The 121,243-nt window shown below is 49.2% G+C and overlaps 2 protein-coding genes across 2 annotated transcripts; both read right to left on the bottom strand.

The window, feature by feature from the left end:
* Positions 1 to 4,324: 4,324 nt before the first annotated feature.
* On the bottom strand, positions 4,325 to 66,598 carry HPS3 (HPS3 biogenesis of lysosomal organelles complex 2 subunit 1). The gene is given in 20 exon segments (XM_061568028.1): positions 4,325 to 7,808; positions 8,328 to 8,634; positions 26,816 to 26,929; positions 34,418 to 34,630; positions 35,157 to 35,366; positions 36,221 to 36,493; positions 37,707 to 37,869; positions 49,726 to 49,865; positions 49,867 to 49,911; positions 50,651 to 50,750; positions 52,762 to 52,907; positions 54,036 to 54,117; positions 57,874 to 58,069; positions 58,763 to 58,845; positions 59,454 to 59,607; positions 60,227 to 60,404; positions 61,039 to 61,224; positions 61,756 to 62,054; positions 65,480 to 65,705; positions 66,574 to 66,598. Coding segments are annotated over 19 exon segments (3,237 nt in total). The 5' UTR covers positions 65,697 to 65,705; positions 66,574 to 66,598; the 3' UTR covers positions 4,325 to 7,677.
* A 14,120-nt stretch (positions 66,599 to 80,718) lies between these two features.
* LOC133352376 (neprilysin-like) lies at positions 80,719 to 114,234 on the bottom strand. The gene is made up of 24 exons (XM_061567972.1): positions 114,117 to 114,234; positions 113,822 to 113,951; positions 112,395 to 112,559; positions 111,161 to 111,232; positions 108,383 to 108,544; positions 106,467 to 106,547; positions 105,963 to 106,058; positions 104,086 to 104,204; positions 103,426 to 103,494; positions 101,360 to 101,494; positions 99,751 to 99,840; positions 97,688 to 97,821; positions 95,087 to 95,180; positions 94,579 to 94,707; positions 93,538 to 93,636; positions 92,925 to 93,008; positions 91,436 to 91,539; positions 90,207 to 90,265; positions 88,928 to 89,047; positions 88,149 to 88,282; positions 87,060 to 87,125; positions 85,527 to 85,622; positions 85,064 to 85,140; positions 80,719 to 84,279 (listed from the first exon to the last, which is right to left on the bottom strand). The coding sequence occupies exons 3-24, from the start codon at positions 112,495 to 112,497 to the stop codon at positions 84,180 to 84,182; spliced, it is 2,223 nt and encodes a 740-aa protein (XP_061423956.1). The 5' UTR covers positions 112,498 to 112,559; positions 113,822 to 113,951; positions 114,117 to 114,234; the 3' UTR covers positions 80,719 to 84,179.
* Between the last annotated feature and the right edge of the window lie 7,009 nt (positions 114,235 to 121,243).

The raw sequence follows: 121,243 nt of genomic DNA, 5'->3' as shown, positions 1-121,243 counted from the left end.
TTAGAACGAGGCTGCGCTGTATTGGCGCTTAGCGTGGGTGCGCACCACCACCTATTATCGCTGCAGCCCTTTGCCGATCCACTGCTCGATGAAGACCTTTCCACACCGTGTGGGTCATTACGACGGCTGACAATGCTTCACCGCGCTGGTTTAGTGAGGCTGTTCGTGAAAGGAAGGGGAGTTTATGACCCGGTTCAGCTCTACCACTCGCCACTGATGTTAGCCGTGCACGGCACACTATCCTCGCTCGGTTTGCCGATGTTCATAACGCAGTGCGCTAACCACAGCACCACCGTTCCGGCTCTTTTTGACAGTGTTTAAATGAGTTAGGATACAATAAATAAATCACCTTAACAGCTCGTAGTAAATGTAATTCATTTAACAATCATACTCATCCGTGTAATGTAGTGTATAATAAAACAAACGCCACGATTTGCCCTATCACGTTACAACTTCACTACAAAGACGGACCAGGCGACTAAAAAGTGAAAAAATACCCCAAAACCACTAAAAATCGAAAAAATACCCGAAAACCACAAAAAAACCCACTAAAAACTGAAAAAATACCAAAAAACCACTTCATTTGATCTCCCGCCGCGGCAGCTGAAACGATGGCGCGGAGTTTCTCGAACGTCCGCAACGCCCCTGTCCAGCCAGCTGTGTGCGCAGTCGCATGGCTCAATGACGGGCGGTTCGCATGCGGCGGGTTAAAGTGTGCCGAGTGAGGACGAGTAGGCCAAAAAACCCTTTGGAGAACTACCCCCGGTGGAGGTCCTTCTGCGTGCGGGTGCGTGAGACAGCAATTGCAAGGCTGCGCCTTTACCCCGCTGTCTGTTACACTTGCAATGTTCTTATATCGCACTCCGCACCCAGGGTTTATTAGAATAGTGAAACTCTATATTTTTTATTTCACCAGGTTAGGCTCACTGAGCTTTGTGGCTTGTTTTTTCAGAAGCGACCTGGCTACAGATAATACCTCAACGGAGTCGCTTATCACGTGCACATTTAAAGCCAAATACCCTAAATGCACGTTGATTATCACTGTGTAACAAAAAAACTAATTTTGATCCTGAGTAGTGTTATTTCCGAATTGCTGATGCCTCAAAAGTACAGAAAATGGCTATTATTCCCCACAAACTTTGTTTTTGTGACCAGGACAGTGATATTTTGAAATTTACCTATTTTCAATGAGAAAACGTGGTATGCATTTGTGCATTTCGTTCACATAAAGTCCTGGTCACAAGAAAAGTTAGTGGGAAATAATAGCCATTTTCTATACTTTTTAGGCATAAGCAATTAAAAAAATAACACTTAGTACCCAGGAACAAAAAATGTGTTACATAGTGTTATAAATGTGGAGGGAAAAACAGGAGGACCCGGAGAAAAATCCATGCGACCACGGAGAGAAAGAGAGACATGCAGACTCCAATTATACAGCAGGTGTCAGTGTTTGGGTCGAACCCATGACCTCCTGCAAATCGAGCGAGGCAGTTAACATCGCTCCACCAAGGCGTCCTATCCACGGGCTCTTCACCACACGAGGTCTGACAATTATTTAATAAATAAAAACAACTGGCCAATCGATCCAGCTTGAGGATGAACAAATGCAAGCGTTCAAATTTTATCGAACACCCAACGGACGGCAGCAAAGCAGCAATTGCGGAGTCTTCATAGAGAAGAGTGAATGACACGTTCCTTGAATGCGAGCAAGGTTATTCGAACTTGGGGAAACGACGACGGGAGGAGGTCATTCTGAAGTAGATCAGTGCGAACAAAGACGCAGCACGAGAAGTGGGGTGACCTGCAATGTGGTGAGTGAATAGGTGAGTGGGCGAGTGAGTGTTGGTGTGACCTGCAGTGTGGTGAGTGAATAGGTGAGTGGGCGAGTGAGTGTTGTTGTGACCTGCAGTGTGGTGAGTGAATAGGTGAGTGGGTGAGCGAGTGTTGTTGTGACCTGCAGTGTGGTGAGTGAATAGGTGAGTGGGCGAGTGAGTGTTGTTGTGACCTGCAGTGTGGTGAGTGAATAGGTGAGTGGGTGAGCGAGTGTTGTTGTGACCTGCAGTGTGGTGAGTGAATAGGTGAGTGGGTGAGTGAGTGTTGTTGTGACCTGCAGTGTGGTGAGTGAATAGGTGAGTGGGCGAGTGAGTGTTGTTGTGACCTGCAGTGTGGTGAGCGAATAGGTGAGTGGGCGAGTGAGTGTTGTTGTGACCTGCGGAGTGGTGAGTGAATAGGTGAGTGGGCGAGTGAGTGTTGTTGTGACCTGCAGTGTGGTGAGTGAATATGTGAGTGGGCGAGTGAGTGTTGTTGTGACCTGCAGTGTGGTGAGTGAATAGGTGGGTGGGCGAGTGAGTGTTGGTGTGACCTGCGGAGTGGTGAGCGAATAGGTGAGTGGGCGAGTGAGTGTTGGTGTGACCTGCAGTGTGGTGAGTGAATAGGTGAGTGGGCGAGTGAGTGTTGTTGTGACCTGCAGTGTGGTGAGTGAATAGGTGAGTGGGCGAGTGAGTGTTGCTGTGACCTGCAGTGTGGTGAGTGAATAGGTGAGTGGGCGAGTGAGTGTTGTTGTGACCTGCAATGTGGTGAGTGAATAGGTGAGTGGGCGAGTGAGTGTTGTTGTGACCTGCAGTGTGGTGAGTGAATAGGTGAGTGGGCGAGTGAGTGTTGTTGTGACCTGCAATGTGGTGAGTGAATAGGTGAGTGGGCGAGTGAGTGTTGGTGTGACCTGCAATGTGGTGAGTGAATAGGTGAGTGGGCGAGTGAGTGTTGGTGTGACCTGCAGTGTGGTGAGTGAATAGGTGAGTGGGCGAGTGAGTGTTGTTGTGACCTGCGGGGTGGTGAGTGAAGAGGTGAGTGGGCGAGTGAGTGTTGTTGTGACCTGCAGTGTGGTGAGTGAATAGGTGAGTGGGCGAGTGAGTGTTGTTGTGACCTGCAGTGTGGTGGTGGTGATTGAACAGTGTGGACGAGACGAAACAGTCCGCGTCTGGGTAGATTGGGGACCTCAACACGGCTGGAATGGAATAAATTAGTGAAGTTACGGGGAATTTGAGCTAGTGTCAGAATGTTGTTAAAGGAGGGGGGGGGGCAAAGCCGTAGTTGGGGAGGGGAGAGGCGGGAGGGGTCTGACCCCCTCCTGTCCCCAACCCCTGGTGCTACGTGGGGGGGGGGGGGTGTTTCTCGAGTGACCGTGCAATATGGATAATGAATGTTCCCCTGGCCTGCCCATTATTCACCGAACCATAGCTGGGGATATTTTGCTCGGGCGTGTGACCCGGTGACGTCACGAGCGTGGGCCACTCTGCAGGAATGTTGAAACACAACACAAGCGGAGTCGCGGGCTGACATTTCCACATTCGCAGCCGACCGCACATTAAATGCACCCGCGAGTGAACAAAGTTAATAAATAATGACTCCGGGAGCGAGGTCTCCCCCCCAACCCCAAGCAACCAACTACTGGCAACTCAGCCCAGCAATTCCGGGCAGAGCTGCGCATGCGACGCGTGGTATAACAGGCGCCCCCCCCCTCCCGATTTGTCAACACCGCACCCGAAGACACGTGGGGCCGCGTGTGTGCGCATGGGCCGGCCCACCACGGCGCGCAGGGGAGGGGGGGGGGGCAATGCCAGATTAAAAAAAATAATAATACAAATGTGGGGGTCGGGTCACCACCAACCCCCGCCCCTACATACGCCCAAGCGCATGTGCTGCTGTAATTGTGGCCAGAGAAGATATCCGCGGAGTAATAACGGGAGATGATTCGCTGGATGAAATGTTTGTGGCATTTATAGTAATAATAATGATGGGTCGCTATGCCAGACCCCAGACTCCCCCCGCCACCACCACCACGTTCCCCTCCACGTCTTTAGACCCCTTGCAGAGTTTGGTGAACATCTCTTGAAATTTGCACGAGTTATTGTGGCCTCATACCCCACAAGGACAAAGATCGCCCGTGTAGCCTGAACAGATTGTTGGGGCAAATGCTGTTATAGAGCAGCACCTATGAAGGCCGGCACGGCACACGAGAGGGTGGGTGGTCAGCACCACGCCTGACCGTCTTTGTCTCCCCAGTGCTGATATTTTACACATCACACCAGGTACTCATTAAGACTGTGTCGACCTAGGGGACGGCCCTCATGGCCTGAGCAGAGACTGCTGGGGCGAGTGCTGTCAGCGAGCGCCCGTGAAGGCCAGAAGGCCGCTCGAGGTGGTGGTGGTGGAGAGCAACAGGGACTCGTCTAAGGCCAGAGAACACAAACACACACAAGCACACGCGTTTACATGCGCAAATGTACTTAAAAAAACACAATTTTAATGCATATTTAAGGGAGGGGGGGGAGTTTTACATTCATTAAGTACCTGAAATAGATGGTTACAGATTGCACTTTGGTTTAATAAAAAAAGAATACTGCACTTGAGTTACACTCCGAGTAGTGTGCGTCTTGTGTCGCGTCACGATTAGGAACTGGACACGATCGGCCTCGCTCACACTGCCAGCGCCGCCTTCACGCGCAGCGAGAAACGTTGCACTGCCATCGTCACGTAACCCTCCCTCGCAAGTGGCACGGAGCGGCGGCAGACGAACCCGGACTCTCTCGGCTCGCAATACGAGCATGCGTCCCAGTCAACGTTATCGACTGCTTATATTTTGTACGTAAATGGGTTTCCTCCATGGACGCCTTGCAGCCGCAGAGGTTTTTACATTCGCGACAATGTAAAAAAACACACACACAATACACCTGTAACAATGCGATTCGGATTTAAATAAGTTCACCAAATGCAACCTTATCATCATATCAAGCTGCTGTAAAACACAAAACATTGAACAGATTCGCGAATCGATTGACGTAATTAACGCTATAATCACAATTGGCGCTGGATTATTCCACCGGTACGTTGCGTCAATTCCCGATAAAATAAAACTTACAAATAGGCGGACACCTTCATTGGACGGATCAACAATAAAATTATTTCTTTAAAACAAGTCAACATAATTAATTTTAAAAGGGCTCCCCACGAATCAGCTCTGTGCGGCAAAATCTCTAAAACAGTCTCGTAAAACTAACGCGGCTCTTCCGGGCGGACGCTCCGTCCCAAACAATCCCCTCCGTCAGATTTACATCGTAAACAACGTGGAAATATAACTCGGGAGTGGAACGAACGTCACACACACCGCCGTGCTGTGACGTCACGCGGCGACGTCGTCACGCGGTGCCACGCGGTCGTCATCTCGGGTGAGAACATCTTCGCGGCAAAGTGAAGACAACAAATTAATAAAAACATCTTTTGCGAGGAGATTTCACTCAACTAGAAATGCTAAAAGCAAGGCAAAATGCTCAATCGCTGTCATATTTCGCGTCTCTTAACTACGTTCATGGTAAACAATTCATTTGAATAAAAGGCAAACTGCAAGTTAGGATTACTGTACAAACTATAACATTGGCACACTCACAGCAAAATAAACGAAGTCATTAATTGTTAAATTACGCAGTGCAAATGTACAAATTCCAGGCACACGTTGTGTTACGAAGGCATTCCGGTGCACACTGCCGTAGCGACACCAAGGGGCTGATGGGTAAAAAGGCAACTGCTTGCGCACGCCACTGCTGTTGGAAGGCCCCCCACTAGAGGGCCTATGTCTGAGAACGGGTGGGAGTACCCTCACTTTACCCCCACCGCGTGTAACCTAAGAAAATCGCACCATCGTTTCGGCTGCCGCGACCGGAGATTGAACCGACAATTTTCTGGACAGCAGGCCCAGTGCGGCAGCTTCTTCCAAGTGCAACAAGCATTGAAATGTCTGCGCAGGTTTGTGTTTATACGACTAAATAAAACCGCGTGGCACAATCTGGCACTAAATAATTACACTCCTGTCTTAACCTCGGGGGACGCGGAATTAGGTTCGGCTAAATTAGAGATTACCTTGGGTGCAATTACAATGACATTTAATACGGGACCGTATTTACCCCTGCCCCCCCCCCCCCTGACGAGGGATTAATATACCCAGAAATTGCAATCTGTAAGAATTACGACGTTTGTTTAATTGCAATAAGCCTGGTAAGCTTCAGCGTGAACTAACGACTGCTCCCAAACCAACGCTGCGTTATCCAGCCACCGGGGAGACGGCGAGAGCAACGCCCACGGATCGGTTAACGCACAGATCGGAGACGCGTCGCATCGGCCGTTGACGAGGATCGAGCGGGCCCTGTGCAGGACGCATCTCTAGAGAGGTACGATGTTCAACGGACGAGGCTGAGAATGCGCCCCATAGATCGGCCGCCATGGAGATGGAGCGGCAAGGCCGGCTTGTGCACGCACGCACGGGAGCCGGACGGACTGTGGCAGCGCTGAACGACGAAGAATGGCAAGGGCGTCGTGGAGGACTTCATTCAGCGGTGGATAGACCATGGCCAACGACGACGACGATGATGATCGAGGCGTCTTCGCGAGGCCGCACGCGCCACCACCACTCCTCATCCGCTCGGGAGCCACATTGGTCCATAGTCACCGCAACTCCGCTTGCAAGTCATGCTGGATTGCATGCTGAACGCACAGAGAAGCGCTTTCCGGTGTCCGCCCCCGCGTGTAGAGAGAGCGAGCGAGCGAGAGCGACAGAGAGAGGAGAGATTACGCCGGCGGGTTCCCAAATTCCGGCGTGGATCTCAACGGGTTTTCCGAGGCGACAACTTTCACAAACGCGCACCACGAGGATGGATCGACCCGACATCCGCCGTGTCTCGCTCAGCGTCGCACCGAGGAGGTCCCAACTCCTCCGCGCGGTCTCGACGCCGGCAAAGCCGCTTGCGACGGCGCGCATCCCGTGCCTTGAGACGCGACGTACAGGAGCAGCGGTATAAAACAGTAAATGATGACGATGATTGAGAGGTTCTTTACGCGTCACGCAGCGCCAGGCTATGAGCAGGGACGTTAAAAGTTCTCTGCTCGCGCTAATCCGTGACATTCATCGAGGCTGCGGGTTTTGGCGCGTAGCGAGCCGATCGATACGATCAGTCGACTTAAATCCATCGTTACACTAACGGCGCACGTGACCGATTGAGAGTACCGAGTATTTCCGATGGACTACATCTTGTTTTCCGCTATGGATGTACACGATTCCTACAGCCAAGGAGCGAGTATAAAACATAAATAATAAAATATATAGTTGCCAATTGATCAAATCATCAAATCGGTTGAGTCGTTAAGGACCTTTTTGCAGGGGTAGACGCGGTCCCAACATGTGGCATTCAGCCCTCCTCGTTAAAATACCTACACTACAGCGATAAAAAAGTTAAACTTAAAAAAAAAACAATACATTCCATGAAAGCCTAACCCAGTCTCCATACTCCCTGAATGTGCATGTTTGGCCAGGGGAGCAATTCATGATTGGGCTCCATGTGTGAGAGGAAAGCAGAGAGCCCAGGGCATCAGACTCACACACCTTGCAGGCCTAAGCCTACACAGCAACCACCTGGCAAGCTCTGACGCTCACCCATCAGATCACGACGACAAGTCCAGGCTCAAAATCGTGCTTGGGGCTTCTGAGATCTGAAGAGATCGGCGGGCACGTTCCGGGCGACTTGCTGGCCTGAGTCGCACCGAGGGTCGCGCTGCGGCACGCCACGGGGTCGGTGGGGGTGGAGCGATTCATCTTCCTCTCTCCGGGGTGGGGGGGGGGGGGGGAGGGCATTAGCTGCCCTGGTAGTGAGTGCGGCAGCAGCTGAGGAGGTACGGCAGGAAGAACGCCGCTTGGCCCTCGTCGGGCAGCAGCTCCAGCAAGGCCAGCGGATCGAGACGGCGCGACGCTCCCTCCATGGCCCCTGTCGAGCGAGCGAGAGAGAAGGGGGAGGGGGGAGAGAGAATGGTGGGTTAATAAATCTGTGTTCGTCGCACGATCACCTCGCACCTCCGATTCGCGCGGTTTGGCTATGTGCGGAGCGAAAGAAGTTCAACTTACATATGTACACAGTCAGCGGCCGTTCGTGACGAAGAGCTGGCGTGATAATTGTAAAAAAAAATGCGATCGAATATCCCGACCTTTTGAGTGTGCCTGGAGCAGATTGGGAGTGATAAATCCCGAAGAAACGCCCACCACCCTCCCCCTCCCCCAAATGTGGCCCGGTTTTCAACAGCGCAAGGTCCCTGATCGCAACGCAACTTCGGACGACCGCACGGTTCCCTTCGGCGATCACCTTCAGGGGAGTGAGCGCGGCCCCACCGGCAACGGGCGGACGGACGCCACGCAGACGAACGGGCCAGAGCCGACGCTCTCAAAAACACCTTCGACGTTCGTCGGAAAAGCGCGAACGCAACGACAACGTCGAGGGGCCCCTTCATACCTTTGAGGGCCTCGACCAGGTCGCCGAGGTGATGGTGATCCTCCGGGATCCGTTTCACGTAGGCGCAGAGCTCAACCAGGAGCTCCGACCAGAAGGAGACCTGCGAGCTGTGCGGGAAGTGGTGGCTGGCGAACGGCACGAGTGCGGAGGGGCAGCTCTCCATGAGCAGCCGGCGCACGAGGCCGTAGCTGCCGGCGTGGCACAGCGCCAGCGCCCGCACGATCGGCTCGGCCGCTCCCAACGCCGGCGCGGCGCTCAGGAGGTCGTCGGTGGCGCCGGAGGCCAGGCCACCGCCGCACAGCAGCCCCTGTGGACGCAGGAAGCGCCGCGGTGAACAGTCGTCATTGTCGTTGACAGCCATGATCAGTTCACTGCTGGATGAAGGCCTCACCACCTCCTCCAAGCTGCCACCACCATCACCGCCACCGCCACTCGCGAGCCTGTAATACAATAATTCACCATGCACCTGCGTACGAGCGGATTTCTATGCTCGGCTGGGCTTGGCTTGGCTCCGTCCCAACTATAATGGAAGTGTCTAAGGACAAGGGCCTCACTGAGGCTCGGCACTCGTTTTCAGGAGGCTCAACACTACGCTGGGGTAGTCGGGGCAATTTCCATTCAATGTGTTCCTGACTGGTCGTGTACAAAACCGCAACAATAATGGAAGTGAATACACTCTTGTTCAGTCTGTGTTTACAAATTAAAAGGGCCTTTTTGAGGGGTGAGATCACCTAAATATGAATGTGTTGTTAAACCCGCCACCACCCGACATCGCCAATTAGTAAGGTTTATCACGTAAACATAATGTGCCTATTCGTTACTAGTTACAGCACACTGGTTGTGTGTTGGAGCGTTAACCCACAACATGTACAAATCGAGTAGAACATTTTCGCTGGCGATTGCAACCAGCTTCATCAGGCCATCGCCAGAAATCCGTTTTTACGCCCTTGCAATTTCAATGAGACGTTTGGTGTCAATGGACCCTAGTCCGGCTGTAAATAACAACAATAAACCTTCCCCAGGAAAGTCTCACGGCGGCAGGAATTGTCTACCGGAGGGACCCGCCACAATGGGGTGATTGGCGAAGTCCATGAGCGCGTGTTCGGCATCTGCGTGGGAGGAAACTGGAATGCCCAGAGAAAATCCACCAGGCAGACCAGCAGCTAAGGGCTCAAAGATTTGCACAGATGGATTGAGGAATGCTTCGCCGCATTGCCTATTCCTGTCCACGTCTCAGCCCAAGCCCACAGACTGTTATCCCCAGGCAGTCTGCCATCCAATTATTACTCCTGTGTAACATTTACTCCGTCGGGTTTAATCAACAAAGTGATTCAGTGGAAAATTAATGCCAACCATGACGCATATGAATATAGAAACACACACACACACACACGTATAAATTGTAATTAACTACCGTACAGTGATGCAAGTGTAGCATGTAAAGCATGATACACATGCCGTGATGACAATGTAAACGTTCAAACTCGCTACGGCATGCCGATCTCATCCTGGCGCCGTGGGCAGGGCAAGTGCGGTGGTGGCGGTGATGTCATCGCGCAGACGTGAACTGAAGAAGCTCCTGGCGCGTGGAGCGGAGCGGAGCGAAACGTCGGACATCGTGCCGAACAACGCACGATACGACCCCGACAGCGCGTTGGGAGGAACCGGGCTTTGATGGGATGCACCAGTGCCATGATTCCTCACCCCCAGCATGCCCCGTCACTTCCACTGCTGCCTACGTCAGCTTCAAGCCGTGATCTTTGACACGCGGCCCCCGCACCCTCCTCACTACCGCTAAGGAGGCACGCACTTGTAATTAGCTACGGCAGGGGACATCGGGCTCCTCCCTCTCTCTCTCCGTCACTACCCACACCACCCCAACATGTCAATAGGCTACCTGCCCACATAGACATGGCACCAACTCATAAAGCCGGGCACAGCCAATTAGGAAGCAAAGTTTCAAAGCTGGCTGTAACCTTGTACTCGCCAAAGAGGTGGCTTTTCTTCTAAGCCTTGGAATGTGCTCTAATAACTTTGTCGAGTGACAGCTTCTAGCGTGTCCCATCAGCCTCCTATTTGCCGGCCAGCAAAGGTGGGGGAGGGAGGGGGGGGGGCAACTGGACCCGGGGGCGCGCCCCCATCGGCTCTGTCTGACGCGAGGCACGATGCTCGACGGAGCCGGACAGTGCTCCGGCGACGAAGCTCCCGCGCTGCGGATGAACGAACGACGGAGCGGAGAGCGACGACCGCAGCGACGGCGGGTTTATTGGCCGAGGCCGTTTTGAGGAGGAGGTCTTCGCGCCCCGGTTCGTTTTATGCAGCGGTGCGATTATCGACCCGCTCGCTCGGCAAACGCCGCTGATTAATTAGCGGCCAGAAATACATTTTAAGCAACAACAAAAAACCAAATACGTTCGTCAATAAAACTGTTACACTGTGACCCTAAATTGTTTTTTTTTTCAAATAAAATAGGTGACATTTTGGCCAATGGCTCTTATCTATTGCACATAATAAATTAACAAGGTCACAATCGACCTTGTATATCTCTTTTTGTTATTCTGCCAGATAAATCGCTTAAGAAAGTAAATGTGAAAGTCTCAACTTTTCAGGGCATTCTAAACACACACTTTGTGGCATCCAGACCTAGAATTTGAAACTGCCCTAACCCTTTGAGTGTCAGGCACCAGTGACATGACAGATTAATGCCTTTGCGCTACAAAAGGTAACCTCGGCTCTGCAACAATGCTGCAGCGTCCTGGTTGGGATTCGTTGCAAGGGCTACGATCTTAATGTCTGCAACGAAGCAATAATTTACTCACGTTTCTTGCAAATGCGACTGATACTTGCAACAATATGGATACAATTACGAACCTTAAAATATATATTTCTTGCGAAAACTGCTTTTACAGTTGATAACAATGAAAAAAGCTATATGTGACAGCAGAGATTTGTTTAAGAATTACATCGCCTTCCGCAACGCATAAAACAATAACATCATTTAAAATTGCATTCCGATAATGTATCAAAACTCATTTGAAGCGCGCCCAAATTAGTTTGATTTTTTGCGACGATAAACATAATAATGATGGGATTTATATTTAAAAATGCCAACATTATAATGAAGCATCCCACCGAGCGGAGAAATTAACGGCAGAGATGAAGATTCCGCTCTAAGTGGAATCGGACGACAATGCCACAAAGAGACAAAAAAGTCTCGTCTCTAATCGGCGGCCAGCGTCGTCAGTTTAAGTCTGTGGTCCATGCGCCACGGGCGCATCGTTATTTCTCAGCGTCCCATGTGGTCCCGACTGCGGTAGGTAAGCTCCGTGCGCGCCATCCCGTCCCGATAACGCGTTGCTTTCATCGCGCGCGCCTTCAAACGACGGACGGACTGGGGGGGGGGGGGGGGCATAACAGGCCCAAGAAGGCTCGGGCCGGGGACACGTGCTCTGCACACGCGGCGTGCACACGCACGAAACATGCAGACGCACACGTGTGGGCACGCAGACGCACACGTGTGCGCACACACACACATTATTAACTGGTTTCCCTTAACGACACGGGAATACTTTAATCGGTTCGTCAAAGTCAATCCGGCCCAGTGGCTCAGCGGGAGAGAGCGAGCGGCTCGCAATCGGAAGGTCGCGGAGTTCAAATCCAGGTTGGGAGTCGACTTTGCCCATCATCCCTCCCGGGAGGGGGGGGGGGGTCTCCAAAATAGGTACCACTATGGAGAAGTCAACAGTGGTTGTCCCCCTAAGGAGAGACCCACCCAGGAGAGGAGCACCAGTCCTTCAATGCAGGGAATCACTCGCACGCGGACAAAGAGCGGCACTCGTTGCCGCCGGGAGCTCGAAGCCAGGGTGTGAACATTCCACGTTCCCATGGTAGGGATCGGCATGTAGACATCCACGACAGTGCCGTAGCTATTGAGTGAGTGTCCATGCAGTGCAATTGGGGCGCCGCGGTGACGAGATGTTAACTACCTCGCCTGGTACGCAGGAGGTCGTGGGTTTGATCTCGACCCTGACAACTGTATATTAGGAGTTTGAATGTTCTCTCTCTCTCTCCCGGTGGTCACAATGATCTTTCTCCGGGTCCTCCATTCCCCCCCCCCCCCCACACATTTAGAATCAACATGCGTTCACAGTATTTGGCTGCAATAAATTTCCACGTGATGATAAGCCACTTCCGTTGGGCTATCATTTGTGGCGAGGTTCGCTTCTGAAAAGAGCTACGTAGCTTCGACAGGGTGGACGGGAAAGCTCAGACGTGTGGGAGCATAGAAGTACAGTACAACGGTGGATGTTGCCGTTGCTCGTCCACGAAACTACGCAGCCTAGAACACCTCTTAGGCATGGCGGTCGACCATCCAAGCACATACACGTGGGCTTGATTTGGTCATTTTTACGTTACGAGATCGTGACAGATGGAGATAGCTTGGGGTGGCGTTCACCTAGCAGTGGATAGATCATGGCTAACGATGATGAAGAACCACTTTTTACACTAACAGATCTTTCACGCTAGGCTGACCGCATGCCACAAAGGGGATGTGTATGCGGAGCAAAGCAACCGCGTGTGTACGTTAGCATTGGCAGTGTAAACTGCACACAATCTTACGGAGAATTTACCATATAAAGTGTTTCATTATCACCGTACAATATATATGCGACGGTATGCGGTGTAGATTTGAATGAATAATATATGAGGGTAAAATCTGCCCACTTGCACTCGCACTTGCGTTAAACTTATTCCTGATAATCCATTTCTCCTACCTGCAGGAAACCACCCAACGCCTCAGTACAGCGATCATTTTAACATGAATAAGATATGAACCACCACCACCACTACCACAACACCTCAAATCATTTTGTTAGCAGGGTGGTACGTTACACGTGAGCATCCGCCCCAATGTCCGATTAACCATTTCACGGGTACCCAGTGAAACGTCCCAACGTTTGGCCGACGTTAGAACGTGGCCGGAAGTCTTGGGCCAACGTTCAATGTTTACTGGGCAGGTCTGGTGGGCGTTTGATTTGCCTAAACCAAAAAAAAATCTGGAATTCATTTTAGAAAATTATATTTCAGATGATGACCATGATTTTATACCCTTGTTGGTATTTACCATAAACTATGAACATTATAAATGCTTTCCCCATGGTAAAACATCCGAATAAAAATTCTGATTTATGGGGAATTGCGGCAAGAAAACAACCGCTTGCGACTATTGAACAAATCTACCAGCTTTGATAATCACTCTCAAATTATTACACGATTCGGTGAAGAGACATAGCAACTTTACCCACAACTGTGAGATTCCGATTGTCCGTGAAACTACGTGCCTTCGTGACAGCCCATAAATTCACGATCTGAATTCGCGCAATAATTTGCCTAACGAAACGCTGCAGTCAGTTTATGCCGCACACTTCATTCTACCGCGAGTGAGCATGTTTGAGTGAGCAGTGTGCGTGTGCGGTCGGGCGTGGTGCTGACCACCCACCAACCCCCGTCATGTGCCGTGCCGGCCTTCATAGGTGCTGCTACTCGCCAACAGCACTTGCCGTGCGGTCCGTCAAAGGACTACACGGGAGATCTTTGTTCTCCTTGTTTGCGTGGAAAGAGAGGAGGGCAGCGAAGTGAAATGCGCTCGTTGGCTTTTCCTCGGCCGTCAAATCGCGGCCAGCCTCTTCCCCCACGTCTCGCGGCGCCCAAGGTAGAGACGGTTAATAGTCAAAAGTGCCCTCCCGGTACAGCGCCAATGGCCAGCCAAGTTGGGTCGGAATAATGGCTCTCTTGTCTCCACGCCCCGGGGCTATAAAGGCAATTTTGCGTCTGCGTTTATAAATAAGCAGCGCGCCACGTGCGACACCGCTGTCGGGAAAGGAGAGAGAGAGAGAAAAAAAAATCCGGCTCCGCTCTTTGTTTTCCGATCATATACAATCACGCTTTATAAAACCCAAACAGCGCCGCGTGCGTGCGTGCGCGTGTGTGTGTGTGTGCGTGGGCCCACGCAACACAGCGCTGCAGCATTAGAGGCGAGAACCAACGCGCGTCTCTCTTGCGGAGGGGGGGGGGGGCAGTCATTTCCAACGGAGACCCCAGGAACAACGTGGACATTACACATTCCTGGGGCGGGGACTGATTTTTCTACGATTTCAGACAATGTGTGAAAACAAAACCTCTACACGACCCAGGGCGCTACACCATGTCAAAGCACCAAGCAATTGCACGTCAATCATTCGAAGGACCAATTGTAGCTTCTTATTTTTTTATTTGGAACGAAGTTGATGCGGCAAGAGCCCAATCGTGGGCTTTGGTGTGCCAGTGTGGGGGCGATGTTGCTCTTGGTTATGCCAAGGAGGCGATTTATTTTATCTTTATCTTGCCGTGGCTCGCGATCTAACGAGGAATGCAGGTTTGTTCATCCGAGAAAGCTTCACCAAGTGTCAAGACTCCTATTTTCGGCAAGGCGTCACACATTGGGATGTTCGGCCAGTTCCTTGTTAACCCCTTCACGTTCCGATGACGTACGTGTGCACGTGTGTACGTACGTGTAGCGTCATCAGTTTTTCTTCGGATTCCAATTCGATGACGTACGTGTCCATTCTGCTAACGTACGTGTACGTATGTGTACGTCATCGGAACAGAACCGGAAGAAAAACTAAAATAACTATCGGGACAGAGGCTTCCGCAAGGCCATGCGGGAGGGCTTGTGGGACAGTTTGGCTCCAGCGATCAGTGCGGTCATATCGCTACAGTTCTCTGCGGTAAGTCCAATACAAATGTTTGTTTTTTTAAACAACGGCGCTACGCCTCTCCAAATTAAATTAACGCGAACCGCTCATGCGTTCCGAGATTAGGCGACGAACGGGTCACCCGCTACCCTGCAACTTGCAGTACGTCTCGGAACGGGAAAGGGTTAAGAGAGATGTGTCGCAGCATTAACGTCTCCATTAATGTCCACGAAACGAAAAGAGGAAGAAAAACAATCCCACGTGCTCCCCCCCCCCCTTAGCAATTCACTGCGTGAAGTTCGCTCAGATTAAATATCACACATACTTCCAGGGGCCCCTCTTTGTCAAGTGTGCTATTTAAAAAAAACACTCCTTAAAGGGCTGCACAAGTTGTGCCATCTTGGGTGTTTTCACGCTCGGGGCTCATGGGAGACGGGGGGGGGGGAATGTCGAAACGAGAGGAATTATTTTGTAACCGCTCCTGCGCACGGAGCATCTTCTATGCGGAGTGTTCCTACCGAACGCTTTGAAGCGCGTTCACATCATCCCATACGTGCACCTCGCAAGATTGACACTGTACAATATCGCCATGCTCACTGCGATACTTTTCAATATCTTTTGATGCTTCCATTTTCGTATTTTCTTTGTTTAGGCCGCTCACAGAAACAAGGTTGGCGGTGTGGTCAACACCGTGTCTAATGTTTGACCACGCTTGATTCAAGGGACTTATGTTAGGCTGCGTCAACCGAGGAGATGTAAAAAGGTACATGGGTGGTGGTGGTGCCGTTGTTGGCACATTGCACTGGGAAGCTGGTGACCCCAACTTCGATTTCAGACGGTGGCTACGATTGGACCTGGGCCATTCCCCCCTTCACCAATCCGCACTGACCCACATGATGAAGGACGGTCCAACTCCCTTGCGACCAACACGGGGGTTGGGGAAGCCTTCATCCAGCAGTGGATTAACCAAAGGCGATATTTTAGTTGACCTCCCGGAAGCCCAAGTCCGGTTAAGATGTACGTTACCTACAATCCACGTGACCAGGAGCTGAACCAGACTCACTCGGGGTTCATAGAACTGTGACCACAAAGCCACCACTCCCTATGAAAATGTAAACCAGAGAGTATGTGCACACTAATACACATACATCATTTGGTAAAAAAATACGAGCGCATGTCAAAAGAATACTACCACATCTTAAAAAAGGTGTATTTATGGATGCTATGTCAGGCATTATTACACACAACGCGGTGTTTTGGGGCAGTAGCGTTTGTGGATCATGCAGACATCATCCAGTACACGAGACTCACAATCCGCAGGGCAATGAGTTGTCCAGTAGGGGGGCCCGCACAGCGAGTCGGTTTATGACCCGTCTGATTTTTATTTAATTTGAAGCGAAGTCTCCTCCAACGGTGTGAGGGTTGTCACGAGGAGGTTACTCCCGTTTCCCCTTGCGCATGAACACAACACTGAACACAAGCACACACCGCCCAAAACATCCGGACGCAAAACCTTCTTGGTTAAAACATATATATAATAGGAGTTTTGAGACCCCAAGAGAGGCCAAGTTGGTTACACAAAGGGGACTATTTATTTATATTTTATTTGCGCTGGCACAGCGAGTGGAGCAGGGCAGCGGCGGCGGTGGTGGTGAGATGGCTCGCAGGCTCCGCCAGTCGGGAGGCAGCCAAATCGGGCGCACGCGCGCGCCTATAACACGCTTCCCACTGCCGCACCGTCCTGGCACCGAAATCCCATAACGTGAAACTCGCAAATTAAATGCAGATTCAAGCTGTGTTCCACACAACGAGCAAGATGGTGCTCTCTCTCTCACACACACACAGAGGCAAAAAAAATCGGGAGCGGGATAAAAAAAACCCCTATAAATATATTTATTTATATATATCTCAATGCCACTACCGCTGTGAATGCCAGCAGTCATGCTCATGACTGGCTTTTTGTAAAATATATTATTGTACAACCCGGCCACTCCCATTCTCTTGACCCCATTTCCTCCGCCGGTGTGGATTTACAGCCTTAAGAGCCGTGAAAGGCTGCCCCGGGGCCTGCATGCATGCGAGGAGCTCATAAAAATGCAAACATGCCCAATGCATTGGTTAAATGCATTCACCCTTTGAGACATCAACTCGAATAACAGTAAATCTCTTATTTTTCGATGCTGCCCTCCCCCACCTCCACACCGCTCCGGTTGTTATTGTGTATGCATAGCTTAATCTTCGACCCGGCTGCATTTTAAATATCACTATTTTATGTGAGAATTAACCGTCGCGAGTTTGTGAGCCTGTGCAAAACCAAATTGCTCGGTCGTACGCTTTGTTTTAATTCCACTTCGTCATTTTGCGACGTCGTATGTCGTTAATGTTTCGTAAATTAAATGTAAAGGCGTTGTTGTTGTTGTTATTATTATTGAAGCTACACTCTACGCGGTGGCGTTGTTGCCGTTATGAATCACTCTGCTCGGTTCAAGAAGAAGGAATTATAACGTAACGATAACATAACGTGCCAAACAGGTGACAGCGTCCGAAGCAGGTGTGCCACTCGCGACATGCACGTTGTTTAGTGTCGCGATTTTGTGTTGCAGTCAGAGAAACCGTGGGGGTTTACCGTAATGCACCATGAACCTGGTGAGCCGAGTTATAGTCCCGGACTCGGCAACCTGTGGTGGCGGAGTTACGTCTAAAAACCTGTCCCTTGAGCTTGACACCATGTCACCGACTCGCACCGATCGGCGCGGTGAGGTGTGCTCAAGTCACCATCACGACCGACACGGAGTCTTAGACCGTCATCCAGCAGTGGATTGACAAAGGGCTGTACGGAGAATAGGAGTAAAAAAAAAACACGAGTAAATTGTCGAGGTATGTGTGCACCCATGATAAACGCAATAACAGCCTCATTTTAATTGCACCCACTACGAGGAAGTTATTAACTGTGGTTGCTACAATGGTTTACCGGATGCTGCCATGGAAACGTGGAATTGCCGCGCTACAGCTGACAACGCAAACAGCAGTCATTCGGGGTTGTGTAGGTTATATATGGATTCGGAATGCGAAGCAAATTCCTGGATTCATCAGAAAACTAAAAAAATCTCACCGTTTCTTTCGGAAATGCCATGATGACGTTAATGGATAATGATAACAATACAACTGGACCTGTGAAAGTTTAAGGAAATAATTTGGTGATGCTGCTGCTGCTGCATTGGTGCACAAGCACGAACAACAACAAAGCTCACATCCGTCAATCCCACCTGTGTGGCCTTGAAAGGAATAACACACAACAGGAATAACACAACAGGCGAAGTTTCAGGCTTTGGCAATTCTTCATTGTGCTATGAAGAGGGGTAATTTCCCAAAACGTCGCCTATTATGTTTTTTTCATTATCATTACTACGAAATGTATCTTGATTTTTTTATTTTAAGGTCACGGTGTTATTGACAAATGTCGTGTGTGTATGTGGTCTACTGTAAGCTGTTTTATTGCCAGAGAAGCATATAAGCTGCCCTATTAATTCCTATGAATGCAAAAACTGACGTTGCCTTTAAGCAGAGTTTTGGGTTCAGCGTCTCCTTCTCCGCGTTTTTTTACGCATCGGGTACAAATTTCAGCGCTCCCAAATGAGAGGATTCAGGATATGAAAAACGCCGCTGAAGTGGACGCATTTTTGGGGGTAGAAGTATGAAAATAAACCGAAAAAGAACGAATCTCAAAGTAGGCCAGACAGATTGATGAGATTGTCTGCCCCTGGAATAGATTTGTTAAATAGAGCAAGTGATATTTTTTTTCTGTGATGTAATGTTCAACATTCCAACGAGGTTGCAATTAGGGGGCTGTAGAGATAATGCCAAGATTAGAATCGCCTCCCTTGCCCGTGTTAGAAGGCCCCCCCCCCCCCCCCCCCGAGTAATCTTCCTGCTGGAGAATATCTCCGGCATCGACGCCGTGCCGTGGCAGTTTCCCCAAAGGCCGCCCCCCCCCCTTTCCCTGCATTAATTATACAAAAGTCGCAACCCCATGCGAATCTCGGTGTTGTTACAGCAATTTGCGAGTGTATTTATGGCAAACCACAAGCACCCCAAGCAATGCATTCATTATAAGCCGCTCTAACAGTTTGGCCCCCAGAGAACACGGGAGATTAAATGCAGTATGTTTTTCTGCGATTAGTTTGTGACAACCGTATTTAATTTTGGAGCAGGCGGGGGAGAGAGAGAGAGTGTGTGTATGTGTGTGCTTTTGGCTTAAAAGGTAATGGCTTTGCGCAGAGCTAGGCAATGCCTACCTTTGACGTATTCATTTTTCACCGCGTTTTATTTAACACGCTCTCTCCGCATTACTTTTTTTTTTCCACGTCGGGTTTGCAGACGTGTTCTCCCCCCAGTAAAAGACGGCCTATTAACTTGAAATAAGAATAAAAATCCGTTCATTATTCACAGCGAAATGTCGTGGAATTATTTTCCGTGAATGAAAAGTTTTCGCAGGTAAATGTTGAGGCACAAACGTCCTCGCAAAGAAATGTATTCATCACTTCCTTGGGAGTTAACGGATGTAAAGGTCAAAAATAGCAGAGAAACCTGGGCCTATCAACTGGTGTGGGGTCCGTGGCATAATGCTACAGTGGTTAAACTTTTTATTGTATAAATATATAATCATAAATGTATGTGCTTCTGATTTTCTGGTTGATCCCCCCCCCCAAACTAAAAAATACAAAAAAACTTGGTCAAGATGTGACGGAAATTTTTTTTGCAGATTGATCTGAAAGTATGACGTCACTTTCCCAGCCAATAGCGGTGTCAGGTGGCGTTGAATGACGTCACTTTTGTAAGCACGCAGACAAATACAATAATTACGCAATTAAGATCACCCGAAAATGTGAAAACACATCCTAAACCGTCCTTAAAATCCAAAATGGTTTAATCAGAAACTCATCTCTACTATTAATATATACATAGCTTTAACAGACTGTGTAGGGACGAGTGCTGTTAGCGAGCACCTATGAAGGCCGGCATGGCACACGGAGGGGGTGGGTGGCCAGCACCACGCCTGGTTTCCCCAGCGGGGATGTTACACATTGCACCACGTACTCATTTCAGGCCGAGTCGACTTAGGGGAGGCCCAGCACGCTGACCGCTACACTACAGCTACCCACGTGCATACACACAGACACACACACAGACACGGACAGACACGCACACAGACACGCACATACACGCATATACACGCACACAGACACGCCGTATTGGTGGCCTGGTAGGCATCGTCGGTCTCAGAGTCGGCCGGCCGAGGTCGCCCACCGAGGGGCCCCGACTCCACTCCCACCGCGGTGTTCACGACGGCACGACGGCACGGCAGAGGCAGTGGCGGCACGATCGCTGCAACGGTGACCGCGGTTCAGCACGCCAAACGCCGTGTCCTATTGTGTCCTTACGTTGGTTTTTCAAGATGGCGCCTCGTCAGCCGGGATGAGGGTTTTCCAATAACCTTGGCTACTCGAGGCTTTGTCGCCGAAATTGGCGGTGATGCGAAGGAAAGCGTAAACCCTAATGAGGCTTGAGGCTTGGGAAAATGTTTACCCACGAGATTGCCGTTCGTCATTTATTTACCCAAGAAAGCCTCCAGGAGTATTACGGCTCTCTCCAGTCGAGTTCGGCATCGCGATAATGAATGAATATTTTTACGTGGGAGGAAACTGAAGTTCCAGTCGAAAATGTGCGCACTGCTATGGGATAACAGCTACCATCTGCAGAGGCAGGTCAGGAATCCCTATTTGCTGTACTGCCACATTCCGGCCAACCCCATAGCGTACAATGACGTCTGTGCTGGTAGCCATTTGGGCATCATCAACTCACTACATCTGAGAAGCCCGTTTAATCACAGACAGCTGAAACCTGGGTTCGAACCCAGGTTTCCCAGTGGCGCTGGCTCAGGGGTTTCAAACGCCACGCTACCCGGCTACCGCTCGTCTAAAACGCTTACCTAAAAATGTTCCAACCATTGGAGTCAACCAAATATTGAATTATGCCAAACTGGTAGCAAGATATATGAATGAGCAAACATCTCCCCACCCGTAAAAAATTCCATGATCATCATCAAAAAAAATAATTCGTACAAAAATCCACCGCTTTGTGAATTTGACACAGCTTATCCTCTCGAGCAAGCCCCATCCTAATTGAGCTCTCGGCCTCTCTGTTTTGTCTGGGCTGAGTGGAGACACAACTTGGGTCTCATATCCCACACAGCCTCCATCACCCCCGTGTCACCTCCCCGGGGAGTGTGCGCTGGAGAGCGAAGTGTTTTTTGCGCACCGCAACGCGGCCCCCGCCAGCTGTCTGCCCCCCGTTCCCATCGCCCGACCCGGCCACGAATGCCCCCGATGAGCACTTATCAGCGCAAGTGTTGATTTACTCTGCGGATGATGATGATGGACTACGCTGCGTGGTCACGACGACTCTGCCACTCCTCGGCGATGGAATGAAACGATTCCGGGGTTACGATCCGATCGAAAGAAATCGATCCTTCTCTTTTTTTTGGTGCCTAATTTTTACCATCTGTCCCAGGCTCTCTCGGCGTGTTTTCGAGTCGTGCCGCGCGTTTTCTAGCACAGCGTCCGGACTTCGCTGCGCGGGCCTACTTCGGCGATCGGAATTTTGAACCGACGAAGCTCGCAGCACGGTGGGCGCGAAACGTCGGACATCACGCCGCCAGACAGCACGCGGCGACGACCAGAGAACTCGTCCGCGGGCTCCACAGCGCCACCCCGAAAACCTTGAGAGTCGTGTCGACCATCGCCCGCTTCTTTCCTCCCTCCACATTCGCGTCACGTTTGCAGAATTCTGTTCGATCCGTTCGCAATAGGTCAGTCGCCTCCACGGAATGCGTCTTCTTCTTCTTATTCTGCTGCTTTGGTGCTCTGCACTTGCAGAGCTTCCACCTTCTCCATCCTGCCCCCTGTTCTCTGCCCTTCCTCTTCATTCCCAAAAACGACTCTTTTCCTCCGGCTCCTCCAGCATCCGAGACTTGTTGTTACGTATATCGCGCACGCTGGCGACTCTCAAATGTGGGCCGTGATACCGGCGCGTGGGAGTTTTACACGTCGTGGTTCCCTGCACGGGGGAGGATTCCTACAAAGCTCTCGTGAACAATTCGGTGCCAGTGGCCACCAAGATGGCCACGATTAAACCAAGTATATGGACCGCCAGCAGTTGGTACACACAAACCGTGTAAACACACAAGCAACTCGAGCGCTACATTACACGCAGAGCGCCATACACTAAGTGCCTTTGGAATTATTAACAAGGAAACTCGCGTTCGTCAGTCACACCGTGGGCTTTAAGAGGGACAAAATATAAATAGTTAACGTTTCGGGCAATGGCCCTTCTTCACGGAATGTAAATTATGAAGCCAGAGAGAGACAACAGAGTGGATAATACGAGTTGATGAGAGCTGAATTTCCAAAAGTCTTTTCCGACAACCAGTTTTTTTACTGGCATTATGTTTCTGCGTTATTATCCGCTGAGGCTCATTGAGCCAGGTGAAGGCATGTTTGCACCTTCAGGATTCACAGGCTCCAATGTTACTGTCCAAGGTTCGGACACTGTGTTTCGGCGGGAAGATCCCCGCTGCGCCACGGTGTCCAGAGTCCAGGCTGGTCGGCATTGGCGGATATCACGTTCTCTCCCAAGGCTCCCCCGAGTCAAACTAAGGGACCGTTTGAGATTCTCTCACTTCGCCGTTGCGCTTCGAGGCTCAGACCTCCAATTAAGGCGCCGCTAAGATTCTCAGGCTTCCGTTGCCGTTTGCAAAGGGCTCGCAGAGGCAAACGAAGGCATCTGTAAGATTCTCGGGATATGACGCTAATGCCTCGGGAAAGATGTTATCGAGGAGCAGCGTGCGGTCGTGGGAAGCTGGCTTCGTCGTGCCTTCAGATTTCTCCGGAAAAAAAAACACAACAAAAAAAATGCACATTTCCTTAAACTGGCCGCACGCATTTCGCTTGCGGCTGCTTCTGTATCCGAGCATGTATGTATGGATGGATGTAGAACTTCTTTCACACCGTACGTAGCCAAACATGCCAATTGGGGGGCGAGGAATCTCTGTGAACTTGTACGGGAGGGGCTCGCACACGGCCAAGGTCTCGCTACGGCAAAACGGGTGCAGTCGGGACGTCAATCTAACGCGAGAAAGTCGAAGGGGGGGGGGGGGGGTTGGTTAAGGAATGAAAGGGACAAAGAAGTCAAGAAATAAAGATAAGGAGAGGGGGGGGGGGGGTCACGCTGATGAGGATGCTGCTGTTAAAGGAAAATTAAAGCAAGTGGAAATGAGGTAAGACGCCATCACAAGAACACATGACTTGAGATGAGAGACAAAACTAACTACGGGGTGGAGACTGAGAGAGGGGAGTAGGAGCAAAGGCAGTCGGTGGAAGAAGACGGCAGCAGTGAGAAGAAACCACAACGCTCGCGAGGTCACAGCGCAGACAGCAGGTCACAACCTGGACAGGGGGCGGCCACGGATGGGACAGGAGCAGCTGAGGAAAGGAAGGAGACGAAGAAAATGGCGGAAGAGGCCTTTGCCGTGCAGTGGGAAGTTACCGGCTAACGACGACGACGACAACACCAACAACCCCATCCACGCATCTACTTGAAAAGATTCACGAAGGACGAATGAAGCAAGTGCCATTCTGACCGTGTTGGCTCACGCATCGCGATGTCTCAATGAGGATCATTATGTCGATGCCCATCAAAGAAATTGCCAAACATCCCGATGCAGGACCCCCTCCCTCCTTAAAACGAGCCAGGTGCCTCGGGCGAGGTGTTCCAAGCGAGTGTGGACGATTACAACTCTCATTTCATTGTTGGACATGTGGAAGGAATTGAACTCAGGGGAACTCCTACTACCTTCAAAGAAAGACCTCGCCCACCTCGGCTAATTTGTGTACAGGGTGGGTTTGTCAAGTCAGGCTCAAAGATCGAGCAAACGTGACCCCCCTCCGTCGGCTTGACACGACTGTACGCTTATATATATGTACACACACATAAAAAAAACCCGAACAAATTTACTAGTTGCCACACACGGCTCAAAGTATAGACCGACCCTTACGTAGCGCGGCTAGAATGCAACAGACTTGAAAGAACGACGCACAGTACACGATGTCACATTCAAGTTGCTTTGTTTCACAGAGTCTCACATGCTGACGATGAGACCCAGAAGGTGGAAACCGGTTGAGAGCAACGCTTGCGTCTAACGGATAACACCGGTCTGGAAAAACCGACGAGCCGACGGACTGGAACACGATTCGATTTGTACATCTATGAAGAGTAGTCCAGCTTTGCTTCTACGAAAATAATAGAAGGAAATGTTTGTGAGGGCAAAGCGTGATGGGTATAGAACACATCATCTGGTGGTGATGCTGCTGCGTTGGCAGTGGGGCACAACTCACAACAACAAAACCTTGACACGCTCGCCAATGACACCGTGGCATTAAAATTATAAAACTAAATTAGGCAACGTTTTGGGCAAACGGCCTGCTGGCTCTCGGTGTACTTTTTGTAACTTTGGCGCCCCCAAGCGGTACCGCACGCACACACCGCGACGTGGGGGCAGCGTACGCACAGCGACACAGTCACGTGACTACAAATAATGGCCTCCATACGCCAGTCTCAACCTCGTGAGCACCTTCTTGGTTCTTTCGGTAAAGTCACGTAGAAGGGAAATAATAAAATAATAAAACATAATAAAATAATTCTCACGACGTTCTGTGAGGTTTTACTTTGTATGTCTCATTCAGACGCTGTCTTCCCGACAGACCTGTTCTTCACCTGCTCTTCACCTGAGGACGGCTGCTTGCATTGTGGCCGAAGCGTCGTGAGAATTGTTTTATTATGTTATTTTTATTATTTCCCTTCTACGTGACTTTACCGAAAGAACCAAGAAGATGAATCCCTGCAGTCACGAAAGCTTTAAATCGAAATTTATCTCGTGAGCACCGTTGGCTCACGTACGGTAGGCGCTAATGAAGTTCAACATAGGTGCTCACATTTAACGGTCCATAAGGTGTCTTTAACTTTCGTATGTAATCTCTTGATCCGGCTTTCCATGCACATTGCAGTTATTGTAACAAATCAATGTAAGATCCCTGCAGGAAGATCATATGTACATTTCTGCAAGTTTTTTGTTTTAAATAGCCTTCATCCATATTGGAATACGTTTCCCGGACAGTACGAGAAGCATTGATAAGATTTGAAGTAAACAATTTTCATTCTTTAGTTGTGTATTTGTTTTTGTTATCGTGCGTTCTTAAATACATGTAATTTTTGTTGGTATAGGGATAAGTGAAGAACTATCATATGTCTGTGCTCACTGGTTGCCCGTGAGTGAACATCGATGGCCGATATATCCTTGCCACATCTTGGCCCAGCTTGGCTCAAAATCTGAATAAGCAGAGCAAGCAGAGAAGTGGCTCTCAAGATCAATACTTTTTTTGTAAGTCCCCTACGCGTTCTTCAAAAACGCCTAAATAATTCAATCGATATCTCTGCCGGCGCAACTCCGCCGCGCTAAGCGTGGACAAAAAAGGTCGCTTAACAAGTAAAAAAAAACCTTTAACGAGCTCATAACACCAAAAAAAAATCACAACGTTGTGCGCACCACCCAGAGATTAGCAAGAGCTACTAACCGAGCGTTCAGCCACATCGCCAGCTCAGGGCAGGGGGGAGGGCAGCTGGGGGGGCGGGGGGGGGGATGGAAAAAGGGCATCAACGTTTTTCTGATCTTGTCGGACGGACCAACACGCATGGAAGGGAAAAAAAAAGGAGAGCAAAGCATGGCTGTGAACTCTGCGCGTGTCATTTAGCGGAGTAATGAAGTCTCGTGCCCTCACATTCATCATGGTCAGAATCACCCGGTTTAAGAACGTGTCGCGGAGGGGGGAGGGGTGCGGGCGGGAGGTGGGGGGGGCTGAATTGGGGAGCTGAGACCCCCCCTCCCGCTCCACGTCCCAGTGGAGAACCGAGCGAGATCGGTGGGGTGGGGGGGAGGGGATGGGAAGAAGAAGCAGAAAAAAAAACGCGAACTTGCTGGATGACAGCTCCATTATCAGCGACTCGGGGCTACCCAAGGGCCTGTAACCGTTGCTCGCAGCGCTAACCGTCACTTACTTACAACGGGGCCGAAAAGTCATCCCCTCCCAGCGCCACGGATCTGCCGTCACATCACCGTGCTCGTCAGGGAGCGGCTTGGGACCGTCCGACGTGAGGGGGGGGGGGGGGGGAGAAGGGGGGGGGGGGCCCTGACAGGCGCGGGGAAGAGGAGCGGCAGATCGCTCTGACCGCGATGGGCTCGGCCGGCAGCCGAGATTGTTGCCAACGGTCCAAAACGAGCGAGCGGTGGCAGCGGTGGTGCGATGCCACCGGCGGTGGAAGTTCCACATTGCTATGGCAGAAATCGGTTCGTCCGAAAGAAGTCACGTTGTTGACCTTCCACTAAGTTGTGCTCTTGGGAAATGACGATCGTGATGGTGGGACAGATGATGTTGACAACGATGAAACTAACAATGATGATAATAATCATCATTGTAGGAGAGAGCGTGGTGCAGAGTAGAGTGACAAGAGAGGGGAGAGGTAGGAAAGTGTGTGGATGGGAATTGAGCGAGATGAGAGGGGAGGGGCAGGAGAGAGTGTGGAGGGGAGTAAAGTGAGATGAGAGGGGAGTGGCAGGAGAGTGTGGAGGGACATTGCTGGTACCTGCAGCTTCTCCAGGTGCTGGGTGCGTTGGTCGTCCATCTGCAGCCCTCCCTCCTTCATCACCAGCGCCACCCACGGGAACACCTTCCCAAAGTGAGCCTTCGAGAGCTCCCTCTGCAAAACAAAAAAAACACGAGTCACTCGCCGGCGGGCGACTATAGTGTTGTGTTACTCCTCGATGCTGACGAGATGCATCAGCAGCAAATGGTAGAAGAGGCCTGCGAAGGCCCTGGCATGGACTGCGGCACACGGCCCGGCGTGAGATATTTCCTCCTCTGGGCTGCGTCTTCCTCGAACATCACGACGCTTCACAACGGTCGACAGGTCAAGATGTCTCCGTGACGCCACCGCATCTCACGACGACGGGCACACAAATTGTTTCTTTTACAGAGAGAGGTGGTCAGATATATATAATGTGTGTGGAGGGGGGGAAAAAAGGTATTGTCCATAGAGGTTTATTTGGGTTCGATTATGTAAATTTAGAAATGTCGTTAAAACCCGCCACCACCCAACACAGCCAACTAGTAAAGGTTCATGTTTTACCTACGTGACTTCACCGGAAAAAACCTAAGAGTATGAATCCTTGCAGTCACAAAAGCTTCAAATCTAGAAATAGTAAGGGTTGTCACGTAAACGTAAAATGGTCGATTCGTCACTAGTACAGCGCACCGGTGTGTTGGAGAGCCAAGCCACGACATTTATAAACTGAGTACGACGTTTCGCCAGCGATTACAACTAGCTTCAACAAGCGACAGCCAGATTTGTGTTAAAAAGGTATCGTCTTGAGCCGTGACTTAAACAGGGGGGGCCAGGGAGTCGACAGGACGGATGGCTGGGGGAAGGGAGATGAAGGCGATGGGGGGGGGGCAGTAGCGAAGGTTGTCTCAGCACTTCAACAGAAACTCTCAGTCGCTGAGGCAGAGTGCACGCGGAGCGGAGTGCGTAGGGGAGAACAGATCGAGAGGGAGCGGTATAGGGCAGGGGTGAGGCCACGAACAAATCTTGAAGGTGAGCGAGTGCGATCTTGAAATGAATCTGGGATTGGATTGGCAACCGGTGGAGTGATTTGAGTTATTCAGACAGGACGAAAATATTTTTCTCATTAAAATTACCGTTCAAGTGCGCAACGAAATTTGATTAGCCCTGACCTTGTGTCTCCGTCTGGACAGTCCGTCTCCTATCCGAAGGCTTACACCCGTCCGCCTGTCCCGTCTCTCAGCGCCATTCCATCACGGTCGCGGTGTCACTCGACCGGGGTGGAATTAATGGTGAATGAGCGCGCGAGGAGGTGCGTGCAGGAGACGTGGAGACGTGGGCACGGAGACGTTGCCCTCGGGAGGTTACCGGTCGGGGGAGATTTACGAGGGCGGAAAACATAGGTGCACAAAGTGGCTCGAACGCCGTGCCAATGCGGTACCGTTCCCAACATTCCTGTGCCCTACTGCGGTGAAATCCAAATAAAGTCCGCCAGACTCGATGGAAAAACTGGGTTTATCCCCGAATCGCAACATCCGAGGACGCTTGCAAAAATCACCGTTCAAGAGGATGCAGCCAAACGCGCGTGTTGCGAAGATGCCCGGTCCACGCTCAAATACATTAGCGGGCCTTTGTCAATCCCACTGCTGGATGAAGGACAAAACAGGATCGTTGCTTGACCATACTTCACCTCGCTGGACGGACAAACCCATCGACCTCTCACCCAACTCTCTCACGTGCGCCTTCTGCTTCACAGCGGACGTTCAAAGATCCAGGGACGTTATTTGAAAGGAGAGTAAGCCACGGTGTGCCGGGCGCCAGGGTTCGCAGGTCGATAAATTACAAATTTAGAGGTGGTAAAAACCACAACACGGCCCCCCCATACTGGCAGCCCATACCCGATGACTGGACATCCGTGAACAAGCTTCATAGCGCATCGGATTCCTCCAGTAGAAATAAATATTTTGATTCTGTCTGTGAAATACAGTGCACCTCGTGATTAGCCTTGTGTTGTTATCAGAGAGACGCGAATAGCAAACGTGCTAAATTATGATGGTCAACACGGAACGCTTCCGAGAGCACGTCGACCGAGGAGATGGAGCGACAATGAGGGCAGGACGCGTGGCGGGTGCGGGGGGGGGGAGGGAGTCGCTGCATCGCAGTGTCTGGGGTGGCCGCTGGCTTGGGATAGCCTGCATCTAGCAGCGGATTGATCGTGGCCAATGACGACGACAATGATGATTATTAACAAGCCGAGCGTGCGGATACGGTGGAGAAACGAGGGAGCGAGCGAGACCACGGGGGCGCCGTGTCGCTCGTAGCTCGCTGGGGCAAGGCTTTGTTGACAATTTAATTCCGCGACCCAAGCGCACCGAAGACCCTGCTGCACCAGAAAGGCACAGACAAAGAGGGACCGGCCAGTTGTGGGCTGGGAAGGAGGCGGCGGCGGCGGCGGCGGGGTTGACTGTGGGGGTGGAGGGGAGACCGGGCCAAAAAAAACCAGGCAGAGTCCCACCACCCACTGTTGCCTCCATCATAAATCACCTTCCACACGGTAAGAGCGGCGAGCGAGATGTTTTCAAAATTACGATGACCTCTGGGTCAGCCCGTAACTTTCCGCTAGTGCTACATTCGCCCTCGGGCATTACAAGAAAACGAAAAAAAGAATTCTCCTCCTCCCATTCTCTCTCTCTCTCTCCGTTCGGCTCACTTTCTAACCGTGATTTTTACCTGCAAGGAGTCATTTATCATTTTGTTTCGCGTCAGCTGTTGCACGCGTAACGATTTTACCAACAACTTTCACTATTAGCGGAGGCGTAATAAGTTAAGCACTTTTCGTTTCTATCGCTGAGCGCCACTGTGGATTTTCTTTTTCTACCCCCCCCTCCCTTTCTTAAAGCGAGGCCGGCACGCGGCGTATATTTTTTTCTGTCGGTTTGGAGAGTAACCGTTACACTCGGTAGAGCCGTGAGAGATGAACAGAAGGACCATTGTTCGTCCTCTCCACGTACAACGGAACATTATGAAATAGAACTCGATAGTGTTTATTATTTAATTTGGCGGCACATGCAAGAATGCCCTTGACATTTAATGGCTTTTCCTGTGCAACTAGCTGGGTATTCCTCCTCCCCCGTACACAGCAGCAAACCTTCGACTCTGCTCCAACGCGTTGTTCACAGACGCAGCCTGCCTCGTACCTGCACTCTGTGTAAAGAGTCTCGTGTGGACTGCAAGCGCTCTTTGGCGAGCATCTGCTGCGGCCTTCATGGCAAACGAGAAGGCTGTGTTGGAGCCCCCACCATCGTACCATTCGGGATTACGTCTCCAGAGCATTGACGTTAATTACATCACACCAGGTGCTCACTTAGGGCTGAGTTAACCTAGAGGAGGCCCACAACAGGTTCGGGTGCCACTTTTCGTCGATTCTGCGCACGGCTAGGAATCGAACACAAGCTGCAGAGCACGAACCGCTGCGCCACCACTCCTCGCAAAGACAAAGATTCCCCGTATAGCCTCATGGGCTATACGTCTCGACCACCTTTGTCTCCCCAGTGCTGGTTATTTACACACTGCACCAGGTGCTCATTTAAGGCCTCGTAAACCAATGGTACTCCAATAGCTTGTTCAGATATTTCACCATTTATGTGAGCTGGTAATCAAACTCAAGTCATCGCGTTCATGGAAATGGTACATCTGCTGGCATCTTAATGTGAATTCACAAAAACTGCGCTCTCTCAAGATCATGTCTGCACAGCTGCATTCACCACAATTTCCACCGCGACACACACACACAAAGACAAGAATTCCGCGTATAGCTTAGCAGACTGTTGGGGCAAGTGCTGTTCGCGAGCACCTATGAAGGCCAGCATGGCACACGAGGGGGGTAGGGTGACCCACCGCTACACCCAGCCATCTTTGTTTCCCTAGCAGCGATGTTTAAATGCATACTGCCCCAGGTGCTCATTTAAGGCTGTGTCGAACGAGAGGAGGCCCAGGACCGGTTCAAATATTCACCACTATTTAAAAATCGGTCATGAGCGGGAATCGAACTCGGGTCGCCGGATTCATAGCGCAAAGCGCGCGCAACCGCTGCGCCACCGCTCCCCACGCGCAAGCACGCACGCACGCACATTAGTCGCCCGGGGCAACTGGAGGCCAATTTCTTTCGCGAAAACAAACTCCTCAAAACAAGCAACTTAAAGCAATCACACAGCGGGCGGCAAGGGGAGATTTGTGGCTTCTGTGGCACGAGAAGGGGACCCCCCTCAGGACGTCCTTGAGGTTTCTTTTTTTTTTAGCAATTTTCTGGATGATGGGATCAGGTAATTAAAGCCCAGGCTCAATAGGAGGAAGGCGTTCCAATATAACCTGGCGACTGAGGTGGGTGAGGGGGGGGGGAAATAAATAAATGCACGAGTACGGAAATGGTGCGGAGTTAAATGGCCAGGAGCAGTGGTGGGTCACGCATCATTACTCTCCTTTTGTTTTCAGGTTTTCTGCTCGTTGTTCGTTCCCGCATTTCCCCGGTTTTACAATGAGGGCGAGCGGGTGGGCGGGGGGACATTCTTACGACGGTGCCTAAAGGGCTCGCTGCTGCTGCTGCGATGGCGGCGGATGAGGCGGCACTTTATTTGGGATCAAAATCTGATTCTTTATTTATCCTGGAGAAATCCGATGAGCGGCGATGCTCAATTTTTGTTTCTTTCAGCATCCGGTGCTATTGGACGCGACTGCTGCCCAGTGCGTTGCTTTAAGATGAAAACAAAAAACCCGGCGGCGCGTTTCCACAGCTCGCCCCTTTGCGAGGGAGTCCGCCGCGAGTAACCCAGCCGCGTGAGGTTTCATGAAGATCGGCGGCGTTGCTCTCCGGGTTGTACCACGTGCGTTGTTCGGTGCCACATCCCAAGTTGAACAAGCTTCCCCCCCACACCCCCACACCCCTACAGCACGTGGTGCAAAACGTATCTATTAAAACTTACCTGAACTATTTTTTATTTTACAATGTAAGGCCCCCACTTGCGCTACGTAGCTCTTTATCATAAGCGACCTGGCTATCGCAAATGATATCACAAATGTTAGCCAGGTCAACGAAGTGGCTTTTCACGTGGACATTTATATCAGCCAAATACTCGAAACGGCAGTAGAACCGATTCTTAGCTCCCCGCCCTCAATTTACCAATGATCAGCGTGGTGAAGTATGGTCAAGCAATCCCCCATGACTGACAGCACGGGGGTTCTCGATCCAGCAGTGCATTGGACACGGCTGGATATATTCTTACTATTAGTGCCATTATCGATTTGCTTCCCTCGTAAATACACTCCTGAACATGCATGTTAAAATTACACACGTGCACATCTAGTGTCCACGTGGATGATGACAGATCATACATGCGTCTGTGAAGTACAAGAAGGGATGGACCGCCAAAATTTGACGGATGCGAGTCCATAACCATCACATGATCATAGTTGCCAATTGTAATGTCCTTTAAACGTCCAAGTTCGAATGACGCCCACAACATCTCAATGACACAAATAAACTATAAACGTGTGCACGAGATGTTATCAGTGCAAAGAAGCATTCCCAGGTCTGTTTATCCAAACTATTTAAAATCCATCCAGCAACCCCCACCCCCACCAAGTCATCTTTAACCGCGACTTAATTATTGCTGCGGCATGCACAATTTTTGTAAAATAAAAAAAATTCAAGGGTACGTAACAACAAAAAAACAACCAGCGAAGGAACACGGGCATTAACCGCTTGCGAACCGGCGGGCGGGCCCCTTGGGCGGCTTCACCGGCGCAGTCGCACCGGGGAGATAGCAATCGGCGGCGCGATTCGAGTGGCGAGAGCGGCAATACCTCGCCGCCTCGTACCGTCACTAGACCACAATCGTGGTCATCATCATCATCAGTTATTTCGCTCTACTTCAAGCTACAAACCCCGCGATTGGGAGTTGGATCAGAGCGCCGAAGGGGGGCGGGCGGTAGTGCTACAGGTTGCGTCCCCCACGGCCGAGTGAGATTTCTGCCGGTTTTCCGCGGAACCCCAAACAACGCACGCTCGGTGGCCGTCCGTGATTGATAGAGTTAGCAACGTCGGCGTGGCGGCGGTCCGGTCGGTCCGTCGGAGCCGAGGAAATAAAATAATAATTATTAAATTAACATCGCGAGGCATTTCACGCACGCGCACACACACACGTCCTCAAAAGGCCAGCCCTTGTGTTTATTCACCGTCCGATTTGAGCTCCCCGTAGAACACTTACGTCAATCTTCCTCGCATGAAATAACCTCCCAGGGCCTTCCATTAAAACAATCTCACTGGCGGCGGTGGCGGGCCAAAGGCGTTCAAATAAGCGATGGAAAGCAAGCGGATTTTTTTTTTTGCGGATCACAAAGCCGTTTCAAAAGCTGTGTAAAACAGCGAGTGACACCAGCCCCTCTACACAAGGCACGCTGTGCATCCGGTTGCCGAGGGTCAACGGGTCCGGTATGGTAGGTAGTAAAAGACACGCGACAGCGAAGACGTAACGGGATATTAACCACCTCGCTTGGTATACAGGGGGTTGTGGATTTCATCCCGACCCCGATGCCTGCTGGATATATTTCTCTGTCTCTTTCCCCGTGGTCTCGTGGATTTCTTTTCAGGGTCCTCCAGTTTTTCCATCCTTAATTAAAATCAACATCACGCGTTTAGAGTATTTGGCTGCTATAAATCTACACGTGAAAAGCCACTTCATTGAACTAACATTTGTGGCAAGGTCGCTTCTAAAAAAAAAAAGAGAAGTTTAAATAGCTCATTATTTGGTGATGTTGCTGCTACATTGGCAGTGGTGCAGAAGCACAATGAACAATACCACTGTGACCTTAAAATACATAATCGGCGACGTTTAGGGCAATAGATAAATTATGTATTTTTTATGTTAAGGCAGTGTTTTTGACGAACTTGTTGAGTTTTAAGTTACAACAAGGTGACTTAACCAGGTGAGTCCCCTCCAAAGTCTGGGATAGAACATGGCAAGAAAAAGCTGTAGATTTTAAATCGAAACAAGGAGCTCGCGATGGGTGCCGCCCGTGTGCTCGATGGAGGAGGAGGGCAGGTTAGACTCTAATGGCAGCTGCAAGCCGGCTTCATACCCAAGCTGCTCATAGTGGCGAGTTGCAGCACGAGCAGTGTGGCAGTGGCCGCGTGCCAACAGAAGTCAAGGTGTTCACCAAGGCCGCACGTCGGTCTGCCGTGTTGCTCAGCGTCTGCGCTCGACTGGACTCGCAGTTCCCAGCGAGGGCCTCGCCGCGCGCGCGCACGCACGGGGACACGCACGAGCACACGCACAAGCACACGCACGGGCACACACACGAGCACGATAACACGCACGAGCACACGCACGGGGACACGCACAGGGACACGCACGGGGACACGCACGGGGACACACACGGGCACACACGCGAGGACACGCACGGACACACGCACGGACACACGCAAGAGCACACACGCAAGAGCACACACACACGCACGAGCACACGCACGAGCACACGCACGAGCACACGCACGAGGACACGCACGAGCACACGCACGGGGACACGCACGGGGCCACGCACGGGGCCACGCGTGACGCGGCGACTCCGTACCAGCTCCTGGGCGGAGAGCAGCGCGGGCCGGCTCTGGGTGTCGCCGGACGCGATGCGCTGCAGGTAGGCACGCGCCAGCTTCTCCGGCAGCTGGGCCTTCACGGCGGGCTTAGTGCACACGAGGGTCAGGTGCTCCCACAGGTCGAGCAGGATGGACGGCACGGCTTCCCTCTCCACCCCGGAGCACGGCTCCTCGCTCTCGGGCCCCAGAGTCTGCGCGCAGCGACGGAGGCGAGAAGCGCGGCACGAGCGGAGCGATGGTGAATCGCGGTGGCAAGATGTTAACTGCCTTGCCTGGTATACAGGAGGTCGTGGGTTCAATTTGGAGTTTGCACGTCTCTCTCTCTCTCTCTTATATGGTCTCGTGGATTTTTCTCTGGGTCCTCCCTCCACATTGAGAATCACGCGAGCATTTTGGTTGCTGTACATTTCTGGCGAGGTCGCTTCTGAAAAACACCGAGATAGCTCAGTGGGCCTTACCTGGTAAAATATAAAGTTTTTTAGTTTAGAGACACGGCACGAGCGGAGTGATGTGACGCAGGGGCGGTAGGAGAGAGACACGCGGCACCCACCTATGCAGGGCTGCACACGAGCGACTTTGAGCACCCCCGGCTCCGCGCCTCTGAATTCTCGATCGAACATTGCCATGCGATTTGCGAAATATGCGCGCGTTGCAAATCGCGGCCGTTGTTCTTATTATCATGACAGCGCAACTAACGCGACGCGCGGGCTCGCCCACCACGAGCAGATCCTCGATGTCCGTCAGGCTCAGCGCGTCGCTCTCGTGCAGCGACACGAGCGTGGAGACCATGAGCGCCACGTGGCCGCGCGCCAGCAGCCGCCCCAGCGCCGTGGCCGTGGCGCCCGTCTCGCCGCCCTGCCCGGGGGCCTCCGTACCGACGCGCACCACCAGCCGGGGCTCCTGCAGGGCAGCTTGCACCACCTGGTCCTGTGGAGCGGGGGGGGGGGGGGCGTGGGGAACACGTGCGAGTGATGTTGACGAAGAGCAGTTGAAAGTATTTGGCTGCTATACATTTCCACGTGACAAGCCACTTTGGTTGAGCTGACATTTGTGACAGCCAGGTCGGTTCTGAAAAAGAGCTGTGGGCTTCATCTGGTATTTGTATATTTTTTGAAGTGGTTTACCTTTCCTACACAGTACTTTGCTCTCCGATCGTGTTTTTGTGTTGTTTGTTGTTGTAACGTTCTGACCTGCTCCACTGGACAAATTAAATTAAACTAGTTTAGTTTAAATTGAGTGGAGGAGTACCTCTACCTGGGCAATGGAGGCCTCACTTCCAATCAGTGTTCTTCAGTGGCTGTAGCATGCAGAGCCACTCAGGGATGGGGAAAGGGCGAAAGGGGACATTATCTCCGGGCCCCGCACAAAAGCAAGGCCTCCCTACCCCCCCCCCCCCAATAGGGCATTTGGACGGTGGAATAAGGGGGGCCCCGGTGTGACATTACGCTTCGGGGACGTCCAAGATTCTCTACCGATGTGTGGGGTAGTGGGGTGAGTACAGGTGTCAAAGGGACGCCACAAACGAGAGACACTCCCAAGCAGCACGCTCCACTGCCCTCGGGCTCTCCTTCTATCCCGTCCTCATTGCCCTCCAGACTTCTCTTCCCTCCTGGCCTCCTGCCAACTTAACCTACTGCCACCCTGCTATCCTTACCTCCTGCCCACCTGCTCTCCCTGCCCATCAACAACCCACGGCCGCCCCTCCTACCCGGCTGGCCAAAACTCCCTCGAATCTCGGGCGACGGTTTCCCAAGCGAAACGAGCGCAGGCACCGCACTCGCCTGGCGCATCCCCGACAGGATCGCCTCCGCCTCTGCGGCGTCGTCGTCGTCCACGCGCAGCGAAACGAACGCCGCCGCGAGGCTGCAGAGAGGCGACGTCGGGGCCCTCTTCGCCGCGGCGGCGGCGGCGTCGTCGTCACCGTCGGCGGGGGGCACGAGGGCTTGGCGCGCGAGCGCCGGGGAGACGAGCGCCATGCCGGGGCAGGCCACCAGGTGCGGCACGCGCGCCGGCTCCACCGTGCTGAACACCTGCAGTACCCGGTCGGCCGTCTCCTGCGGTTTCGCGCGACAGCAGCCCACTTGTTAAACAGGCGTCCGTAGTAGCAGAGTAACGATCGCACCTGCCCACCACCCCCCCCACCTTCGTCCCCATTACCCCCCCTCCCACCTTCATCCCCACCGCACTCGTCAGCAATTTGAGGAATTATCAAAATTCAGAGTTACGATTGAATTCCAGATATGAGAAATTATTGGTGCCGTCTCATTCGTATTTTTTCTCCCGTGCAATCCGTCTGGTTTTGCTCCACCTTGTTTGATCCAAGGGCTCCACATCTTTAGACGAAACGGTTCACTCGTGTACTTGATCGACGTTATGAGAGTTACCGTGACCCCGTGTCCTATGCAAGTGTGTAGGACCTCTTTTGCACCGTACGTAGCCAAACGCGCTAAACGGAGGTGGGGGGGGGGGGGGGAAGGACAACAAACTAAACATCAGCTCTAAATAAACGAGTTTCCAATCCAGATTGAAAAGTGCATAGCTCCTGTGGCTTGCGGTGAAGGTCTTTGTTCCATGGCTCGCCAAAAACCGTTGCCGAGAGGATGACCGGAATTTCCGATGGTTCTTCTTGTTTCCTATCGCTGCTGATGTCAATGCAGAGCAACAACAACAATTTAACATGCAGGTGGTCAAGTCAGACAACCGCGTCAGGAGCGGCGGAGTGAATCGCTGCAGTGTCTCCTTCGTATTTGTGTACTATTATACGCTGTACGATCTCTGTTCTGGATGACCACAGTCGCACACGAATCATCGATTTGTGCTTCAGGTATGCGTGATGCTTTATGTTCCTTGACGGAGATCAGCAAGGTAGACAAATGGATGGATGGACGGATGGGCCATTGTGAAAAGCAAGTTCTTATTTTGTCTTAATGATCGTCATAAATGAATCCAAAGGTTCCTCATCCAGTCCAATGACGTGGTTGACGCAGTGTGGATTTTCAGCGACACCGCCAGGATGTGCATGGACTGAGAATTCATCGGTGATGTGCTTGATGGTTTGGACTTCTCCACAGTCACAGTTGGACGACTCTTTAATCTCCCATTTATGGAACGTGTACGCACATCTGCAGTGTTGTGTTCGAGCGCGGTTCAGCGTGGTCCCTAGTCGACCACTAAAACGCATTCGATGCGGTTCAAACCTCAGTCGGAAAGCGTCTCGACACAAAGCACAAATTACGAAAGAAGCACGAGGCCCATCGACGGAGTCACCTGCTGGAGGAGTTCGCGCTCGCAGGCCATGCCGTACAGGCAGTGCAGGAGGCCCCTGCCGTACGCCCTCGTGGACGTCGCATGCCGGCTCAGGACGGCGGCAGCGTTGAGGCCGGCCATGCGGTAATACGGCAACGCCAGCCGCCAGTCGTCCACGGTGAGGCTACAGTCACGCGCACAGTTCATACCACCACATCGCTTATACGGGCATCATCATCATTGTCGTCGTCGCAGTCATCACCCGCACCTACAATTAGTACGGTTTTGTTACGTACTGGGCGAAAGAAGTTCAACACGCATACATCCTCAGCTTCTCATTGGCCGAGAAGCCCACAATCACGTCAGCGTGCGCCTCCGGCACGACATGCAAAGGGATTGGGTGGCCAGCACAGCGTCCGACCGCCTTCGCCTCCCCAATGCCGATGTTTACACACCGGACCAGGTACTCATTTAAGGCCGAGTCGACCGAGCGGAGGGCCCAGGTCAAGACGATTCGTCACCGACGTCGGCCCAGAGCACGGGTCGCACCTCGAGGTGAGCGGCATAGTGCGCCGACCACAGCGCCACCGCTCCCCACTTTGCCCTTGCAACACACGCGGCACAAACATGGGCGCACGCGCCCACTAGCACAACCCCGCCGATAGCAACAATCCCTCCGCGGGAACAAACCGCGCACTCGAGCGCACACATGATAGCGATTCAATCATCCGAAACCACTTATCAACCTTTGATCTTGGCCAGTAAATTGGGTACCATTACAGGGGCCTACTGGCGTAAGTTCGGGAGGTCAAGACCTCTCATTTTTCTCTCCGCAACCCTCGAACGGGATTGCTCATCAGCTGCTGGCTCGGTGGGGGCAGAGGTGTGTGGCCTGATTGGCCTCGCGGGTACACCTCCTGTGAATGCCTTTCAACGGTCGGGCAGTGAATCACTCGACACACCCCCCCCTTCTGCTGCCGGCCATAGTCAACTGTCTATGGCCGGCAGTTTGGGGAAAGGGGAGGGGAAGGGGAGGGTCACGATTTGATTGACTCATTCTAAACATCCCATTTATATTGTTTTGTTTGCATCGACAGATTTAAATGTAACACTAAAAAGGCATCATATCTACGGGGACCCTTTTGCAAGGATCAAGAGGATAAAGAGAGAAAAAAATGCTTCACCCATTCAAGCAATAAAAGCACGTGTTAAGATGTTCAAACGCCAAATAAAGACACCTACGATACTAACGTACCGCTAGCGTACGATTTGCTAAAATGGAGCGGTGACGTGGTTCTGCAGTAGCGTCGTTCAAAATGCTTGCCTCAGAGGTTTGCGCTTTGTTTGTGTGCTACGTAAAATATAAAAAAATATATTTTTAAGGCCAGTGTTATTGTAGGAATAAGCCGAGTTTTACAAGACACATTGTTCTGTTCAGCGATATAAAGCACCAGACACCAGCATATGTACGTTCCTTATAAAACATTCACCGCCATAATACGTCAAAAAGTTGTTACCACGGCACAACCCATCCGAGAATCTCACCCAGATCCGGAAGAAAGCTGGCGAGCAGAGTGGCACAAACGAGGACGTCCAGAATAAACACCTCCTCATTCGAGACCCAAACATCACCGCACCTCCTGTCTTTAACATTCCTCCTCCAAGACACCGATGTGGAACGATCAACCGCATCAGAACATATCCTTCGTAAAGAAATAAAATTAAAGATGTAAGCCAAAGCAGTGCAACTTTGGCCATGAAACCCGAGCTATGGACTACAGCATTTGAGGAACGGCAAAACTACACAAACTGTCTGCTAAAGCCAGCAGACCACGACATTGGCAATTTAGTTCCTAAACTTATAACCATCATATGCAAGGATAGACATAGAACACAAAAAAAACATGGATCGTTGTACTGGCCTACTAAAAGCTACGTTAAGTGTATTTAAAGCTCAAACCATCAAAAAATGACCACACACCCAAATACAAAGATGCCCCCGTATAGCCTGTAACAAACTGTTGGGGGAAGTGCTGTTCGCGAGCACCTATTAAGGCCGGCACGGCACACGAGGGGTGGGTGGCCAGTACCACGCGTTTTTCTCCCGAGTAGGGACGTTCGCACGTCACCCCAGGTACTCATTTGAGGCCGAGTCAACCTAGGGGAGGCCCAGGACCAGTTCAAGTATTTCGCCATTGTTATTGGTCGCGAGCAGGAATCGAACCCGGTCGCCGGGTTTTCAAGCACAGCGTGCTAACCGCTGCGCCACCGATCCCCCACACGTACGCACAGACACGCGCACGCACACACACACACACACAATGGGCCCCCCCCCCCCAAAGGAAAGTTCTGAATAAAATCCAAACCAATTAAAATACCGCATTAGACTGCCAAAGGTCATCGCCGAAAAAATCGGTGCGCGTGAAGAAAGCACAGCGCACTGCACGCACCCGGGGTCCAGATCGAGCACGCATTCCGGACTCCGGATGTATCAACGCGCTCACTCAGGAGTCCCGAACCCAGTCGGCGCTCCGGCCTCCCGTCATGCGATGCCAACAAGGACCATTGCCCGACATCGTTGCCTCGCCGCGGTGGCGAGATGTTATCTCCTTCGTCTGGTATGCAAGAGGCCGTGGGTTCGATCCCTACCCTGTTGTGTGTAAAACTTATTTCGCACCGTACGTAGCCAAGCGTGCGAATCGGACGTTGAGAACTGACCACGCGGTAAACCATCTGCCGGAGCTTTTGAACTTGCGGGCATTTTTCGGCACGGACGATCGCTCGCTCGCCCGACATCGGTGTGCCGGGCGAGCTCCGTGCGGTTCAAGCCGGCGTCACTACGCGCGTGGCCCGTCATCCAGCGCTGCGGAGGCAGCAGCGAAGGGTTGGTGGATCGCCGCACGGATGGTGCGAAACTCCCTTCCCGTGGGTGTCGAGGAGGTGCAAGGAGAAGGTGGGATGGCAAAACTGTGGACGACTCCGCCTGTTCTCTATGTACGAGATAGTGTTGCCCCATTGCACACATGGTGCATCGGTTTCCTCCCACATGGCAGAAAACATCTTAACATGTAGGGGATCGCAGAGCTTGAGCAACCGTCGGTGCCGGCTCACCGCCTTGATGCTGCCTTCCCGCCTCCCGAGTTTCTTCTCCCTCCCTCTCTCTCTCAGGGAGCGAGAGGACACTGTGTGGGGGCGTCGCGAGGTTGAAACGGATCGTTCTCATCGGCGACGGAATCTCGTTTGCAGTGCACGCGAAATTCGGACGCGCGGCTAATTTGCTCTGCCTGCACACGGGGCGACCGAGGCTCAGTTCTACGACCTCCCCCCCCTCCCCCCCTCGTGTACCCCCCCTTCTCTCTTTGCTGGGGGGAGAAAAAAAGGCAAAGCTTTAACTGTGCCCCCCCCCCCAGCCCCTGCTACGTCCGAGTTTAGAATCTCCAAAGCAACGAGCAGGGAGATTGATTTATGACGCAGTTTAGCCGTGACGGGAAGTGATGGCAAAACAAGAAACCCGAACGATTAACCGAGGGGAGGAAGGCGATGGCAGGAAGGGAAACAAAATAGCGAACGTATTAGCAAGTAATTTTGTCGAGAAGTATATTCTTACTTTCTTTTTTTTTTACTTACAGTTGTTTGTGTCTGTACGCATATATATATTTTTTTTTCCTCGCAACTATTTTATTGTTATGCCGCTCAATCGCGTCACGCCAATCAGACGAAGTTACATCCACCCGGATAAAAATCAAGTGAAAAACTAATTGAACACACAACGTTGTGACTAATTGAACACACAACATTGTGACTAATTGAACACACAACATTGTGACTAATTGAACACACAACGTTGTGACTAATTGAACACACAACGTTGTGACTAATTGAACACACAACGTTGTGACTAATTGAACACACAACGTTGTGACTAATTGAACACACAACGTTGTGAGGGAGGACTTCCACGCGAGGGTTGGTGGATCGCACCGATGTTGGGAAACTCCCTTCCCGTGGGCGTCGACGGAGGCGGCCGTACCCTGGCTCGCCAGGAGAAGGCGGTACAGAAAAACCGTGCACTCCACCGGTTTCGTCTAAAATGGGACGCAGCGTTTCCCACACGCACGCGTCGCTTTCCTCCAGCTGCTCCGGTGTTCTCCCACATTACTTGGCTGATAACACCTTTATATAGAGAGGAACGCAGAGCTCGGGCAAGCTTTGGCGCTGGCTCACTGTGTGGTTGCCTTGCTGCATGTTTGTACGTTTCATCGCGCTTCTTAAAAATATATATTATTACGATGCTGCCGAGGACACACACACCGGGCGCATATTGCTGGGTTTTTAGGAACTGGTGGAGTAATTCTCATCTCATGTTCGGGGGTCTCTCCCCCCCCCCGCTCGGCGCCACCGTCGCCGCCGTCACCGCCATCGCCGCCGTCATCGCGCCCGTGGCAGCGGCTTCGCCATTTATTTGGCCCCCGGCGCGGCCGCAATGCTGCTTCCAATTAGTGCAGAGCGCCCGGGCCGCACGCCGTGCTCCGAGTTTCAACGAAGGGCGGCTCTCTCTCTCTCTGCTGCGCCGCCCACGTGAGAGAGCCGGAGAGCCGAGCAGCCAGTGAGCTAAAGAGCCGATGAGCCTCGCCGCGCGAGCCATAAAACGTCCGCCGTAAAACCCGGCCAAATGCGCCGACGTGCGACCGGTTCCGACGACGTAAAATTGCTCACCCGTGGTTGCCCCCCTCCCCCGATCGATTTCACGTACAATTCGTGTCGACTTCGCTGGAATGTGTTATTATTTTTTCCCTTCTGCCCGACTCTTTCACCACTCACTAAATAAAGAAAAAATTAAACACGCGGAGCAAATTTTTTAAACGCAGGGAAAATAAACGTCGTTTTGAAGTGCTCCGCTTGGCGAGACGTTCAAACGGCTTTGCAGGGATGAATATACGACACAAAGCGAATTTGAGTTCATGAAGCAACTGACTGCGATCGCGCGTTGAGATGCCCTGCACACAGAGGGTGGACCGTGCACGAGTTGGAAAGTTTGAATGCGTCGGGGGTTCGTTAGGGGTTGTTTTTTTCTTTTTTGCAGGGAGAAGTAGAGAATGCTCGGAGCCAGAGATTACGTTAGGGCACAGCGGCTAACAAAGACGCTTCATGGAAACAGGTCGGTTGTACGCAGAATGGCTCGAGAAAAGTTATTTCAGACAACGGGGGTGGCAGCCGAGAAGAAGCGACCATCAACTTATCAGAAGTTGACCAAGAGTTTTGACAAAGGCCCGTGTTGCTAAACTGGAGTTGAGTGAGATGAGAGCGGAGAGGTGGGGGAAGTGTGTGGAGGAGAGTAGAGTGAGATGAGAGCAGAGATGTAGGAGATTGAACGCAGAGGAGTAGAATGAGATGAGAGGGGAGAGGTCGGCAGGAGTGAGTTCATGGAGGAGTGTGATCCTGCAGTTGGATTAGATCGGGAGCCGTTGCAGAGATCGGATGATTGCGCCGATGGGGGTCTCATTTGTGGTTGGGTGCGGTCGAGGGAGTTTGGCAGCAAGCGGCATTTTGGATCATCTGGAGTTCGGATTCACGCTCGAGGGTCCTCGCCAGCAGCAGCGGTGGCGGCGGATGAGGCAGTAAAGTGTCGCACGTGGGAGATGTTGCGCAATTGTACGTGGCGGGCCCCGCAGAGTTTGCGAGATGTGGGAAGAGAACGAGAGCTCTGGCCCTCTGTGCTCGCGTTTAAGAGGAGCACAAGCGAACACAGCACCTTATCCGAAACGTTATTTCACCCACAAATATTTAACACCGCTATAAAAGTTCACCCAAATCTCATCGGATATCGAAAGCCAAGCGAGGTTTTGTTTGGCTTTCTTAGCGACCACCGGGGCTTGCCAGGTGCTGTAGGCGTGCGACTGCGAGGTGTCGACGGGAGATGGCAGTGCCGGGCGTCACCCCCTCGCGGACACGCGTGGTGGGTTGCCTCCGGGTGCTCCGCTCTCCTCTCCACGTGAAGCCAAACTTTCATTAAATGCGATTGGCCAAACATCCCAAAGTATTTAGGGTCCCAGCGAGGCTTTCCGGAGAAAAATAATCGCCGTTATTATATTATTATTTTTATTATTATTATAAAAATAACAGCCATTATAATAATGTATTTCGTTTTATGTTTTCAAGACCGCAGCCAGCACCTTTAACTAAAGATGCGTACATGTGGAAATAATTATGCCCTGCCCAAAGGCTCATTTGCGGGCAGTAATACAACAAAACGCAGTTATTCAATTACTGGGCACAATAGGCATTCCATTAGTTTCTAACGCTGCTCATTACCTGTCGCAATAGAGCGGGGTGGGGGTGGGACGGGGGAGGCACGGGGGAGGGAGGGTGGGCAAGTGATGGTAACGTCCACTCAACGCAAACCACAATGGCTGCCGGGCTCTCTCTCCCCCGACTCTCCGCATCTTGCGTAAGCCGCCGCCACGAGCGCCGGTCGCCCCTCCGTGGTGGCACGACGCCACGGTGGAGGAGCGGTCACAGGAGAATGCGTTTGAACCGCAAGGCGAAAATATAATATAGTGGAATGCGCCCCCCCCCTCCGAGCTGGTTTTTATTTACTGCGCCGGCCTTCGCCGTGAAAATAAAAGCTGCCGCCGTTTGCACGGCCGCAGGAATTCCATGGCCGGGCCCATAAGCGAACAACGAACGGAAGGCCGCTATTCACAAAATGGGAGGGGGCCTCACAGAAGCCGAAACAATCTTTAGCTACAGCCGTGAATCGATGCCCCACACCTCCCAGCTCGGCCACCAATGACTGCGCAAAATAAAAAAAAACGGTAATGTTACATTCGCTTCTGCGCTTCATTTGTCGGTTTGACCGTTGCAACAACGAAGCTCACTCTCGGAGCGGAGTGCTACCCCCTCTACGGTGCGGACCGGAGGCCGCTTTGAAGGGATCTTTCGGAGGCAGCTCTACGATAATCCACGATGGCGGTCTGCTCCCCTCACGCAAAGGATCGCGCTTCCCTGCGGGATATCAGAAGGGATATTTCGGTCTCGTGACGATGCGACGCCGATAGCGCAGTTGAGATTATGTTGAGGGGGAGAAATTACAACGAAAACAACGACTTTTCAAGATGAGTCGGTCACTAATATCATCCGTGTGTGGTTGAGGACAACCAACCTTAAATAATTCAGATCGCCCCCCCTTCACCACCCCTTAACATAACCATTCCAGGGATTTGTTTTTTTCTAAATTAAAGGCAACAGCGATTGCCTTGTCAAAAGCCTGCTAGAAAGCAGAGGCAGCAAGGCAATTACGACAAGGCCCAGTTTATTTGTACAGCAATGGCTCAACTTAAACACATTCGCTCATACATTCTCTCAAGCTGTGGATTAAATTTCCGGATGTAAATGACTACAAATGCTGTGATTATAAGCAGGCCTCAAAGGTCAGCCAAGCATGGAAGGGTCAGTTATTTATTTTTTAATTCGTACTTTTTTTCGTTACGTTCCTCAGGACGTCTCTGAACGCGCTGCCGCAAGCGCCGAAGCTGTTAACCGAAATGCAGGAGAAATGTCGGAACTTTGCACGCATTTTTGATTCCTATCTCAGTGTGGTAAACGGTTGTTTAAAATCTGCTGATTTTGCCGTGGCGAGATATTAACTCCCTCACCTTGTATGCGGGAGGTTGCGGGTTCGATCGCGACCCTGACGCCTGCTGTATATTTGGAGGTTGCGTGTGTCTTTCTCCCTGAGCTCGCGTGGATTTATCACCGGGTCCTCCGTTTTTCTTCCGTCCACATTTTAGAATTAACATCACGCGATCATTGGGCTATCATGTGGTCAGGTTGCTTCTGAAAAGGAGCTATATAGCGCAGCAGGCCTTACCTGGTGAAATAAAAATAGTTTAGTTTACAGGGCTTGGACCATTTATAATGATTTCGTGGTTTAAGCTGCAATTAAGTTGTTCCCACTACTTTTAAATTAGTCGTTAATGACTATGTAACCCAGGGCAACTGACAATCCTGCCCTCCGCTCTGAAGAAGGCCCATTGCCCGAAACATCAACCTGCCATAAATGTCCTGTGAAACACTGCCAGAGTAGAGGTAAACATTTGTAATTGTTTTAAAAAATTTGGAAAAAGTGAATATTTTTGATAAATAAGAACCAGTATCATAATATTGGTACAGATATTGAACTGTATGTGGCTTAAGCAGTAGACTAAAGCAAATCGGCTCATGAATATTTAATAAACAGTTAAACTTGAACTAAGAAACAATGGCAGTTGCGCGATGCAGACGAGAATATAACTATGGTGGGATATTCGAAGCTCAGAAGGAGACACATTTTCGTATGGATATCAAAGACGGCTCCTCGTTTTAACTGAAATCATTGAAATCTGCTAAATAAAGGACAGCAATGGAACCGCCTTCTGCACAGAGAGAGAGAAAACCAAACCACACGTACCTTGGAAACTCACGAGACTTAATTTAAAAATAAAAATAATTCCCGGCCACTCGGGACCTGCCACAAGTGAAGTTTTGCCCAAAACAGGAAGCCGGTCATCTATAAATTGCCGTCTCCACAAACAAGTGGCGCACTGAGAAGCGAGGCCATCTGTGCACGCACGTGGAGACAGTGATTAATACGGCACGGCTCTCCGGTCCATCCCTTCCATTTCCTCTCCTTAAACAAACTCGCCCATTCACCAAAGCGCGTCCCCCCCAACACGAGAGTCGAACATGGAAAAGCACCAATTATGGTGTAGAATAACACAAAATGGAGCCGACGGATAAATAAATGGACAAGTTTGTCACGGCGCATTTGCGCCCGAATGAGGTGGGGGGGGGGGAGGCCTGGAAAACAAAACTCGCAGCGCGATGTGTCACGCTTTCTCCGGCCCACTTACCGAACGACAGCCGATGGAATCTAGTCACCAAGATTACAGGGGGGGGGGGGGGGGCGTGAGGTTAAACATCACGCTCTCGCAGCCCCCGCGCTGTTATTCCAAAGTGTGGGTTTCTCCTAATTTCAACTCCCGAAAGCGCCCGCTGCAGTGGTGCGTGGCGAAAGCTGCAGATCGGAGATGCTCATCCATAACAATTGGTGAAAAACATACTAAATAATGAAACAATTAAAAGCTCTTTTACAAATCCACTGTTTCGGATGAAGGGCCTCCCTCACCGCCGTGTCAATCATGGTGGTTGTTTGACCATACTTGAGCACGTTGGTCAGCGACAGTTTGTGAGGAATGGGCTCAGAATCGTATCGGATCTCACTCGCCACTCATGTTGGCCGTGGCCAGCGAATAAAACCAATGCCCCCTGGGGTTCGTGGTGAAACACGACGAACCGCTGCACCATCACTCCACTCGAAAAAAAAATCTGAATTATTAATATGCAAATTAGGAGTCATCATATTGAATGGCAAGGACTGATTGGCCGTGTCGGGTGGTGGAGGGTTGTGACACATTTGTAATAACGCGATCTAAGACAAATAAAACCTTGATAATGAATAATCGCCAGAAGGGATGATGGCCGATGGAAGAGACTGGTCAGAGTGGAAGCCAAAGAAGAACTGGCGCACAAGACGATGATCCCTGTGGTGGAGACGGAACAAACGGGATCGGCTCCTGTGTAAGGGTCACGGCGACGCAAATCCACGTGGGATGGCGACAGAGTGGGGGAGGCCTTCATCCAGCAGTGGACAGACTACGACCGATGAGGGTGATGATGAATATTATTAGCTAACTATACTTGCGAAATGCTGGCAAAAGTTCATGGTAAAATTCAGATTTGGACCACAGATTGTGCGAAAACATACCTAAAACAAACACTTATTCTCGATACATTACGCAATATTCTTGGATCTTTCGGTAAAGTCACAGCGTCCTAATGAAAACAGTGTTGACTAGGATGCTGTCTTTCCAACAGCTCTGTTCTTCATCTGAGGACGGCTGCTTGTGTTGTGGCCGAAACGTCGTGAGAATTTTATTATGTTTTATTTTTATTATTTTATCTACGTGACTTTACCGAAATATCCAAGAATATGAATCCCTGCAGTCACGAAAGCTTTAAATCGAAACATTACACAATATTTGTCATGTATATTTATATACTTTGGTCTTCTCTCAAAGTTGTTCCTCGTGCACTATCGGCACCAAGTGATGAGATGGAGAATCTAAATATCGGGAAATCTCCCAGAGCAGGGAATCTCACCGTATTTTGTGAGAACAGCTGCACAGGAGATTATTTATAAACCTACTTCCTAAAACATTCCATTTGTAATTCTCACAGCCAGCAGTGCATCACCCTGTGTCAGAGACGGTGCCGTAGAAGACGACATCACGAACTACCTCCAAGGTCACTTGAGTTGGTTGATTTAAGCACACTCGGGGACAAGCCTTGAAAAATGTCCTGCAAAGAGTTTCCGTCGCATTTGTAAATGCTCCAAGATGGAATTTTCTTAATGTTAATGTATTCTTCTTTTGCTAAGCAGTCACCAGTGACCAGGCTGAGACCATCAACCTGCCGCAGTTGAGTCACCGGTTTAATCACCGGCGCCTGCCGGGATTGGAACCCCGGCATGTCAGCGGTGCCGGCTCAGTTTCCCGGACCTCCTGTGCCACCCGGCCACCTCCCTCCTATTATTCAACAATTAAGCGAAGACGTGGAGACTAATGACGAACTTCGTCAACGACCAACTGACATGTCACACGAAGATTTTACATGTTAAGAGCGCGACGAAAAAAACGATACTATATATACAAAGATCCCTCCTATAGCCTGTACAGACTGTTGGGGAAAGCGCTCTTAGCGAAAACCCATGAAGGCCGGAACGGCATACGAGGGGGTAGGTGGCCTTGGTCTCCCAAGTGGCGATGTGTACACACCATTTGAGGCAGAATCGACCTAGGGGAGGTCCAGGACCGGTTCAGATATTTGTCAATGGTGTTCGCCGTCGGCAGCCATCGGACTCTGGTCGCCGGGTTTGTAGCGTAGCGCACTAACCGCTACGCTACCGCTCCCCGCACACATACACCCTCCAAGCATTTTAAACACTGATTTATCTAGAAAGCTAAAACGTACAGAATAACTAATGCTGCGAGTCACACGGCCGGTTTTTAATGCAAGTTGAAATATTGTCTTAAAAAAAAAAAAAAAGCACGGTAAACCAAGTTGAAATAAAATGTTATGGGCTCTTGCTTTTCCGTGCCGTGCATGACGCCGTCAATTTCTAGCCCCAATTACGGCCGCACATTTGAAAGTTATTAGCGCGGGACATGTACACGCCGGCACGTGGTTCCTATTACGTGTCACGGTCTGCCACGAGCCCTTTAGGCTTTTTATTTTTCTCGTTCAGAAACCCAAATAAAGGAGCCGCAATGAAAGCTGAAGCGGTGGCGTGCGATTACAAAACCGACCTTCTCAGTCAGTCGCGGCTCTCTCGCGGGCGCTCCCTCTCTGTGCACCCCTCCACGTATCTTCTGCGGCGAGAAATACTGAAGGACTTGGAGCAACAGACACCACAGCAAACGGCCGAATGGGGCTATGAATGACGCGGAGCTCTTTAGAGTCGGCGCTTCTCAATAGCGGTGCGAGGAATCACCCCCTGCGCCATCCGGCGAGCCGTCACGACACAATTCAATTATCGATTATTTTTATTTTATTTTCACGAGGTGAACGCAGCGGCCTCTGGCGGCCGGTGGTGGCTCATGTGACCTCATTGCACCCGACACGCCATCTCACGCGCGGGATTTGGAGCACGTATCCCCGGACTGAGCTGGACATCTGTGCGAAGGAGCGCTTCATAGTACATGGGACTCCTCTAGGATAAAGACGGATTCTGAAACTGTCGGCTTTGATGCAGTCTCCCACACGGATTGAGGGGGAGTGGGGGAAGTGGACGAGCGAAGATCGCACCTCCGACTCAGATGGCTACGTACGGTGCAAAAAAAGTTGCACGTGCAGGCATACATCACAGGAGCGGTAACAGCGATGGAAGAGTGACAAGGAGGTGACTGCGTGCGTGTGTGCGGTTGTGGCCCGCGCCTCTCACCGGCTGTACTGGTCCCCGAGCAGCGCGCAGCTCTCGCGAAACGCGGTCGCAAACTCGGCAGCAGACGCCTCGGTCCAGCCGGGGCCTCCGGCGAGGGCGGCCGCCCGCAGCAGGAGGTGGCCCTCGCACAGAAGGTGCAAGCCGCGACTCCGGGCAGGTGCTCTCATACTGCTGCCCGTACTCCACCTGCACGCACGCACGCAGACGACGACGACAAAGATCCTCCTCCCCCCACCCGGTGGAGCCTGAACAGACTGTTGGGGACAAGCGCTGTTAAGAGAGCAGCACCTATGAAGGCCCGGGCACGTGGTATAGGCAGGGGTGGGTGGCCAGCACCATGCCCGAACGCCTTTGTCTCCCCCACCGCTTATGATCACACACTGCACCGGTCGCTCTTTGAAGTCATAAACAAGACAATGATAAAAACAACGACGACGATGATGATAATGATGCGAATGAGCCGACCTTGGTCAGGATGTGAACTCTAATCTCAAAACGCGGGCGCTCCGCTCACGTTCCACACGATCTACGGCCCAGCCACGTCACGTTGCAACGGTTCGGCAACGTAAAACATCCTTTATATCGCAACGGGCCCGTGAAACCCGAAACTCCATAAAACACAAGCGCTGGGGTTTTTATGACGTACTTCCAACAATGATAAGAGCAGCGCGCGCTCCTTCCCTCCGTACGCTCGACAGGTTAAGAAGTCCCTGTTATGGACCAAGACGTGGAGGGGGTGGCCAGGGAGGGGGTGGCCAGGGAGGGGGGGGGGTCCATATTTGGGCCACGCTGCCACAGGGCACTAATTGGCACTTTGAGGGATGTTCTATCAATGCCAGGACGAGCCCAGCACCCCCAACTGGGTCACACGGCCTGGGCCATTCCAGCTGGCCCATTCACAGTGATCATAAAGAGCCAACGCTACCATCTCATTGTAGAGCTGTATCAGCGGGGTGAGGTGCAGGGCGTAGAGATTCCAGCCCGTGTTATTATCCCCTGCGCCCCCGTCTGGCCTCATCTTCGGCCTGTCAATCAAACCAAAATACAAACACACGCACGGGGAGCGGGAGGGGGGGGACAGGGGGAGGGGCGTGGGTGAGATGGCGGGTTGGCAGCGGGGTGCAATGAGCAGACCGCACTTGAGCAGCTACGGCGCGAGCTCTCTCTGAGTGTGCGCGCGCATTACGTACACACGCGTGTGTTCACGTGTTAACAGACGTGCAATGGACTTGATGTACAAGTCTTCCAACAGACTGCCATTAATGTGTCCGATCCCGTCAGATCTCGCAAGATACGCAGGCATGAGGGACATGGATATTCGTATTATTTTTTTTTTTTTACCAAGCCCACTGAGTTATATAACTCTTTTTCAGAAGCAATCTGGCCACAAATGACAGCTCAACGGAGTGGCTTAACATGTGGAAATTTAAGGCAGCCACATACTCATACGATGGCAGAAGACCTGCCTGCAAATGCCAGGCGATGTATGCTTGCGTTTGAAAGTGGCGCCGAGACAGCAGCCAAGCAATGGATTCTTAAATTCATCTGTGCGGAGCTTTGAGTGTTACGACCCTCGTGTAGAGAGGTCCATTCCTCCGAGTACGCCGGTTTTACTCCCACATGCCAATCACTCATCAATGGCGTACACCAAACTTGCCAATGTCGGCCCAGTGAGGCTCTCTTGATCAAACTAAGGGTATTAGCATTGTAATTTATTATTTAATTGCGTACCAAGACAGAATATTATTTAGTGTTCAATAGATGATTGAAGGTGTAGGTACAGGGGGCACTAATATATCAATCGAGTAATCGATTGAATTAATAGTGATGTCATGGTTTTCTAAAGAATCAATTTTTTTTTACCATCCGAAATTTCACATCTAGCTCCTGATTTTGGGTCTATGCCAAAAAAAAAACTGGGAGCACATCCCTAATATATAAAAAAACACCATTTCGCACCACAACTTTGTTATTAAACATTATTTGTTGATGCTGCTGTTGCAGCTGCATTGGCAGTGGTGCACAAGCACAATGAACAAACTCAAAGCACACGTTTCATCAGTAACACAAAGCCTGCGTGTTAAACTAACACGTTATATGACGTTTAAAGAAGGTGACAGGGCCTTCTTCACAGCACATGCACATACCTTATTACAGACCAATTCAGACCGTATTGGTCACCCCGTGCCCCTTATTAATCTCAACGTTCATCCGACAAAGTCCCCATCACGAAGGAGAAACAAAACAGACAGACCATTTTTTGTTGTTGCCCGTACGCCGTATGGACCCTGAAAACTAAATTTCCCTTAACAGGAATACGGGGTAAACCGCATGGGTTGACGGGTATGCATGCATGGGCATTTCAACTTTATTGTTATCGGTGTTTTGCAGGAACCACGGGCATCCCTGCGCTCTCACGTGGGACGTGTTGCCCAGGGTGCAGCTCTGCTGCCCCCGTGCGGTCACTGCCTGCGAGTGCAGACACCGACACAACACGGGACGCACGCACGCGCTCCCGTAACGGCGACTTCTCAGCGGCCGTCAAAGAGCGACGCAGCCACCCGCCCCAGACGCATCTCTTATCTCCACATGTGCTAGGTTTTTCGCAGTCGATGTTCCGATTCACAGTCGCGCGAAGACCTGCACCGAGTGTTCGTCGGGAGAGGTACTGCATGGGAGGCATGGTTTCATCGTAAACGGTGACGATTCACAGAGCTGTCCTCAGCCAGGTGGCTTGGCCAAAGGGTGAGCGACTGATAGGTGGAAGGTTGCGAGTCCAATTTCTGGTTGGGAGGGTGGGGGGGGTTAACTCATCCTATCATCCCTCCGGGGTCAATAAAATGAGTACAACTCTGTGAGAAAGTTAACAGCAGTTGTGCTATGAGTTTAATAGACCCACCCCCACCACAGCAATGTGGAATTTCCACCAGCGGCTCGGCAGGGGTCTGTAAACAGAGGAGACGATCATCCGTCGGCGCCCGACGGCCGTACGTGAGAGCGGTAAAAGCAACGATCGCCCCCCCCGCCCCTCCTCACCGCTGCGGCCGTCTGGGTGTCCTGGTGCCTCTGAGGCCGGCGCGTGTGAACAGGATGGCGTGGTCACGTGACACGCACACGCGCTGCAGCCCGATGAAGTGCTGCATGCGCAGCGAGCACACCTCCAGGCTGGGCGGCGGACAGGCCTGGCGGGGGAGACAGACAGCGAGGCAGACGGGCGGCCCAGAACACAATCAGCTGGCCTCCTGTCAGGCAGAGAGGAGCAGCCCTTGCAATTGCTTGCTCGAGTGCAATGCGACTCGTGCCAAGGCAGAAATATATTTGTTAAACTTTTTACATCGTTTGACCCGAATTTAAACAATTATCTTTTCATTCGGGTCAAAGGATTCTCTTACATATTTTATACATGTGTAAGATAAAAAATATTTTTTGGTAAAAAGAAATATATATAATTCAGGCCAAGAGTAATTCGCGCAGGTACCCACCGATTAACGCAACACAAGCCTCTTGTTTCAAATGTTCAGTTATTTATACGATCGCAGAAAATCCACAGATGAAACTGCTACTTGTTTGAACAGAGGCAAATAAGACAGCCTAGCATCTATCGCAGAAGCATATATCGCAGTAATACATCCAGAGATCCTTTCCAGTGACCACTTATCGACATCAGGCTGGCGAAGTTCTTTTCTACACGCCTTGTTAAATGAGAAATGTTCGTCACATCGTGGCCGAACAAATATTTTTCAATTTTCAGTCATCAAATTTTGTCAAATAAACCGACTTTCGTTTCATTTGCAAGACCTAAAAATCTTGCCAAAAGTAAGTGAAACATGAATGTGATGAGCGCAGTTAGTGGTGATCGGGCTGAGTCTCTCGACCTGCTGCACTTGCAATTCTGGTTTAACCCTTTACCCATTCCGATGACGTACGTGCATGTATGTCATCAGAACGGAATCGCATACGTACGTCATTGGAACGAAATCGGGAAAACTAAAATAAAAACTAAAATAAAACAACTTGATCGGAACCGAGGCTCCCACAAGGCTATGCGGGAGGGCGTGTGGCACAGTTTGGCGACAGCTTTATAGAGTGCGGTCGTGTCGCTACGGTTCTCTGCGGTGAGTACAATGTCTTTAAAAAGCAACGGCGCTACGCCTCTCTGAATCAAATTAATGCCGAGCCGCTTGCGGGTTCCGAGATCCGGCAGCAAAAGGGACGCCCGCCACCCTGCAAATTGTAGACGTCTCAGAACAGGAAAGGGTTAAATCGCGCACGTGTGCTGCATCCAGTGTGTGAAGAGTTAAGGGCTGTACCTTTCTCTCTCCGTCTACTTCGGGGTCCGACCTTCTGGTTGCCAGGGTCACACTGTGAACAGTGTAGCATTCCAGGTTCTCTCTGAAAAGACAAAATTAAAAGATACATTTTTAATTCTCTGTCCCGCTCGTGCCCGCTCAAAGCGCACACACACTGCAAATATGCCACACACACTGCAAAGTGTGTGTGGCATATTTAAACACGCAAGCTTCCGCGACCAATGTTACGATGGGCAAATCTATTCGTGGGTCAGATTGCGGAAGTAAAATGTGTGTCGTACACCCTCCTCCACCCGACAGCCAATTAATAAAGTTGTCGCCAGACCAAACGTGGCCAACGTATTACTGCTTCAGCAGCGCCACTGGTGTGGTGTTGGAGAGCAATCTACACACACACGCGTTGTGCAATCTGCTTCGACGTTTTTCTGGTAGTTACAACTAGCATCATCAGGCAGTTATGCAAGATTCAAATTCACCCTGCTGGTGGAGGATTTACGACAGGAATATTTTACTTGCGCGCTTTGATCCAAAAAACTATTGTGAATGTTTACAGTATTTTTAAAACGTAAAACTATCGATTAGAATCATTTACAAAAGCACCCCGAGTTCTGACAACCACCGAGCTAATAAATAACCTGTGGAAATACATTCACAGCTGTAAACGATTTGGAGTGAAGCTGCTGGGTGTAATAAGTGCGCCCACTGGACTTGCAATCCAGATTTAAATATTTGGAGATGCTGCTGCAGATTCGTCAATAACACTTGTGTTCTTAAAAGGAAAAGTATATAATGGGAGGTTTTTTTTGCAATCCAGAGGCCGTTGGTTCAACTCCATCTCCCGGCGAGGCAGTTTAAATAACGAGGACAAACATTTAAATCCCTCCCACCCCTCCCACGCCACTATCCACCCAACAGTACGAGTGGCTATAACCCAGTTGATTAGAAAGTCACGTGTGGTTGGGTAAAGTGTGGTTACTGCCACCTCTTCCAAGACGTCTGGCCAACGTGGAAGAGTAGGCCAAGCATACCCTCTCTAAGTGGGGCTCCATCAAGTTCCTTTCGAGAGGAGAACTTTGGCCAGCAGTGAAGTGAGTAATGCAATTGCAGGGCTGTAATTTTACCAACTTTAGACTCAAGTGTTGAGTCAAACGACAATTTTTAGCGAGCACCTATTAAGCCCGGCAAGATGCAAAAGTGGCTGGGGGGAATGGTCAGAACCACACATGGCCACCTTATTCTCTAATTTAAGGCTGAACCGACCTAGCAGAGGCCCAGGACAGGTTCAGACTCGACTCGCCACGTCTCCGGAAACCTCGCCCATCACGCAAGATCGACGCAACGGGGTGGTCAAATTATTTTTTCGCATCCACAAAAAAACCCATTTCGGGGCAGTAAAAACAAAACGTTGGGCATATTTGTGAAGCACCCCCAACCCACCCGCCCCCCCCCCCCAATCAAACTGCGGACAACGGCTGGAGAGCTGCCAAAGCCGATGGAGATCGGTTGGTTGCACCCCTCCAGCTAAAATGAGACGGGCGTTCCGTGAACCGCTATTTCTCCGCACAAAGGCTCTGCCGGTTGTCTCACGAGAGCCCCGAAACGAGCCCCCACTGCTCTCCCGAGTCACCCGTTGCGCCTGGAATGCAGAGTTAGCGGTGCTGCCGCTGCAGCGGCGTTTTTTTTACTTCGAGCAAAGCAAATACGCAAGGAATTTTATCCTAATGCGAGTTAGTCAGCAGTATAAACGAGTCTAGCATGTGTAGGGCCACGAAACGATATTATTGGATGGCGCTGTATATTGAATGACGTTTGATCGATCGACAGGTCGTGGCGTCGTGTGGTAAAGGCATCTATGGCCGGCGTGAATCGATTCTTGAATCGAACAGTGACCCCACCGCCCCCCCCCGCATCATACCAGCCACGTGAGATTGTTTGACCTTACTTGCCCACGCCTGTCAACGCGGGTTGGTGAACAGGAGGACCAGGGACCGGTTTCGATATCACTCGCGACCGACATTAGCCATGCCGGGGGAGTCGAACGCAGGTCGTCCAACATGCCGAGTAACATACAAATTGAAGTGTGCCCTCCAGTGAGAAAAGTTGTCACCGGCACCGATGTTGTCTGACATACGAGCGGGACACCGCTCACTGGGAAAGTAGCTCTCCGAACAGACATTTCTCTTTCATCCAATTTCTCAATACCGATGACACGGCGCCGGGCCCTGGCGGCCATGCCGCGCACGTGGCTGGTAAACGCCGCACTGTGGTGGACGGCGAGGGTTGGCGGATCACGCAAATCCCGACCGGTGGGCGTCGAGGACGCCATCTCCTAGTCTGCCCGGGTATGGCAGCATAGCAAGTGGATCAATTGCCATCTGCACTCCATCTGTACGAGGGATTTGTTTTCTCTGGGTACTTTGACATTCCTTCCACGAGCATCAACACTTACGAAAGGGGGTTGGTTAAACATCCCAATATAGAACCTCAGAGCTTGGGCAATTGTCAGCGCCGCTTCTGGCTGCCTTCCCGCTTTGTCTGTGGTTTCCCGTGCCTCTGAATCTCTCTCTCTCTCCGGGACCGAACGAATCCTGCGAGCGTTACACGTTCCGATTCGTTAAAATTACTATTAATATCTCGCTGGGAGGGGGAACTAAAAATACTCGGTAATAAAAACCGACAAACAACATCAACAACAACGCCGTCGACGACAACGAAACGCGGCCACGGAACGTGCTCGATATTCTCCCCCTCGGCCGTCATCGCCTTCACAGAACTAACGGACAGGCATCACCCCCCCCCCCCCCCCCCCCCCCCGGTAATAGTGAGGTTGCCCAGACAACCTGGAAATATTAGACGTGGTGGGGAACGCCCAGCGAGTGGTGCCACGCCGTTGTGATGGTGATGGATGTGCCGATTTGCGCGCGTTCCCGCGAGAGTCTCGGGTCACGAGTGCAATAAGCAGCTGAGAAGGGGGGGGGGAAACTAATGTGTATTGATTTCGCATGTTTGGAAGGCAGGTCCACCACGGGCCGAACTCCCCAACAACTCTGCTCCCCCGCCCCTCTCAATCTAGTCCGCACCCCCCCACCCAGACCGCCAAGCCGCTGCTGGATCGTATTTATAGCAGGGCAGAGACTGTCGAATGCACGTATGCATGCAGAGCTTCAAATCGCACCGTACGCAGCCAACCGTGCTACATCGGAGATGCGGGGGAACGTGCAGAGTGGTCCAGGTAGCAGAGCTGCAGCGCGGTATGAAAGAAGGCGCAATCAATAACCAAAGGGTTCTCTCTATCCCCCAGCCATCCGTGCTGGCGACTCTTTGTAGATTGTTCAAGTCCAGGCTCACTGCGTTCCTTTTTCCCTGCCCGCTCCAGCAACCAAGGCTTTGCCGCTTGCGTCCTCGGTCAAACTTTGCTCAGTGGGAAGTCGCTCATTCTCATCTGCTGCCCCCCCCCACCACTGGAGTCTGGAATTAGTCTCTTCCTTCATCTGTCGACTCGCTGCGAATGTTCACAACCACGTTCTGAAGGCCCTCTTTTTTTTTTCTTTGCCTATGACCTGACTGTCCGATTAATATAAACACAGCTACTATTTCCCCACGCTACGTAAATTTAAATCATCGTATTTGTGGTTCATTTTATTGTTACCGATAATCGAATGGAAATTAATGCTAAATAAGTAATACATATTTTTGGTTTGCCAAACGCATGCGGTTCGTTCGAATGAGCCACACGTCACACCGTACTTAGCCAACCGTGCTAATAATAATAATAGCTTCCGCTTGTACGGCGCTTTTCATCCGTAGATCCCAAACGAAGCATCGTGCGCGGTTTTACCGCGTGACGACGTAGAGGAGGTGGGTCCCAAGCGCGGCCTGCAGGGACACGGCCGAGTACTGGTAGCGCGAGACGAGCCTCGCGCCGTCCAGCACGTCGTAGAGGAAGCCCTCGCGCGACTGGCTGAAGAAGCAGCTGAGGGCGGCCATCTGACGCTCGCCGCCCAGCGGCGCCTTCGTCCGCGCCTCGTGCCAGTCTGCCGGCGCGGAGAGACAAAAAACGCGGTCCAGCTCGGGACAGGGTCGGGGCATCGATCTCGGAAGCCAAGCGGGAGGAGGAAGGGGGGGGCGGCCAAGTGCTGCTTCATCCGCGCCTCGAACCGGTCTACGGCGCAGGGAGAGAGACGCGGTCACGCTCGGGACAGGGTCGGGGCCGAGCCTGGCTTTGTCCGCGCCGATTTCGCGTGCGGAAAACGCGAAGTGACAAGTTCAAGACGACTGGGTGACACTGTTCTCGGAAGCCGAGCGAAGCTGAGCCTGATTTTACCTCCTGGCCGATCTGTGTGGAGCGTTGAGCACTACCCCCCCACCCCCAGCTCGTACATGCCTGTTTCCTAGAATCTTCCTAAAAGCCAAAGTCTCTAAGACTCAGCACGACTTTCCAGGCCAAGCAGAGGGCGGTAGCACTACTTTGTTTGACGGCGTAGGCCTGTAACCCGTCAATTTAGAGAGGGGGTAGGTGGATCGTGAAGCGATCACAGCATGTGCGCGAAAAAAACACATGACACTCGACAAACAGTGGCCAATCGATGGCAGCACATCAAACCCACGATGAACTTTGAGAGCCCGATGTTGATCACCGGTCAGTCTGGTGACTCCCCCCCCGTATACAAGCGCGAGTGCATATGTGTGTGCGCGCGCGTTTAAATGCAGGGAGCAACCCGGCTTACTATGCACGTAGATGGGGACGAGCTGCAGAGAGTGGAGGAGATCTTCCCTTGCTCCCTGGGGGGACAAGCTGGGCACGAACTTCCTACGCACGGACGTATGGCGAAGGGCAGAGCGCACGCAAAACCACGTGGGTGAAATGCACACGGGCATGCTCGGCATAACAACAACAAGGATATACAATGTACATGTGTAAACACAGTGTGGGTGTGTGAGAGAGGATGGACAAAAAAACTTTCAATTTTATGTTTATAAATGTCTATGATTTGTATAATAAAAATATACAGGTGTGACCTACCTTTGCAGAATTTGATATTAAACATAAAAGCGGTGAGCTAGTGTGGAATATTTAGGCTCACTTTCAATTGACCACCAGTCATGATTTTGGGGTTCAGCATCAAGTGTTTGCAACGATTGTGTTAGCCTAATTAGAGCATTTGCACGGACCATATACAAATCACTTCCTATACGCACACGTCGATTCACGCATTGGTCAGCGGAAGAATCCATTTCACGCCTGACCACAATCGCCATCATCGGAGTGAACAAACAAGCACCACGTGGCTTTTTGGACATCCGACGTTTTGCTCCTCACGCCAAGAGTTTTTTGGTTTAGTAAAGAAAAAAACACAAACTCTGTGAAAAAAAATAGCGGGGCACGACCGCGAATAGCCAGCGACAACAGCGCAGCACCTGTAGAGGATGGAGGAGAAATGCAGGGAGTTGCCCAGGTTGTGCATGAGGGTTGGCATGCCGGCCCACTCCACTTGGAAGGGGGCCTCGGGCAGCTGGGTGCAACGGTAGGGAACCTCGCGCGAGCCGATTGCCGTGCCGGGCGTAGACGCGGCTGCGAGGAGACCGACCGATGCCGAGACAGTGAGAGAAAGGGGACACCGGCAAGGGCTTCAACTTTGAACACCGCAGCTTCACTTTGACACGCGTGTCGGCAATTTTGCCAGTCGAGGATTATGAGCAATCCTCGTCCAGTGCTGATCGTGGTAACGAGTCAAGACTGCACTAAAACTTACTAGCATGACGTACCGTTTATACAAAATTATACCTCGAACATATGGGAAGATGCTGGAAAATTCATGGTTTTTTTTGTCTAGTAGTCACACCCACGTCCCAAGATGAAACCATAAAACGAACCCTATTGGGCTAATATTGGGAACAAACACAAAATGCATTGCTATGGAGCATTATGGGCGAATAAGCAGTGCTCCGTTTGCACTTCCATAAAAAACATTAAAACGTGCTTTTGTCCGTTGTCCTACCGGCTGCCCAGCCCAATACGATCCAGCAGCCCACGTTCAATCTTGAACGCGGTGCGAGTGTAAGAAGACATTTTAAAATCGACGGACCAACACGTCACTACGTGCCCAATGATTTCGTGTATACAGGTAGCCGCTTGGCCTCCAACCAGTTAGTCACCATCTCACACCGGCCGAATTCGGGACCTCACTCACGTCTCGCCGAGGGACTGCCGTCTTGGCGAAGGCCCTTGCCGGCAAAGGCCCCCATGTCCACTTGCAGGACCTGGATGTCGATCTCCGAGCGGAAGGCCAGGTAGTTCTCGCACAGGGCCACCTCCAGCGGCGAGAATGCGACCGTGAGCATGGCGAATCGTTCAAAGTCGACGAGGTTCTGCGGAACGGCAGCAGCAACACAACAGTGCTCGGTCGCTTGGACCACACTTCACCACTCTGGTTCAGCGAGGGTCGGTGAAGGGGGGGGATGGAGGGGGCCCACTTACAGACGTGCACGGAGCTCGCCCATTCTGCGAGCTACCCTATCGAGCTCGTAACAGCAAGCGAACAAAACAAACATTCAACGGACGCTCTGCATGCACAAGGCGATTGGTTGCGCTCACTGGTTAATCTTGGAAACTACATTGTGTACGATCAACGAGTTTATAGAGGTCTTTAATATCGTTTTAGGTTACCACGTAGGTTTAAACATTATCGTAGTTTCTTTTACATTGGCCGATTCACGCGTGATAATTCACCAATGACTCTCACGTACAATATCATTTCACACGTTTACAAAATCACCTCGCACACCTCCCTTGCACATTGGCACGTACCCCCAGGGGTTCGCCTACCCCCCCAGGGGTTCAGAACTATTCAAGTGGATCTTCAAGTTACCTCCCTGCTACGAGCATGGCAATTCTCAGAGCACTCTCGCCCCTTCCCACATTCGGAACACTCGCAAACGGCACCGACCGCTGAACTAAACCAACTAAACGAACCAACTTAACCGCTCGCTCGCCAACTCTTACCGGGTCGTCGGTGCCGTCGGAGGACTCGTGCTCCGAGCCGGACTCGTCCGTTTCCGAGCTGGCGCCGTGCGTCGGCAGCTTGCGCTGGACATGGGCAACGCGGCAGAACAGACCGAGGCGCTTGCCTGCCGCTCCCACCAGGAGGTTGCCGGTGGTCGGACAGCACGCCAGGCACAACGGCTGCTCCTGCACGAAACAATTCCCAACAGGAGGAAACTTCACAAAATCCGACGGTCGTTGTACTGTGCCGACTCACAGAGGTGACTCTGGGTGTGGTTGTTGTGTATTGTGTGCGGGGAGCGGTGGCGGAGAGGGTTAGAGCGCTGCGCTACGAACGCGGCGAGCCGAGTTTGATTCCCACTCACGGCCAACATCGGGCTACAATTTTGGCAGAGTAATCTTTAGTAGAATTCAAGGCTGAGGTGCAGGAAAAACAATGATATACGGAGAGGAGCTGGAATATTGGGGGGGGGGGGGGCAAACCACAGAATTTTGAAAGGCAAGAAGGGGACACGTCTTATGCTAAGCATTCATTCTACGCTCACTTCAAAGCGACGCAGTTTTCTAATTCACGGGGACTTTGTTTGAATTCACAATTACGCGTGAACCGCTGCCGTGACCTCGGAGTCAAAAAAATCGAAATCCTTCAACTGCCGCCACATCTCGCGACCGCGGCTCTGCGCGGCTCTGCGACGCGCTGGGACACGGTTGCTCCACCTGCATGCTGATCTCGATGACGTGGGTGGCCGACTCGTGCGCGGGCGACCTCTGGGCCCCGTGCTTCTGCCGCGACAGCGCGTGGCCGGCCATGCGCACGCGGTACCGCGGCGTCGCCGCCGCCGCCGCCTGGCCGACTGGCGTCACGCCGGCAAAGTCGTCGCCGTTTGGTGGCCGGGGCCCGGCGGCGGACGTGCCGGCTCTGTTGGCGTGCTGCGGCGAGGTTTGGCGCCAGTTGACGTACACTCGCACCGTCGGCGGGCTCCTCTTGCTGTTCTCGATCGTGGCCACGTAGTCGCCTGCAAGGGAAACGCGTGCCCCCAGTTCTGTACGCGCGGGCTTTCACGGCCGACGTGCTATTTCGCAGTTAGTTTATTTTGGGCGAGATCGCCGTGTAGGTATATAAAGTCATTTTCTAAAATATAACCAATCAACCACCCTCCGATTAGCACGGCTGGCTATGTACGGTGCCAAGTTCAACATACATACACATAATGAAAGAGCCAAATAAATTATAGCGTTAAAATATGCCAAATCAAATGGCACACATGCCCACGTGACGAATTTATTTGAGCGGCTCTCCAGTGGTGTCGGGTTATTAATGTACACCTCCACGATCTAACCCCAAACAACCTAATACTGGTAGGAACCTCCTGGTTACACCACGCCACAGGGGATTATTGTGTCCGTCGTGCAGGGAGGGGCTGGGTGGGGAGGGAGGGGCTGGGTGGGGCTGGGTGGGAGGGGTGGGGCTGGGTGGGGAGGGGCTGGTCACCCCGTGGTGCACTTGTAAAACTCAACGTTTAACCTACTCACGCCGGCTTGTGCCCGCCCTCACAGTCGGGCATATTTGCGGAATACACCATGCCGCCGTTGACCCTGGCTATTGACCGAGCAACCCAAGGTTCCTACCAGCTCGCTCCGCAGGAATGTGTTAATGAATCGTTATATCGGTCGTACGTGTGTCTCTATGGGTTTAATACAGGGTCCACGGTTTGCGTGGCCACAATCGCACTTTTGTGTCTTTAATCCGCTCGGGTTGGTGAAGAGGGGGTGCCAGCCAATGACCAGTTCACATGCGAGCCGTGCAAGGTGACTGAACTTCAAAATGCGGTGTGCACGGAGGTATTCAAAGTAAATGCCTCCATATAATCATTGTCAAGCGAAACCTTTTTCGACACGTGATGCTCTTTACGTGGGAAGGGGCGGAACAACGGGAAGGAGGAGGAGGGGGGGGATGATCACTCCGAGGAGGTGAGCGTGGCGAGGGAGACTTGTGCGTTAACAAGATTCGCCGATAAGTCTGGAATTTTGTTTACGGTTTCGTAGCGGAGGTGTTCCAGCGCGGAGAGACGGTCGGGGATATTTACCCAGCGGGAGCTGAGGGCGCATCACGTGCCTGCAATCAACCCTGCCCTAAGTAGCAAGTCCCACGCTTGCTTCACGATGTTTTTCACGACTTGTCACCACCTTGTCCTTAAGAAACCCGCCACTATGGTGACTTATCCCCAACTACAAAACACCAACTCACACACTCGGACTTCCCCTTTCTGCGGTCGAAAATAAACTGTGCAGTGCATGTAATCTGTTGTTCTTTAAGGAGTTTCAATATGTATCACTGCTGAGACTTCCCCACGGGGCTCTAAAAACAGCCGCAATTTTTACTGTACATACATTTACTGTACCGCGCTCGTTTATGGTTTTTGGAGAGAGCACAAAGCCGCTTGCCAACAGTTGAAGTTGCCGTCGGGTTCAAAGAAGAGCTAAACTTACACTGCACACTCTCCAACGCGGATGGGAAAACCTACGCAGTATCAGAACCTCAACGGGAAATAAAGCTCGCGAAAACATACCGCGTTGGGGCAGTGGTGACGCAGGTGGTACCGCAATGCGCTGTTAATCTGACGACCTCAGTTCGTACCTTGACCGTGGCAGCTAACATCGGTGGCGAGCGATATCTGAACTATTCCGGAGCCCACCGTTTGCCAGTCCGCACCGATTCACTTAAATGAATTATGGTCGAACTACCGTGGACGATACGACATTAGGAGGCTTCTATCCAGCAGCGGATTGACAACGCGCTGCAATAAATATCATTGTTATAGGAAACTGTTAAACATGCTAGATTTGTCTGCTGTTCAAGAGGGTGGATTTCATGTGAAAAGGCTATGAGATTAAACATTGTCACAAGTGATGAACTGCACACATTATACTGAATTCACAAAATAGATAATTAGCGTCACTGCGGAGAATATGAATAGCAAAATAAATCGCCATTGCGGTTGAAGGGAAGTTTATTTTTTATTTATTTTTATGGTGGAGGAAAGTATGTCCATTTATTTAGTTAAATACTGAGAATACATGAAACAACCCTGCATCTCTTATGCAGAGTTAATTATCAACTAGATTTATGTTCCTCCACCGTGAGCAAGTCTCTTTGATGTTTATGTTCTCAAAGCTGACTATGCCAATTAGATATATGCTAAAACCTTAAACAGCCATTCAAAATGTATCTTTTAGAACTTCGCATGAACGGATCCCCACTTGAAATGGCACAAATCTAACAACCTTCAAAAGGCACAATTATCCCCTTTTGCCTTTCAAACTCAACTATAGTTTCCCGATTGTGCAGCCGGCGGCGTTGTGAGACGAGGGACCCAATCGGATCTCTTGCAAGCCCTGCGTGATGAAGAACGGCTCTCCCCAAGGAGGAGTGCAACTCCCAGAACAAAAAGCAGCATCCCGCCGTGAGTAATGTCCGTGGCATGACAGTCGATTCAAACCGAGATTTGTTTAATTTACAGAGCTGTAATTTAGCCAAAATGAAGTGTCAAAACAACGTTTACGTGATGGGGGTTACCCCCCCCCCCCCTCCCTGTGCATTCATTCATAACAGACTCACCACACGTGATCAACTGGTCTAAATCACGTGCAAACTGCCTGGATTTGAACCCATGATCTCAACGGGGGGGGGGGGGTTCCGGCGCTCTGACTCGGCGCATGTCACACGCGGTTTTCCCCTAGATGTGACCGCAGGTCGGGAGAGTAACAAGCAGAGGCCGTGTGTGTGTGTTCAGTGCAACGCAATGGGACACTATTTTTAGGAAGTGGAAAACCCGCAGGCAGAGGCGGGAAAAATGCACAATTTTAACACCAGCAGAGAAGTCTTACTGCTTGCAACAATGCGCAATGGACACATTTGTGCAGCTGCGTTGGTCCTCATGATGAGAATATTTGATGGTAGAAATGCGATGGCTAGTGGCTAGTATAACGAAGTGTAAGTCACAACCCCCTGTTGCTCATCCATTGCTGGACGAAGGCCTCCTTCCCCCCATGGCTTCGTCAGTCATGGGAGTCATCTTCTTGGTTCTTTCGGTAAAGTCACGTAGAATGGAAATAATAAAATAAAAAAATTAAACATAATAAAGTAACTCTCACGACGTTTCGGCTGCTTGCGTTGTGGCCGAAACGTCGTGAGAAATATTTTATTATGTTTCATTTGTATTATTTTATTATTTCCATTCTACGTGATTTTACCGAAAGAACCAAGAAGATGAATCCCTGCAGTCACGAAAGCTTTAAATCGAAAAAAGTCATGGGAGTCGTTTGATCATGCTTTGCCACGATGGGCATTGCCAATGACCAAATGACTGCCAGTCACATGGCACCGTAGAGTTTCGCCGGGGGGGGGGGGGGGGGGGGGAGGGGAGTGCTAGGCCCGTACCGGTCTCGCTGTAGGCCATGGCGGTGACACAGTCTCCCGCGGCCGGGAAGGGCCTCAGGGCACGGGCGGTGGGGCCGAGCTGCACGGGCAGCAGCAGGGCCCTGGTGGCGGCGAGCGCCAGCACGGTGCGCGAGCCGCTCGCCAGCAGCGACGGCTCCTCGCACACAGGCAGCACTTCCTGCCCGCAGAACGGGTGGCAGCCGTACACGCGCACCATGGCCACAGTCTGCTCTCGAAGAGAGACGAAACAACGATGACAACGACGATTAGCGAAGACGACGAGAGTAAATGACAACATTGGCGACAGCTGACAAGTTGAGTTTGTTCAATCAGGTGAGGACTCAAGAGATGAGGAAGTCTCGTTTGGACGAGTGACCTGGAAATAACGAAACGAGACGCGTCAAACACGGTCAGCAAACCTCCATCAACGTGTCCACGTCTATCACCAGGCTCACCACCACCACAACCACCACCATAATCACTTCCACCACTCACGCTCCACCACCACGCTCACCTGCACCCAGAGGTGGATCTAGAAACTTCCCAGGTGGGCAAGGGAGGGGAGATTCCAAAATGCCAAAGTTTGTAAGAGGACCCAATATTACAAAACACACATTTATAACCTTTACTACAGCCTGCACCTCCCCCCCCGCCTTTGGTTCTCAATCTTTAAAACATTTATAATCTTAATACATACATGCAGAGGGTATGATGCAACAAAGTAGTTGTACTGACGTGCCAGTGCTTAATTTGTGTTTCGAGGCATCTCGCAGCCCCTTGTCTGGCTAAATGCAAAATGTGAATAGCTGGGGACCAGCTAACCGGGTTTTACTGGATCAATTTGGATGTCAATGCCTCCACCACCTGCTCACCTCCACAACCAATATTATTTATACCTCCACGACCAGGTTAAGTTTCACCAGCAGTCTCCCACTCACCTCCATCAGCAGAATCCCACTCTCACCTCCACGAGCAGCCTCCCACTCACAGCTCCACCAGCAGCCTCCCACTCTCAGCTCCATCAGCAGACTCCCACTCACAGCTCCACCAGCAGAATCCCACTCTCACCTCCACGAGCAGCCTCCCACTCTCACCTCCACCAGCAGCCTCCCACTCTCAGCTCCACCAGCAGACTCCCACTCTCAGCTCCACCAGCAGCCTCCCACTCTCACCTCCACCAGCAGCCTCCCAATCACCTCCACCTGCAGCCTCCCACTCTCAGCTCCACCAGCAGCCTCCCACTCTCAGCTCCACCAGCAGCCTCCCACTCTCAGCTCCACCAGCAGCCTCCCACTCTCAGCTCCCACCTTCAGCTCACGAGCAAGACTCCCACTCTCACCTCCACCGACTCCCAATATCAGCTCCACCAGCAGCCTCCCTCTCTAACCTACCGCAGCTCCCACTCCACCACCACCAGGCAGACTCCCATCGCACCTCCCACAGCAGCCTCCCCTTCACCTCCACCAGCAGCCTCCCACTCAGCTCCACAGCAGCCTTCCCACTCTCAGCCTCACCCCCCCCCCCAGCAGCCTACCCACTTACACCTCCACAAGCAGCCTCCCACTCTCAGCCTCCCACCCGCAGCCTCCCACTCTCAACTACACCAGGCAGCCTCCCACCCTCACCTCCACCAGCAGCCTCCCACTCTCACCTCCACGAGCAGCCTCCCACTCTCAGCTCCACCAGCAGCCTCCCTCTCTCACCTCCACCAGCAGCCTCCCACTCTCACCTCCACCAGCAGACTCCCACTCTCACCTCCACCAGCAGCCTCCCACTCTCACCTCCACCAGCAGCCTCCCACTCAGCTCCACCAGCAGCCTCCCACTCTCACCTCCACCAGCAGACTCCCACTCTCACCTCCACCAGCAGCCTCCCACTCTCACCTCCACCAGCAGCCTCCCACTCTCACCTCCACCAGCAGCCTCCCACTCTCACCTCCACCAGCAGCCTCCCACTCTCAGCTCCACGAGCAGTCGCTGGTCGCTGCAGCCCCCAGGCGGTGCCCGGCTTCTCGCTGTGCGCGATGCGCAAGGCGCGGCTGTACACGCCGGGTGGGCCTCGCACCGGAGTAAGGAGAGTGGTAGGAGAGTGGGTGGGGAGAGTAAGAGGAGAGTGAGTGGGGAGAGTGGGTAGGGAGTCAGTGGGGAGAGTAAGAGGAGAGTGAGTGGAGAGAGTGAGTGGGGAGAGTGGGACTCATCCACTCACTTCCGCGAGTCTGCGCTCAGCTCCTCCCACACAGCAGCAGCGCTCCAGTGACGTCACGAGGCCCTTCCCACTCGCCCAGCGGAGTGGTGCCCATCATCGATACTTCGAGTTCAAGTTAATTTATTGGGTATAGCCCTGTGAGCCATTCGGCTCTTGAATCGGGTGCAACCGCAACAAACAAAAAACAAAAACATGAACAAGAAAACATCTTAAAGTGAATATGTGACCAAGTGCAAGCAGAAAATCCAAGAAAAGACAGCAGAATATTGCAGAATAAACACCGTACACCCACGCTGTGTGCAAAAATCCCAGTGAACTATTCAATTAATTATAAAACAAAGAACAATAACCCTCTTTCGTAGCAATGAGCATTACCTAATAATAGTAACAATAATTAGCTATGCAAGAGTGATCTCAATCGCAATGCAATGATTCATGATGTAAAACACCGCAGCATTGCAACGTTGTTGTAAGTGAATGTTACGTTAGTTTTACACACGTGACGCCTTTCTGGCACAAAGCTCCATCATCACATTTTAAACACAGATGCAAAATAACATTAGAAAGAGTCTAAGCAATCCGAAATAAAAATGCACTGTTTATTTTTTTTACAATCGAATATAACGCGATGCAAATATATAAAGACAACGTTGTGATGATACCACGCACTACGTAAGCGGTGGGCAGAAGCACAAATATCGATACGACTCAACAATGAATTCGTGAATGGCTGCCATGAAGATGAATATTTATTCACAACAGTAAAGCAACGCTTCTGGCAATAGCTCGTCTTGACAGCGCTGCTTTTGGACTAATTAAACCCCCAGGGCTTGGAATTTGGAGGTCTAACCGCTGCCTTTTGTTATCCTGATAATAAACAAAGTGGTTAAACTGGCTTATGTGTGAATAGCCTTACATCGGGACAATAGGGGAATGATTAAGCAGAGCAATGGCATTAGCTCATAGCCTCCCCTGCGTGCCGCCACTGGTGTATGGCCCATATTGTGCACGGGGGGAGGGGGGGGTCACGTGCTCGGCATGAACAATGTTAACGATTTATTTGTCTAACTGATGGAAATTTAGGTACAGATAAACAAATGCAATGATGAATATTACAATTATAAAGATATATATTTCCATATTTATTTTAAATTCACCTGTAAACTATGAAAGTTATTATTTGAAAATACAAATATAAATCAGAAAAATCTGAAAATCTAATATCGCAATAAAACGAAAACGTAATACATTACTCATCTCGAGTGTATATATGGAGTAGAATATATATTCAGACGCATATTATTTCCCCGCATGTGACAAATTGTAAAAAAAAAAAAACATGTACAAATGTATTTCTGATTGCAGACTTTTGAAGCTGTACAAGTTACTTGTAATTTATTCCACGCAAATGAAACACGTGGGTTTGTGAGTATGAATGTCGAGCTTCTTTCGCACCCTACTTTGCCAACCATGCTCGGAGTCGCGGCGGAATGACAAAAAACTAAACACAAAAAGCAACTCTAAAGAAATTACTTTTCAATTTCGACATAAACTGAAGTGGGTTTGGTGAAGCAATATACTCTTTGAAAGAACAAACCATGCAAAAGCCAAAACATATTAAAATATTTGGTATGCATTTCCCACAATTTGCTTCTTGCAGAATCTAATCTCCTGTTGGACTCGGCGAAAAGAAGAAGCGACAGTTCTTGTGATGAAATTTCAGTGCTCTTCATTTTACTTTCAGGAAGATGAAATTCACAATGAAAATATCCTAATCCAGCTGTCACTTCCCCGATGCGTAACAAAACTGTGTTCCAGATTATTCTAAATGAATTACAAACTTTGCTTGGGAAAATGCAAAGGTGCAGGGCTGCTGTGGCTTGCTGATTCCATTGTTGGCAGAAGCGCCTCGACTCGACGGACCATGAGAGCCCCCCCCCCCCACCCCCAAGACGGTATTTGGCCTACTCTTCCACGCTGGCCACACACGACCAGTAGAGGCCTCTCTGTGCCTCAATCATATATTTTTGTAGGGTTCTCTCTTTGGGATTTTGGGCTTCATATGAGAGAAACCCAAGCGTTGCACAACATGAAATGGGCACCCCGCGCAAATTATTTCTCTTTCAAGCAAGTGTCAGTCGGGTTTGTTTGTAAGGTCCCTATTTGCTAAAGGTTTCAGCAAACACGTGTATTTACACGGGCAGTCAGTCTAGATTCCCGGTCAGTGGGTGGCTGGCGTGGTTTCTGAGTAGCGACCTTATTTGGTAGACCAGCCATTTGGATAATGGAGGCCTGATGCAGACCTGCTCAGTGTGATGTAAATGTTCCAATTTATAGAGATTTAAAATGAATGTCTTGCCATAGATGTTGAGCCCATCTCTCCATTTTGGAATGTACAACATAGAGACAACTCTCGTGCATTAAGGGGTAAAACACTCAAAAAGTTCCACGCAGGTAGATTCAATAATTAATTCCTGTTCTAATGTACTGAAATTTCCCGGTGACCCCACAGCCCATTGAATTTGGGATTTTCGCACCAAACCTTGCCTCCAGGAAATCCTCACTGAGTCTCAATATTTGTTTCATTTGTCTGGCCCTGAGATGGTTGGCCAATTTGAATGGCATGTGAGATGAAACCAAAGTACTGCGAGAAAACCCCAACACAAAAGAGACATACCACTCAAGGGTCTGAACAGGTGGGTTCACAACCAATTTGCTGTCATGCCATCTGCCAACCTCAGATTGCAAGCGGGTTTACACGTCTCCTGAACCAGCATTATCCACCAACCCTTGCATCCAAAGTTCTGGGTCACAGGCAGAGGTGTGGACTCGAGTCATGTGACTTGGACTCGAGTCAGACTCGAGTCATGAATTTGATGACTTCAGACTCGACTTGGACTTGCATAACAATGACTTTGTCCCACCTCTGAGGTGTGGACTCGAGTCATGTGACTTGGGCTCGAGTCAGACTCGAGTCATGAATTTGATGACTTCAGACTCGACTTGGACTTGCATAACAATGACTTTGTCCCACCTCTGGTCACAGGCATGTGCCACCATGACCCAACTGTGCCACCCTGCTTCATTTCACCTGCGACAATGCCCCATTGTACACCAGTGTCATCATCAGCATCATCAGCAGCAGCAGTAGTAGCCATGTTCAACCCACTTCTGCATGAAGTCCTCCCGCAAGCCACCACCATCTCTCGCGAGGCCAGCGTCGTGGGCCCACCATGAGTGCGCTCATCTCCACTAACTTTCAAGTGTCACACTGTTCCACAACTGTGACAGGAGACAAGACGTTTTGCGAGCAGGGTATAGGTGTGCTGAGCAGGATGGAGAGAGAACAACGGGTGCAAACTGACAGGTCAACTCGCCCTGCGCACAGCGAGGCACGTATTACGCTAACCTCTATAACACATTGAAGGCGGAGTAGTAATAGCCCTCAGTTCCACAGAATCATAATAATACTCACATTATTATCTTTTTAACAAAGCTACACAAACGCTGAGGCGGGCACGAGACGGTGGGGTGTGCATTTAAACGTCAGCGACACTGCGTTAATTATTCGTTTTTAAGTACACGCTAACTTTAAACATTTACGACATATTGAAAAGGGAAGAGATACAATGGGTAATGTTGACGTGACATGTCTATCACCCGGGTGTTGGAAAGCGCTGTGCACGAACACACTTTTTTTTTAAACCAGTAACAGCAGAGTTCTAGTAGAATTATTTATTTCGATTTAAAGCTTTCGTGACTGCAGGGATTCATCTTCTTGGTTATTTCGGTAAAGTCACGTAGAAGGGAAATAATAAAATAATAAAAATAATAAAATAATTCTCACGACGTGTCGGCCACAACGCAAGCAGCCGTCCTCAGGTGAAGAACAGATCTGTCGGGGAGACAGCGTCTGAATGAAACACCACCACGCTTGGAGCGCCCCTTCCCCCCTCTTCCAACCCAGCTTAAATAGACGCTCCAAGCCTGGTGGTGTTTCATTCAGACGCTGTCTTCCCGACAGACCTGTTCTTCACCTGAGGACGGCTGCTTGCGTTGTGGCCGAAACGTCGTGAGAATTGTTTTATTATGTTTTATTTTTATTATTTTATTATTTCCCTTCTACGTGACTTTACCAAAAGAACCAACAAGAATAATTATTTATATTACAGTAATTACATAAATTAAATTTTGAGTTCTTGGAAATGTAATTAATCAGAATCTTTATTCATCCTGGAGAAGAGGACTGGACATGATACTTTGACTGAGAAAACGATAGGAACAATAAGCCAGGAAAGACAGCACAAGATCTGCACAAGCAATTTGAACGGTTGAACGCATTTGGGAGTACTGCATCGAATACAAGTTCTTGATTAAATATCACGGACAGATCTAAACAGAAGAAGGACCGTGATGTTTTTTGAACAAGGACATGGCACACAGTGAGAGAGAGAGAGCTGCGTATCTGCATTGATAGGGATTCGATGATAAGGTAAACTGGTAAAAGTGTAACTCGTCAACTTCTTGATCACGATATTTCTGGCAGAAGTGGCCTTCACTGGCAAAAAATCCTGAAGCTCTTTGATGATTTTATTCAGAGCGTGGTTGGCAAGTCTTTGATATAAATAAAGAATGTACCATAGATTCGGTGATCGTGAAAGTTATGGAAAGCAGACGTGAGTTTGCTGCTGTCGGTTGAGTATGTACCATGCAACAACAGCCTGTGACTGTAAACGTTCGTATCGATGTTTAAACATGATACATCCTTCCATTGGTCGATTTTTTTTGTCCAACGCGGCGTTTCATATATTGGGGTTTCCCACGTAAACTATTTCGATGAATAACGAGCAAATCCACTTAAGAGAAGGCCAAGCCATGCGTGGTTTAACCCGTATTGCTGAACACGAATGGTAGAAAGTCTTATTCTGTACAGCAGGTGGCAGCAGATGAATGGGGCAATGCCGTAGCAGCTGTCTTGAACCTGGTGATTTAGAACACGTGCTGGGCCATAGCGAAACATGTCCACTCCAATGCAGCAATAGACGTGTGTAGTTGTTCAAATTTGTGTTGTTGTGATAATAGGGGTTTCCAATTTTTTCTGGCAACAAAACAGGTGTTAAGATTTTGATTTAAAGCTTTCGTGACTGCAGGGATTCATATTCTTGGTTCTTTCGGTAAAGTCACGTAGAAGCGAAATAATAAAATATTTTATTATTTCCCTTCTACGTGACTTCACCGAAAGAACCATGAATATATAGGTGTTAAGATGTTGACACACCAAAAGGCGTCCTCTGGTCGAACACCGTTTGAGACGAGGCTCAAAAGAAATCTGTCTCTGGTGTGGACCAATCAGTTTCAAGGACAATGCATATATTATCAGAGGATGTTTTTGTTTGCATTCTGACCACAAGCATTGTGGTGAATGCAGACATGATTCCTTGTAAACGGTTTCAGTGTGGTCTTTTAACATCTTAACACCTGTTTTGTTGCCATTAAAAAGGGGAAAACATATTATCATATGTTGGTACTTGCAAAGGAGGTCCCATGATTTGTGTTGTTATTGGTGCTTGTGTTTTACCTGTATGGCATTGAAATCAAGCTCATTATTTAATCTGGGACACCCTGGTGAAATAACATTTTCCTACGTACTCCATTACTACGGTGATGATACTGTATATATGGTATAATATAACAGCAACCAACAATGTACAGCTCTTTGTCAATCCACTGCTCGGTGAATGACGTGGCAAACAGATCTCTAGAAACTAAGGATGTGATTCCACGTTTTTTATTAATCCTTAAAAGCCTAAATTGGACGCGTTTTAATGATTAAAAACATGATTTCGGACTGCTCCGAAAATATGACACGTGAAATGACATCACTTCCATCACGTGATGTCCACGCAAGTGTCGGCATCTATAAGCTGAGGTCACTTTTGTTGGCACGAAGATATACGTTAAACTAGTACTGTGCATCGTGTACAAACAACAATCAGAACATTTGAAAAGTTATCCATAATTGTCCTAAGAAATCTAGAATCTGAAATCTTTAAAATTTGAAATTCATCCTTACTATAAAAGTACTGGCCACGACTTGCTTTGTCTAATATTATGTTCAACTGAAACAGATTGTGCAGTCGCATGCAGCCTTAAAATGGCCCTGCGTGCCCAGATGTGCAAAGGAAATTAAATTTAGCAACGTCATTAATAAATAAATAAAGTGATCAACCGTTCCATAAAAAAGAGCTTCTCTGGGTTCATGAGAAAATCATTTGCACCTAAAGTGGCGGAGACTAATGCAAGGTGATGATGAAAATCTGCAGCGATACAATTGAAAATTACTCTTGACCTTTTAAGTTCATAAGATTATAATGGAGATTGTCACTTTTCATTAAATGCTGGTTGGCAAATTACTGGCAATGCGCTATCTTCAGCTGAGTGTGTGATGCGTTTAATTTAGGTTGGGTTAAAAAAAGGAAGATACGAAATTAATGTTCCTGCTGAGTGACCTTGGTTATTACCGTGCCATTAAAGTAGTTTCAACATAATCACCATATGGGCCAGAACACAGAATACACTTTCATATATATGTTAAAAGCTCTGCTTTACAAAATAGATAACTCTTATTTCCATGTGACATAAATCGTATTTTACAAGCATTTGGCCTCAGGGTAGAATTTGTATTAACGTTTCCACGTGGTTAAACAGAGCACGGAGTGTGTGTTGTTGCTCTGTCAGAAAATACCAGTTTCTGGATCTAATTCCCACCACCAAATCGGCCTGAATGCGCCAAACCAAGGGAGCTGGGATAACGGTAACGTTGCAATGTGCGCACAACTCTTTTTAAAAAATACATTTTTATAAAATTTCCTAAATTTTGCACGCTATTCAACATTTATCCGGTTTGCGGGAAAAAAATAATCAGATATGGTATATTTGCCAACTTGCCAACTTTGATTTGAATATCTCTTCTTCTTGGTTCTTTTGGTAAAGTCACGTAGAAGGGAAATAATAAAATAATAAAAATAAAACATAATAAAATAAAATTCTCACGACGTTTCGGCCACAACGCAAGCAGCCGTCCTCAGGTGAAGAACGCTGTCTTTCCGACAGCTCTGTTCTTCACCTGAGGACGGCTGCTTGCGTTGTGGCCGAAACGTCGTGAGAATTAGATTTTATTATGTTTAATTTTTATTATTTTATTATTTCCCTTCTACGTGACTTTACCGAAAGAACCAAGAAGATGAATCCCTGCAGTCACGAAAGCTTTAAATCGAAAATCGAATATCTCTCTCTGGTGGTGGAGAGTCACAATTCATGCTTTAACATCGTACCTACCACGAGCTAAAATAAACAATGAATTACAGAACTGTACAGCATGTGTCAAACAAATCTACAATTCTAGATGCGTTAAAATGATGTGCACTATTCTGCAGTTTGAGTGAGCAAAATAATTTCTACCATTAAATTTTTTTTCCCGATAACTACCAAGAACAATAATAATGATATAATTAGATAGCATCGTTGTCTGTTACCAGGTTTATGAAGAAAATTACTATCAGGGTTTTATCAATAACATGATCATACAAAACATCCTAATCGTAAATGTAATATTCTCTATCGCACTATTTGTTTGCATTACCTGAATGTATTTTATAAGTTTTATTTGACAGAACACGTCACTTGTCAACTTTCAATGTTTTTATTTATTTAATCCGCTTACAATTGTAATCATGTAAGGAGACAGCTGGGCATGGATGCTGACATTTGGGCTCATTGTCAATGTCATAGGCGTCACGCCAAGTGAATGGCTCTGCTGGATTATCTGTTGAACTTACGGATGAACTGAATTGAATTTGTTGCTGTCATTATAACCGCTCCAGTGTCACACTTGTGGGTCAAGGCGGCTTAGGCTTGTCCCTTTTGTGAGAGCGTACACTTTCGTCAAATTAATAAGCACATTTCGTTGAGGAGATTTATATTTAAAAAAAACGTAATGGCCTTTAATTAATTCAAAAAGGCCACGCACAGATGCAAATGTTCGTTATATTGGGGCTGCAAAGACATGTGCGCAAGGCTTTATTGTCCTTGTAAATTAGTGTACTTTCATCACTACTAAGCTGTATTCATTCGTTACGCTTCATAATGACTTGATTTTGGAAAATGTGCGATTTAAGAGTAAACAAAAGCGTAATTACACGATGACCGTGCACATTAGTAATTAGAGCCCTCTCGAAGGCTCCGCAACACCGCATATGAACAAACACAAATCAAGACAAAGATACCCAGGATAGCCTTTAACAGGCTGCTGAGTCAAGTGCTGTTAGCGAGCGCCTTCTAAGGCCTCCACGGCACACACGAGGCGTGGAGTACCAGCACCATACCTGGTTAGGCAACCTTTGTGCTAAATTAAGGCTGAGTCAACCAAGCGGAGACCCGAGATTGGCTCGGATATCACTTACCAATTAAGCTAGCCATGGTCAGAAATAAAACTCGGTTGTTTGGAGAAAAAAAAAAGACCTTTTCTGGCAGTGTCAAAGTATGAAAAAAAAAGAATAAATTTGACCTTTTCTGGCAATAAAAAAGGTGTTAAGATGTTCAAACACCAGATAGAAACCTTTTGCAAGAACCATGTCTACATTAACCGCACGAACTTGTGGTGAACATGAAAAAAAACATGTTCTGATAATACATGAATTGTCCTGGAAAGACCTTTTGGCGTTCTCTGGTCTGACGCTGGTGATACTAGGCCCTAAAAAATTAATCCGTAAAAACAAAGTTTTTCACTATAAATCCTTTATATGCGTGGCGGCTAGAGTCCTCTCGTCCTCTGGCTTGAGATGGCTGCCACCTATGGGTCAGATGATTGCCTGCCACCATTAGGCGATTGGTAATTAAATATTTAAAAAAATTCCCTAAAAAGTGTAAAAATTAGGGAAAAAAATTAATTGTCACGCACAACGAGTCTGTGTGCAAAATGTCAGCTCGATTGGATCACGGGAAGTTGGTTAAAAAACGACCGAAAGATTTACACGGTCGTAAGCGCGCAAGCAAGCAAGCAAGTGAACTTAATATAAAGGATTTAAAAAGGCTGTCTTTGGTGCAGAACAATCAGTTTCACGGACAATACATATAATTAACGGGTCATGTTTTTGTTTGCATGCTCACCACAACTACGAATGGTCAATTCAGACATGATTCCTTGAGAAAGGTTTCTATTTGTTGTTTGAACATCTTAACACGTGTTTCATTGTTATTCGGTTGGTTGGGTTCGTAGCGCCGTGCACGATTCGCCGGGTCGCTGCTCTCCACCGAATCACGCACACCCACGCGCACCCACACACACCCACCCACACACACCCACACACACCCACACACACACACCCACACACACCCACACACACACACACCCACGCACACCCACACACTCACACACACCCACGCACACCCACGCACACCCACACACACCCACACACACCCACACACACCCACGCACACCCACGCACACCCACACACTCACGCACACCCACACACACCCACGCACACCCACGCACACCCACGCACACCCACGCGCACCCACGCGCACCCACGCGCACCCACACACACCCACACACACCCACACACTCACACACACCCAAGCCCACCCACGCACACCCACGCACACCCACGCACACCCACGCACACCCACGCACACCCACGCACACCCCCAAGAGAAGGTTGTAACAAAAGAAGAAGAAGAAAAAAACAGCTAATCAATGAGACCTCTCTTGGTGCCTTCTCACAGAGGCCATGGAAAAATTGATCAGCTCAATATTTGCACTCCGGGCGATGGAACGACGTCCACCGACAGAATCCTGCAAATTTACTGAAACGAGGATAATGACAGGGGGAACGCTTTTCAGCGCAAGACGGGCGAAGTTTACAGACCCAAAATCTTCCTATCTACATTTGTGAACCAGACAGCTCTTTTTTCACCGACACTAATTCTCAAAATGATCTTCAAATTCCCTTGTTGGCGATGTGCACGGTGAAGAGAATTCCAGCAGTGCAGTGTGTTCTACAGGGTGCCAGAATGAACCTCCATTACGTATCACATGCATAGGGTGTGTTAAACCATTCGTAGACTCAAGCCTCAACGAGGCTCTTGCTGCGCCTTGTGATAGGCAACTTCTGTGTCCGTGAATGTGGACTTAGCCCCTACTTGTGTGGATGCGTTTTAGTGGAGCAATAGTTCGTGCGTTGCCCTTTGAATCCGGCTATCTCGAGTTTGATTCCCATCTGCAGCAGCGAGTGATATTGTAACCTGTCCTTTGCTTCCTCCATCCGTCACCAACCCGCACGGACCAGCGTGGTGAAGTATGATATATATAAAAGAAACATCCACGATTGACATGGGGGTGTCTTCATCCATTGTCAGATTGAGAAATGTCTGGAATTTATATATGTTTACAACATTTCTATTTGACTTGTGCAAATTATATTTATATTAAATGTTTGTTTCGGTGTCATTGCATGTGTGTGCGCCACTCGATACCCTGGGGACACTTGCAAACGAGGTGTTCCATCTCATGGGGATTACCCAGGCAAAATGTTTGAAAGGAAAATAAAAATCCATGATATAAAGAACACGCAATAATTTCCCCGTTTGCTTCGAGGTTACAGATCGCACCTTTTACGTTTGAAACTAAGCAAACAACCAACTCCACATAAGTACAGTAATCCCTTCTGGCTCTTAATGTGTTTTTTGACTGACCACGTGTTGATATTCACTTTCCCATCCTGGGAGCATAAATCATCCGTAATTGTAAAAAAAGCCCCAACATACCTCTGCCTATTCCCCGGTCCCAATGGCTCTAGGCTATTCTCAGACGTCGTTATTTACCAAGAACACATCCCAGTGTGTTTTTATTTATTTCTTTACGAGTCTTGTGGGTTTTTTTTGTACTCTATGGAACCGATACACCTACAAGGGACGATATATAATTCAAAATAGTAAAAACCTCAACCGCATAGCAATTGCGAGGTTTGTTGTTGTTATTGTTTTGTAGGGGAGAGATGCAGTGTGGGAGTAAGTATAAAAAGTAATTTAATAATGGTGTAAAACTAAGTAAAGTGAAGATATTTTATAACATTTGTCCGTTCAGATTTGTATCACTTTAATGTAACGATTCTGTTCATTACCAGGGACACTGTGCGCTCGAAATACCGGAATAATTCAGAGGTGGGGTGCCCCGGGGAAGATCCGTTTAATTAATAAAACTCCGTGATTTCCATTCAAAACGAATTCGGCCCCCATTTAAAGCCCGTTACTTCATCTCGCTTTTCAAATGATAAAACATTTCTAAAGATATATAAACTTCATTGCACTGAAACCACCGAAAATCTAAATCCAATTGTGGAACGATTAATCCGATGGCACGTCAATGACTGCTCAGTCCAGGACTAAGTTAGGTCTACGATGGCTCAGCATGGACACGCGGCTCGCAGCGAGTCAGCGATGCTCTGTGGTAGTACGATTTAAACGTTTTTTTTGCTTATTTTTTTTTGTTTTTAACAGGATGTATATACCGTGTCCCGTTCCATGTGCGCGACACGGTACGTGCGCTCACGTCGTCTCGAGCTTTCCTCTGCGTTCGGTATCAAGAGCCACTTTCTTCGCGGAGTGTTCATCGTGCGCGTGCGATGGTGGTTGCGCCACGTGGTGTGTGTCGCGCGCACGCAGAGGGTGTCAGCGTGTGAATTACAATAGACGCTCGACTCACGCGCTGGTTATGAGCCACCCATTGAATGCCGCCACTGCCCGCGAGACAGCGGTGTGGCTAAGAGCATTATTTGTTCACCCTCCCTCCCAAAGCGCGAATGTTCACACGTAGCATCTGCCACTCATTTTAGGCCGAGTTGCCCTAGGGAAGGCTAAGACCACGTTCACATAGCAATCGCTGCAGGTGTGTGTTGCCACGAGTATAATGTGTCTCCACCATCTTCGTGGCATGCGGGGGGAGATAAAGAAGGTGGGGGGTGGGGTCACGCATGCTTTACTTCTTATACAAAAATGAGTCTTTTTTTATCCAAGTTGTGTTATGTCACGAGACAAAGCTTCCACCTGGATCGCTCATAAAGCAGTGCAGCCCCTCGTGCTAGAGGATCGCCCACAAAGAGAGGAAATGTTTTTTTACTCTTTATCACCGTTGCTTTTTTTTTTACCAGGTAAGACCCACTAAGCTGTACAGTTATTTTTCACAAACCACCTGGCCACAAATGATAGTTCAACGAAGTGGCTTATCATGTGGAAACGTATAGCAGTCAATTACTCGAAACGCATGTTTCTAAATGTAGAGGGAAAACCCGGAGAACCCAGAGAAAGATCCACACGGTAAGAACATGCAAACTCCAAATATACAGGCGTCAGGGTCGGGATCTAACCCACGACCTCCTGTATACCAGGTGAGGTAGTTAACATCTCGCCACCGCGGTGGCCCGATTAGGATATCCGGTTAGGATTTGTCCAAATATCTGAATCAAGATCCTCTTGAAAAATAGACAATAGACTTAAGACTCGGTGAATCTCGGAGTAGAAAATTCAGTGGATGACGTTGTCACACGAGAACACACAACTCTGAATAAACACCAATGACAGAGACGTCATATCATTTTGTTTCCAATGAAACCGGCCGGATGGATCAGTGGTCGAGCAACTGGCTTCACTCTCGTCCCACAAGGAGATGGAGCGATGGAATCAGTTTCGTGTTGTGCAGGTGATATGTGGATTTATTACATTGCAGCTTTGTAAGAGGGTGGGCGGTAGCTTAGGAAGGCTTTCATCTAACAGTAGATTACTCATGGCTGATGATGATGATGATGAAGAAGACATAAAATGCGATCACGGTTATATGTGTTATGGTTGGCAACACAGATTTGGTTTTGACAAAATGCAGTGGGTGATATGGTGAAACTGTTTCTGAATATTGTTTCGATATATTCAAATCTATACAAAACCCACGGTTTTCGTTTAAATACCAAAACAAAACTTTACGTTTATTCTTTTTCAATTTTATTACCGTTAAATGTTTACACATTTATTACCCATGGAAAAAAAAGTAGTTCATTTTTCAGAAAAAAAATATACTTTAATAAACGAAACGTCCATCGCGTAAACACGATTGCATTCAATCTGTGACTAATCTCCCGTTGCGATTCTGGAGCCGTGTGAATTCCGTTTACCAAAATCATGGCCCACTTCTATTGCCTGTCGCGGTGCCGCACGGCACGAGCGAGCGAGCGAGCGCGAACTGCACGGCGGACGGTGCAAGACAGCCACACCCGGCCCGCACTGCGACCGCGGCTATCACAGACACACCGTGGCACGCGTCGTCCACCCAAGTGGCGCGTCGCTCGTTCGCTCGCGACGTCTCGAACGTTCACGACGCCAGCCTTCAAAACGTTGACGTCGGCACGGAACGTTGCCAATCTTCCCGTCCGTACGACAGAAGAAGCAGGCGGCGGAATGGCTCAACGCACCTGCGCATGCCTTCTGTGGGAGATGGAAGTAACTAAAGGTAAACATTGCTCGTTTTGCTTTTGAAATCCGCAGCCCCCCCCTTTGAAAGTGGAACATTGAAAGGGTCCCATTGAATGTGACAGGTTATAAAAAGGGACACTTTTAGTACGAGTGAATCACCGATTGCCATTAACCCAAAACCTACTCCACATTTCCGGAAGGCTCAACCAAGACACGTGGTGAGCTGGCAGCCCCTGGCCACCGAAAACCCCGGCAACTTTTACGAACCAGAATGTTTTTTTTTTTTGTGCAGTTTTACTGTCGACGAGGGGGCCTCTAGTCATTGAAGTAACAAAAACGAATCGTAAAATTAAGATACGCGTTGCTACTCGATTACATTTTTTAAGGCTTTCGCATTTCCCCAGCCTCTCTAAATGGCCAAGCATGCTTTTAAAATCAGGCTGCTCTACAGTTTACGTGTTACTTCCAGCTCTCTAATGCCACGCACCTCCACGCCAACATGAAATCGGTAACGACTTCCACAGCTCATGATCACGGTTGGCAAATCACTTAATGCGAGTGTGTGTGTGTACATCTGGAGTGTAGCTGTAGTGTGGTAGTCAGTGCGCTGCACTACGAACCCGGCTAACAGCGGAGACGATTATCTGAACTGGTCCTGGGCCTCCCCTAGGTCGACTCAGTCTCAAATGAGTACCTGGTGTGGTGTGTTAAAACATCGCCGCTGGGAAGACAAAGGTGGCCGGGCGTGGTGCTGGCCACCCACCCCCTCATGTACCGTGCCGGCCTTCATAGGTGCTCGCTAACAGCACTTGCCCCAACAGTCTGTTAAGGCTATACGGGGGATCTTTGTCTTTGTACAGCCGTGTGGACTGTTCAAATCAAATGGAAACGTTTTGAGATGGAAGTTGAGGCAATGGGATTCCAGTTGGCTCGACGGTACTGCGGTTAGAGTTCAAATCCCGGTCAGGGGCTTGGACTCGGCTCACCATCATTCCAGGGTGGTCGATAAAACGAGTACCACGGTGTGAGAAGTCAGCAGGGGGTGGCTTGAGCTGAGACTCGCGAAGACGCTTTGAGCCTTTGAATGCAACTTCCCAAAAGCTGCCTGCACAACACATCTGCCGTTTCCCTAAATTCTATTCACCCATTAATATAAAACAAATACAAAACAAAAGAATGTACATTCTGTTAGTATTCGTTGAGTAATGTGTTGATTGAAAAGTATCATGTTTGCTCATTTAATAAAGCACCAATACACCCGAAGCTGTTTATGTTCACCCAGCCTCTGCTTGTGTTTAGATGTTGGTCCATGTAAGCCCCGTTACCCACACAGGATGTCACGATTGTCAAGCACGTCACTTCACAATAAACCTATAGCAGCAGCAGCAGCAGCTGCTGGATATGACCCACACCCCCTTCGGAGCAAATCCAGCCGTGCTTTTTTACCAACGTGTGCTTATATCAGAGGTTGCCTTTTGTATTATGTGTGTTCAACTTATTTTGCACAGTACGTAGTCAACCGTGCTAATCAGAACTCTGCTTATACAAGCTATGCTTATATTAAGATTTCACTGTGCCTTTTTCCTAATTGTGCATACATGCTTTGCCGTAGTTTGTGTATCCAACCACTGTGATGCTATGTATGCGAGACGAGTCCATGACGTCCAATCTAAATGATATGTCGTTCACTATCGAATCAGTCCTTGAGGAATACATTCACACTGATTCTGATCATCCACGCTTTCATTTGAAGTTGAAGCTATTTCTTCGTGAACGTCTTTCTTGGACGCATCTACATTATGTATGTCTTAAAACTCATGTTGTTTATCCAGAAATAAAAAGTGACTCGTTAATTTCTGCCCATTTCCTATTCGAGAAGGTCAGAGCATTGGATGTTTGCCATCATTATTTTTTGCAAGATGAGTTTTTCTATCGATAGCTCTTTAATTGCAATACTTTTGTCTTCAAGTATTACATTTCAGCAGCATTAACCAGACACATGGGCCAGAGCTCACTTTCGAGGTTTGGAGTGTCCGAAAAGAAAATGCAAATAACCAGTCGTGCAAGGTGCACGCGTGTCGTTTGCATTTGCGAGAAGCAATTGTTGACCGTGCAAACGTCCGCACGTGCGCGCGTGTGTGTGTGTGGTGTGCTGACTCTGGGGAGCAGTAGCACAGCGAATAGCTCATTGCGCTACGGACCGGGCCAAACGAGTTCGATTCCAGTGTACGCCGAACATCAGTGGCCGGTATCTAGACCGATTCCGACGCCTCCCCTAGGCCAAAGCAGCCTGCTGTGGTGTGGACAAGCATCACAACACCTCAGAGATGTGTGGATCTGGCCCGTTGACTTCTGACTCCCGTGAAATGTTACGGCGGAGGGGGGTGATTACGATGAGACTGACGTTCCATTGCTTGTCCCTGCCTCTCGCATTCATGCTGCTGCTGCTGCACAACAATCTACCACACTGTGCCACTGTTAACATCCGCACGACCGTGCCGCTACACATTCACGATTTCACCCCTTTCCTGCCGTTCCTAAGTCGGTCTGACTTCCCTTTGTTGACGACATCCTGGCAATCCCTCACCCAAGTGCATCAACACTGCGTGCATGTGATCGTTAACCCCCACCCACCCACCGCCTTGCCTTGCGAGTCAATTAACTGTGACAATTCGAGGGAACCCAATCCGATTCAAGAATCAATTAAAGAAACAATTACATTGTGGCGAATGTAAGCAACCGCCAATTGTGGTGGCTGCAGGCAGGGACCTCTTGAGCCGAGTACCTGCATTGTACACGAGTCGAGACAAAGCAAAAACTATTCCCAGCAACGCGATTCTGTGCGAGCATCGTTGTTGTCGAAGGGCGGTAAGTAGAAAAAAAGATTTTCCTCGACGAGTCGATGCGTTGTCGCGTGGCTGATGATGGTACGCGACGGCACGCACGAGTTATTTGGGGAAGAGTCGTCACTCGGTTTCACCAAACGTGGCACTTGTTTATGGGGTTCATGTCATCGGAGGCCTTGCACTGATAGGCCTCGGAAAACTTCTCGAAGTTCTGCAGGGATCCGATGACCCTGCGAAAGAGAGACGAGCGCGTTCGCGCGCGGTAAGTTGTCGAACAACGACGACAACGACGACAACAATGAACGGCACGAAGAACCAAATCGCAAAAAAACAGTGGGCAAGGGGCACATGTTGCACACCGTGGCATCGTAGGTGTTGCGAGAGATGGCGGTGACTTGGTGGGGGGAGCTTTATCCAGCAGTGGATCGACCATGGCTGTTGTTGATAATGTTGACGATAGTGCTCATGCCAATGACAAGGGGCCACAGTGGTGGTACAGTGGTTAGCGCGCTGCGTTATGAACCCCCAGTGACCTCCGTTTGGTTCCTGGCCACAACTGACATTAGTCGCGGAGAATGATTTCCAAACCGAACCTGGGCATCTCCTCCTACCGGCGTGGTGAGGTTTGGTCAAACAGCCCCCCCATTGCCAACATGACTTGGGGAGGCCTTTATCCAGCAGTAGATCGGCGCAGGGCTGAGTTATTGTTACTTCATCATGATGCACAGGGTGAGTGAGTTGCATTGTCAAGGAGTGTGCACAGCACTCCGATGTTTTTTTGGTTTGATTGCCGAGTCGTTTGGATTGACGTCCGACATTTCACTGCACGTGCTTGCAGCTTGTTCAGGAACTGAGTAGAAGAAAGCTCCCAGACTTCTTGGGAAACTGGGAAACGTCGGACATCGTGCCGAACAACGTGCGGTGCAGTCCAAAAACGCACGCCGGGGGAAAGCTGTAGAGCACAACCGCATCATAGGGCTACGAGGTGAAGTGACGTGCATTTGTGTGACTGACCTGAACTTCCCAGGGCTGTGCACGTCTGTTTTAATCGAGTTGCTGGCATACTCGGGTCTGTAATCGCCGCACCACACCTGAAAACCAACCACATGACAAGAATAATTAGCGTGGGTAGGTGACTTGTGTAGCTAGGATAGGTGGCTCCTGTGTAGCTAGGTGATAGGGCACACACCACACGAATCTAGTACGTTGCAAACGGTGTTTGGCGAATCATTCATAGGTGGAAGCCACGATGGTAACGATGGGTGATGCATCACGGAGCGCAAACAATGATCGTGTTTATTGTTCAGAAATTGATGCCTTTGAATTAAATTCAGACAACGTAAAAAAGCAGGACGTCAGCTTGATCCAGCAGTTGATTAATCCTGCCTCATGATGTTGGTGATGTTGATGACGATACCAAAATTGCAAAGGCTGCGTTCGCTTTACGGCGATGATATGAGTGTTGTTTATATTTTACCTGAGCAAAGTTCAAGAAGAAGAGCTGTTGGTGGCTGAGTTTGAGCCCGGGCAGTGGCAGTTCTTCGCCATTGTCCTTGACCCATGCCATGTAAGCCTGCACACAATGCGGCCGTGCGTCGACGACACAAGGGCAGTAGCAGAACGCGACATGCGGTTAGCGACGTGCGGCGCGAGAGAAGCTCAACATCCATAATACAGGTTTTTTTTGGGGTTAGATCGCATAGATATAAATGTGTCGTTAAACCGGCCACCACCCGACACAGCCAATTAGTAACGTTTGTCACGTATACATAAAATGCCAATTCGTTACTTGTGTAGTGACATAGAATGGGTCACGTAACAGCATAGCGCTGGCTGCTGGCATGGAAGGGGATCTGCAGCTTACAGCAGCCCTGACTGACAGCAGGTCACGTGATAGACCAGAGAGGGATCTCAGGGGAAGGTTACGGAAGGGGCACATCGAGAACCCGCAGGTAGGTTCCAGAAGGGGGGCGTGGCCAGGGGCGGGGCCAGGGGCGGGGCCAGGCCACGCTGACAGTATAAGAGGCGCCCCGGGAGGGGAGCTCGGGGATGTCGTGTGGAGTGGGGGGGGTCCCCGTCGTGCTGCTGCTGGAGTCTTCACCGTCTCGGCGTCGCCACTCAGGCAGTCTACCAGCTGCCCTGACTGGGAGCCGTAGTTACCCAGTGTTAACTGTTAAGGCCGTTTAATAAACAGAGTGCCTCCTAATCTTAGTGTCTCAGAGTCAGTCACTACACTTGTACAGCACACCGGTGTGTTGAAGAGCAAATCCACAACATTTACAAGTTCAACATACATACGCGCGAGGGGGGGGGGGTTCTGCTGCTGCTTCTGGGATCGCATCAGTGCCGGATTAAGCTAGTGCGGGCCTGTAGCATATTTTATAAAGGGGCCCTAAAATATAAAAAATATATAAATAATTAAACACTAATTTTTTTACTTGCATAGTAAAGTAATTGTATTTTTTCATTTGCTATACAGACAGATAATACGACAAATCGCTTACCTTAAACACCCAGTCGTTCGTAAAAGTTTAAGGCGGTATAGCACTATAGTAATAGAGCAAGTGCAGACTCACTGAACCGGAATTGATAGATTGAAAGCATTTAGCGCGGGGCAACTTGAAAGTGCGGGGCCCGTAGCATGCGTAGCTACTTGTGCTACCGGAACAATCCGGCACTGGATCGCATCGCTGACTCGCGCGTCAGCTGGCTTCGCCGGCGACCTCGGCGCTCTCCAGCCAACTCGCTCGGCTCGGCGTCATCAGCTGCTCGGTGTCAAAATGAAAAATTAAAAATATTTTTCAAGGAACGCGGCGCACGAGCTCCACGTGCGTGTTTCTTGGGGTACGTCCATGTGGCGCTGTCGACACGTGGCGGCACGCGCAATGAAAGGGGGGTCACTATCGCAATGAAAGAGGGGTAACTCGCAATGAAAGGTGGGGAGGTGAGACGTGGGGGACAGTGCTGTTGTGATGGTGCGTGGAAGGTCACCGTGAGAACACGTGCTCACCTCGTAAGCCTGACGGATGCCTCCGTTGTCAGCGATGTTCTCTCCCAGCGTGTTGATGCCACTCAGCTGCAGGTTTTGTTTACACGTCACGACAACAACAACAACAACAAGAATAGAAACACAGCAACCACAAATTAGCTGTTCACTTCGTCACTCGTGCTCGCCGCGGCCGCGAGTCAGAACTCGTTGCCGACAGGTTGACGCTGCAGTGAACGCGCGAACAATCGCGCCCGGGTGTAAATTTCGCAAAGTATTTAGAGAATTTCACAGTGGGTGCATTAAAAAGTTCATAAACATTACAAGAAGCGCAGTTTCTTTTTTGGTTGTTGAAAATTATCGCAGTACCGCTGCGTTTATGGGCTCTCCGACGCGTTTCCACATCCAGAAACAAAATTACACCGCGGTTTTCTCTTTCTTTCTTTCACAAACGTGCACCGTTCCGCCATCAGTCACTCAGCGTGTTTTACAATTTACACCCTCCCCACCTCCTCCACTCGGTGATGAGTTTTCACGACGCGGGATCGTCGTACATTCGATTTTAAAGACACCCCTCCTCCTCCAAGAGGGTGTGGTGCCCAACTCTTCCACACTGGGCAAGCATGTTCGAAGAATTTTGACTTAACTTTCGTGACTGCAGGTATTCGTATTTTTGTTTCTTTCGGTAAAGCCACGTTAATAGAAAACCAAAAAGAAAAAAGTTAACTAAATAAAAATAAATAAATAAATCGAAAATAAAAAATACTAATAATAAAAATGCAATAAAAAATTAATTGAACATAATAAAAGATTTTTATTTTTTAAATTTTTTTTCTATTTCCGTGACTTTACCGAAAGAACCAAGAACATGTTCGAAGAGGCGGGCCGCCAGTCCCCGCGCGTCACCCCGCCGCACGCGACCTTGCCGATCGACTCACTGCGGTGCAACCCCATCCACACGGCTGGGTGGGCAGCGCTCCCATTGCTTCAACTGCCACGCCGGGGAGATCGAATTGAGCTGACGGACCTCCAGATCGCAAGCCCCGTGTCCTAACCACTCATGCTGCAGCAGCCTCGATTCCAAAACACACACGGTTATTCCAAACTCCTTACGTTCTGTCCTCCAGCAAGGTCCCACTGGAAGTTGCCGTACTGATCGATGATGCACTGCGACTTCTCCTTGAAGTTTTTAGCCGATTCGGCCGACCACCAGTCCACGAGGTTGCCGTCCTTGTCGAAGTTACGACCTACCGAAGCACAGCGCCCGCGTTCACAAAAAGGTATTCGATAACGGCCCACATGTGTGGATCATTGCATCTCCGACGAGCCACGCTTGGCTATGTACGGTGCAAAAGAAGTTCAACGTTACATGCCGCACATGCAATCGGGGTCGACTATTTCGCCACACTTACGCTGGCACAATCACTTTGGTGCGAGGGTTACAATGATTTTTTGTTATCCATATAAATAAAGACGTTCATCTGTATGTCTCAAAAACATCTCGAATACTTCCCGACAAGGGAGAAAGCTGAAATTTGCTAACCAGGTAGCTTTAGGACACAAACAACAGAACATTCTGGAAATCCGATATTTTTTTATTTTAAGGCCCCCAAATCTCGATTTTATGTGCCCCATAAACACGTTTGTGCCTGGTGTCATTCAGAAACCGTTCAAAATATAAGATTGCAGGTTTTTTCGGTTGATAGACCGTTCAAGAGCATAAAGTTAAAGCGAGAACGATTGCTTTATCTTTTATTGTTCGTTTAGATATTTGACTGTAGATAAAAATTGTAAAAAAAATCAGTATCAGGTTACGTGTTACATTTATAGAAAACTTTTGCCTGCCGAAGACGGGCTTCGTGAACTAGTTATTATTCTTCTTCTTATCTCACCGCTGTCGTCAAAGCCGTGGATTATCTCGTGCCCGATCACCATGCCGATGCCGCCAAAGTTCAAGGACATGGCCTGATCCAGGCCGAAGAAGGGCGGCTGAAGGATCCCCGCTGGGAACACTGCGTTGGTGGGGAGTGGATTGGAACACATTCAGCAGATCGTGAACAGCCACCCGCACGCCCACGCACAGTCTCCTCCTCCTTCAAGGCAGATTGGAAAACGCCGACAATGATTACGCATTTAAAATAGAACCCATTAACGCAAAACAATGTGGACGTATGGAGATTTTAAACAGAACTGGGGGGTGGTGGGGGGGGAATCGGGGGATGGGGGGAATGGACAATGAGACTGGGGTACATTTGCAGGGAATTTACAACAGGGGGATAAGGCAACATAAAACCGCTTATGTCTTTGCTGTTATGCCGTAAAGTGTGCTGGTGTGTGTTTTGGTCGTGCCGCCGCGCCGTTTGGCAGGACATCGTGCCGATGAAAGCGCGGTGCCACCCAATAACACAGATGGTTATATGGGTGCTGTAAATTTAACAGGGAGGTTATCGGGTCCACAGATGTCAACGGTATTATAAATAAGAGATTAATGATACATTTCAATTATCCGACAGACATTTAACAAGGCATTGACAGGAAACACTGATGCACTTCATACATTCCCACGGTAAATGTTGTCAATTATTTGCACATTCCAAAAAAATATGTAGAATTGCATTATATTGACTGCAAGGAGGAGTGATGGTACAGTGGTTAATTCACTATGCTGTAAATCCAGTGATCTAAGGGCCCGTACATAAATTACTTCACGCACATAGGAGGGGGGGGGCGATTTACGTCACGTAAAAATGCGCAACTTTAAATAAATATGAACAACACGTTCTACTTAATCAAATAGACTTTTTAATACATGTTTTCTCCTACGAACATCAGAGTGCAGCGCCACATTAAATACGCACTACAATGACCATAGTTTAAAGCGATTTGAAGCATGTTCTAAAAAAATTTTGGGGATGGGGCAGAGCTTTATGACGTCATATTTGAGGGGGGGTCTGACTTTTTGTGACGCCGTCTGACGAAGGGGGGGGGGTCAAAAATCGTACAAAATCGCGTGATGTCATTTATGGACGGCCCCTAAGTTCAATTGATGGCCATTCACCAGCTCCACACCTTGACGCAATGCGATTGCATTTTTTTGCGTACGAATGTGGCTTGTTTCGTGAACTGCTTTGGATTTGTTCGCGTGTTGTACTTTGTGTTTGTGCTCTGTACCTATCTGATTGTAGCTGGAGCTGTAGAAAGCGTTGACCACAGCTGCTCCTGAGATCCATCTGAAATGAGAATAAATTGCAACGGGCATTGGGCTTGTGGCTTATTGTGTGATTGTTGAAAATAATTTATCGCGTAATGATTAAATCTTGGTGGGCCGTATAGTAAACCACTGTAGTCTGCATTCCTTCAATGGTTGTATGAGTGGCAAAACTACTCAAACTCTCTCTTGATGCCCTCTCCTCGTGGCCAGCAGCAGACATGGACATTGGCATTGTAACTCCTGAACCGTATTGCCATCTTACGCGAGAACAGAGTAGAATTATGTGTAATAATAACGACAGCGCAATTTATAACGCGCACAACATATCGAGGACATATAATGACGGTGTGGCTCGTAAGCCGGGCGCAAGGGTGCATTTACGTGTCTCCCTTCTTGCCAGCATCAAAGGATGGAAAATAATATCCTCTCTGGCAAATAAAACACGTGTTGTTCAAACAACAAATAGATACATTTCTGCAAGGCATCAAGTCTGCATTCACTGCAAGCACTTGTGGCAAAACATGCAAACAAACGGGCTCTGATGATACACGCATTGTCGTTGAAACTGATTGGCCTACACCAGAGGTAGCCTTCTCTATGGCCTAGTCTCACCGATGTCAGACCAGAGAATGGCAAAAGACAAAGCAAGTCAAAGGTGTTTGAGCATCTGAAGACCTGTTTTATTGCCAGAAAGGGTAAAACCCATTCCACTATATATTTCATACTTGAAGTGTCTATTAGAACGAGGTCAAGGTAAAGGTGCGGCCATGCAAACTGCTCGCTCACACAGCCGCTGGCAGAAGGGCCTCTACGCGAGGAAGCTCCCCAAGCCAGACGCCGCCTGGCTCGACCTCCCGGCGCGGTAGTTGACACAATGGGCAATTTGACTAAAATCGCCCGGCCTCTTGTCCAGCCAGCACTTTAGATCGGTACACACTTCCGTCGATGGACAGGTTTGTGCGTGGTGGAAGTGGTGGGTACACCCACCTCTTCCAGCACATTTGGCCAGCATGGAAGAGTAGACCAAAGTATCCTCGAGAGAGACTCTCGAGAGAGTCCCCTCCCTTGTGCCAGCAGTAAAGTGAGGAAGCAACTGCGGGGTTGCACCTCCACATTTCGCCAATCACAGTGTTTTACATGTGCAGGTGAAGAATATTCCGTGAGCGTGATGAATTTAAAAAGCCCTTACTCATTCTTGTCCACTGCGGTGTTGATTCTTGCGAGTCTTCTTTTAGAGTCGAACGCCAGTGATGCCAGCGTGTTCGCAAAGTATTTATCGGTGGTGTACACCAGCTACAACATCAGAACACAAACAAAGCATATCGACAATTACCTCCACACGCATAACCTTCCAACCCCCCCTCCCCCCCTGTCCTCTTCCCATGGGCACTGTGGGTGAGTGTCGCGATGCCCCGCAATGTTGCGATGTGGCTAAAAGACACCCACGACATTTTGGACAAAAAAAAATCACATTTTAGATCCCAAGGTGACATGCCGATGATGGAACCTTCGGTCGCAAGGGAGCAGCACGAACAGTAGGAGATGCACCGAGTCTGGAGAAATCTCGCGTTTACAGCCCTGAGTTAATTCCTTATTCCTATGGCGGGGGCGAGTCTATCCATAGCAGAGCAAGTGTTGCTTCCCACAAATGGCACTCGTTTTATTGACCCCCAGAAGAGATGATGGGCTGAGTCAACCGCAAGCCAAGATTTGAACTCTTAAACAACCAATTGCGAACCGCTGGCCAACTAAGAGTGTACCTGGCCATTGGGATCTCAGTTGCTTATACATCACGTGATGGCGTGGTTGATGTGCACACTGTAGCAACAAATATTGATATGGAGTTGCCTGTAAGGGTGATGTAGCGGGTAGCGCGCTGCGCTACGAACCCGGAGACCCAAGTTTGAGTCCCACTCATGGCCAACACCAGTGGCGATTATCTGAACCGGTGATGGACCTCCCCTAAGTCAACTCAGCCTCAAATGAGTACCTGGTGCGGCGTGTAAACGCCGCCGCTAGGGAGACAAAGGCAGCCGGGCGTGCTGCTGGCGGCACACCCCCTCGTGCGCTTTTCCAGCCTTCATAGGTGCTACTTGCTTACAGCACTTGCCCCAACAATCTGTTAAGGCTACACGGGGGATATTTGTCTTTGTTATATATAGACATCTTTAAGTTGATGGTTAGCCCGCTTGCCTCTGCCGTGACAGAGCGCGGTGGGGCTTGGCGGTTGGAATTCCACCGCTGGCTACCAACACTTTGGGCCACTCTAAGAGTGGCTCCGCTTGCTGCTTATTAAACAAGGTAACCAGAAAAGCGACGGGCCGGAGTCAGGATTTGAACCCTGCCACTGAGCCGCCTGGCCCAGTAGTTGCGTAGATTTTTTTTTGCACAATCGTAGTACAGTACAGCGCAACCCTAAACCTGCGGCGCAATAAATTTAACGAACAACCACTCGCTAAGGAGGCACTCCCCGACCTCCAACGCGTGGCTGTGCGCGCACCTGCTTCTTACTCACGCGACACTTTGACCTCGCGATCTTTTAACCCTTGCAATGCCACGCTACGTGCCCTCGCACCCCGTAACGGTGTGATCGGCACCGAGTGAATGGCGCCGTGGTAACGTGGCGAACACACGCGATCCGATGTTGTCAGGAGGCACAGTTGATGGACTCGACTCACGTCGGCGTATTCTTGGTCGATTTTGGGATCGTCTTTGTCCACGATGAACTCGGGATATCCGATCCGTTCGACGATAGCAAAAGCCTGCAATAGAACAATAGCGTAGATTATCTCTTGGCCATCCGATGGTAATCACGTGCACAGAGGTTGAATATGCTTAATGATGTCATTATATAAAAATTATCTAAATAAATACGGCTTTAACTCAAAAGTGATTTTCTGCTCAAATGAGCAATGAGGTGGTTGCTCCTCTCCTGTTCACAGCTCGGAGCCAGTGGTGGAAATTATACCTTCCTCTCACGGGGGTAAGTCCATCTATAGGACGACAACCAGCGTTGACCTCCCCACAAGGTGGTTACTTATTTTATCGACCATAAATATGATGGGCTGATTCAACCGCCAACCGAGATTTGAACTCGTGGACCTTCCGATGGTGAAACCAGTTGTTTGACCACTGAGTCATCCGAGCGGTTTAATAGCAAAAACATATATTTCTCTGACATTGGTCTTCAATCAAAGTTGTGTTTTCGAATGCAACAATATATCATCCGCTAATTTCCCCACTCCGAGGTTTACCGGCGGCGTGCCGGCGACTGTGACAAGCGTCGCTCACCTTGTCGCGTGCCCTTCCCTTTGTCGCGTCGTCCATCCAGGTAATTTTGTCCAGATTTGCAATGAACACTTCGCGAATCCACTTCACAAGCTCTTGCACCTTTGAGCAATGAACGACGGGCATTAGACGGGCGAGCAGGAGAGTGGCGGTGCATACATCGACACCCATTGTTTACCCAGGCCGGTCACACCACTGAGATCGTGCTGTCACCCTCCTAGAATCTCTCCCAGAATCCAGAATAATGCCGGCGAACAGAGGGGAAAAACATTTTGGCCGTCCGGCAATAAACACCTCGGTCGACATCCAAAATATCGGACGCACCTCCTGGCTTTGACATTCCTCCCACCTCTAAGATACTAGCCGTGGTGGTGGTGGTGGTGGAAACCATCAACCACATCAGAACGTCAATAGTCTGATGCGCACACCTCCTTCATGAATCGAAAAGTAAGGACAGGCCACAGGGCCATTGTGGCCATGCAACCAAGACGATCGACCATATATATAGTGAACCACTGTCGTCTGCGTTCCTTCAATGAAAGAGGAATAAGCGAGAATACACGAACTCTCTCCTGCAGCCCTCTCGCCGTGGCGAGCAGACCTCGACATTGGCATTGAGCTCCTGAACGCGTCGCCATCACACGAAAGAACAGAAACCCGGACCGATGGCCAAGAACGACAGCGGAGTTGAACTTTTAACTCCTCCGCCTGTGGACCATCGCGTTTAATATTTATCTAATGAGTATTTAGTTAATTAAGCAGCCATTGGTTGGATTTGCTCCTCCAGAGGGCACTTGGCCTACTCTTCCACGCTAGCTAGACATCCTGGAAAAGAGTGGGGGGGGGGGGGGGGAGGAGCACCCATACTTTACCCCACCACCCCACGCAAACCTGGTGTGGTGTACCCACCTACGCTGCTGGGACACTGATTCTAACCGGCAACCTCTAGATTCGAGGTCCAGTGTGGAAACCATCGCCCCCACGGTAGCTGCCCTTCAATTCGAAAATTAAACAAAAATAACTCCTAGTACTACTACTACTCACCACTTTTTTGCTGTCTCCGGCGAATGCTTCCTCCACGTAGAGAGCTCCCACAGCGTTGGAGAGGATGTTGTTGACGTAGCTGCTGCAGCTCCTCCAGCGAGCCTTGTCCGACGTTGTTCCGTACAGAGCCTAAGAGAGAGAGGGGCAGGGAATGGGTCACCTGCAACTCACAGGGCCCCGGTCCTCCATCTCTAGATGGAACGCACATTCTTTAGAACTGCTTTTTGTGTTTAGTTTGTTGTCCTTACCCCACACCTCTGATAAGCACGGTGCAAAATAAGCTCAACATATATATATAAACATACAAACACTCACTAGGCATAGACGTAGTGACACACATATACAAGTCCAGCTGCGTTTACTTGGAATTGAGGCGTCACTTTTAGCGGATTGATGATTCTTGCCATAGCTTGCCCGATGCATAGATACGTGCTATATCATGCACGTAAATATGTATGCATGCTTGCATCGCGAGCTTAAAATACATCGTCACGCCAATGCGAAGTACCTTGCGAAATTCAGCTCTGGCATCCTTGAACTTTTGACTGAGGGATTCCACGTGTTCCACGGTGAGCATCCAGACGATGTAGTTCTGAATCGTGCTAAACCAAACACGCAAACAACAGCAACCATAATCACCAACAATCAATAAGTGCCTACACCTATACTTGACAGTTTCTTTCACCAGGCTGTCAGGAGACTCAACTCCCTCCCTGCTCTACCATCACTCCCCCCCTCTGCCCACCCACCCCCCTTTGCCCCCTGACCCCAACCCCCCCACACACACATTCACTCGTACATCCTGATCTCTGGACTGCACATTGCACTACATCGCACTACCACACTGGTTTAAATATCTTATTTCTTTAAATACTTTATTTTAATAATATTTTACATTTTAAAAATTCTTGACTGTTGTTTATTTTAAGTTTATTACATTTTTGATTATTTATCTTGTGTTGATCGCCGATTGTTTATTGTTTATTTATGTCTGTTAATTGTGATTAATTTTTTAATTGCTTGGTTGCACCGTGGGACCAAGAGAGAGGACTGTAATTTCATCTGTGTTGTATGTCATGCATGTAACACACTTGACAATAAAGTAACTTTAAGACTTTAAGACTTTAAGACTTGCCCATCGACCTTCTCAGTGACAGGTGGAAAACCAGAAGGCCGCGGTGATACATCAAGAGGATTTGGTGGAGGATGGGGAAAACTCAATGGAAGCCAGTTTCCATTCAGAGCCCATTTCAGTTTTGAATATAGATGTACAATGCTAAGGGTGGAGGCAACGGCACAGCGGTTAATACACAGCGCTATGAACCCAGCCACCCAAGTTTGACTCCTGCCCATGGCTAAGTAACATCGGTGGCGAGTGATATCAAAACCGGTTCCGCCCTCCTCCCCACCCCTTCACCAACCCGGCACCGACTTAGCGCGGTGAAATATGTTCAGGCAACGCCCATGACCAACACGGTGTGACGGTTGGGGAGGCATTCATCCAGCTGTGGATTGACAAAAGGGCTCTAAGTTATGATTATACAACGCATCCCCTGGACCTTATGTAGGCGTCTAGGACCCCATCGTGTAGCCCTTTGATCTCTCTCACTCGTCGATGCTTCCCTGCCCTCACCCACTTCCCAGTGTTGTTGCCTACGCTGCGTTCGGCATCTCGAGATGCCGTTGGACGTGGACTTGTTTACAAAGCGACGGGATTGTCATTGTTGTTAACCTCGAAAACAAAGAGGCTGATGAGAGCCGATCGGAGTGCTCCTGGGAAGGCTTGAATTTGATTGCGAAAAGCCAACCAACTGACGTGTTTAACCCTAGCATGCTGCGCGTTGACATTGCGGCTCGGATACGTGGAAACTGACGAAGAGCATTGAACAAAATTAGAGCGACCGGTTCGCAAAACGAGACCGCAGAACGATACCCAGCTGTCTACAAACTAAGTTGTGTCTGCGGTAGTAGTGACATTGGGGAAACGAAACGACATGTCTCGGACCGTGTTCGCAAACACAAGGCAGATTTGGAACACGGCAGAACCAATACCTCTGCAGTGGCTGATCATTGTTATAACGCAGTGGGCTCGCACGATATTGTTTTTTCCAAGACCAAGGTACTCTGCAAACATTCGGGCTACCATCAAAGATTTGTCCATGAAGCCATCCAGATATATAAACACAGAGACAATTTCATCCGAGAAGATGGGTATAAGCTGAGCAATCACTGGAAGGATGTTATTAACCAAGCAAAGTCGTAACTTGTTGTGGTGCTTCCATTATTCTCTGCCGTTTGGCTGTTACCTCCGACTCTCTGAGTTGCATTGCCCTGTTAGGTGCCTCTGCATTAACGGGCTGGGGTCTCACTAACATGGCCACCTCTGCTCCCTTAGCCTCGATGTAACGATGGTTCTGGCTGTGTGATGGCTGCGTGTCTCACTGGCGCGACCACCGTTGCGGTGGTTCTCTTCCATGCACGCGCTTGCCTCACAGCGCAGTTGGCAGTGCCGCAGCTTGTGTTACACATAGACATGACATTAACTTGCTAATCCCCCTAATCTCCCTGGCTAATCTCTCCCATCAACAGAGTGCTAATCTCCCATGAACACTGCTGTTGTGCGCATATGCGGGGAAGATACTCTTATGCGGCGACGGAAGCTCATTTCATGCTAATCTCTCTCCCTAATCTCTCTTTCCCTAATCTCCCCCATTAACACAACTGACGTGCTTGAGTCCAGGGATTGAATTCCTTTCCAGCTCAGACCCCACTTGCTTGCCCATCACCACGTATATAATCTCTTGTTGTAACAGCTCTCTCGCTGGTTCAGCAGTTCCACAGCTGGATTATTTTTTCCGCCAAAGGACGACCGCTTGTGTTGCGATCGAAACGAAGTGATATATTAATTTTTTATTTTATTTTTCTACCTACGGTGACTTTACGGAAAGAACCAAAGAGTATGGATTCCTGCAGTCACGAAAGCTTCAAATCAAGAGTGTTTTGTATCGTTAACAGAAATCAAGTAAGGTTGCAAGATTGTGGTGTGCACATCACGCAGGCAAACGATAACATAATCAAGTTCCATCGCGTAAATATGAGATGTAGGTACCTCGGTGTTTCGTCTTCCAGGATGGTTTTCAGTTTGATCAGGTATTCGGGTGCATAGACCACGATCTTTTCGGCATTACCAATATCTTTGATACCAATAAACATTTCTTTCATGTAGGCGAGCCAGGAAAAATTCTGAAAGTATCAAAGAGTAAGTTGCGACATTATAATACATATAATCAACCTTTAATCAAAGTAGAAAATAAGTATGCAACGTAAAGTTGTTGCACATTAACCACCAGGCAACTTTGGGGAATTTAGACTACGTGCAAAAGCAATCAGGGTAATGAAGGATTGGGGAATTTTAGCAAGTCTCACATAAAACCTAAAATATGCCACGAGTCTCGATTTATTTAAATGCTTAATTAAACCACACTTGCAGATGCGCTTCTGCGGGCGTCTGGAACTCTTTTCCTTCCGATATTAGGAAGCCATTGAAGCTATACACTTTCAAATAATCTAGATTGACAAACTCGTTTCTTTACAACTGTCTTCTGTGTTTAGTTTGTTGTACTTCCCCCATTACCTCCGTTGAGCACGGTTGGCTACGTACCGCGGTGTGAAAGAAGTTCAACATACACACACACACGCCTGCGAGAGGACCTTCTCTACGAACTGGTGGCGCGCTGTGTTTATCTGTGGGTGTGCCCGACTGCGCTGCGATGGGCAAGCGCCACGCTGGCTGCTGCATCCCCTCTTCTCGACTCTCCGTGTGCACAATTCGTAAGCGTACGTCGTAATTCGTTGGCAGACCGTCAGACGTTCGTGCATACACGTGCCAGTTACGCGTTTGCTATGCGTGTGTCACTTGACACCCTGGGCCAACCCTTGCAAATCAAATGTTTCCATCGCAAGGGATTTTCCCGGTATGTATACATATACAAAAATACAAATTTAAAGTTAGAAATGTCAGTTTCAGGCGGTAGGATTTAATTGTTGTTTACAGCTATTCAGATGTAGAGAAATTATGTTTGAGATTTCGGAATCCCACGATATCTCGTGTATCTCGTGATGTTTTGGGAACTGGAGTAGCTTCAAATGTTTGCGGTTTTGGCTTTGCGTTCCAAAATTAGCAAGGCTATACAATGGCACAAAGTCAAACTGAAGTGTATCTGTACTGAAACAAGAACTTAGGTGGCGTTAATCTCCTTTGTCAGCGCTTAAACTGCAGTGTAAGTGGTACATATTTTATTATGCTTCAAGGAATGATTGGCCAAGTCGACTTTTGACCAAACTGATCTCATAATCTTCTGACCGTGAGTTGAGTGCTTGAACGACAATGTCCCTTTCGCTGGATATTTATACAGCTCGCGCATATATATTTAACCATGAACATATTTAAAACAATGCATAATTAATTCCCAGTTAATCATGTAGTATTTCACTTACCCATAGACGACAATGACTGACTGTCTGAACGAGTGACTGACGTATATTGCAATGATGTTCGACACGAGTGAGAGAGTTAAAATGCGTTGCAACCACAGCCAAATCGATGCCAATAACAAGAAAATCGGATCACAAAAAAGGGACGCATTTTTAACCCGCCTAATTACATTACAGTTGATTGACTGGTTTTGCTCTCAGGGTTGTCTCTGTCCGGAATTGCTTGAAGTCTAATTCTAAAGACGTTCAATCTGAATCGTCAGCGGTGGTCTAACCAATTCACCTTCTTGAGGCCGTGAGACGCGACATCCGTTATGAGAAAAGGACCCTCCCGAGATGATCTTCTTTTAACCCCTCGACCCACGCTGGCCACAGACACCTTTGAAGATGTGGGAGTGCCCACTCTTTACCCCACCAGACATGACCTGCTGATCAACTAACTGCGGTGGATGGAGGTGATTGGGAGGGGGGGGCACGGTGGGTGGGTGGCAAGGTGGGTGAGGCGCTGTCAGTTGTTTCAACTGCAGGCAGCAGCGGGAGGAGATGGAATTGAACTGGCAACCGTTGGTGCTGCAAGTCCAGTGCGTACCGCTGGAGGTGGCACCACAGCAGCGGATATATGATGACCACGCGTGGAGTGCAAAGCCAATTTAAATCGTGGAGCTCCGTGCTACTTACGCCAATGCTGTAGTTGGCGCTGAGCTCTGATAGACTCATCTTGTGGTAGAGCAATGTGATATCGGTCCTGTTCTCATCTGGGGTAGATGCCTAGTGGAACGAAACAGGCACACGTCGTTATTATGATTGCTATTATGAGATATTCACTCCGATACATTGACACACAATGGAGTTATCAGTCATTCAGGAGTCACACGATCATTAAGACCATGATTGCCAAATGTAACTTTTTTAAAGTGTGAGCTTTTACATATATGGTACTTGTGTGCGTGCAGTACCAGTGTGTGTATGGACTGAAATGAATTTGTAAACAAGGTGAATAGATGGGCCGGGGATCAGAGCTGAGTTTTATCATGAAGTTTCAGCCGCCCATGAATAAAAACCGGGCTATGAAGCTGTTTTGAGTTGATGGCTACCAAACCCCGTCATCAATAACTGCACACACAACAACAACAAAACATTCGTTTAAATGTTGGTTTGTTACCTTAATTGTTAATCGTGACAACAAATAAAAACATCGGTTTAGCCGTTATTCCGCAAAATTTTTTCCTGTAACAGACCATTCGAGAAAGTGCAACCCTAATGTGTTGATAGAGAGAGGTGAATGTGAAGGGATATCAGAAGTAGTTCTGTGATATCTCCTTCCACGGGCGATTCTCGAGCACGGAGTTGCTCATCCGTATCACGACGTTGGCACCAACAGCCCAATTTGAATAATACTCGGGAAAATACATTTAAAAAAGAAAATTACAAATTATATCTATTTTTAAGATTTAGTCTCCGGTCCTCTTATCTGACAACCAATTTATGCTGGGGTTCTTTCATTGGTTTGCACAATTTAACGAGGACACGTTCAACGAGCCAATTGGCATACACGGATATCATCGCACTTATAATGGTAAATCCCGCATTCCGATGATGTTCTTGGCTGGCTGCACAGACTTGATCCACGCTCGGAAAAAAGTTGCCTTTTTCCACACTACCAGAAGGAGATTGCGTTGATGTTGAACACGCAGAGCAAATGAGAAAGCCACTGAAATAATCCACCACCAGTGTGCACACAAGTGCTTCAACAATCAGCACACGTCTCGTCTCACCGGTGGTGGCCTTCGATTCTCACTTTCTTCCCCACCAGCAAGAACCGCAGTGTTTACATTCCCAAGACAAAGTCAACAAAACGAAATTAACTTTGCCTCCTTAAACGAGAGCTCAAGTTTACGGGGCAAACTCAAAACGACGAAAACATATTTAAGCGCACGGCATCGCAAACTCAGTCCCTTAACCGTCGCGGTCGGGGTAACGCGTAGTCAGGATAACGTGTTGTCAGGGTAACGCGTAGTCGGGGTCTAGTGTAGTCGGGGTAACGTGTATTTTGTTCAACACACCGTTGCCACAGACCCGTTTAGCGCTCATAGATGAGACGCATGCTGTTGACGCAGAGCCGTGCTTCTTAACCTTTCTTGCAGCCCTGCACCCCTTTGGCCCTCTGAGAGGGCATCTGGCACCCCCAGGGTGGTGCATGCAACCCAGGTTAAGAACCACTGACGTAAAGGAACAAGGCGGTAAAAACAATCGGGACCGCCTGATTTGCAAGTTGACGCCAACTTACTTCGGCAAGTTTTTTTTCAAAGTTGAAGAGCCCCTCCATTTGTTCCCGCACGAACACATCATCGTCAGGAATCGACTTGTCTCTCCGCACGATGTTGGCGATCGACACGATGAAATCTTTGTATGCCTCCCGAGCCTAAACATCAAAACGCGATCATTAATATCATAATCATATTTATAATCATAAATGTGCAAAATGATGATGATGAAATCAGAGTTAGGTGCAAAATCCTTGTCAAAATGTCATCGACGTCGTTGATGTCACGCGACGATTCGCATTTGCAGGCTAAGAAAATTCCCCAGCATCTCAACGCGCCTTATCACATTATCTCATATCAACAATTCCATTGACCTGGAGTGGTCTAGGCTAGGGAACCCCGCCTAGCGGCAGCCATCCCTGCGAGGCACACGGTGTATGCAGCACCGGTCCGCAATTCGGTATTGTCTAACAGTCGAGGGCAGGTCAGCGTGATTTCAATAATCTATACAAAATAAACTATTTTTTATCTTACCAGGTAAACCCCACTGAGCTATATAGCTATTTTTTCAGAAGCGATCTAGCTATCACAAATGATAGCTCAACGAAGTGGCTCATCGCGTGGAAATGATAGCAGTTGAATACTCTAAACGCATGTTTTTAAATGTGGAGGGGAAAACCGGATGATCTGGAGAAAGATCCACGTGACCACGGGGAGAACATGCAAACTCCAAATACACAGCAGCAGGCGTCAGGGTCTGGATGACCAAATGCCTATTACCAATAAAGCCTGCGCCGATTGTGCAAGCTAAAGGGGCATAAGCCTGGTTACTACTTGGATGGGAGACTGCTTAGAAACACAAAGGTCGATTTAAAGCTTTCGTGACTGCAGGGATTCATCTTCTTGGTTCTTTCGGTAAAGTCACGTAGAAGGGAAGTAATAAAATAATAAAAATAAAACATAATAAAATAAAATAATTCTCACGACGTTTCGGCTACAACGCAAGCAGCCGTCTTCAGGTGAAGAATGAGACACTACCAAACTAGGAGCTTATATATAAGCTGCGTTGGAGGTGGAAGAGCGCCTTAACAAAAAGAATGTGCATATGAATATGCTAAATTCCTCTTCATATGCACATTCTTTTTGTTAAGGCGCTCTTCCACCTCCAACGCAGCTTATATACAAGCTCCTAGTTTGGTAGTGTCTCATTCTTCACCTGTAGACGGCTGCTTGCGTTGTAGCCGAAACGTCGTGAGAATTATTTTATTTTATTATGTTTTATTTTTATTATTTTATTACTTCCCTTCTACGTGACTTTACCGAAAGAACCAAGAAGATGAAACACAAAGGTGTTTCAGGCCTGCGTTGCTCGGTGGCAAGTGGATTGGCAGTACAGCAATGGGCTTGGATCCATCTGTGTGGAGCTTCGAGTTATCTCCCTGCTATGAGCATGGACTTTCCTCTGGTTACTCTGCTCCCTTCCCACATGCCGAGCACTCGTAAACGGTCCTGACCAATCGCAGCACTCGGCGTAGAAACTCTGACGTGTTTCCCCAGTTGCCTCCCTCCGACAGACACCTCCAGTTGCTTAGAGAACTGTCTGCACGTGACTTTTGTTTCTCTCAAAGTTAACTCGTGTCCCACTTTGCAGCACCACGCCAAGGAAATGTGAATTGATGGACTAAGTGGACCACGAATCGAATGTGATCTTGGGGCCAACTTTCAATTGCGAGCCGAGCACATTGACCCCGCGATGAGTTCCCTGGAAATAGATGGCACGGAGGGCAGCGTAATTGACTTGTAGCGATCAAAGAGTTCAGCGAGGCCTTCAGAAGTTGTATTGCATTGTACGTTGCCAACCGTGCTAATCGGAGGTGCGGGAAAAGGGGGCTGCCGTATGGTTTCTCTGACGCGGATTCACGGAGACATGAATCCACGGTTCCCCCAGAACGAAGCTCCAGGCACGTTGAGCGAAACGTCGGACGTCGCAGCAAACGGCGGGCAAACGGCGTGCGAAGCGAATCCAAAAGACGCGCCGGGCGAGGTCGAGAGGGCTTTGTTGGCTTTTTATTTTTGCTGTAAGTTGTACCTTGACGTAGCTTGCTGTCGGTGAGAAGTAATAGTCTCTGGAGGGCAGACCAAAGCCTGGCTGGTCGATCTGGAATGAGCAATGCGAAGAGAAAGTTCGTGTCACACCACGCACACACGCACGACGCACACACACACACACCACATTCATCATATAATGCGTCGGGCTCAAAAGAAAATACGTTACAAGGTCGCATATCCGACAGTGACTTATCCGCCCTGACCAATTAATGGCCTACACGTGCACCCAGTGCAGTAGCTGTAATTGGAATGTTCTGCAGACGTTCACATATCTGACTTGTTCACATATCTGCCTGTACATCAGTTGTGGAATGGCTTGAATGCTAACGCGTCGAGCACTATGCTCTCGCGCCAAAGGCAAAGATCCCCCGTGTAGCCTTGAACAGACTGTTGGGGCAAGTGCTGTTAGCGAACACCAATGAAGGCTGGAATGGCACACTCGGGGGTCGGGTGGCCAGCACCACGCCCGGCCGCCTTTGTCTCCCTAGTGGAGATAATTACACACTGCACCAGGCTGAGTCACTGGCGTTGGCTGTGAAAGGGAATTGAACTCGGTTCGCCGGGTTATTAGCGCAAATGCGCCCACCACTGCAGCACCACTCCTCCCACACACACACACACGCATGCGTGCGTCACTCACGTGGATGATGTAGGAGGTTGAGTTTTTGTCATCGATCCCGACGTAGGTGTTGACGATCGGTCGCACCCTGTACTTCTTGGCCAGATTTGCAAGGTTTTTCTCCAAGATCCACGTGGGTCCTGTGGGGTGGGAGCGAAATAAAAATCCCAAACAATCCCGACTGTAGAAAAATATATATATTGTGCTGGGGATGCTGCTGCACCTGCGTTGGCAGTGGTGTTCGAGCCCGCCTGACGAATATACACTCAACACGTTCGTCAGCAAACACTCCGCGTGTGAACTTCAAATAAGTATAACCCGTAAAAACAAAGTTTTTCACTATAAATCCTTTATATGCGTGGCATCGGTTTTATTTTATTATTCATTTGTGTTTTTCTTGAGTAAGAGTTTCATTTTTATCACATTGGTATTTTAATTTAAATATAAAAAAAAATTTTCCTAAAAAGTGGAAAATTTTGGAAAAAAAATTTTCACGAAAATAAATTGTCACTCACAACGAGTCTGTGTGCAAAATATCAGCTCGATTGGATCACGGGAAGTGGGTTAAAAAACGACCGAAAGATTTGCACGGTCGTAAGCGCGCAAGCAAGCAAGTGAACTTAATATAAAGGATTTAAAAGGGAAACGTACATGACATTAGACGTTTCGGGCTAATGGCCCTTCTTCATGACACCTTCCTCGTATGAGAATGCGCGTGCTATGAGGAAGGCGCATTGCCCCAAAAGCGTGCCTATGACAGGGGTGGAAATGTATCCGTTCATTTTTTAAGGCAGCCTTAATGATGAACGCGTGAACGTTGCAAACTCCGTCGACGCAGCAATTGCGACGCGGCGTACTTCGGGAAAAAAACACAGAGCGATGGCAAAAGCACGCACCTCGCGAAAAAAAAACCCATCGTCGTCGATTTTAAAAACTAAACACAAACGGCTCAAGCGACATCGACAATCGAGCGGAACGTCAGCGTCGTCGCGCAAAGGCTACGGCTGCTAGGCGCCTTGACAATCGGCGTGGAAAGATTTCGCTCGTTGTTGAATCTGGCTTCTGCGGGATGAGCGAAAGCAAATCTCTCACGGGATGGGTTCTATTTTATTTAATTGCTGCACAACAATGCAAGCGTCCTACGTTTCGAAATGGTTCAGCGTCCACTCGATCACACGCGGCATCGTCCAGAGCTCAGCAGATTTTTTTTTCCGAGTCTAAATTCCAACGCGCACGTCGTATCTGGGCTCCGCCGCGAATGAGATACGGTATCTTAATGACAAGCTACCCAAGCGTTTAGCGAAGGTCAAATCCGTTTACTCAATTCTAGTCGGGGGGGGGGAGGGGCCAACCACGTGTTTGTTAAGTGCCTTTTGACCGCAAGCCATTCGATTGATTTTTAAGAGGAACATTTGTGAAGAGTAATTGTAAGAGCATACACTATTAAACAAGCAAAACGACTTTTTTTGGGGTTAGATTGCGTAAATATATAAATGTGTCGTTAAACCCGCCACCACCCGACACAGACAATTAAGGTTTTTCACGTTAACATAACATGCCAATTCGTTACTATTACAGCACACAACTTATATTTTCAATAATTTGCACCCCTGTGTCAATCCACTGCTGGATGACGTCTCCCTCCAGGCAACATCCGTTGACCATACTTCACAACCCCTTGCTGGTGTGGGGTTGGTGGTGAACTGAGAGCCCTCAACCGTTTCATATATCGCTCAGCAACTGGCGTGAGCTGTTGCCAGGAATCGAGCTCAGAACGTGGGGTTCATCAATAGTGCAGCGCGCTAACCGCCGTGTGCCAGTCCGCTGTGCCAGTATGCCGAGCGCCGTGCGCGTGCTCCGTGTGGCACGCGCCCGAGAGGAAGTGACGTCCACATTACCTTGGGTCGTATTCCAGTCCGCGGTTGCGATCGGCCATTCATCCACATCTCTAAGAAGTTCGAGCAGTGGCTGGGAATTGAGGGCTTCGATTTTTTCTGCCACACACAAACAAGGGCATCTTCATTTATTTTGTTCACCGCAAGGAACGCTGCGGCATTTATCGATGCAAACTCTGACATTATTGCGTCTCAATCATGCCTCTCAGACAGAGGTTAGCTTGTCGCTCATTCTCCGCGTCGTAAAATACTACCAAGTGGGAGGTCACTCCTTCTCCTCTGCTGTCCTCACTGTCTGGTACTCCTCCCCTTGACCAATCGCCTGAGGCCTTATCGAGTCCAAGTTTAAGTTCAAACTCAAGAGACAGCTGACCACCCCAGCCGACCGTCCACCACCATTCTCAGATTTTCTACGGTGCCTTGAGATTAACACGTGCCTCTTGATGTATCACATGGCTACAAAAGTATTCCCATTGTATGGTAGAAGGAATCACATCGTGCTTTCACCTTGATCGATGCAAGAGGCGTAGAGTGTCCTTGATTTCTTGTAAGCATCACGTGCTGCATCATCAGACTTCTCCAGAACAGCTGTCAGAGCAGACATCCACCAAGTCACGTGAACTATGATATTTTAACGGTCAGCCAGAATAATTAAATAGAATGTGTTACCTTATTATCCGGACTTTACAATGCGAGGACGCATGCCAAGCATATACTCAATGCCAATAAGGTCACACAAGTCTGGTAAAACAATTCAAAGACAAAGATCGCCCATATAGCGTTTAACAGCCTGTCGGGGCAAGTGCTGTTAGTGATCATCTATGAAGGCCGGAACAACACACGAGGGGGTGGGTGGCCAGCACCACGCCTGACCGCCTTTGTCTCCCCAGTGGCGATGTTTACACACCACACCGGGTACTCATGTATGGCCGAGTCAACCCAGGGGAGGCCTGAGAAGGGGTCAAGATATTAGTCACTGATGTTGGCCATGGAGCGGGTAATTGAACTCGGGTGGCCGGGTTCGTAAGCGCAGCACGCTAACCGCTGCGCCACCGCTCCCCACAAACACAAATCTGATCACAGACACACACTGACCAACCCCGACTTTTGCATGAAATATACAGAGGGGCAAGCGAGGAAAGTGCACCTAATAATAATAATAATCATCATACAACTGTAACGTTTAGATGAATAAATATTTGCAGAAATGAAGATGCTATTGAAAGACAGGTAAACATTTTTATCTTGAGAAGACGTGTTTTCTTCCTTGATTAAACTCTCCAAGCAGAGTACTAAAACGCAATGCTTGAAGCAGTGGTGTGGATGCCACATTGTAGGGATTTTCGTCAACTGAGAATCACCACCTACGTTTTACATGAACGGGATATACATTCTAATCCGTACATTTAGTTTAATTTATTGAGCTTTTGAGTCAGCTGGCCAGGATTGGGCAAGGATCATAGCCTCTAGATTTGAAGCTTTCGTGACTGCAAAGATTCATATTCTTAGGTTTTTTCGGTTAAGTCACGTAAGTAAAACATCAAAATAAAAAAAAAATAATAATAAAAATCACGACGTTTCGGAGGCCTGTGTTGCCTCCGAAACGTCGTGATTTTTATTTTTATTTTATTTTTATTTTGATGTTTTACTTACGTGACTTAACCGAAAAAATCTAAGAATATGATCATAGCCTCACCACCTTTCACCCAGACAACAGGATACAGAGATGTTAACTACCTCGCCTGGTATACAGGAGGTTGTGGGTTCGGTCCCGACCCTGACGCCTGCTGTATATTTGGAGTCTGCATGTCTCTCTCTCAGCATCATCACGGTGGCTAGGAGATGTTAACTACCTCGCCTGGTATACAGGAGGTTGTGGGTTCAATCCCGACCCTGACGCCTGCTGTGTAGTTGGAGGTTGCGTGTCTCTCTCTCCCTGTGGTCTTGTGGATTTTTTTCCGGTCCTTCGGTTTTTCCCTCCATATTTAGAAACATGCGTTTCGAGTATTTGGCTGCTATACATTTCCACGTGATGATAAGCCACTTCGTTGAGCTTATCATTTGTGGCCCGGTCGCTTCTGAAAAAGATCTATCTAGCTCAGTTGGCCTTACCTGGTAAAATAATAAAGACATATTTTAGTTTGTTTATTTGGACTCAATAAATTAATCAACGGTCGCTTCGAGCAAAGTCGTTATGGTTTGGGCTGCGCGTTGACCATCTCGAGTTAATGTTGCATGCCCCGGTGAAAACTCAAGTGACCAGGACTTAGTCTAATTTGCCACAGTGAGCTGTGGTAGTGAAACTGTGCCTTCTCCCGAGCTCACGCCACCCACTACTGCGGACCATCTTTGAGCAAGCGGGTTAGGAGCAGCGGCCGTGTAACGCTCACAGTTTGAACACCGCTTGGCGATCGTTTTTTTACCTTTCAGGACAACTTCCAATTCATCTCTCAGGATGTCAAAGACACCGTAACGAGAGCTGGTTTCTGGGATGATGTTCTTTTTGAGCCATCCTCCGCAAGCGTACTTGTAGAAATCCTTGCAGGGGTCCGCGCTCGGGTCCATGTTCTCCAGGATTCGTGCCGCTAAGAAAACGAGAATCATCGCCACCATCAACATCATTATCGGTGTGAAAATAATCGTCATTATCATCATCATCATCATCATTAAAATCATCATCATCATCATCATTGAAATAATAATCATCATCATCATCCCAAAGCCATCCGCTGCTCAGCAATGAGCCACAACTGGCGTGCGATGCATCCCAGGAGAGCATTGTGAATGCTACTTTAATTTTTTCCCCGTCATTTGGAATAACAAAAATAAATATTGGCTACATTTTGACAAATACCACCGGCCCGGAATGGCTGACTCTTGTGAATACTGTCGCGTGCTCGTTAGGCGTTTAATAAGCAGCAGGCGGAGCCACTTCTTAGAGTGGCCGAAAGTGTTGGCAGCCATTGGTGGAATCCCAACCGCCAAGCCCCAAAGAAAAATATCCCCCGTGTAGCCTTAACATGCTGTTAGGGCAAGTGCTGTTCACGAGGAGCAACTATGAAGACCAGAATGGCACACGAGGTGGTGGGTGGCCAACACCATGCACGGCAACCTTTGTCTCCCCAGCGGCGATGTTTACTACACACCGCACCAGGTACTCATTTGAGGCTGATGCAACTTAGGGAGGCCCAGGACCGGTTCAGATAATCGTCACTGGTTGTGGCCGTGAGTGGGATTCGAACTCATGTCGCCAGGTTCGTAGTGCAGCACAATAACCACTACACTACCCTTCCCCATATATACATATATAACACACATACACACACAAGAGGAGACTCTTGATCAATATATATCGCTATAGCTTGCAACATCAATCACTCCATCATCTGATGGATAAGCAACTGGGAGCCCAATTGCCAGCAGTCGAGTGAGCGGCTCGCAATCGTACGGTTCTGAGTTAAAATACTGGATGGGGGTTGATTCAGACCATCATCCCTCTGGGCGTCGATAAAATGAGTACCACAGTGGGGAAGTGAACAGTGGTTGTCCTGTGGATAGACTCATCCCTGTCATAGGAATGTGGAATCGCCACCCCTGGCTCAGGGCTGCAAAAAGGCGATGAGTGCGGCGTGAATGCTCGTTTGCTAAGGAAGTCGCGTTGCATTTTAAGAACCCAATGAGAGCTAATATTAACTCTCGTTTGTGGCTGTCAAGTGAGCAGTGAATGGATTGTGTCATCAAAAACGTGGTCGGCTACATGCGTAGTCATGTGGACAGACAAAACTAACAGCAATCACGCTGGGAGGGTAATTGCCACTTGCTTCAGAACGACGAATAGTGACACACACAGAATTGTACTTGTCACGAGTTACATAAGAACAACCGCACTCAGTGACATCGTCCCTCGACTGAGCGTACCACAATGTGGGTGTGCGACATGGAATCCCACAGCATTGTGAAGATTGGTCAAATAATTCTTATGGCCGACATGGGATTTGGGTGGATGGTTTTCCTTCATCCAACAGTGGATTAACAAAGGGCTGTGAAATTATTATAATCTGAATCTGACGAGATTATGTGGCTGCAACAATAAAGTGCCATAACTGATGATGATGATGATGAAGAAGTCACTTTGATGGGCCATCATGTGTGCCCACTAAAACAACTGCTCATAGCTCATTGTGGCCCTTAGCTGGTTTCAAATAAATACGAGGCAAGGTGCAGGCACTGACGATAGTTTAACAACAGCTCACTCAACATCGCTTTTTCATGCCGGGCACTTCTGATCAACATCTGACTAAAACACGGCTCCACTTGTTCACTATTCCGAACAAAGGATGAAAGTGTCCACGCATTAGTTCCGTCCGTCTGTCAACCAGGGAGCACTCTGTAACTCTCACGAACCTCGTCCTGCGCATGTCTGGAAGAGTTCCAATTGACATTTTAAGTGTATTGCTAGATTTTCCATTATACCTACCATGATCTAGCCCAAAAGAAACCAATTTAGAAATCGTTCAAATAATCCTCATGTCATTTTTGCACCTAACAGGAACGCGTTAACGCCACGCAAACGCATTTCTTTTTTATCTCTCTGTAACTTCTCATTTATTGAACGTTTGCTTCGTCATCAATGCATCTGGCTGATGAATGCAATCACGTGGGAGGATTGTCTGCGGGGCGCGCCACTCGTTGGAACTTTCTGACCGTGTGCCCCACTACTGGACATCTGTGAAAAAGAGCGCCATAGTTCATCGGATTCCGCCAGTCTCGATAAAGATTCTGATTCTGAATTTAATACTCCAGAGCTGCTGGATGCAAAGCAAACTACACCCCCCCTCCACTCGTCCCCCCCCCGAATCAAACAATCGAGAATTCAAACGCGATATGAAATGGGACCGAATTGTACTTTGGAGCACAATTCAAAATCCACAGCAATACGTCCATGTGTAACAATGCGCACTGGCGCTGGGAGGCCAGTAAACGGGTCCTTCCATTGTGGCGAGCGGCTTGCCTCTACTGTATTTCAAGGAATGCGCATTGGGATCTGTTTGTCTCATCACTTTGGGCGAACGGAAATTCTGATCGGGGACAAGTGGGGGGCGGGCGGGTAGCACGCTCTTGCCACAAGGCGAGGGTGAGAAACAGTGATAAGTTAACGCAGACGTAGGGCCCGGGGCACAAGAAGGCCGTCGCACACTCACCTGAAACGGTGCAGTCTGGGCTCGTGCAGACGCTCGGAGCCGGGGGAGTTGACGGCTCTGCAGTTGACGTCTCTGCAGCAAACGCACAAAAAAAACACGCAATATTGATGCCAACGATACATCGATGATGATGAAGTATTCGGTAAGGCTGTTGATCTTGCAGGCGTGCAGATCTAATTTGAAGGAACTAATATTGGATGCATAATACTCTTTGATTATTTCGGTAAAGCCACCTACGTGACTTTACCGAAAGAACCAAAGAGTATGGATTGCTGCAGTCACGGAAGCTTCAAATCAATAATGGATACGCAATGTTGCTTGGGAGTCTGTTTTAATTGTCATTTTCAATGAACGTGCGTTTACTTCGCTGTTACACTCAAATACCGAGCTTACTTGCACCTGCACCTCACGTTCTCTGGTGCCTCTTGCTCTCATGTTATATTTGCACAGTTTTCATTTACTTATTCGCGCTCCTTTCATTTACGACCATGAAACACCCCTTTTGTTCATGATAAAACGCTCCTTAAGGGCCATGTACACTTTCCCCTCGCTCTATGCGGTGGGAGAAGTAGATGCATTCCGCAAAAAAAGATCCAAAAAGCGAAACCGTGCGTGGAGAAAGCTGCCTGCCGAGTAGAAGATAGAGTAGAAAAAATGATATCTCACGTCTGTCCGCGTTGCAGCATATGAGTGAATTCTAACCGCGCATTGCGACTTTTGAGTAGAAATAGGTGTGCCCGCATATGCGCCAAATCGCACAAACCGAATCCCGCGTAGGGCGAGCGAAACCCTCGTTCGGGTGTTTGTGTCTTTTGTGTGTTGCTGTGATCACGGCACCAGGGGGATCTCCCTTCGTGAAAACATCCGGGCGCAGCTGGCCTAATGGGGTCATTGGTGTGACAAATAAAACAAACGTGTTGGCGTTGGGCGAAAAAAAATCGCAGAAACAAAATCGAGCACTCCTTCATTTTCCCGTTATGCCCTTCCTACTCCGGTGTTCCACTCCCGTGCGTTTGCGTCCAAGGGGGGCACCCGGCGGACGCTCTCTCCGTTGCTTCCACACAATCCCCGGGTGGGGGGGGGACGTTTACCGGACCGTGTCCCCCGGGGCAGCAATCAGCCCGTTCGATGCGCGACGCGGGGGGTGAGCAGGGCGGCGGCGGGGGCGCGATGGGGGAGGGGGGGGGGGGTGCCCGCGCGAGTGTGAGTGCGAAAGGTCATGAAAGCAACGAACCCTTGGTGGCAAAGAGGACGATGAACACGATCAGGGCGATGGCCAGAAGTCCCACGGTGACGGACAGGCCGATCACCTTGGGGTCAGCTCTCTTCTTGGACATGCTTGCTGCTCACGATCGCTGCCCTTTAACCTCTTGTCTTGACCTTTACGCGAGACCGAGCACTGCGAGCAAACCACGCGAGTTTGGAGCACGCACACACGCGCGTGAACACGCGACAAACAAAAACCACAAATCGAAGGTCGCTCACACATTCCAAGGTTATTCAAAGTTTCCAGGTGCCCTCCTTGCACTTTTTTTTACAGCCGTGTGTCTAAAACACAGAGTCCAAGCCGCTTGGGCTCACGTTTTGACGTTTCTTTTTTTTCTGTTACTTTGAATAACATTTCTTAAGCGCAGGCTAAAGGGATGAATGATTGATCTGTGTAAGTGGAACCGATTAGAAATCCCGTCGAGCATTGCCTGTTTATTTAGTTGAGAGCAACGTGTGAATGGTTAACCGTTTAGCTGGAATAATGATGAGCCGTTAACTATATTTGCGTAAAATATTAATTCTTTACACATTGAACGAAATCTGTGTTTTAATACTAGATATGAAATCGTGACTGGATCGAGAAAATGTATATTGAACATTCAATTGAGTATATCTATTGCACGTAATAATCGTGTGATTTAAAGTAATAAATTATACTCCCACCTCGACCAATATGTGCGGATCTTCACCCTCCCTCGTGCCTCTCCGACCACAAACACCCCTCTCGTGATTTGTAAAATACCAGCCATCCCAGGCATATGCCAGCCATCGTCGTAATTACGGATGCATGCGGCCTGTGATTTGGGGGTTAGGGCGGCGGTGTTTTTTTTTCGGGTTGGAAATTGTTCTATGCTTCGGTAAAAGGGTGAATGGAGAAAAAAATTGCGTGAATTTATATCTAAAAAATGTTTTCTAAATTATCAAATGTGCACTATGAGAATGATTAGCACGTTATGATAAAGATGGCGAGGTACAAACCTACGAATCCGACACTGGTTTACGTCGGACCAAAATTAATTGTTTGTAAAATAAAATAAATGATCTACGCGCTTTTTGGGTGAACTGTTACAAAAAGGGGTTGTCCATTGCATGAACAAAACTAATTATAAAATGCCAACTGTAACCACACGCCTGTTTTTGTGGTGCTTGGTTAATAAAATATGTATTTTTTTACAGAATACCCAGAATATAATTATGATTTACGAGAGTATATCAGTCTCAACATTGAACAACGTGTACAAGTGGAAACAAGATATTCACGTGTGCGAGACAATGAATAACGCTTTTCTCCCAATTGGAACATGCCTGCACACCACATTGCTGCCTTGTTGTTCTGAATCTCTGTACCAAAAAAAACCCACCCAAACACACACACACAGAGGATCAACTCACCTTATCGAGATCACCTGCCCGTACCGTTTGGGAGGGAGTCTTTAAGCACTTTGGGCTGCTGCGTGGCCAACTTTATAAGGCCGGGTCTGATCGAAGTTCACTTCACGGTGGGCAGCGTGAGATCACCTTCCTGTGTGCGACACGCACTTTCGTCATTTTCCAAACCGCCCACATCTTCCCTCCAACTCTCCGTCAAAACCGGCAACCCGCAAAATCCCTCCTCTCTCTCTTTCTCTCTCGCGCGCGCGGCTCCCTCCGTCGAGTCAACAAAGCCGCGCCGGTGTTCCAACCTCACCTCCAACGGCACTCGTTCCTGCGCTGCCCGACACGCGGCGTTTGGCCAAATCGGTGGCGGTGTGCAGGATATCGCACACTTTCCACTGCGCTCCCGCGGTTCCCTTCCTCTTGTCAAACGGGCGGCAATTTATGTTGTTTTGTAAGTGCACCCTTTTCCTACTCCCGCTCCCGCCCCCCCACCTTCAATGTAACACGAGGTGGAGTGACATCGCCGTTCGACAATTCTCGTGGTGAAATAGCTACTGCTGCTGCTGCTGCTTCTTCTCTGTTGTCATCTTATCTCAGGATGAATCACCAACGCTTGCCTGTTGAAGTGTTTCTCGGTCAAAAGAGCCGATTGTGAAACGTGAGGGGCTGCTTTGTTGTGCCTCTGGTCACATGCTCGTGGCCAATTCTTAACTTTGACACAGAAATGCTCAACAATATTACATTTTATGGGGAAATGTATGTGGGGGGGTGGGGGGGGGCGGGTGGCGGAGGGGAGGGAGTGGCGGGGGTGGTCAGCAAACTTGGCGAATCCGAGTTTTATTTTACGCCACGGCTCACACCGCTGGTCTCGCGACATTAGCTATTTGCTCCGATGTTTGTGTGCTGTTCGTTGTTGTAACGATCTTACCCACCCCTACTAACATCTGTGAAAAAGAGCTTTAGAGCTCATCGGAATTCTCCTGCACTTTCAATAAATATTCTGATTATGAAACAAAAATTCTGATAGCCGGGCGGAGATTTGGGCCCCTCCACTGCACCATCTCTCACTGACCAAGGTGGTGAAATATAGCAACCCCCCCCCCCCAACTCTCCATGACCAACATGGCAAGCTGGAGGACCCAAATCAGCAGTGGATAGATAAAGGACAGCAATCATTATGTTTACGTCAACGGCGTGCTTGAAGCAGGGAGAGTGACACGCATTCTGTCCGTTTGCTGCGTGGGGTTTGCATGTCGAGTATGCTGACGTGTCACAACAAGAAAGCTTGGCTTAGATTATTAGAATATACCGCAAACGTGGTTTAATCGGTTTTAGTAAATATGTAATGATGGTGAAGGCGCAGCCCTGCAATTGATCGCTTGAGCAGCTGCTGGCCGATGGGACTCTCAATGGAGGGCACTTTCGAGAGCTCATGTCGAGGGTCTTATGCCTACTCTTCCCTGCTGACCCAGGCAAGTGTGGCGTACACCGTCTTTACTCCTGAGTGGACAGAGGCTCAGAGATTTAGGAATCTTACATCATTACTTCAACTGCCGCGCGAGAGAGCGAACCGGTGACCCCTGGATTGCAAGTCCATGCTGCTGACCATTACACCGCGGCTCGCGTAAATATCGGCAGAATGTAAATCACGCGTGAATTGTTACCGCGAGAAGGCTAGACTTAAGAGCATGATGCGCGAGTAAGTGACATCGCCGCATTCATTAGACAGCAAGGGTATTGATGACTCGCTGGTGGTGGTGGGGTAAAATGTGGGTACCTTAACCTCTTGAAACCAGCCTTGGATGAAGAGGGAGCGGGATATGAATGCCCTTTTCAGCAAGACAGGCCCTTCATTTGCAAGGTCTGGATCGTGTCATTGCACCGCTCGCAGTAGAAGCCAGCGCACATTTTAATGTCAAAGCACACGAACGCCATTCGCGAATATATTTCTCCCCCCCCCCCCCCACGATACGTCTGGGTAGGACTCGGCATTCCTTTAGAAAACATTTTACAACGGAACCTGAAACGAACAGCAATCAGTCGCTAAAAACATTACCTTTCAGCCTGCTCCAACGTTCTCTTTACACCTCGCTCTTCCGCTGCAATTCGAATGTGTCACGTTGACATTGAGAATTGGCTCGGCACAGGAAGAAAAAAAAACACACACACAAAACTCGATCTGTAAACACGACACGGTACAAAACCATGACCGAATCCGTCCGTAGGTGTGCGCCCGTGTAGTGCGCAGTGCTTTGTGTGACAAGAGACATCGGGTTGCTTTGCTCATTGAGGTGTAGCCCACTGTTAATGGGGCTTGGTGCTTTCCTAGCTGTTTGCTAACACGCGTGTCATGTCATGTGCGTGTGTGTGTAACAAGCACTGCAACAAAACAGGCGCAGCCAAGCAGGTGAGTCGGTGCAATAGGTTGGCTCATCGTTCTGTGGTCAGGCCACCGTATCGCGTACGCCTCTTCAGACTCATCGGGGATGTAGTTGTGATACAGAGCTGCAACTTTGAATAGGTTTATTTCAATCGCTGCCATCATCATAAGCAGCAGCAGCAATGCTCAATCCACTGCTGGATGATGGCGGCTGCTTGCGAAGGCCACGCCGCGGGCATCTATTGTGATCTTGCGAAGTAATATTACCCAGAGAACTGAAACAATGAAAAGCAATGTGTGTAGAAGGAGAGCAGTGGAATGACTGATATCTCTGGTCCACTGCCTTGTCTGTAAATACATACATACATGCATGCGTAAATGCGCGTACATTCAAAGCAAGGAATTTTGAAGACAGATGCCAACTGGGAAGTGCTGTACTCTGGCGGGCTGACCAGGACGAGGCGAGTGTCCTTGTGAATTCAGCGCGCGTACGCGGAGTGGTGACCCCGCGCAGCTCTTATCTCTGTCGGCACTCCTTGAGGCCCATTGGTACACAATTCCACGTTCTGATGGCGAGGCCAGCGCATCCACAGAACGACCACTGTTGACTTACCAATAGTTCTCATTGTACCAATGCTCTGACCGGGATCAGACATTAATGCAACAGCAGTACTTCTATATTTTAAAGGAATAAACGCACTGATGAGTGCTAATAATCATGAAACTGGAAAACAATAGACTTGTTGCTGTTCTCGAAAATAGAAATATGCCTCGATCTCAGCTGCTTTGGACTTGCAGCCATCACAAAGCTGTCTGCAGATTATGCACAACAATGGCGATTGTCACTTGGACATCCAAGGCACGTTGAGATTCCTGACATTGTAAGAGAGATTGAGCAGGAGCGGTGGTGTCGTGGCTAGCACGCTGCGCTATGAACCTGGCAACCTGCGATCGATTCCCAGCCATGGCTAACATCATCCACGTGCTCTATCTGAACACATCTCGGGCTCGGCCAGTTCACCAATGCACCTACCGGCGTGGTGAAGTATGGTTAACAACCTCCCGTGGCTGACAGCGTTGGATTTACACCACAAACTGTAAATATATTATTCAATATTTATAATAAGGAAACAAAACACAAACCCAACATAGAAATGTAGAAGGAGGTCAGCGTGTTATTATGGACGATCATCGATGCCCTTACGTTCACGAAGCTGCTGCTCCTTTGCAATCGCTGATGGCGTTGGACCGTAAATCATCACAGGCGGAATGCTCCTTCTCGTAGCGAGTTGCCTCGGGGGGTTCTTTTACAGCCTCGGGGCGGCGGGGGGGGAGAGACTTCTCTGGACGGGGACGCATGGAGCTGCCGCTGCTGCCGCTATCAGGACGACGGCTCGCGGCTATTCTTAGAGTGCGATTAGAGCCGCAACGCAACCCCATCCGCCACGGGCGCTTGAAGCGCGATGAACTCCGCACCCCGGAGTGGGACAGTTCCACCTGCGCTCCTGACGCTCACCGCATCCTAATGCTGCCGGGGCGTTTGTCTCCTGAGCAGCCTCACTCCCGGTGAGGAGCGTGTGTGCAGCATAGCAAGTAGGGGGACGCTGCCAGGTAAACCCCTGATGCTCTCCACCGCGCACCGAGAGAGCTTCAGCGGTGTAAGGGGACGCTGAGCCAAGCGTGGCTGAGATGGCGGAGTTGAGGATGTGGGCTTTTTTGTCCACCGCTATTGAGACGTAATTCTCAAGCGTGGACGGCGGTGGATCGGGCTCGGCCTGGATGCCAATAACCGCACACAATTTTCTTCATTTTTCACGGCGATTGTTAGATATTGCCAATTAATTTGCAGCACGAAATTATCATTTGCGTCGTTGTGCAGAATGTACGCGAGAAAATAGATAAGCAGACAATACGCATCCTTCGTATATCTGAGCCCCGAGATAAAACAAGGACTTTTTAATAAAAAAAACAAAAGCATTTTTCTGCAACCCAGCGGCAACACGGCCTTGTGGGAATTGCATATTTTTTGCAGCATTGATTCAAGTACAATAAACAATCCCGAGCAATTTCAACATGCAGTGCCTCATCACTTGATGCGATTTATATCCAGATCCGCGAAAACTTGTTGGGTTGATTGCCACGCGATTAACGCAGACTTTGAAAGGTACAAGAAAGGTGCAATAACATCGTTGGTGCCAGTGGCCTTGTACTGAAGGAAATTCAGTAGTGGTTCTGTCATGTCGTCTTCTTGCATCATTCACGAAAACAAGGTGATGTACTGCTCACTGAAAGGCTCTCAAATAATAATCTCAGAAATTAACATCAATAATAGTAATAATACAAAATCAGAAAATGTATTAATTCTGTATGAATCTAATGAGCTATTAAGCTCTTTTTCACAGGTGTCCAGTGAAGTAACGCTGACCAGTGTGGGCTGTGGAGGGATGATGGGCAGGACTGCTTCTGATTAAACTCACTCTTGAATTTATCCAAGGACAGAAATCAAACTCAAGTCACCGGAATCACAACACTACGTACTAATTGCTGCTTCACGACTCCCTCTTTACATACATTCAATCTATGTATTTGATCCTGAATATTGACAACTTGGATTCAAATTTGTCTAAAACATGGCAGGCAATAGTGGCGATTCAAATAGTTATATCACTAAACTCGGCGCCCTTCAGCTCAATAGAAGGCAAACAAATACCGACCCACATTATGAAGTAACTGTTCGGCCCTCTAACGCATAAAATACTGGTTATGATAACCACGCTTCGGTGGCCCAGATGGAAAGAACAAGTTGTGTCTGGCAGCACAAACACACCTGGGGAAGCCTTGCCAGTGAAGCCCTCGGCACATTCATCATAGCTGGAGTCGCAAGCGTTGTTTGGGGCTCATTCTGAGGACAACGGAATGTGGGTGACGTAATGTATTTATCTTCGCCGCTTTGCTGCATCTCGCCTCCGACTCAACATCATTATTTTCGTCATCACGACAATCTTCCGTCTTTTGCCCAATTTGTCGTCTCCCTCTTTCGTGCGGCGTTTGAAAAACAAACAACATGGCTAAAATTGCATTTTACATTTAGTACAGTACTGAAAAACAAGGATAGGTTTTGCCCCTTCCGGCAATGAAACAGTTGCGTGAAGATGTTCAAACATGAAATAGATACCTTTTGCAAGGAATCAAGTCTGCATTAACCACACGTGCTTGTGGTGAACATGCAAACACTCGTGCTCTGATAATTATATTTGGGCATGGTATTTGAAACCTTCTTCACGGCCGAGTCTCACCACCAGTGTCAGACCACAGAACGACGCGAAAAGATGAACAGCACAAGGACAATGCACTATCAGAACTTTTACAGCTCGGAGTGAGCAGCTGATTCCTTGCAAAAAAAGGAATCCGTTTGGTGTTTGAACATCTTGAGACCTTTTTTATTGCCAAAAAGAGTAAAAACTTTTCTCTATTTTTCATAATTTGATACTGGCAAAATTGCACGGTACTCCCTCGTGATTTGCGTGGGATAAGTTCCGGAGATGCTCGTGAAAGGAACATTTTGCGGATAATGATATTGGCCTACGAATATCGCATGCGGAACGTCTGCAGATGCTTCTAAAACTTCGTGAAGTCATCTCTCCGTCTATCTCTGTCATCTATTCATATTATCACCCACTCATCACGTTGTCTCTCGTCACGTTATCTCATCACTGTCTTTCTTTCTCCCTCTCTCGGAGAGCTAAAATCGCGGATAGAAAGTTCGTGAATAACAAGGGATTACTGTATGCCATTCAACGGTATTCGGGGTAGGTGAGTGGAGTCTGCTTGCTCCACCGGAGTGCACGTGGGTGTGTTGGGCATTCAACAATGATAGAGCTGGTGGTGGCTTTCCACCTCGTGTGCATGTTTGTTGAAAGTCTCTCGCACCCCACTTAGCCAGCCGTGCTAATCGGAGGTGCGGGGGGGGGGGCAATCTCACTATATTCGCAGTTTGGCGAGTCCGTGATCTTCCATTTGTGTAGGAAATATCCGCAACTTCTTCCACGCGTTGCTGGGACGCGGTTGAGAGTGCTTCTCGATATCGTTGGGGTGGCCCGAAGAGAAACAATGGCTGTCCCATCGTCGGGTCTTTGCTCCGAGTGATATGACGAGAGGGAGAATCGTCCATTCGGAATCCCCGGGCAGAGGTGCGTCACGTGTTAGAGAGAACGCAGACGGAGGTATCATAGAACTACTGCTGAGTCCTGCAAGCGCTCTTCTTCTGCAATCCTCAAGAGTTGACATTTGACCGAATTTTAAGTCCATCGCCACATTTTATACACTGGGAATGTTTTGTTGTACAATCATAGGTTGACCAGGCTGAAACAATCAACTCAAAGCATCTGAGAACACACGACTGAGAATCACAGACGGGTGAAATGTGTGTCCGAATCCAAGATTTCGGCGGTGTTCACCTAATGTTCTGACCTCTGAGCTTCCTGGCCACCTGCCCTGTATCACATTAACGTTGCCTTCCAGTACCACCCAGCTGATAACACATCCGCGAGGAATGTAAACAAACTAAAATTGATCCGTATGTTAACTTTGAACGCGTCAAATATTGTCAGTGAACGGTGGTGTCCCATACAACAAACACAGGCTAGATCTGGCACACTTATATTTCATCCGCTCAGCCAGTTGAAGGATGGCCTATTTTGGGTGGACATTTTAAAATGACACACTCCCTGTACAGGAGGAGGTTCGCAAATGGTGACATTGTTCAGAGGCTTTCAACTTAATGAGATGCTGTCCCTGGTTCACGTCGGTATAAGTGCATAGCGAAGTATGGAGGCCGATGTTGGAAAGAGGCAAATGTTCGTGACATTTCCACAAATCAGAATCAACATTTTGTTTTGTTATCTCAGTTCAATTCAAAGTAACTCAAGAAGGAGACATCGCGTTTAGGGTCATTCCTTACACGTGACTTTATTACGTGAAGGGCCCTCAATCAAAACCTTAGAATAATTTAAACGTTCATATAAAACCAGTTGTAACTCCATTTCATTAGTGATGAG

The sequence above is a fragment of the Lethenteron reissneri genome, chromosome 40 (assembly GCF_015708825.2).
Source record: "Lethenteron reissneri isolate LAM-NWPU_2019-01 chromosome 40, ASM1570882v1, whole genome shotgun sequence".
NCBI lineage: Eukaryota > Metazoa > Chordata > Hyperoartia > Petromyzontiformes > Petromyzontidae > Lethenteron > Lethenteron reissneri.
The sequence above is the reverse complement of the archived record's forward strand: the minus strand, read 5'-3'. Positions and strand labels throughout refer to the sequence as shown.

What these genes read in the sequence shown, in the direction of transcription:
- LOC133352376 (XM_061567972.1), bottom strand. Translation starts at nt 112,497, where the DNA reads ATGTCCAAGAAGAGAGCTGACCCCAAGGTGATCGGCCTGTCCGTCACC. An exon ending in ATTGGAAGTTGTCCTGAAAG is followed by an intron (nt 106,548 to 108,382) that starts GTAAAAAAACGA and finishes CTGCTCTGACAG; the next exon opens with CTGTTCTGGAGAAGTCTGAT. An exon ending in TTGAAAAAAAACTTGCCGAA is followed by an intron (nt 99,841 to 101,359) that starts GTAAGTTGGCGT and finishes TCGTTCCACTAG; the next exon opens with GCATCTACCCCAGATGAGAA.